A 144179-nucleotide genomic window follows, 5' to 3' on the forward strand; every position below is an offset into this window, starting at 1 on the left:
AGATGTCTTCCCTAAGAACAATCCTCATCACCACTGAATATAATTGCTACCTTTGTAGGCAGTCGGAGACGCCAAGGACCAGATGAGTGAGAAGAATTAATTAATGGTAACCCATTTAGTGGGCAGCCAAGGGGAGGGGAAGCTCTGAGGCAAACAGAGATCCTGATTGGATGAGACTGCAGTGGAAGGTGAATGTGTATTTGTGTGTGGGCCATGAATGTGGAGGCTGGGTGTGTGTGTTTGTGTGTGTGTGTGTGTTTGTGACATATCAGGACACAAATTTGTATAACGACATAGGTATTACAAGGAGAGGGTGACTTATGAGGACATTACCCCATGTTCCCATTTTCAAAAGGCTTATAAATCATACAGAATTAGTTTTTTTGAGAAAGTAAAAATGTGCACAGTTTCCTGTGATGGGTAGGTTTAGGTGTAGGGTTGGTGTAGGGCAATAGAAAATACGGTTTGTACAGTATAAAAGCCATTACGCCTATGGAATGTCCCCACAATTCACAAAAACAAACCTGTGTGTGTTTGTGTGCCAACCTTTCTATGGTCCATAGCAAATGTGTGTTTTTGGGTCATGGGATTAGATATGCCGCAATTGTTTTCAGCAGGAAAGCAGCACCCTATACTGGAAATGTGTGTATCATGGCTGAAATCTGTGCTGTAGTTGAATACATTACACACTGACCCATGCTGTGACTGACAGATCCTGGCCTTGTGCCCTGATACAGGATTGGACAGAATCCATGGAGCTCTAAGAGCCTGTTAAGTACAGGATAAGGTGTGCATTTGTTTACTCTTTGGGAATGGAGATGTTCCCACCCCAAGATATCTTTCACTTTTGACTTTGTTGCTGCCCAGAAGAACAGGACTTTGCCAAATGTCATCACAATGTATCTGACATTTGAAAGTGTGTGGTCCATTTGGTCTAGTTGAACACATTCAATCACAACTAAATAAATAAATAAACAATGTTTTTGAGCTTGCCGTTTCTACTATGACCCGAACATCTGGAAATGTTTTGGGATCAAAAGCCCAGAAAATGCTGTCTAGGTAGGCGGCACACCATTTTTTGAGATACAGCCATATTCTGTACATCCAGCACATTTAACATGAAAGCTCCTTCCATCCCAGTGCACATCTAATGTCACATAACAAAAAGGAAACATTAATCGCAAAATCCTATGAGACTTATTTCATCTCAAAGACCTCCAAGAAAAGAGGACAGGCCTGAATTACTTAACTGTACAGCTTTATTATTTATGTGCTTTGCTCTAATGCTGTTTGTTACTAATTTTTTAAATATTTTAAATGACTTTGATGAAGATTTTACAGTTATATTTATAATTCTGATTTAACTGTATTTTCACTATATTAACACTAGTGTTCAAATTGTTTTTTATTTTTTTTAAATGTTTTTGACATCTTTTAAATGTTTTTGTCCTAGTATCGGTCATCAAGGCTGCATTTATTTGATCAAAAATACAGTGAAAACAGTAATTTTGTGAAATAATAAAATATAAAGTAACAGCTTTAAAGTATGATTATTTAAATGTAATATTCCTGTGATGGTAAAGCTGAATTTTCAGCATCATTACTTCAGTCTTCAGTGTCACATGATCCTTCAGAAATCATTCTAATATGCTGATTTGGTGCTGATTTGATTCATTTGTGCTCCGATGCTTCATGAAGCAGTGTTTTGAAATCGGCCATCACTAAATTTAAAAAAAATTTTTTTTTTTTTTTTGGTGCACCAAAAATATTCTCGTCGCTTTATAATATTAATACTGAACCACTGTACTCACATGAACCGATTTAAAAAGTTTTTAGTACCTTTATGGATCTTGAGTGAGGAAGTGTCATTGCTCCCTATGAAAGCCTCACTGAGCCATCGGATTTCAACTAAAATATCTAAATTTGTTTTCTGAAGATGAAAGAAGGTCTTACTGGTGTGCAACGGCATGAGGGTAAGTAATAAATGACAGAATTTTCATTTTTGGGTGAACTAACCCTTTAATATCTTTGTGGAAACCGCGATAGCCTATCATTGTATTATATATTTTGTATAAATGTCTTTACTGTCACTTTTGATCAATTTACTGTGTCCTTGCTGAATAAAAGTAGGCCTAGGCCTATTATTTTTTAATCTTACTAACCCCATACTTTTGAATTGTAGTGAATATATTAGGATTGTAGCATATATTAATTATTATAACACTTGTTTTTATTATAAAATGCTTTAAATTTAAAGCATTTTTAATGCAGTTTATTTTCAGCGCCCTATACACACAAAGTACACTAAACAGTATTTAGTATGAAAATGATTACATTCCAAATAGGCCTACTCACTGTTTATAATGGTCTATGTATACGCACAACAGACAACGAATTGGTCTTTGTTCTGCGTCCCTTCCATGAGCATCGTGTTTTTAAAATGTTCTGTTAAACAGTTTGGGTCATTTCAGCCCGTTGTGCTCGTTTTTACAGTCTAGGTTTTGAACACAAGAACGCACTTTACACGGGGGCACTAGGACCGCGCAGCGCAGCAGAGCAGCAGCAGCAGCCTCTCTTTGTTCAGCGTGCAACATCTCTCCTCCTCCTCTCGCGCTCCGCAGTGACTCTCGCGCTCCCCATCATCACTGCTACACTGGTCTGGATGATTGCAGTGGCAGCAACATGGCTGTGAATCTCAGCAAGAACAGACTGGCCCTCTTAACAGCCTACCAGGACGTTATCAACGAGACGTCGGTAACCGACTGGTAAGATAAATGAAACCTGACTTATAAAAGACTCCATTCTTTTAGTATGCTGTCCCTGCATTGCAATTAAAATAATTAAGCTGGCATTATAACTATATGCGGATGGGTGCACAGAATGGGATGCGTAGATTAATGCGTATGGGATAGATCCTGGATCTCTTGTTTCGATTCCTGGGGGCTTTTGTTAGATAAATCGATTTTAAACGCCTTAATTAATTCTTTGATGGTGTTTTGGGTTATTGTATTTTAATAGTGCATACTTCGATGCATTTTGGACCCTAAAATGAAACATTTTTAATTGGTTGGCATCTTTAGCTTGCCTGTTTGCTGTACTCGGATCTTACACTAGGTTGCAGTTCATGCTTTGACCTCCAGAGAGTTGTGCAAGGGATTCTGTACTGTTTGCTCAGTTCAAGGGAGTCTTCACTACAGCGCTTGTGATTTGCCAGTTAGAAAGCATGACAAGATGATCATGTCAAACCCAAATATTTGCAGCCTTCCTAATTATTTATCTATTGAGTGTGTGAAGTATATCATGGCCAATGGAGCTCTTTTCCATTTTCATGGCAGGGATGGGCGAGGCGACGTCTCTCTTTCAATCTGTCAATCTTTATTGTGCGCTCTCATCTTTATCTTTTGTACGAGACGGAAACGGTACCTGTTATAATGACTGCAGCCTCAAAGTATTTCAGCTCTTTGTACTGTCTCTATGCTTTTTGTATGGCGCTCGTGGTTGTGGACCTTGTACAGGACAGTGTATGTGATCTCTTTGTGTTGAAACGAAACTGTGAATCATTAGTAATGCGTTGTTGGTTCAGCACCCTAGCCAAAAAGTTTGGTTTGGATTATTTTTAGGAAATATTTTTCGCTATACACAGCATCAGTCTGACCCAGGCTGTTATGAGCAGTGATAAACCAATATATTGGTCAGGCCCATTGATTGGCTGATATTTGAGCTTTTTTAAATCATCAGCATTGACCAGTAGAGTGCCTGCCTAGCTTAAAAAACTACACACAGCCTCACTAATATATATATATAGATCAATGTGATGTAGTGAATCGTTACATATGTATTATATTGTACTGTATTGTATCAGAAGGAAGTTGGCAATACCAAACCCAAAGAAATAGTTTCATATATAAATATTAAAATTTTATCTGCCTCCCTGCATTGCAGATATCAGTATTACCTTTGACCACTGAATTTAACCCATATCGGTTGTCTGCTGATGACAAGCACCCAAATGATCAATTCTCAAATTTTCCTCCCTTTGTTTTAGCAAAAACTATTGATAAATGCTTGTACATAATACCAGATCTGATGAATATCAGCTATTTGAGCTGGGTTTCACTGTAATGTATTGGCAGTCTGTCTAGTTGGTCTTGTGCAAGAATAATAAATACAACACACACATGCACACAAAGAAACTGGACATAAAATCAATCACTTTTTTTTCCAGAAGGATTCATATTCTCTCATTTTTATTGAAATGTTTGTTTTCAGCATCAGCACTGTAATTTGTTTGATTATGTGATTATATATGAATAAACTTGATGTCCCACAGTTGCCACTTTATGTGACGTTGACGTGAGGGGAACAAAGACAAAGACTTTCAGCCTCTGTAAACAGCTGTATTCACCCTTAAACCTTGGTCCAAACAATGCTCCTGTTCTACGTGCATGAAACCACATGACTATACTATACCAGACGCCAACACAACTCTCCTCTTTCCTGTTCCCACATAGTTGACATTATCACCGAGTTGTACTTTTGTGAGCTAACTCACATTCCTCTTCCTGGTATTCATCCATATGTCATTACAATACAACCGCGACCACGTTATTGAGCCTTTGCACATGTGAAACCTTAACACAAAGTGAACTCTGTGTTTAAAAGATGAGATCAAGCCCAGAGGGTCAGAAGCACTTTACTAACCATTATTCAATGCCTACGGTACCTCAGGGTAGGCTTCAAAACTGAGTAGATAAAGCTTCTAAACCTATTGAGGCACATCGGACATGGAAATCAAATTGTCCTGAGTGCAAGGTTGGAGGGCAAGTTCCAGGATGTTTTTTTATTGGCTGAGGGTTGTCATAATTTTGATGGGTTGGAAGCTGTATGGTTTAGAAAAGAAAGCTTTTGAAGTTTTGAAGTCAAGGAAAGGTGACGCCAAGCCATTTGGGATAGAGTTGGATATCAGAGTACTCTCAAATATCAAAGAATTGTTGCAAAGAATGTTTAGGCTGCTGATCTGAAGAAAGCATATGGATATGTGATCCTCAGACCTGACGATGTCTTCAAGAATAATATTGTAGAAGGTTCAAGGTAGTGAAGCTAGTGGAGTATCTTCTGGTCATCCGTCATATTATATCAGCTCTCTATAGTGCTTCTTATAGCTTCTGGAAGGAATTTTCCAATTTGTCTTTGTCTTGGTTTGTCCCCCACCCCATTCTTTAGCTCCTGTTGGGTCATTGCTATTTTCATATGTCCATGATTCTGTAAATCAGGGGTTCCCAAGCTTTTTTGTCAGTTGCTTTGAGCACAACAGACTGTATACTTTTGATCAATTAAAAGTTTACCATGTTTTGATTAGATATATGTTTTTTTATATAGCTTTTCTTTAAAGGATTAATTCACTTTAAAATGAAAATGACCCCAAGATTAACTCACCCTCAAGCTATCCTAGGTGTATTTGACTTTCTTCTTTCTGTTGAACACAATTAGTTACATTAAAGGGGACCTATAGTGCCCCTTTTACAAGATGTAATATAAGTCTCTGGTGTCCCCAAAATTAGGGCCCTATAAAATCTGTTTTATTTTTTCCCAAATTCCATTTTATTTTTTCCCAAAGTTTTTTCCGTTTTAATTTTTCTGGATTTGTTTTTTTTCCATTTTTATTGATTTTTTTTTTATTCTGTTTTAATGGTTAAATTAAATTTTATTGTCTTATATTTTATATGTCTTAATTTATTGAAATAATGAATCTTGTCCAGTTTACCAATAAAAGTTTAACAAAAAAAAGGACAAAAACACTGCGAGCGTCGCACGTGCTTCAGCGTGTGTGCGCCCACGCGATTGTGTGTGAGGCGGTGTGAGGTAAATGAAACTGCACTTCCGCATCACTCATTTCAGAGGCACACAGGCATGCAGGATTCATGTTTAAAAAGTCTTTTTGCGGTTTGATATTCAGTCACTAGTCTATATCGCGATTTAATTTACGTGTACTGACCTGCTTTTAATTCATTCATCAAAATTTTGAAAAATTCTGTGAAATTCCGCATTATATAGTAAATTCCGTTTTTATGACTGGATTCCGCGATTCTGTCCGCGGAAATTATAGGGCCCTACAAAATGTGTCTGTGAAGTTTCAGCTCAAAATACCCCACAGATCATTTATTATAGCTTGTCAAATTTGCCCCATTTGGGTGTGAGCTAAAACATGCCGTTTTTGTGTGTTCCTTTAAATGCAAATGAGCTGCTGCTTTCCAGAAGAGGGCGTAGCTTTAACAGCTTGCGCTTTGGTTGCTCAACAACAACAAAGCTGGAGAATCTCACAAGCTGCCAAAATGGTGACTGACAGTAACGGTGTCAGACACTGATGGAGAGACTCAGGAAGAAAAAAACGTTTTTTGTAAGTTGAATACGGAAGGTGATCTGGCAGAAACTAGATATTTTACTTTATAACTTGTTAAATATAGATATTTTTCTTACACAAACGCATCGCTTTTTTTAAAGAAGGCCTTTATTAACCCCCCGGAGCTGTGTGCAGTACGTTTATGATGGATGGATGTACTTTCTTGAGCTTCATACTCATTGGTCCTGTTCACTGTCATTATATAAAGCTTGGACGTGTCAGGATATTTATTAATACAACTCAGAAAGAAGAAAGTCAAATACACCTAGGATGAATTGAGGGTGAGTAAATCTTGGGGTTATTTGAACTAATCCTTTAACCCAATAACCCCCTGCAGCTCCCTCACGAACCCCTGTTTGGGAGACCCTTTTGTAAATGATAAAATGTTTGTTTTCTCTGCTTTCAATAGATAGTTCATGTGAACCATTGCAGCAGCGGTGGACCTGCATACACTCTTTCCTTTAACTTCAATGCTGTTGGAGATTTGTAAGGACCCAATCGCACTGCGGGGCATCATTGCACAGCATGTCTTGTGTAACACTGCAGTAGGAAAATGCAGGAAGAAAACAGTTCTTGCAGATCTTACCAATGCAACCAATTTACTCAAGTTTAAATATCACAAACATCCATTATAGTGTATATAATTCCAGTAATATAACTAGACCTCTTGCATGTAAAAGAAAAAATTCCCAACTGGAATTTGGTTGGAAACATAATCATACATCATGATATATATTATGATAATAACCGATCTAGATTAATAAACTATAAACTATTAGCATTCACAATTGTCAACATAGCTACTCAAGTGCTTGGTTTCATTGGTTTCATGAAGAACCTTTAACAACCATGGAACCTTTCCATTGGCCAAAAGATTCTTTAAAGTGGAAAAAGTTTCTTTAGATTTTTAAAATGTTCTTCACACTAAGCAAAAATGGTTCTCTTAAAAAAAAGTCATTGAAAGTTTTTTTGGAGAACCAAAAATGGTTCTTCTGTGTCATTGTTGTGAAAACCCTTATTTTGGAACCTTTATTTTTTTAAGAGTGTTCTCATTTGTTGGAACATTTGTTGAGATCTCTTCTAAAACTCTCAGGAGACACTTCTGATATTACCAGCAAAAGTCTCAGTTTGATCTCATTGCCATTTGTATGAGATATTCAAGAGTTCTCATCTTGTAGTTTTTTCCCCTTGTGGTTTGAATTTCCAAGAGATGACTCCACAAATATGTTTTTGTAGAAGCAACATCTTCTTGTCAAACTGGTGCACTGCAACTATATCTTTCCAAATGTAACAAGCAGCAACATTTGCCACAACCAAAACACAACCACTGCCTCTTCAGCAAGAAGAACTCTGCTCTTTCAGCTGAGCTCAAACCTTTTTGGTTTTTGTTTAGGTCTTCTGAGCACACAGAAAGCACATGAGAGCCCCAGAGACAGCTATATCTGTTTGCATTTGGCTGCCAAGAAATGTCGGGGAAACCACACAGAGGACTGGAAATTCGCAGTTTGCATGGTCTACCAGACTCTATAAAATGTTACCATTTCCCTAAAAGTCTGGTGTGAAGTCCAGATCTCAACATCACCTGGAGGGAGTTTATCTCCCACAGTCCCACAGTCTGATGCCTGCATTCCTCCTGCATCAGGTCACTATCTTAGTCATCAAGTAATTTATCATGCTGAATAAAGTGCTGGGGAATCCAGTGCTGGGGAAGCAACGTTAAAACTGTAGCTTGCCTAGCAAGCTACTCAACATTTAAAGTACGGTATTTTCCAGAAAAAAAGTTGCACATAATTATAAGTTGCACAGTGTAAGAATTGCATTGTAAAGGCTTATTTCCACTGAGCTGTATGATACAGTACATTACAGTACGGTACGCAATTATTTCCGTTTTGATTGTCATAATTTCTGAATGGTAGCAAAATATCATACCATGCCACTTTTTTGGGACCCTTCCTTGGGGTACCTAGCACAGTAGTCCAGAACCTAAAGGGTGGAGCTAGACTCTCTGCAGAATGTTGATTAGTTGACAGAGAATTGTCACTTGCATGTGCTACAAGGGAAATGACAACACAAGAGACACCAGTTTTTTTAATATACAGCTGAGACACAATACCGTTGTAACACAAACAGCCACATGCTGAGAAGCAAGAACAAGATCTGCTGTATGTCCTCCATTGTTGTTTACTGTGTCGCTTTCTTCTTCAAGCGTGAATGACGCCGATCGCTACTTTCTGGTATACACCACACCTATCAAGTAAGGGTACTGTTGGTGGTGGAAACGCAAGCCTGATCAAGGTTTATCATCCCGAATCGTACTGTATTGTACCTCTCAGTCGAAAGGAGCCATTAGTAATGCTAGAAATGTATTAATGCTAGAATGCTAGGATTTCGATGGTCCACTTTAGACAACTAACTATAAGTAACTACATTCTATTAACCCGAACCCCAACCCAATCTAGCAATCTACTACAGTCTAATGCTCTAATGAGAGTTAGTTGACATGTAGTTGCAAAGATACTTATAGTTAGTAGAATGTCTAAAGTGGACCATTGAAGTAAAGTGTAACCAAATGGTATGCTAAAATACTTTAATTCATAGCACATTTTAGATAATAATAATATAAAAAAAAACTTAATTTGTAATCTGGAAAATACAGTAGTACAAACTACAGTCAAACTACCCTTTTAAAAAAGTTGGCTACACTGCAAGCTGCTAACTAAAGTAGATAACTACACTGTAGATGAAGTGTTGAATTAATAATGAACAGTGAAGATGCTATTATTTATTCCACAATCAGGGCATTTATCTCAATGCAAAAAAGAGAGACTATTATCCTAATAACCACTACAGCTCCCCTTGTGGCAACGCTGACGATGCAGTACATATTTTTGCATTATGCATGATTGCACTCTGACACATTTTGGAATGCAACGACGCATAAAATGACTTTGCGTATTTCAAAGCATCTGTTATCAGGTATTTGTGTTGAGTAAGTCTAAAGCTGTGGGCACATTAAAATGTGAAAAAAAAGAAAAAAAAAAATACAATGATGTCACCGTATTTCCAACTACACTGTATTTCCAACTAAAACTGATCTTAAATTTATAGCTGTACTCTGTAATAGTTCAGTTGTGATGCATACTGAAAGAAATGCAGTCTGACTGCAGTGTAATTGAAGAGAGGACATGAAGTGTTATCACTTCCCAGACATAGTGGTGCACTGTGTGGGTAGATGATACTTTGGCTTCTCTCTTCATGGACTCAAGGCTGTCTGTGAAAGGCAGATGATTCAGATCATGGCTGCCTATTTTTCCTTCTACTCGCCTTGTGAGTGGCATATATTAATAACAAAGGCGGCCCCATGCCTAGCTCTTGACCCTTAACATCACTGGAGTGCAAACATGTTCATATCCCAGCTCTGATAACATCCAGGCCACAAAATTCTCAAGCTGTATGTGTGTTCAAAGTTTAGCATTTTGAATATGCAGACTGTTATTTGCAGCAGAAGATTTTGAGAAGGAACGAGAACTCTTTTTTTTTTTTTTTTTTTTGTGGGAGTTTGTTTTCATAACCTCAGCAAATGTGATTCCATATTTAAACTCTACTGGAAATGAAACAAGACTGAAAAATCTTTTTGCTTTTGCTGCATTGGTGTGGTTTGACTCTGTGCTTACAGCTAATGATTCTTTAATGGTGGTAAACTGTTGCTTTACTAATTTGTGGCGTCGACAAGTTGTGTCAGATCTGCGACAGGCAGTGAAACCGCATAGAGGTGATAACCATTGGCAAATCTTATGTTTGTTTTGGCAAAATTAAAATCATGCAGGCTATATTTCATGGACATATTTTGCTTGCACACAATAATGTGGAACTAAGACAAGGTCATGTGGTCATATGAAACTAGCATATTGTTTCTCTAGGAACTGAAAAAACATTAATGGCCATAAATTTCCATATTAAATTTCCATATTTTGTTCAGACAATGTTTTTGAAAGGTCTAAGACAAAGTGACTGATTCGTCTCAGATGGACTTCCTTGTGGCTTCTCATGGGGCTGAACATCTGGCAGTACCTTCTTGCACTGGATTAGCTGCATCGTTGAGAAACTGGTAACTGCGATTAGGATGATTATGATGACGTGGCACTTTTACATCTGGACGATAGACAGAGCTATGAGATCACAGTTGGATGATAACAACTCTGCTGTTTTGGATGCACCAATAAACTAAACTCTTAAAACATATCCACTGATGATACATTTTCTGTAGAGGTTCAATGTAAAATGCAAGCTACAAGGCTTTCAGACCTGTTAAATTGCAAAGTGAGGTGACGGTAACAAAGATTTGTTTGAAGATTCATCCAAAATTTCATTAGACAAAAATGAGCTTTCAGAGAGCGAGATCCCACTAGGTTCTGACCTGATGGAACTTCCCATCAGGAAACTCTTCTGCTAAAATAAGTTTCCCAGTTTCCCTCTGGTAACAGCTACTGACTTCCCTACATCAAAAAGCTCTTTGTCTTTTGGCATTGGTCTGTCCATTCATTTCAGTTTTGTTAGTTGGTGTAATTTTAGATGTGAACAGAAGACCAACATGTAGTGGTCACTAATGCCATTGCCTGTGAATATTTGTGATGGTTCACTTCTCTGTTTAATCTGTAATTCTTCAACTAAACCAGTTGACAGAACATGGATCTTGGAAATAAGTAACTTATTGTTGAAACATTTCCCTTAGCCCAGTTAAAACAATCCCCCAAAGTTGTTTACTTCCCTAAGTAGGTCTGAGTGAATGTACAGATTTTTGAGGCCATTCTCATATTAAACATTCAAACATGAACATGAAGTGTAGGCAATTAACTTGCAAGATTAACCTTCTATTGCCTTCTATTCAGGACCATATAGTGCTTCATTAGCAGCTCTTCTTAGAAGCAGACTAGCGAAATAGCATAAAATATTCTATGTTGCTTTAAAATGGTATTAAACAAAACATTGTCTCCATTCAAAAGGACATGGGCACAATTTGCTCAGATTATGTAACTGAAGAGCCGGTTTAGCTGTTTTTGGGTCACCTAAGTTTGGGTCACCAACTGAAAAGTTAATCTTTATTTTTACTCTCTGGAAAAAATCTCAATGTGATAGCAGTGAAAAAAACACTTAGCATTGAGATAAGTACTCAGATCAGCTCCTTGCTGACATGAACAAAGGTGGGCTTTTTTTTTTTTTTTACACGGCTCTCTGGAAAACTTTCTTCTGATTGGTCAATGACAGAATTCTGAGGTAAAATATGTTTGTATAATGGCCCCTAATTTACATAGCATAGTTGCTAATGCTATTTTCATGTCAATCTCATATCACTCTGCGCTCATTTCTTAAACTTCACAGTTGAATAATTTGAAGTCAGAACTATACATCATTTTCATATAGTTATTTATTTGTTTCATATTTATTTGACTTATTTGTCGATTGGTCGCAATAGGAAAATAAGCACATTCAGGACCCCCTTTTCGCATATTTTGCAATAATGACTGGCTGGTTGCACATTATCACCTACTGACTGAATCTCTTGAAGGTGCTGATTAGTGTTTGAACTCTATATAATTAAACTCTCTGCTTGAATGATAAAAATAGACCTTGTGCATCACTGCTTTTCCATAAAAAAAAAAAAAAAAACATTTTAAGGGCTTGTCTAATGCTTTATAATAACATTGATAAGAAAGCATGCTACATTACTAAATGGGCTCCATAGGTTTACTTTTTGCACCTACATCATTGCATGGACATCATTGCATTACTGAGATTGGATCTATTTTTAGAGTCAGTCTTCATTCAAGGTCATTCATCTCGCTATGTGCTCTCAATGGGGAGTCTCGATAACCATCTGCAGCAGTTAAAGCTTTAAGATCATCTTTCCTCACTTAAAATGTCAAATGGTTGTGACGTTTCTGGAAATTAGATTCTGATTGAGTGAAAACTTTTGTGGTCTGTGTGGTCTGAATTTGAGATGAGGTACATACTGTGTTAGCACAAACGTCCAACACAACATCTTCCATGTAGAGCACCAACATGAATTTCTTTATTTCAGAAATCATAACTCAATTGTCAGTGATCAGCAATGAAGATATGAAAAATTATTTTGAGTGTATTTATTATCTTTGATTTTATTTTCAGTGATATTTTCAGTTTTCTGCCCTGGATTCTATTATAGAATATCTTATTTTAAGCTGTAATGGCAACAGCTGAAATCTGTGCTGAAAAAATGTCCTCTAATCCTTTTTGAAAATGTATATTTATGTCTCTGACTGGGACCAGGCTCATGTTAGTGGATGAGACTCAGGGATTTATGGGAAATGATTTGCTTAGTGTGGGTGTCGGTTGAAAGCTCAGAAGTATCTGAGACAGGGGAGGAGAGGTGAGCTTTGAATCTGAATGCCATCATGAGAGTCTTTTATCTTTGAAGACGTTTCCTACAGCGGACCTCGTTCATAGAGCAAATAAGAGACAAATTTGGTAAAAGACTTTCTCGCCCTGTCATTATAAACACTATTAAATTAGATTTTAGCATGTTAGAGCTTTGAAGATATCTGCCAAACTCTTTAAATAGTAATACTTAAATACTAAATGCAGGTGGCTGTTCTGCAGTGTCATTATAGTTCATCGTTTTGATGATGATGAATCCAGATTATTTTAAATGAGGGAGCATGTGCCTACAGTTAGTAAATTTGCATAATACACGCCCAAGCCATCTCTACATCAGGGCACAGCCTCATGCATATGAATCTAAATTAAAGCCAAGTGTGGCATTCTTAAATCCAGTTGAACTATTAAACCAAATTCAGCTATAACACCAATTTACACCCATTTTTCTTCCAATTTACTTCTAACTGTGAAATAAGTAAGACTCATTATAGAGTCACATTTCTAATAGTAATCTGTCAATAGACATTTTGTCTTCATACATGTTTCTAAGGCCATTGGGAGTGCCTCAATATTTTATCCTAAATTTAGAAGTTCAAAAAATGTATTGGTGAATCATGATTTCTGTGTGAAAATATTTGCACTCAGGTTTTACACACAAAAATTCACAGTTAGTGAATGAGACACATTGTTTTTTACACATGCACAGATTTCTACTTTAAAGTGGAGTGTGATATGTTGATGTGAACAACTCAGTGCACTGTATAGTTAGTTTTGTGTGGTTGGAGTGGAGGATGGCGTCGCAGTGAGCTCTGAGTGCCCCTGTGAAGACCATCTGGCTGTGTGCTTAGCCTCGCTCTCATCCACAATAACATTCGCTAAGATTAATTCTGAATCCTGCAATAAGAGAAGTTTGCTCGCCTGTCAGCTGATATAAGGGGGATTTAAGGAAGAGGAAGATGTACTCTTAATGACAAAACTAGCAGTTCTAGCTATTTTAACTCACCACAGAGTCGTTGGTTGTAAGTGTGCTTAGTCTGATAGCTTTCTGTTTTGTCTGTGTGTGTGTGTGTGTGTTTGTATGTGTGTTAAAACAGGCATTGATTCAATATTTCAGAAATTGGTGGGGCAATTTCCTAATTGATAGTTTGCTGATTTGTATGTAGTATTTGTCTGCACATACTAACCGTGAATTTTCATATGCAATGATGCACCAAAATGAATTTTTAACCAAAATACTGAAACCAAAATTCAAGTTTTCCTTTACCCAAAAACTGAAAATAACGTTTCAGTAATTAAATTCGTGTTCACAGGTAATAAACTAAAGTTCTTTGGCACTGAGCCATATTTCAATATTTCAGCCAAAAAGTTTTACATATTGCAACTCATGGTTAATTTTTTTTTTGTACTACAGCCAACTGTTTTTAGTCAGTGATTTGGCAAATTACTTTGGCAGACAAATTACTTTTCATTTCGGCCAAACATCACTAGAAATGTGTGCCAAAAATGTGTATGTAGTTACCCAGCCATCTCTTTGACATATACAAAATACTTTCAAAATGGCTGTTTGCATATGTCTTCTGGTGACACTTTACAAAAAGGCTCATTTTTATGAACTAATGTTAACAAAGATTAGTAAATACAGTAACAAATGTATTGCTCATGGTTAGTTCATGTTAGTTAATACATTAACTAATGTTTAACTAATGAACCTTATTGTAAAGTGTTACCTTTCTTCTTTTTTTAGCCAACTAATGTAGAAACAATTAACCTATAATAATTCTTTTAATACAGATTTCTCAAACACAGTCAAACGAATCCGGCCTAAAGATCACAGCATTGGTTTAGCCATAGTTGCTTTGTCGGGCCTGTCAGGATGCAGTGTTTTGATAGTATATAGTTGTGATAGTGTATATTTGTCTCAGCATATTACGTTAGGAGAACATATTTTATCATATGGAAAAATTCTCACTTCTTTAACTGTTTGGATGGCTGATTTTTATTTTCAGATTGATGGTTTCCTTGCAGTTAACTTGGATATAAGGTTTGTTTATATGCCCTTGTGAAAAAGAAGTAGTAAGACGAGTAATTATTATAGAAATAATATACTTTAAATGAATATACTTTAGTGCGAACTGAATGTTATGTTTTCAGACACTTAACTGCATGTTACTTACAATTAAATAAAAATGCATTATAGTTTAAATTTATATTAAATGCAATTAGACGGCTTTCTGACCCATTTAAGTAGGACGTACATATTAATATGTAATTTCATAATTACTTCTACTGTCTCTGAAATATTGTTAAAACCTACTGCCAAATGTAATGACAAGCATTTATGGTAAATTAAATTATAGTTTATTAGTAACATAGTATTTTTTTTTTAAAACTTATGTCATGTATTTATTATATTTGCAATTACACATTAAGATGATGATGAAGTTTAGTACAATCAAAATATATTAACTACAGTTAAAATTTTAATCAAGTACTTTTTTGCTTTAGTATGTTAGTCAGCATCAAAGTAAGTGTGCTTTAAAGCATGAAAAAAGGTTTTTAAAAGAGATTTAAAATGTACTTAAAAGTAAGACTTAATTTGGCAATATTACAATGTACTTTTTTAAAAGTGTACTTAAGTGTGTTAAGAAACAGTCATGAAAGTGTACAAACTTTATAATTCGAAGTACACTAGAAGTGCACATTCAAAACAATTATGCACATTTCTTTTTCACAAGGGTACACAAAGAGCCATTAACGTTATTCAAAGACATATGGTTCCAGTCTCTATCTCTTGATGATTTAACTCAGTAAATCAAGGTCTTGGACTTGCTCACCATGTTGAGAGGGCACAATTTGTCTAAAGGGCACATTTTGGCAGGCAGGCTGTGTATTAAAACAAACAGGCGGCCAGACAGGCTCCCAGCCTGGAGGGACAAGATAGCAACCATAACATTGGAATCAGTACATCAGTATATTTAGACCAATGGCAGTCAGTGGTCGGTTTTGGACACTACCTGTTGGCTCCGACAGGCTCTGTACCTGCCATTGAAAGAAGTCCAAATCCCTCAACACTGTAATCTTTATCAATCCCAGAGAATTAGGGACACAGATTTACACAAGTCCCCACATATGCAGGAATGACACAGTTTAAACACACACACACACACACACACACACACACACACACACACACACACACACACACACACACACACACACACACACACACACACACACACACACACACACACACACACACACACACACACACACACACACACACACACACACACACAAAATGCATATGAGTAATTTTACCATTTAGGTCAGGTTCTTTGGAGCTTCCGGGGGAATTAGCCTAGTCCTTATTAACATTTAGGCAGAGATGCTATTGAGAACCCTTTTTTATGTCATTTCACCCAAATTATAATGAAATGGGTTCAGATCAGGCAAGTTTTTTTTTAAATTTTTTTTTTTATTCCAGGATCATTTAACCACATGGCTGTACCTCAAGTGATTTGTACTACCAGTTTTGGTCTTTTTGATTTTATATTTGAGAGGAACAGGAGATATTCTGTGACAGGGGATTAGGGAATTGGGGCCAGATTTATTTCCCCACACCCACAGAGCGGCAGAGCAAATGCTGAATCGTGTTCAGAAAGCCTCTGCTGAAGCTATTGATCAAGTGAGCTGCAAGCTAATTGAGCCAATCAAAATTTAAATGTCACAGATGTGAATATGCATGAATGAATATTGCACAAATGCACATAAGCAAACAATTCAGTCAAAAATACAAAAGCAGTGCTCTTGTTAGTTCAGGATTAAAGTTAAATAAAAATATAAAAATATAAAGTTATGAAACGTACCTTTGCCTTTAGCCAAATCGATTTGCACTTGAACAAGTAATAGATTAATAAGACCAAAGATTGCCCATTTGATCTACCCAAAATGAATTATACCTCATGTTTAAACCCTATCTAAGAGCCAGCGGCAAATTCCTGAAGGACTAGCCAAGATAAAGCTGTTCTCGGCAGGTACACGAGTGTTAAACGGCCGCTGAAACCCTGGAACTCGCATCTCCAAAAGCATCTATACAAATTTTCAAATAGGCACTATGTTTATATACAGTCAAACCAAAAAATTATTCAGACATTTTTGATATTTTTTTTAATATATTTTTACTAGTGGGTGCAGGACACTATAGTTCATTTATGTAAGTGAGGATAACAAAATAAACTGTCACATATTATACCCAAAAATTCTTCATACAGTGGACTACCAGTAAAATTGATTAAATTTTGGAACCAAAATTATTCAGACACTTTGACCTGACCATGTTTTGCTTAAGTGTTATCTGACATAATTAAGATTATTTTTTTCTGACGCAGTTTAACTCTGAGATCTTGTCATATTTTATTTCAATTTTTTTAAACTATAGTGAAGAAACTGTATTAATGAATGAAATGTTCAAGGTGTCTGAATAAATTTTGGTTTGACTGTATAAATTGCATATATAAATTGCATATTTATATATAACTACATTCTCGCCTACAAAACTCTTAAAAGTATATTGCGTGACACAATAAGAGTAGTACTGAAAAACAGAAACAAGCAGAGTGATACAAATTGTGAAACATTTTCCGTGTGATAAAATTAGTAGAATATCGCATGGCTGGAAAAGGCTCAAATAAATCTCAAATAAAAGTTTATTTGCTGGGTAAGTTTGCAGTTGTGAGGAATTCGTAGATGGTCATGAGATAGCACTGAAATAAACGTGAGAGTATAAAGAATACCAAATATTGGTATGATTATTTGAGTTGTTATTTTTATTCCGTTATGTGATATACATAATTAATTATACTATTTAATTTTGAATTGAGCGCTAGACTAAATAAATAGCATTTAAATACAATAAACACAATACACACTGTTCAAGGTTGTGATCAGTAAGATTTGGTAATGCTTCCCTGCTGAATAAAAAAAATCTTACTTACCCCAAACTTTTATATGGTAGTGTAAACTGATAGTTAAACCTAATATATGGCTGCAAGTTGCTAATAATATTGTTTTAGTGTCATCATTATCATAGTACCAGTATTTCAGTATTATTTAGCTATTTACAGCAAAGTGACACAACAGATTGGCACTTATGGTGCAGGCTGCAACAATAATGTAAACACGATTGATTCTTTAAGGCAATGGCTCAGAAGCAACAGTGTTTCTGCAGCTGGAGATTGATTGTCTTTGTGTTTCTATTCCTGTGGACTTTGTCCTTCTTGCTGATTATGAAGACATTTTAAATTTGAGAACTTTGGTGGTTTGAAAAAATGGATGTTAAGCTAAGAGATTTTGAAGCTAAGCAGAAGATTTAAGAGGGGAAAGACTGTGAGAGTATGATCTGTGGATATGAGAATGATTGTGGACCTTAGCTCAAGCTGCGTTTTGCTGAGGTAAGCATACTGCTTAAATGGATTAAGCAGAGTGGGTATGGGGGGGATTGATGGGCACCGGTTTATTCCAGGCCATAGAGTCAACGCTCTGATCTCTTCTCTCTGGCCGGATATAAAAACGACTACACCCAGACAGTATGTCCAAATCTCCCCTGCCTAATTCATCACTGTTTGTTCTGTCTCTTGTACCGGGTATAACTTAAACCCCATTGGATCACCCACCCAATGTCCAGCCAATGGCTGATTCTTTTGCACTGACTTTTGGTGGCAATACTAAAGGCCTTTAACAGCGAGATGAAACTGCACCAGGCCACGTCATTCCTGGCTAGGGATCTCTTTTCTGCTCTGGTGGGGGCAACCGGATTGCCGCAGTGGAATTTTAATACCCTGCAGGCATCAATCAGTCGGAATGGAGCTCGGTACATTCCACCTGTGTTTGCTGTTTCCTGTCTCCCTTCTTGGTCACGTTACAAATTGGTGTTTGGCAAAGAATCCCATTTGGCCTTTTGATAGAAATGGCCAAGAACATATCAAATGATGACCACAGCCATAAATGTACACAATGTGTTTTTTTTTTTTTTTTTCCAAGGTTGCAGCCAAAGTTGAATTATTTTTGGTTGATTATAGCAGAGTCTCACTTTTGCAAACTCTTGCTGTTTTTCTGTACATCCTTGTGACACACCATGCCCATTTAAATTAAATTGATTTGCAGCATTCTCTGACACAGCTTGTGTAAGGAATATTGACAAATAAAAGTGTCCATAATAAAGAAAAGGAAAACTCTTTCAGAAAGATTTTGTATTTGCCAAGTTGGTATATATTACTGTATATATTATTTATTTATTTATTATTATTATTTGTTTTTTTTACAAATATCATGATTTATTAATTCATAAATTAATTTTGGGGGGAGTTGCACTACATGACATTTTACAAACTGAACTAACATTTCCTTGTCATAAAAAGGTATTTTTTGGAATTTTTTACAAAAAAAAAACAACTTCAGAAAGGAAAAACTTGCTCATCTAGAACAGATGTATTTTATGATGTATTTTCATTTTATGTGTGAATTAATTACTTAATGTATTTGTGATTTCTTAAAGTGTAACTTGCTGATTTTCAACCTACTTTGTATCGTTACAATGTCAGTATAGTATATGTAAATTAAAAATATTTACTAGTTTTTAGTGTTACCTGGACCTTGAAATTCATGTTTTTGCGCATCATCCAGTGGACTTTTGACAGTCCAGGGCTTTCATGAAAACTACAGATTATTCTTCCACAGACAGTCAGAGCAATAGAGGGTTAATAACAGAACATTGTAATCGTAGGTTTCATGGTCATCCAGTTTGAAATGTTTACTACAAACACAGAGGTTTTTCAGATTTTCCGTAGAGCCATTCTCTCCACATTTACAGTTCTTTGCAGCCTTCATCCACTGCCTACAACGTGCTGGATTCTTCACTGGAAACTGAAAATAACTCACTTTCGCAAAATGTATAATCTTTGAATTCTTGCACCCTGGAACAATATAAGTTGACACCATTATGACTAAAAGTTTGCTAAGAAATATTTCCTACTAATACTAGGTAGTATTTGACTTTGGTAAGCATATTCATAGCAGACTGGTGGGAGTGGTCTTGGATGACAAAATTGTCAGTGAATCATTTCCCTACCTATTTGGAAAAAGGGAAGACAACAGCCTTTTTTCTGTTTTCTGTAGTCAGGTAGCACCATTTTATTTATTTATTATTTATTTATTTATTTATCTTTTTTTATATAAAAATCACCTTTCTGCTGCATAGTCAGCAAAGTTTTTTTGAAAGCCCATTTTGCCAGTCGTGAAATACCACATTAATACATCTGATAAACATGATGTAATTTGACAAACAAGCATTTATAAACAAATATGTAACTGCCTTAGTGTGGAAGAGTTGTCTAGATTCCAAATGGAACATCAACAGCTTTAAAATCTTTCTTTTTGAGGGAGCAATTTTTTGATGGTGGGCCTTTAAATTCATTCCTCTGTCCTACAGAGTCAGAAACTGAGCCAGAGTTAGATCTGCACAAAAAAGATAGGTACTTTGTGTCTGTTTTCAATGGGATAACAGAATGAGACAGGTTTTTCAAAAATGAGAGCGCTAACCTTCCTTTTGGTGACACATTGAGTCAGCGTGAGGTTATATAAGTCAGGACTTCCTCGTTCCTTTTCATAAGGCTCAATAGATACATTACTGATTCTTTTGTTCACGTATTTCCATCCCTTTACCAAAGCCAGCTGTTTTTTTTTTTAGGAATTGTTTGAACAAGAAAAGGTCTACCAATGTTGAAGCCTTTCCTTGTCTGAGAATAAAAACGCCACAGTAGATATCTTGCCTTCATTCCAAGAGTTAAGATCCGTGATTGATGCGGCTTCAGGAGTCTAGATAACTGTCCCCGCTAAATTTAGCCATGAAACGACTGGGACTGTAATTGAAAATGGAAGAGGGATGTTGCAATTTTTTCAATCTGGATCCAATCTCTGATCACCCTTCAAGATAAAAGTCTACCTAATGATAAATATAACCAAGGATTGACACGGACATGCACTTGTACTTTAAAACAATTCTTCTCGTCTGGTTTTGTCCAGGCTCTAAAGGCCTCCTTGGTTTTTACAGGCCGACAAGCAAACCCATATTTAATATAATCTTGGTTCATGCTTTTTTCCCTCTGAATTCAGAGTCATTCAGAGACACAGCAAACCAACAAAGAACTGAAGAAAATTACTGATTCCATGTGTGGATCCCATAACAAATCCCACTTGTGATGAGAAACCTCATGAATAATCCAGTCCTGAAAAGTAAGGATGTTTCATTTAACCCAGTTTTGAACTTACAGGGCCTGAGATTAGTTGTCAAGTCCACCCAGATCCATTTCCCCTTAGGAACGGTCTGGAAGCTTCTGTGGGTGTTTTGCGTGGATAACAGGATTTGCCCCTGATGATGGAGGCAGTTTCACAAGAATGGCATCAGCGCTGGCCTGTGATCACAGCGCAGAGTTGGACAGAATGGAGTGTGAATCTCTCCAACTCCTACTTACAGCACTGGTGACATATTTCTGAGATTTCAGTGCCCCAGAAACACATGAACATCATAGCACTGGAGTTGAGCTAAAATCAAGGTTAATGTATGTGCTCAACAGGGACTTTTATTCATGTATTTCATAGTGACAAAATTTTTGATTGAGATTGAAACCAAAACTTCTGGACTCAAACCAACTCAAACTGAAAACACCAGTTGCCCTTCTTTGAAATAAATATCAATTCTATTACATTGTATATATAATTTCTTTATTGTTTTGAATGTGCGCTTTTAGTGTACATCAAACTCTAAAAGTATATTAAAAAAAAAAAACTGTACTTGAAGATAATATTATAATAATGAAATAAAAGGCCAATTAAGTGTGCTTAAGAGAGTACACTTTCATGATTGTTTCTCAACACACTTACTAAAGTTTTACTTTAAAGTACATGTTAAATCATTCATCTTGTCATGCTTATGTGTTGACTAACATGCTAAGGCCTGGTTTCACAGACAGGGTTTAGATTAAGCCAGGATTAGGCCTTAGTTCAATTAGGATATTTAAGTAGTTTTTATGAAAATGCCTTAGAAAAAAACATTACTGGTGTGCATCTTGAGACAAAACAATGGCACTGAGATATTTTAAGTCAATATTTTGCAATTTGCTTTCAGTTAAAACATCTCAATTATGCATTTTAGTCTGGGACTAAGTTTAAGCCTTGTCACTGAAACCGGGGATAAATCACATGCAAAGTATTTGATTATCAGTTAAAGTGTAGTTTGTTATTGATATGGAAAATATATATTATAAAGATAGGCAAAAGGGTCACTATTGTAAAATTAAAATAGTTATTTTTAGAGGAATCTTAAGAAACCCTACATGAACCATAACTTGCCTACTGTATGTCTAGTATTATGATGCAGTTCTGGTAATGCTTCAAGCCGTTTTGGATAAATTAAATGTCAATTACAAATCAACAGATTTTCAAAATAGACAAATGATCTTGATCTGAAGCTCTGAGGATTTTTTAATTCAATGTTAGGGCAGCAGCACATACAAGCAGAGGGTTTTTCCTCAAAGCCTTGATGAATAGTCTTGGTTGGCAGACATACAAAGAGTATGTCCTGTTTTCCCACCTGTTTCTCTCCCTCTCTCTCATTCACCATCTCTGCCTGTTTCCATTCACGCACATGGTACATTTTATTTTCATTTTCACTCTTTTTCTGTGCTTTTCCAGGCCTAGCACTTGCTCACAGCTATGTTTTTTTTGTTTGAAATATACATGTTCCTGTCATTCAGGACAGGAGTCAGGAAGAAATGTCACTCACAGATCACCCCCACCACCACTTGACTCGAAGGCAGTGTCATAGCTAATTTGACTTTCAGTTGTTTCAGGCTATATCTAATATCCTTGCATAATTCACACTAACCTCAGTGTATCTCAATGTCATGTTTGTTTTTCTAGAGGTTAATGGTCAGAGAGTTTTCCAAGGGTTATGCAAGCACATGACAAAGCAACGCAACAGAGCCTAGTCAGTTTAGATGGTATATGTTATGTGACGATATAATATGTGGGGGATGAAAGTACAGTTTGATCAAAATGTCATATTGTCTAAAAGGGGAAACTTCACTCACAAAAAGAAATTCTGTCATCATTTACTTCCCCTCATGTTATTCCTTGTGAAAAAAGAAGTGCAATTAATTGTGCACTTTAGTGTACTTGAATGGGATTTTTCAAAAGCTTTGAATTTTTGCAGAAAAAAAGCTCTGTGGCCAACAAAAGTTTTGATTCTTACTCATTTTGTTCATCATGATACACTTAAATACATTTGTCAGAATATATATTTTTTTAAATTTATTTAATAACAATCAACATGCAATTAAGTGTCCGAAAACATTATATTCAGCAAATTATATTCCTGCGATAAGTACCCTTTTTAATGTTCTTTTTAATGGACTTTCATTTTATGCACAAAAATATATATATATTTTTGTGTATTCCACAGAGTAAAGAAAGTCATACAAGTTCGGAACGACATGAGGATGAGAAAATGATGACAGGATTGTCATTTTACTGTTTGCTATCTCTTTAACATTTAAGAGCAGTAAGTGTAAAAAATAAAATTAGTAGTTTACTGAGATTATAGCCTACTTCAAAGTGTACTTTCATAAACTAAAAAAATGAACTACTAGTATTAAAATTATTAAACTACTAGTATACTTATAAGTTAATTTGTGGAAAAGATGCAGTACAAATGAGAAACAGAATTTTGAAGTTTACTTCTGTTACACTTATAGTACACTTAAACATATACTTTTATATACTAAAAAGTGTGCCAATTTAGTCCCAAGCAGTATTGAAATAGTAAACTTACAAGTTTACTACTAGTACATTGATAGTAGTATACTTACTTCATAAAGTATACTTGAAAATATACTTTAACATGACTTAAGTATACGTCATAAAATAAACTTGAAGTAAGAGCTAGCTTTGACTTTAGAGGATGTCTTGACTTTAGTATATATACTTACAGTGCTCTAATCTTGGCAAAAATTCTCTTAATCTATTTCAGAGCTCACAGAAGCATTGCATGTTTCCACAATTAGCAAGAGGTCCTTAGGAAGCACACAGTGGCAATTTTTGGGACAAAACTCCCACTGCTAGGCTTATAGTGTGCTGGTGACCAAGAAACAAATCTGTGTCAAGCCCTAGTAGAAGCAGTCTGCTGACTCACATGCTAGCATCTCCTCCCTGAGGAAGGACCATCCTCGGCTCTTCACTAAGATTGATTCCTTATATATTCAGAGGAAAGACTGTTCACCGATGTATTCCATATGCATTGCATCCTGTTTTTCCTAATAGCTGGGTAGTACACATGGGCTGTAACCACAAGCCAAGTCATCTGTGGCTTCAACATGTTGTTTTCTCCCTCTGACAGATGGCTAGTCAGTATTCAGTGTGAAATGGTGAGTACAAATTGTGTTTGTTTGTCATTTGGTCTGTGCAGTTTCAATTGCTGATGCTGGTGAAATCCATAGTGGGCCATTAGCATAAGCTCTCATCCATGGATATACTAGTATTACTCAATGCAGTGTCTACTACGGATCTTCCTCCATTTTGAGGTTCACTTTTATAGCTTTTTATTTTTTCTTGAAAACCACTTATAATGCTGGAGAAGATTTCTTGCACCAAAAACAGTTCGAATTTGGTTTTAAATGACCGTTTTCTGTATTGGCATGGTATCTTTAAGACTTCATCAAGGTAAATTAGTTATTTTTTGATTGGCTAACCTCTAAAAAGTTCACATTGTTGTTCATCAGGATGACCAATTTACTAAATATGCACTGATTAATTGTTGATATTACAGTATGTCTATAGTATGCCTTGTAAAGTAAAAGAGTACTTATTATGAAAACAATATAGGCCTACTTTAAAAATATATGTAATGTTTTCAGACACTTGATTGCATTCATCTTAGATTAAATTTATATTTATATTGAATTTTAGTGAATTTAAAAAAAAATTACCCACTTAAGTAGGACTTGAGTACATATTAAGTACATATACTGAATGTAATTTCACAATTACTTCGGCAGCACTTTATTTTACAGTCGTATTCTGCATGTACATACTATGTACTATGTTGCAATTACAATAACTGGGTTATAATTAGGTACTAACCCTGAACCTACCCCTAAACCTATCCTTAACCCATGTAGTTACCTTATATTACAGTACTTTCTTGGGTAAGTACACTGTAAGTAAATGTACTGTAAAAAAAAGTGTAACCATTCTGTTGTCTTTGAAATATGGTTAAAGTATATTGCTGAATGTACTGACAAGCATTTATGGTTAACTAAAATTTACTTTATTGACACTTGTATATAAAAGCCTAAATTAAATCTGTTCATCATATAAAGCAATCGTGTCTCTATTTGGACTAAACTGCTCAATCCATATCAATTAGTTTTACGATCATTTTATGAACTTTTTGAACCATCAAAGTGGCAGTTGTGTGGACTGTCAATGGAGGAACAGAAATCTCTCAGATTTCATTAAAATGTCTTCTTTGTGTTTCAAAATAACTAAAGGTCTTACAGGTTTGGAATGAATTTTCATCTAACTAACCCTAAACTAACCCTAGACTCAGGGTTGGTCTTGGCTATTTCCTATCATCTTCTGGGGAAATACCAAATTTGGTAAGAGAGTGATAACATAGCGATGAATCATGTTTTTTGTGATCCTTTGTGAATTATAATCATATTATCATGGTCACAAAGGGGTAGATATGATTCAGTCAATAACTGTGAGAAATAACAGACCTCCAGCATTCAAAGAGCTAGTAGTTTTTTAGTGCTATTTATGTTGTACAAAAAGCTGAACAATTTACTCAAATTTGCACGGTTGGTTTTTACGAGGCCCTAAATTTGTGGGCCATACAAAACCAAAGCAACACGGCTGTAGTAGTCAGCCAATCTAAGAGTTTTATGATGTGTGACTTAATCAAACCTCCTGTGGGTATTGTTCCCATTTTTCACTGAGGTGATTGTAAAACGTTAATGTAGTTAGTAGACAGATGTGCTCAGTGCTGGATTTATGTTGTAAGAGTCGGGATGGTAGAAGGGTGAGTGGGTTGACTAAAGCATCAGGCTATTCTGGATCATTCTTTGTTGTTCCTGTTCTCTTACTCACTGCTGCATCTGCCAGTTCCACCTCTTTGTTTCCCAGTGACGTTTCTTTTGTGTGTTTCATTGATGAATTGGAAATGACCCCTGCTGATGTGCTATCAGCCCACTCACTAGTGGACATCTGGACAGTCACGGCTGCACTGTCCACACAGATGGTCCTTTCATAGCATCTAGTGAAAAGATCGCAGGCCAGCGAATGCGATGACATTTGAGAGGCTGATGAAAGCTCAACTCTTGCCACTGATCCCATAATATACACTCAAGAAAGGTTTTTCAGGACCAGTATTTTTGCCTTGTTTTCCAGTTGAAATATTCAAGCATCTTTAAAACACAGTATACTTACTTGAGAAGCAAAATTAAAGATAAAAATGAAATATTTTGAATTAAACCTTACTAATGTTTGTTAGACTTACATTTTAATCAAGAGAAAAAAACTAATTCAGTGGTGGAAGAAGAAAGTTTATAAACTTAAATATTTCTGACAATGTTGTCAGTTACAACAGAAAATAATATTGACTATAATTATTTACATTTTTAAATCTTAAAATTTTTATTTCAATTAATTTTAATTCCTTCTAATTTGTACATTTAAGTCTGTTAAAACTTGCTGAATTTATGTAAATTTATTCCCTTAAAGTTGAAGTAATTGGGGAATTGCATAAAAATTAACGTTAAAATACGCACTGTTAAAAATATAAGTAAAAGATGTTAAAATTCAGTTAGTTTGTGATTCACAAGCTCTTGATTCAATTTGATTCAGGTTCATTTTGTTTATTTCAGGTTCAGTCATATTTTTAACATTAAAATGTTATATGAAAAAAAATTGTCTCTCTTGCAATGCTGTATATTATACTGGCCAGTACGTCAGATTGATTTCATTCACTAAGTAATTTTTGAACAATTCATTAAAAGAACCAGCTTATGAGAGTCATTTGTTTCTGGCTGGTGGTCATGGCTGTTTTTGATTCTTTAAAAAGAATTAGACAACACTAGTTGGATTGTATGTTGGTATGTGACGTTGTGTGTAAATTCTATAACTTTAGCACAATATATGAAGGGATATAAAAAATTACACTGGTTACACAGAACCAGTTACATAACCAAGTTCATCCACCTAAAAAAGTCCCCACAAAAGTGTTGCATTCCCCTGAGATGTTGCATTCGCTTACAAAAGCACTGAAATATAGTTTTTCACCCACCTTATATGCAAAATGCAAAAGCATTGAAAAATAGGCTAATTTTTCCTCCCATCTCATTTTTTTCTGTTTTTTTAACATCACAGTGTCCCTTTAGGGGCTTCTAAGATTTTGACTTTACAGTTTAAAGGTGCCATTGAATGTTTTTTTTACAAGATGTAATATAAGACTAAGGAGTCCCCTGAATTTGTCTGTTAAGTTTCAGCTCAAAATACACCATAGATTTTTTTTTTTATTAATTTTTTTAACTGCCTATTTTGGCATCATTAAATATGAGCCGATTTATGCTGCTGCCCCTTTAATTCTCATGCTCTCCGCCCACGGAGCTCGCACTTGCCTTAAACAGTGCCTGAACGAAGTTTACACAGCTAATATAACCCTCAAATGGATCTTTACAAAGTGTTCGTCATGCATGCGGCATGCATGTGTCGGATTATGTGAGTATTGTATACTGGTATATTGTTTACATTTGATTCTGAATGTATTTGAGGCTGTGCTCTGTGGCTAACGGCTAATGCTACGCTGTTGGAGAGATTTATAAAGAATGAAGTTGTGTTTATGAATTATACAGACTGCAAGTGTTTAAAAATGAAAATAGCGACGGCTCTTGTCTCCGTGAATACAGTAAGAAACGATGGTAACTTTAACCACATTTAACAGTACATTAGCAACATGCTAACAAAACATTTGTCGCTATTGTTCTTGCTTGCTTACCTAGTCTGATGATTCGGCTGTGCTGCTCCAGACGTTAATGCCTGCTTATGATCCCGACTGTTACGTAACAGTCGGTGTTATGCTGAGATTCGCCTATTCTTCTGAGGTCTTTTAAACAAATTAGATTTATATAAGAAGGAGGAAACAATGGAGTTTGAGACTCACTGTATGTCATTTCCAACTCTTGTTATTCAACTATGCCAAGATAAATTCAATATTTCATTCGAGGGCACCTTTAAATAACACAATTTTATACAGAAGAATTGATTTATTAGTGCTGTAACAAAATATGAGCCACAGATTTCTGCTCATATGACCAGTGTAGCTTCCAAAATGCCTTGCCCTATTTAGACTTCAACTGCCCTATTGCAAAATACTTACATTAAGTTCATAAATATTGTACAAAATACAAATCCATTAACATATTTACTGACATATCGCTTGAGACTTACAGATACAGATATTATAATTAAACATTATTTCAAGTACTTCTTTATTGCACAATGCACATTTCTTAATATTAAGCCTAAAATGTGTTTTAATATCACTATTAGTAAGGATAGTATGTATAATATCAGTCTTTAAATGCAAGTTATTTAAAGTGTATCGGAGGTATACTTGCAATAGTTCCATTTTAGCACAATCATATATACTTAAGTACATATTTAGTTGGACCTCAGCAGTACTTCCGGATTACTGAAGTGCTTTATGTTCAAAATTAGTTGTTTCAATTTAGCAGATTTTATGTATATCAATTTAGTATACCAAAAGTACAATTGCAGGGTATTTATATTAAGTACATAAATATGTAAATGTATTTGTAGTATATATACATTTTGGTATATTTATTTTTCACTAGGGTGAGTATGACAGTCTTAACAAAATCATTTTCCGTGGTAATCAAAAGCCTTCCTTGCAGGTTTATATTGGAAACGCGCGTCATTGCACCTCATGATTGCCTCTTTACACCTCAACCAGGTGTTGTTGTCTCTTCACCTCTTCAGACGGTAACAACAGGCAGTCCTGTGGTTATTTAGAACGCTTCCTGGGTTTGTTTTTTAGTATTTCGTTGCTTTGGTGTAGATAGAAAATGGTTTATCAGTCCTTGAAGCTAAAGACAGGCTTGTGGAGTCTGGCCATGGTTAGATTGTGCAGTTATTGTACAGTATGTGCGGTTAAATATTCTTGGTGGTGAAAGGCCCAGATGGTCTGGTTAGTGCAAAAGTCCTGTAGTCTGCATGTCACACACTGCATGCTTTATAATACTGTAACCTGCCTCGTTTGATTAGTGTTTTGCTGCTAATAACAGAGTTTTATGTGATTGACTCTTGACTTTTGTCAGCAAACAAACGCTATGAGCACTGATCATTTCCTTTACAAATGTGCCTTCAAGCAATACTATATGAGTGATTAATATATATTATAATTGTTTGTGTCCACACATGCAGGCCATTTGCTGTTTCAGAGTCACTATTCAGCAAAATGGCTGTATGTTTTTGTATGAATCCGTATGACTCAGGCATTGGTGTATAGGAGGCCTTCAAAGAGCTGGTGGGGAGCCCACACCTTTTGGGGGCCCCTCATGATGGTATGAGCTAATTAAATTTGCATATCTATGAGTAGCCTTTTCTAACCCACTTTTTTTGTTGTTTGAAACAAATGATTTTCAATTGGAACTCCCCTTGTCACTTAGCTCTTACTTTATCTCACAATGCACAAATATTATGCACAGTATGCACAAATATTAAAATATTAAAATTCTAGGCTGTTGATTACCACAGAAAATGACTTTGTTAAGACATAATACAACAAATACATTTATTTTAAGTATACTACAAATACATTTACATATTTATTAAAATTGCACAAATATTAAAATTCTAGTCAATACAGGCAATTATTTTCATGTAATGGCCAATAAATGTTTAATGGCAGATATTAAAATGTATATTTATACTATTTTCTCTAGATAAATTAATAAATAAAGCATTAAATGCTACAAGTGAGTTTAGGCACCACAATATATAATGTACTGTATACATTATACAAGAAATGTTGATATTGGCGGGTTGGCGATAAAATTATAACAATAATATCGCAATATACTTTTCATGTCTAAAATTATAACAAAAGATCGATAAATGTTCACTATAAAGTTTATGCGGGAAAAGAGGAACGGAAAAGCTTTAACGGCGCCACACGGACCATTTATCAGCTCGGCTCAAACGGCAGCGCAGCGCTCCATATGCGTGTACTCAGTTTTGAGCATACGACCACTAAACAGCGCTATGAGATCCAGTGAGAAACGCTTGAATTCTGCAAAGAAAACAAATAGGTGATTTTAACTAGATTAAAGCAAGATATAACACTGACATTCTCAACAGCACTGACGGGTATAACAGGTGAAAAATTGTGCCATGAACGATCCAGATAGATGGCTTTTCAATCTACAAATCACCAACATTTACCATGGATTTACTGTAGTTACACTAGCTGCACAATGGTATTGTGGCAGAAAGTATTTTTGGTGTTAAGCTATAGCATTTGTATTCATACTAAATGTATTTAGTCTACTGTTTTTTGTAACAAATACCATAGAAACCATATAGTTACATTTAAACATTGTAGTGACGTGCTATATGCTGTATTGCTATGGTTATCACAATCTAAATGAATGATACTATGGATGATTTTACATTTTACAATGGTAATTGTAATAAAAGTAGAGTCCTAACTGAAACAGTCAAAATATTTAAATTTAGAGTAGTTTAAAACCAGAATTAACTGCCTGGTTTCTCCAACTTTCACTTAGAAGCAAAACTCTGCCTTTAAACTTGAAATAAATAAAGATTTGACATTTATCGTGACAATTATCAACATCGAAAATTTTATTGTGATCATTTTTTTTGGCCATATCACTTATGCATCCCTATGGTGACTTTAATGAGATATACAGGGGTGTGGATTTCTTTCATGTTGTATATACGCCCACTAAAGGGGTGTGGATTTCTTTCATGTTGTATTTACACCCTCTAAAATAACCAGAATAAACAACTCAAAACAATGTCTACATTAGATTAATTAACAGTAACACAATTACTGAAAGTATGGCTGTCCATGTTTATCATCCAGTGAATTGTTTTGGAAAGAGGCTGAGAGTGAGATGCCGAACGTGTCATGCAGATGGTGTGATTGGGAACATTTTTTTAAGCGGAACTCAAGCACCAATAAGCAAACACTGTAATTGTGTTTTGTGTAAGGGGCAGTACTTCAGTTTGGCCGTTCTGGCGTGCATAGAGATGAAATGAGTAGCATGCAGCTGGTGTTAAAGTGGTTTGAACTTTGCCTGAAAAATGTAAATTATTTTATTTTATGAGTGTCAGAGCTTGGTTTTGAAAGAAAAAAAAAGTAGTTTAAATATAGCAATTGCAAATTGCAATAATTATTTACTTTTCTAAACAGCCAAGAATGTGTGCAATACAACTGTGATTTTTTTTTAAAATATCCTATTTACAAAGTTTTTTTTTTCCTAACCTTTCATGCTTAAATGTCAACCAGCCATTATATAGTCTGGCCACAGGTTCCAGTGGCTGTTTGCACTTGATACATTTCAGTTTTACTCTCTTTGCATCGGCTGAGCGTCTGCACAATAAATGGACACATTGGCATTTGGAATCCAGCACAGAAGTTCAGTGGTCATGCTTTCACATGCACTTCTTGGCTAAATGTCACTCTGCAAGAGCTTGTCTTGGAGCTCTCGCTACCCATATGGAGCCGGGTTTGTTCTGGAGGCTTTCACGCCTTCTTCCTGGAGCTTTTTACAGTCACCTCCAAGAGAAGAACACAGCGTTTCTGCAAGCTGCCACCTCCCTCCTGATGCATTAACTGGCCTGCTGGAGAACACAAGAGGACAACAGCTCCAATTCTTCAGAAGCATATTATAAAGATATTATAAACCTGTTGCTCTTGTCCTCATATGTTCTGGTTTTCTGTCTTAAAGGGTTAGTTCAATCCCCTTATTTTTACATTTAAATTAACTTTGTTGTCAATTCAGAATACCTAACGCTCACTTAAAGTTAAAAACATTAACAAATTATAACTGTTTAATATTTAGCAAATATCAAAATGATTATCCATTTTTCAGTCTACATTGTAATGTTGTTGTGGCGAGAAGCAGTGCGGGGCCGTGAGCCGTGGGAACAGAGTGAGGCTGGTGGCGCGAGTGTTAATTAGTGTCACCTGTGCGCCACACCAGTCTTGAGTCCGGAAGGGTAACAGGACCAGAGAGGACCAGGCCTGGGACTTTATGTTGTTGTCTTGTTTTAGTTAATTTAACTTTCATTTTGTTTTTTATTATATTATTAGAGTTATGATGATCATTTGCCAGTTCCTGCCTCCTGCTTCCCTGACCCTTTAACAGTTGTGTTGCTTAAATTAACTTTTTTCATTTACTGTAAAATGACTGATTTTAGTTTTAGTGTTTTCTTTTATTTTATTTTTGTCAAAATAGCATAGAATTTTGGTAACACTTCACAATAAGGTCTCATAACACTTCCTGTTTTGTCGTCCTGACGTAATTCGTTATTTTTATTTTTATTTTTTTTGATGGATTTTTTGTTAAATTCCTGAAATAATGTATGCAGTTAACACAAGCTCAAGCTATTTTCATATTTTATTCTATAACATAAAATACATTATTATAACTTCTTTTTTTAAAAGCTTTTAGTTATTTTGAAAAGGTGGTTGCTGGCTAAATGGGACTACAGAGGTTGTTGGGGACATTAAACATCATCACAACTGGTAAACTCATCTACTAACTAGTCTGCTTTCACAGCCTCATTGTTTTTATGATCACGCTTTTGCAAATTATTCTAACAAAGGTTTGGAGTTGTTGGAAGCTTAGTAATGGTGATGTTGAAGTCATGCAGCTGTGGTGTAGTTTGTTTATAGGCTACGGTTTGCTTTTTACTTCTGGTGATTGTATTTAGGCTTCAAAATTCATAAAAGTTTATGAAGATTGTCATGATAACCAAATGTGTAAGAATCAAAAACTTTTGTTGGTCACAGAGCTTATTTTCTGCAATATTACAAAAGCCATTGGAAATTGGCTATTGGGTGTTTGTCAAGGGAACCAGTGTGATGCTGACTTCCGGGTTGCCTACAAAAAATATATCATCACTGCACTGCTCTATTTGTGTATATAGACAGCTGAGGTTTTTCACCTGCATGACAGTTGGTCCTTGGCAACACTGATGCGAACAAGTTCGCTGCCCTCCCCTGAAGGGTCTAATTGCATGTGCATGGCACAGGTGGCACAGTTCTACACTTCAATAAGGAAAATGTCAGAGTAGCTTGACTTCACCCACTAAATGATAACGTGGATGACAACTGGGACCCATATCACACAATGGTGTGGGTGTGAAGCCTCCGTTGTCCAGGTGCGATGAATCTGTCATGCATATTATAGTGGCCTCCATCATCTGACACCTCCTTCAGGCAGATGTGACACTATATTTGGGAACCTGCTTAGAGTGCTGTTGAATTATGCTCCTTTTTTGCCATCAAGCAAAGTGGAACCTTTCTGAGCATGTTCATGCTATAGGCTTTGAGCATACGGCCCAAAATTAAGGTTCAGTTGCTTTTAAAGGAATATTCCACCAAAAAATGGCAATTCTCTCATCATTTACTCACTCTCATGTTGTCCCAGATGTATATATGCCTTTCTTTCTTTTGTGGAACACAAACAGAGATTTTTTAAAAAAAAGTAATCCATCTCTGTGTTCATATAGCTAATGCAAGTGGATAGATTACTAAAAGTTGCTTCAAAAACAACAACGAAGGCAATCCATACAACCCCAGCTGATGAATCAAAGTTTTACATGTTTTGAAACTCATGCAAAAAGTGACAACCTCTCTCTTTCACAACGCGCATACATCACGCTTTACAATATGCTAATGTTCATAGTGTGCTTGAAGCGACGGTTTAAAAAGTTAAAACAATATCATAATTTTTCTCACACACCTATCGTTTCGCTTCAAAAGAAAAACATTTACAACCAATCAGAATCTACCGACTTTAAGCTTGAGCATTTAAAGTGGCAGACAACATAATTGCAGTGCGCTTATAATAAACAGAGTGAACACTATCGTTATACTGTAGTTATCTCTATAGTTATCATTCTTGGGATGAACTGGCCTGAAATCTTTCTTTAAGATATCAATTGTCTATTGAAAGCTAGCCGAGAGAAAACAGCAAGCTATTGCCTGAAGGAAAAGCAAAAGGTTAATGTGACTGGCCCGATTGTTTTACGCTTGTAGGGTACTGACCTTGCAAGACTGCTCTAGTATTCTTCTGCTTGAGATAAATAACACTCTTATTATTCACACCAAGCACTTCAGCTCAAGGAGCTAACTGTCTCCCCAAAGACCAGCTGGGTTTTTTAATGGATGTCTGAAAAGATTTGAGTGTCCTAATCAGAAATAACCATCAGCAAGATGTGTCCTTGTCTCTTGTGACGCAAGTGAAAAAGAAAAAAAAAATCGGAATGCTAATCTGCTGTTAGCATTAGTATCGAAGCATCATCACCAAGCATAAAATGGGTGACATGGAATGTGACTATGATCTCAGTAACCACAAAACTGAACCGCCTGCTTGTGCAGTGACATCATGGCCACATGACACAGACCAGGGCGGCTGAAATGGACCAAATGTGGGATAGAGCATGAAATAAGAGAATTTCACTTGGGAAATATTACAGTTAACCATTCAAGGCACATTCCCACTTATCAAAGACAACTGGCCAGTCTCTCATGTGTAATACAGTATCAGTATGTGTTTTGCATATTGTTCCAGGCTTTGTTTTGCTGTTGGGGGTTGGTACAGGAACAGTTTGCAACTTCCGGGCACAGATTTGGATTTGTATAGCACTGCATGCTGTTGATTAACTCTATTGAAGTATTTTTTTTTAATGTGCTAATAGTGAAATAATGAATAATAAAATTAAGAGTACTTAAAGAGAGTACACTTTCATGATTATAATTCTTAAACACTTTTTAAAAGTGCACTTTATGTCAATTTTTACTTTAAAATACTTTTTAAATCATGTTTTAAGTAACCTTTTGTCATGCTTCACAGAAGTACACTTATTTTGATGTGTGCATATGTAAAGTATGTAAAGCAACATGTAAAGTTGACTATAATTTTAACTGTAGTGTGTTATTCAACATTACATTTAAAGTAAATATATTTTAAATTTACAAATTGCAGCTTCAATATTACAAATGTACAATTACAAATATATTTAAATTCTTGAATTTAAATACATTCAAGTTTCAGTAGAAATGACATTAAAGTATATTTTAGTTTAACCATAAATGCTTAACCATATTTCAAAGACAATATAATTATTCACTATATAATTATTCATTATTTAAAGACAATGTAATTATTAAATTACATATAAAGATGTTCTTAATCCTATGTCAAAAAAACTATCATAAGTTTAAGTAGTTGGATTTAATATAAGATTAACTTATAATACATTCATTTAATTGCAAATAACACACAATTAAGTTTCCAAAAACATTCAGTTCGCAATTAATATTTAAGTATATATTTAAAAAAAAAAAAAAAAAGAAAAAAGTAAAGTGTAGTTCATTTTCACAAGGGGTGGCAGAACTGCTGTTAATCCTGAAAATACAGTTGGATGTACGCCCCAGATATTAAAACTCATAAAATAATAATCTCTTACGTCACTGCAGCAAAGACATAGTGTCACTTCATGTAATGCGATAAAACGGACTATGAGTTCCTGGAAAGAGGACATTGCATTTTGTGGCCTTGCGTGGAAGGACGTGTTTCAGTGTCTTGAAACCTGATTATCCAAAGGGAATTGGACGATAATTAAATATGAAAGCTTGCCCAGCCATTGTAAAGTGAAGTCTGCCTTTTCCAAAGCAAATGAGAGGCTTCAGATTAGTTCTGTGATGGCCTTCTTGGCAACAGCCTGAAGACAAGCGTGTCAACTTGGTTTTGTTTGCCGATTCTGTCTCCAAACCTTGTTTACAGCTGACCATCTGGTGTTAGTAAGGCTGGGACATATCCTGGACATTTCAGCGGTCAGTTTTAGTTCTGACACTGAAAAGGTGAACAGTCATGCTGACTCCAAAGCAACAGGAAGCCAAGGGAATAAACACCTAGAAGAGAGAAACTCTGTAATCGTTTGAGGTGTTAAGGCGAAATGGAAATTACTGCCACATTAAACTGAGGATCATTAAAACATACGAAAGACATTAAACACTAGGGTATGAAGTTGTATCATAAGACACCAAATTGTCATATTGTGAAATGTATGGTTGTCACAATAGCAAGTCCAAATTTTATGACACTCAATACCAAAATGAATTTGATATTGCATGCACTTTTTATGTAATTATTTTTTTCTTGCTTGTTTGATAAATATTAACAACATTATAGATAGTGGCATCCCTGCTGAAAAATTGATTCCAAAAAATGCACATAGTAAAAGGTATGTCAGTGCGGTCAGGAGCATGAAATATTGTTGAAAATAGTGATAGCATGTGCTTTCAACAATTGCTGAATGGGAATTAATTAAACCAAAGTCAAGGGCCAAGTTCCCAACTAAAGGGAACACTCATTTTAAACAGACTTCAGCAACATTTGTACATGAACCATATGAAAGAAAGAAAGCCAAACTGGTTTATAATAAGTGAATATAGATAAGCTGTTTTTTGGAGTTGTTTAATCACCCTCTGGTGATTTTTTTTTTTGCAGTTGATTTCATCTAAGGCTCTGTGGCTGTAAGTCAGTTGTAGTTGTGTTTCTGCTCATCTCTTCTCTTTTTCTGTTCTTGTTATCTCTCTTATATTCAGTGATTCTGCTTGTTAACTGCAGGTGTCATCACTAATGTTCAATCATCACTTGTAGAGTGAATCTACTTTATTTCACTAATTGCAACATTGATTCAGTGTTACTTTTATCATGAAAACTGAGCAGTGTTTGTTTAACACTGGGGATTCTACTGTATAAACATGTAACCAGCAACATGTGTTTTTCTTTATTAAATAATTTATTTAAATTAATTTGGAAAATTGTCTTGGACTTTAACTACCAACACACACTAAAAATGTGTTATGTAACACATACACAACTTTTGTTGTGGTCTTTCTGGGATCAGACCAGCTCCCAAAAGATAACATATGCTTGTCCACCAGCACTCCAGCATCCTAAGCTGGTCCCAGCATGCAAAACAAACCTTATGCTAGTGACCAGCAATGCTAAATTTTTCAGCAGGGTTGTCTTTTTGTGCTGCATTTATATTGTGCTGCATTTATGAAGAACAAACTGGTGTGACATCATTTCTAACAAAATCGATCCAAAATTAAGTTCATTTGGAGTTTTTTTCGGCAGTTTTCCATTGTCAAAATGAATTTCATCTAAGGAGCGGCATTTAATAGACAGAGCCATAAGTTACTGACAAGACACGGAATATCGCGTTCAATATCGACGGCGATTCATCTGCGATATGAAAGCGATATTGTGTGGCTTGTAAGTGATCTACGGCTCTGTCTATTAAATGCCGCTCCATTTGAAGGCAGGTGATGGCGATTTAGTGGTAATCAGGGAACCAGCTTTACTGACGAAATGCGCGTGACAAAAGCATTCGATATATCGCCCAGCCCTAATATATATATAAGAGGTCACGTTAACCAAAAATTTTCCGTCATTGATGAAATTTTTTTAGCAGTGATGGAAAAAATCTGCAGCCCGTCCGTCATTTTGACAGATTATGTAGCTTGTAACTGTAATTCCCACCCCTGTCCAGTAGGTGGTGAGCGCGGTCCAGTGTGGCAGCAGAGCGCGAGTTCAGTCTCCAGAATAAAATGAAAACAGACGAGCACCCTATTTTAAGTCAATTTTATAATAATAAAGTTACTTATGCTTACGCTAATTAAGTTTTGTTATTATTCTTACTGACTATAAGTTTATGGTCAACAAATGGCTTTTCTGAGGTATATTGTTACGTGAAATTGTTTGTAACACTGATGACTGATGTGATACAGATTTCGGTAAGCTACATCTTTCAACATATTGTTTGATTTTCATTCATGTTTATTTCGTTCTGTACATTAGTAAAGAGGAAATGGTGATCGCATTCACTCACAATCTGTGACAAGTGTTCAAGATAACTGAAAACTTTTCATAGTACAAATAAATGCATACCCTATGCCTATTTGCTTATCCTGTAAGTTCATGAATAAAAATGAAAATGTTGAGGAAATCAAAAGCTATTAAATGACTTATCAAAATATATAAATTCAAATGACGGGTAATTATTGATTATGATGGATTATTTTACGATCCTGTCCATCAAAATGACGGTGAAACGCAAGTAACGTTACTTTGGTGAAGTTGGTTTTATATTCGCACATTCGTACATCCGTATTCAATAGCCTTGTCAATCACACTACACTGGACATTCAGTGGACATTCACAAGTAAATATGGCATTAAAACAATACTTGCCTATTTTGATCGACTGTGAAAAATTTTGTAAGTTGACAATCGTTGGTTGTCAATATCATGTAGCTGCTTAAAATTCACAAACATTAATTTATTGCACATTTATTGGGAAGTCTGAATTTATCAGAAGTCCGAATGTGCGAATATAAAACCAACTTTACCGAAGTAACGCAAGTCTAAGACAATGTCTGATTTTATATATATATATATATATATATATATATATATATATATATATATATATATATATATATATATATATATACATACACACAACCAAACCCCGCCCCCCCTTTGGACCCTACCACCGCAACACCGGCGGTTGTTGGTGATTTACCCCTAATGTGGGCTCAGTCTTGACTCGGACTCGACCTTCTGCCGGTCTCAGTCCTGGCTTGGACTGGAATGAGCTGGTCTTGAGTACAACACTCTGTCTCTGAGTAAGGTAGGCAGTCTACTCTGTGGTCATCTTGAAAGATGTAAAGTTTGAATTAAATTTTACTTATAAATTTAAACTATAATCATTTTCATTTAATTGTAAATAGCATACAATTGAGTGTCCGAAAACATTACATTCAGTTCTCACATAAGTATATTACTTTAAAGTCTAAGTATTAAGTACAATAATAAGTACACTTTTTAAAAATATTCTAAAGTGTACTTTTTTCACAATCTCAGATATGAGACTTTTATGAAAGAATCTCCTTGAGTGACATTAACTTCAGCATTATCAATGATGACTGCGGACAAACATGCACCTGCACCCACAAGCATGGAATAACGTGCACTTTAATCACTTTCTTTGTCTTTTCTTCTATGTGGCAGTAGCACAACTTGTTTAAATGAATTGTGGTGATTCTCCTTTATGCAGACAAACAACCTCATTTAAATGACAATGTGAGTTTGTCAGCTGTGATTGGATGCAGTGGAAGTTACGCCTAAATTATCCTGGACTCACAATTAGACTTGGCATCAAGCGGCTGGCATCTTTCTCAAATGTCTTGATTACTTTAAGTCAGATTAAAGTGCATTTTCTTTTTCAAATCTTTTGTGGTTATGGTACATTCTGTTTTTTATCTTTTTTTTTTTCTTTTGCTGGACTAATCTACACTGCTCCAAGAATAGATATTCATCTTCCTCTTTGGATAACGCCACATAAGGCCCTTGACATGAATGATTTTAAGCATTTCTTGCTTTCTATTTCAAATCAATGCAATTTTCCTGCCGGTTCTACATTAATAGGCCCTTTGAAGAGGCGTGGGTTCCCTAATTATAGAAACTCTTGTAGAATGAAGTTTTTTTTAGTTATCACTCATCCCTTAGCTGAATGAAACAGATGTAACCGTATGTTTGTGTGTGTGCAGGCATGAAAAATCTCGGCTGTTAAAAAGAGTAATATACACTGTTTATGCGTGCACAATGTGTGTAGTATTTCTGAATCTAGAGAGCTTGAGTAAGCAGTAAGTGCTGGAGAGGGTATTTATGGCTAACAGAGTTTGAGTCAGAGCAGCGCTGATGTTGGATGGGATGTGACCTGATCTCCATGAGGACCTTGTGACCCCGTTTCTGCAGTAATACTTCTCTTTATGCTGTTATTTATGTGTGTGTATGTGTGAGCAAGTTTGGATATTTAAAGTTGACATTTTTTACATTGTATTGTGAGGTATTTCAGGATATTCAATGAGAACAAAAGTCATTTCAGAGGCAGAACAATTTTTGAATATGCATGGATGAATCATGTACAGTAAGATCAGAAACATGTATTGATGTACTCAGTTAGGGCTGCACAATATTAGAAAAAAAAAAAAATTCTTAGTGTGAAGAGCATTTTAATAATCTAAAGAACCTTTGGTTCAATGGAAAGATTCCATGGATGTTAAAGGTTCTTCATGGAAACATATATGCCAATAACGAACCTTTATGTTTAAGAGTGTAGGCGCAATGTCAGCATGTTTGTTATATGTATGTGTATGTGTAAGTTCTGCATCATCAGTGTATCAGATATATATCATTATTGCTCACCATCTATTGCTCCACAATCACTGGCAGCCCCTGGAGTAGATGTGATTTGCTTTTATCCATGTTCTTTTGTGGAAAAACTTTTCACAACTTTTCACGATCTTCACAAGCTCAGCCTTCCCTGCGCATCTCTGCTTCGAACCTGTTACTCTGAAACTCAAAAATGGAAAACCTTGTGGAACCTGTGTAATCACTGCAATTACACATAATTATTCCTCAGTGTTGCACTGAAGTGGTAATCAAAGCAGATAGCTCAGCAGGTGGCTTGTATTTCCTCTGAGGTGGCCTAATTTATTGATACCAATAGAATTTTCTCCAAAAGCACATGGTCATTTCCTCATGGATTCCAGGTTCTTGCTTTACCCATGACTATATAAGGGTATTTTCCCAGTTTCTCAACCTCCTCCCAATGCTAATACACCGCCACATACTCACAACACATTCCCAGACTGAAGAAATACTTTTGGGTATTCACCACCCCTTCTCAGCCCCTCTAGTTTTACAGCATGATGACTAAACAAGCCAAGGGAATGATGTCACCATGTTCTAGCTGCGGGTCAAAGGTCGACATAACTCAGATACCCACCCCCCACGTCTGGTTCATCACAAACAACTTTGTGCCGATTACGTTCACTTCGTTCTTTTCAGGTCTGGTAGAGCAGTCGATCGGCCTCTGGGATAGTTTGCAAATGTACCATCTAGAATCATGTTGCTCAAATTCCTTCTCCACCGCACTTTCGAACAGGCTGCTCCTGATTACAGGCCATAGATTTTCCAGAGATGTGCACATGATTCAATGTCTCATAGACAGTCTCTAAAGCCTCATCAATTCAAGTTTATTTTTTTGGCATGTCCCTGAAACAGAAACAACATGTGAGGTATTTTAATCCAGGAAGAACTCGCGAGTTTTCGCAGTAGATATCTGGATATCCTGAGAAAAATTTGTCTTGGCTGACCACAATGGTAAAAACCCTTATGGAGGTGAAACTTCTGCTGAATTTATGAGTTTCTATAATCTTGAGGATGCCATATGAATAAGCCTTCATTCATCGTTCTTCCAAGAAAATGTCATGCATTTGCAATTTGTTGTTGAAGGGGTTTATTCATACTCTGTGTCTTTCATTCAAATCAATGATTGACTTTAAAGAGGTATTGCTCTTGTTTTTAGACTCTTTTGCGGTTTCTTATTGGTGACATCTTGGTGTCTGTACTACAATTTATTATATTTTCCATTACCAGGGTCAGAAATGAACTTTTCCATTAAGGGGCAATATTTGCCCTCTGGAATTGATTTCCATGGGCATTCTCACTCCATAGACAGCTATGGAACATTTTATCCTACATTTTATTCTTTCCCCTCAAATTTTATTTTTACCAAATTCTGTTTTCTGGATTCCATTTTAATGGTTTAATTCCATTTTAATAATCAAAAAGCATGTCTAATTAATTGAATTCTTAAAAACAACAATATTAATTAATTAAAAAATATATTTTTATGATTTTTGTCTTCATAAATTCTGTTGTGTATTTAAATGTTTCTGGCAATCAAATGAACGCATACCATTTAATTTATCCTTTAATCATGAAATTAAACTTTTTTGTCAAACAATGTGCTGCACAACAGAGGTTTACTGTTAAAATTAAAACATGGAAGAAACACTGAGATTATTGTTTAAAATATATTTTAATAATGTATTAATGAATTTATCTAAATTTTACTGTACAACAGTAATATGTTTCTGTCAGGTTAAATCAAACTTTTATTTTGACGGTTTGCCTAGAGCTTTGAGTTTCTCTGTGTTTATGACGGTAGTTTTCTCAAACGAAGCGGTTAAATGCTGATGAAGTGACATTCAGAGCAGCTCTGGAGATGAATTTGTGCGTTCATATAGTGAGGCGACAGAGGACGAAAACACCGCGAGCGTCGCACGTGCTTCAGCGTGCGTGCGCCCACGCGATTGTGTGTGGTAAATGAAACTGCGCTTCCGCATCACTCATTTTTCTTCAAGCCTCTGTTCATTTGCAACCCTGCCCAGCACCGATCTAAACATTCACTTGGATCCTATTATGAAACAGAGCCAGGATCCATCTGTCTCAGGTTGGGCCATAGTGTTGACATTAGCCAATTTTATAAAAACCCCTACTAACTAAATAGTTATGAAAAGGACCATGGCATTACATGAAAGCATCTTATAATGGTACATTAATCATTCAGTTCATTCATGCTCACATTCCATTGCAGTGGTTGAAGATTCACCAAGATCCCCATTTTTTCTCAGTGAATATCCTGTTTCACTTACAAATATGTTAGGTTATGGAAGTAAAATGGTTTGTGAATGTCGTTTCATGTTGCCTGTAATGTTTCAAACGTTTCAAATCATTCTTACAACTACGGTAACTTGATTTACGTATGGTCTCAATTCAAAATGTTCGTAACTATTTGAGTTGCATTCTGAAGCCCTTCATTAAACACTCTTTACAGAGATGCTGAGAGATGCTGTGTGACTAAGCTCCAACCCAGTATGTCCAAAACAGGGCCAACAAATCTGCAGCCCTCAGCACATTTTTCCAGTAACTAATTTCCTTTGCAACAAGGATCTTTATGTAATGATGTGCAGAAAATGAACCAGGTTTTGTGATCATCTTTCCTGAAGGAATATTTGTCATAGTCAGCATAAGGCTTTTCGTGACGTTTTTTGCAAAATGTTTTTTCCATATGTGTGGCAAATATGGTCCAGTTTTTAAAACACGTTTGCTTGGTTTGTCAGAAAACCACAGTGCATCGAGATCTGGAATGATCATTAGCTGAGCAAAACGCTATTGTTATTACTGCGTCTTTCTCTTTTGTCACAGTCATAATTTCTGAGCATTACACAGCTGCTGGGTATTTCCAGAACATTAGCAGATAGATCTCCAAAATATTCACAGTCTTGAGAGAAATGCCTAGCAGCAAAATCTGGCAGCTCAGCCATTTTAGATGCTGCATAGAGGAACCATATTCCCCTATGCATTTTATGGGAATTTTTGGTTGCCATGACAACAGTGCGATTTCCCTGTATATCCTGATATTCTGTGCATAGCTGCGTAAGGGTAAAGTCACCTCTGTATTTGCACTTAAAGGCCTTCTAGAATCATATAAGTGATGTTTCATCTAGCAATCTCATTTATATTTCAAAATCAAATACACCTACTGTACACTATGCACTCTGAGAGACAGCTGATGTACTTTACAACTTCAAATGAGCTACTGTCTCTGATTGGATTGCGCTTGACTGGACCGAGCTGTGATAAGACAGCTCAAGACAGCAGCTTGCACTCAAACTGACAAACAGACATTGACATGCACATGTATATGCACAAATGTCATGCTCAAATGAAAATGACCTACTTGTGTCAGCCACAAGAACAGTGACAGTCTGCAATTTGACCAAATTTCTGGAGACATTCCACTTCATTCAAAGCAAAAGATGTTTTCACATTACATGCTTTCACACTGACACTGTTTTGTCTGGGCTGGTATTGTTTTGTCTCTCTCAAGTTAAATGAAGGCACAAAGGCTTATATTTAACTTCATTAGCAGTTTGATGTCTTCTCTTATGTTAAGAAAGTTGATCAACGCCTTTGGGGTTAGCACCCCATATAATTAAAACATGAAAAAAAAATCTTTTTTGTATTGATTTTTCTCACTAAAAAATGAACCTTCCTGCTAGTTATTAATTTGAGCTCAATTTGATATTGCAGCCAAACATAAAATATAATATTGTATGTTTATACTAATATAATATATTAGCAAAGAAGATACTCAAAGCCATGCATTACATTTTTTTGCTATCACTTTCTATTGCATGAAATTTAGCCGACTGTCCACTTCCACACACGATGGGTTTAAAACACAGCTGTTTTTTGTGTGTTGCATTGGGTAGTCTTATTTGGCAAATGCACTGCATACTAGTATGTGTGTGTGTGTGTGTGTGTGTGTGTGTGTGTGTGTGTGTGTATATATCGCTGTGAAACATCCTAATGCAGTCGACAAAGACTGGAGCATGAACACACCCCTCTAGCAGTGAGATGCCCGTGGACCAGCAATCGCCATGGTAACGGCAGGGATGCTGCTGGTTGTCCTAATGATGCTCTGTTGGGAGTGGAGAGGGCAAGCTTTAACTTGTTCTGAAGTGAAGGTAGAGGAGAACATGAATGTGGGCTGGGAATATGTGTTGCTTTGTGTCTGCAAGTACGTGTACACAAAATCAGCTGAAATCACACATGGACTAAGATTATTGCTGCTTAAGTGTGTATGGTTTGTGTGCACACTCATCTAAATTTGTCATGAACTGCATCTGTGTGCCGCCCCCCTCTGAAAAGCTCTGCAGGCTGCTGGGACAGTTTGGCTCAGGGTAGCAGATGTCTGCATTGGTTCACCTCTATTTCAAATCCTGCTATTGATTTTTCTTTTTTTTCACCGTCTCATCACCCCCTCCCCCATCTCCCCTTCCCCTTCTTTTTCCTTTCTTTGTGGTGAAGGGAGGGGGCTTCCTGTCATGAATAAGTCAGCAGCTTTTCAGTTCTAGCAATGAACACTTTTGCTGCGGAGGTTGAGCTTAAATTATTGATTTGGGGATTTTAAGATAGTCTTGAGGAAAACTGTCTGGGAACAGACGGTAAAATCCACTCCAGAGTCCAGACTCGCTCATGTTGTCAATTGTTCAAACATATGCTTATTAGGGATGCAACCATTTTTTGCTGATACCAATAGTCATTTAATGGCCAGTTGACATAAATCAAACATTAATATTTTAGGTTAAAATGTATAAAATAAAATCTATATCTTGCATCCTGTTTTTTTTTTTCCAAATCTTTTTGCATTCACACTAGTTAATTTGTCTTTTTTTATTTGATATACAATTTAATTGCATTGTACAAACTATAGAATATATTTAGCAATACAATGAAAAAATACAATACACATTATATAACACAAAATGCAATTTATATACAACAGTATAGATTTAGTGTGTCCAATATTATCTTAATCAGTCCAAAATATCAGTCTTCTAATATTAGCCTATACCAAATTGTGTAAATTGTGCATCATCCTAACTGTATACTGGTATAAACTGGTGAAGTAAAAATAGCATGTGTATCCTATTTACAGTGAAAACAAGCAAATCTGCCAAAAAACATGGGCATGCGCCCAGTTGTACTATTGCTCAGCAACAGAATCTGCATTTTCTTATTTCGAGAGGTGTGAATAACAGGACCCTATGTGTGAGTATATGTGCAATCTTCACACATTATATTAAGACTTGCTGACGGTCTGGTTAGGAATCCCTTTGTCATGCTGTGTCCTGCTGATAGCTGTCAGTGTGGTGGCCACGTGTCGCCCTGACCCCTCTCAACTCATGACCCGACCGCAGCCCGCAGGCTTACACTGCCAGATGCGTCCATCTGCTTCTTTCTCTAAACCTTTCTTTCGTTCTCCCCCCTTCTTCCAGTCCACTTATTAAGAGTACATGCCATATTTAATTGTTTTAAAGAAATAGTTAGATAGTTAATAGAAATATAAAAATATAAAAAAAATTATATATAATATAATAATCTCTCCTTGTTGGAAATTTGCAGTAAATGGCTTTTTTACTTGTGTAGGACACAAAAGGAGGTCCTACACAGAATCTTCTGCTTTTGTATACAGTGTAACTGGATTGGGGACCAGAATGAGATTTCAAGCACTGAAGGTGCGTAGGCACCTATTGTAATCATTAGTGTTGCTATTATTAGTCTTCTTCTTCTGCTCTTGAAGCCTATGGCAGCCCATAGAACTGTTTGCGGGAAAGTTATGAAATTTGGTGCACAGATAGAGGACAGTCTAAACATAAACCACAGCATTTTTTAAATCTTTTTTAAATTTTTAAACGCAATTGCTTTAGCGCCACCAACTGTCCAAAGTTGCTTATAACGTTTGAACCATAAGGGCTAGAAATTACAAAAAAAAAATACTTGCAAAAAAATACATGCAAACGAATTTGACGAAGAGCATGCCAAAATGGATATGAGGCTATATCTTCGCAACACTTTAGCATATTCTGATTAAACTTGGTTTGTGACCTTAGGGTACCTGCACAGTTTTGGCACAGTGCCACCTAGTGGCAAGGAGATATGAAAAATGGAAATTTTTGCTGATAACTTCTAAACGGTTTGGCCAAAAGTCACAAAATTGGTCTCTATAGATTCATTGCAGCATGCCGAGTTGAACCAATTTTGGGCGTCGGCCATTTTGAATTTTGTGATAAAATGCTATATTTTATGAATGCATTGGCGTATCATTATGAAACTCTGTGTCATCTGCACCATTCCTTGAAGGTACTCAAAAAGCTTTGAGACAGTGCCACCTTATGCTCAATAGTTATAATGAAAATTCAAAAAATGCTAATAACTTTTGATTAAATTAGCCTATTGTAATGAAACTGGTCTTGATAGATTCCATGGGTCATGCGGAGAACATAGATATCGATTTTGCCATAGTTAACTGAACTTCCTGTCCGCCATTTGGATTTTCTTTAAAAATCTACTTTTTCTAAGTCCTCCTAGATTTTCACAAAAAATGAACTAGATCATCTTCAGATCATGTCGGGAAAATGTTATGGATTTCGTGTCGATAGACAAAACCATTTTCGTGTGCTGCATCAATAAATTTGATGGCATGATGCCGAAACAACTCTGACCCTATGTTCCATTTGGAAGGGCTCATCCCTATGCCCTAATCCCTTCAAAGGGTTTACCCTCCGGAGTGAGAGCTTCGAAGGGATGAAGGGTGTAGGGGTCAAAAAAACTCTTCTTTTGGAACGCACTTCTGCGTCATCTTAACGAGATAATCAAAGAGGAGTAAATTGTGCAATCTGCGCCATTTGTTTAATGTTAGTTTATTTATTTTGTTTTAGGTTTATCGCATTTAGGATATATTGTGTCTATGTATTTTAAACATTTGAATGGACTGATAAAGGGAGCTGTAAAGTATTTTTGTTGAAGTACAATGTCATTTTGACCATAATAATGTACCAAATCTAACTCGTAAATATTACAGTAGTATAGAAAAATACTATATATACATATATTGGTAAAATCGAACTCCTAACCTCCTGTACCCATTCTTAGACGTCAAACAGCTTCCCTGTGCAAAGGATCATGGGGGCCCGAAGTGTCCATCAGTTGTACCCTTCGAAATCCTTCGTTCTGAAGGGCCCTTTGAAGTGGCCAGTTTTGAGCACTTCGGTTTGGAACGACCCTTCAACATGGCGGCCATGATTATTTTCACTCCGAAGTGCCCTTCGGAGGGCGATATATCCCGTTTGGAACGCACCGTGAGACTGTATCTCTGCAATTCTTTGGCATATTGACCCTAAACTTTGCATGTGTCATTGTCACTTTTCTCTGAACACATCACAATTTAGTCACAGTGCCAAACCATTAAATCATATTACTATTGATTGTATCCATGATTTTTCGGCCATTTTGCCTAAAATCATCTTAATATGTCTTTAATTGCTCATTGTTGCAGTTGCTCTGATGCTCCCAGCTATGCTGGCATGACTTATGATGCCTTGTTTGTGCTTGCCCCTTAATTGCTGCTTGCAGCTGTATTTATTATTATTATATGATGCTGTTTATCATTAAAATTTAATTATATTTATTTATTTTAAGAAACAGGTTTTCTTTTTCTCAAAGCTTTCTTTTTCATCACAGTTTTCAATCGCTCTGTTCTCTGAGGCTAAACAGATTATTTGAATGAACATCTGGGCCAAATGTTGGAAACCAACTCCGATCTGGCCACGGGACAGAGGTGATGATTTAGTGCTGGACTATAATCCAGCATCAGCCCTAATCAACCGTGAGCCGAGAACGAGAAGTACTGTTCTATTTCAGGCTATTTCTTTATCTTTAACACTTCCTCGCTCTTTGAAGTGCATGCCATTTTCCCCTTTAATGAGCCTTTCCTTTTTTCTGTCTCAATTTGTGTTCCAATTAAAATGTCTGTTCTTCAGTACATCAAACATAGTGCATATATAAATGAACAGGGCTGATGGTGTTCAATGTGGCATATAAATGGGCATTCTTAGATTTTTGTGTATCACATAAAGGCTGTCAGGTCCTTCCATGGACTGTGAGAGTAACGTCAAGTCTTATTTATATATATATATATATATATATATATATATATATATATATATATATATATATATAAATATTATTATTTTTTTTTTTTTTTCATTATTTCTTTTGGATGTGTCACTCATCTTCTGCAGTTAAACAGCTGAAAGATATACATATTTGTGCATGCCAAGTTTGGATAAAAAAAAAAAAAAAATCAGTACTTTTATTTTGAATTTATGTGTTTTTAATCATTTTATTTTCACACAAATCTGTTCCTGCATCAATATATATTGGTGCAGAAACAGAATTTGTGTGAAAATAAATTTATATTCTATATTAGGCTGATGCTTAGTTGTATTTTATACACTACTAGTACTGGATCTGGAAAAATCTTTTTTGTTAGGACATTAAGGGCTCCACAGCACTGTAATGCAATTTTGCAAGTGTTTTTAGTTTTACTGACTTAACGGGTTTTACTATGGTTCAGGATTGCTTTTCTTTTCTTTTCTTTTCTTTTCTTTTCTTTTCTTTTCTTTTCTTTTCTTTTCTTTTCTTTTCTTTTCTTTTCTTTTCTATCTGAACTGGCTGTATCGGCCTCTTTTAAATGATGATATTTTTATTTCCTTTGATAATTATATTTAGATGGAATCTGCCTCCCACCGTTGATTTGCAATCCACTGAATTTAATTGCATGAGCTCCTCTGTGGCTGGACGTTTTGCTGAGCTTTGCAAAAAGGCAATCGCTTTGCAAGAGAATAGCTAGGTGAAGTGTGTGTGTGTCAGTGTGGGTGTGTCTTTGTGCTTTTTTGTTTTATACAAGATGACCTGTGCATTTTATTTTGCTGCGATTCAACAGTAAGTTTGTTTTTGGTAAAAACTTACTTGCTTTTCATAGCTCTTTTGAGTACTACTAATAGACAGAAATATATAGACTGCCATTCAAAAGTTTGAGGTATGTAAGATTTTTTGGAAAGAAAGAAATGGTAATACATTTACAACAAGGTCTCATTTATTAACATTAGTTAATGCATAAATTAACATGAACTATGAAAAATATATATATATTTTTTTTCAGCATCTGTTAACCTTTGTTGATGTTAGTGAATAAAAATATGATTGTTTATTGTTTGTTCATGTTAGTTCACAGTGCATTAACTAATGTTAACAGATACAACTTTTGATTAATGTAAATGTAGAAATTAACATTACTTAAGATTAATAAATGCTGTATAAGTATTGTTTATTGTTAGCCCATGTTACGTAATGTAATTAACTAATGTTAACAAATGAAGCCTTATTGTAAAGTGTTACCAAAGAAATTAATAATTTTATTAAGCAAGGACTCATTAAATTAATCAAAAGTGACAGTAAGGACATTTATAAATAATTTTACAAAAGATTTCTATTTCAAATAAATGTTGAATCAAGAATCCTGAAAAAAAATGTATCACTGTTTCCACAAAAAATGTTAAACAGCACAACTGTTTTCAACATTAATAATAATACGGAATGTTTCTTGAACAGCAAATCAGCATGTGACACTGAAGACTGGAGTAATGATGCTGAAGCTTTGCACAACAGGAATAAAAATATATTCAAAAGAAAAATAGTTCTTTGAAATAATATTTTACAATATTACTGTTGTTTAACTATATTTTTTTTATCAAATAAATACATCCTTGAGCTTAAGAGACTTCTTTCAAAAACATAAAAATATACTTTCTTAAAAATTTCAAACACTAGTAGAGAGCTTGTATGTAGATTTGTTCTTTTTTGTCTTTATATCTCTTTCAAAATTCATCCTCTTTAAAGTGCCGTCACTACAGCCATACACATTTAGACAGACATTTTCAAAAAACACAGTCTTTTGAGTGTGAAGTATTTTAATGGCGCTTCAAGTTAAAATAGTTTTAAAATGGTTTTTAAAACAATTATTGTTTTAATTTTTAGTGCAAATATAATGTAAAATATAATGTAAAAATGCAAATATTGTACCTTCAGGGGAGGGACATTAACTCAAATGGGCCACTTTTTACCTTATGTACCCCTAAAGAGTGCACACTAGTACCTTAAGGGTTCATACTATTAGCTTAAGGTACTAAAAAGGTAGTGCCTTATTGACAAGCTAAAGGTACAATTTTTGCATAGGGTGTACATCTACAAACCCGATTCCAAAAAAGTTGGGACACTGTACAAATTGTGAATAAAAACAGAATGCAATGATGTGGAAGTTTCAAATTTCAATATTTTATTCAGAATACAACATATCAAATGTTTAAACTGAGAAAATGTATAATTTTAAGGGAAAAATAAGTTGATTTTAAATTTTATGGCATCAACACATCTCAAAAAAGTTGGGACAAGGCCATGTTTACTACTGTGTGGCATCCCCTCTTCTTTTTATAACAGTCTGCAAACGTCTGGGGACTGAGGAGACAAGTTGCTCAAGTTTAGGAATAGGAATGTTGTCCCATTCTTGTCTAATATAGGCTTCTAGTTGCTCGACTGTCTTAGGTCTTCTTTGTCGCATCTTCCTCTTTATGATGCGCCAAATGTTTTCTATGGGTGAAAGATCTGGACTGCAGGCTGGCCATTTCAGTACCCAGATCCTTCTTCTACGCAACCATGATGTTGTATTTGATGCAGTATGTGGTCTGGCATTGTCATGTTGGAAAATGCAAGGTCTTTCCTGAAAGAGATGACATCTGGATGGGAGCATATGTTGTTCTAGAACTTGGATATACCTTTCAGCATTGATGGTGCCTTTCCAGATGTGTAAGCTGCCCATGCCACACGCACTCATGCAACCCCATACCATCAGAGATGCAGGGTTCTGAACTGAGCGCTGATAACAACTTGGGTTGTCCTTGTCTTCTTTAGTCTGGATGACATGGTGTCCCAGTTTTCCAAAAAGAACTTCAAATTTTGATTGGTCTGACCACAGAACAGTTTTCCACTTTGCCACAGTCAATTTTAAATGAGCCTTGGCCCAGAGAAAACGCCTGCGCTTCTGGATCATGTTTAGATATGGCTTCTTTTTTGACCTATAGAGTTTTAGCCGGCAACGGCGAATGGCACGGTGGATTGTGTTCACGACAATGTTTTCTGGAAGTATTCCTGAGCCCATGTTGTGATTTCCATTACAGTAGCATTCCTGTATGTGATGCAGTGCCGTCTAAGGGCCCGAAGATCACAAGCAACCCAGATTGTTTTTCTGGCCTTGACCCTTACGCACAGAGATTGTTCCAGATTCTCTGAATCTTTGGATGATATTATGCACTGTAGATGATGATAACTTCAAACTCTTTGCAATTTTTCTCTGAGAAACTCCTTTCTGATATTGCTCCACTATTTTTCGCCGTAGCATTGGGGGAATTGGTGATCCTCTGCCCATCTTGACTTCTGAGAGACACTGCCACTCTGACAGGCTCTTTTTATACCCAATCATGTTGCCAATTGACCTAATAAGTTGCAAATTGGTCCTCCAGCTGTTCCTTATATGTACATTTAACTTTTCCGGCCTCTTATTGCTACCTGTCCCAACTTTTTTGGAATGTGTAGCTCTCATGAAATCCAAAAATGAGCCAATATTTGGCATGACATTTCAAAATGTCTCACTTTCAACATTTGATATGTTATCTATATTCTATTGTGAATAAAATATAAGATTATGAGATTTGTAAACTATTGCATTCCTTTTTTATCTATATACTTTATTACAAAGTATGCTATATATATATATATATATATATTACTGGGGCTGAACGATATTCTGTTTTAACATCGACATCGCAATGTGCGCGTGAGCGATAGTCACATCGCCGGAACATGCGATGTGAAGGGTAGTAGCCCATGGTGTATTAAGAGAACGGTAGCACCAGGGTAGCACAAACACGAGTTTGTTGTATGGCTTGTTGCTGGGGTGACATGCACGTTCCGCATGCCTGCACAGTGATTGGTTCGCTGTGCCGCTGCTCACCGCTCACAGCCAACATAAAGTTGTGGCCACAAAACAAGGAAACACCACCAATTTGTCTGATCACTTAAAACGGCACCGGAATTGCGCTGAATGACACACAACCGAAGCGCTCTCTCGCGCGCGCTCTCTCTCTGTTGCGCGCGCGATCAGTTCTCCTCGCGCCTGAATAGTCAAATACATGTGCACACAGATGTCTAAATGTCCATCGTGTGGAGTATCTCGCGTGAATACAGTCGGTTATGGCTTAAGTGGACGTAAACAGGTGGGTAATAACTGAATATGCATCAGTTACGTCCATGCATTCAGCAGCCCAATTAAATAGGCCTACCTGTCTGTCATTAATGTTAATCAAACAACAAACGATGTTAAATAAATGTAGGCTATAAGTTATGTTAAATAAACCTACTGTATCTGAAAAAAATATTATTTTTAATTTACTATTGTTTTTGAAATTTGCTTCTTTGTTCTTTTATATAGCCTAACACAAATAACTTATCAATTTTCTCATATTAGCCAATTAGCCATATTGTCCACCTCTTGCCCACCTGTAGGCTACATACCAGCTGATATACAACGTAGTCTTGATTTAGGTGGTCAGTCTGCATTTAAAAGTTTGAAAGGGTTTTAAATCTTCTAAATTAAGTAAAATGACTCAAAATAAAGTAATTTAAGCATAACAAAGTCAACTTTAATCATATAAAATGTAATTTACCATCATTAAAATTGTGGCCAGTGAAAATGCTGAGTGGCTAGTAACTTTGGAAAACCACTAGCCACAGTGCCTGGTGAGCAAAAAAGTTAATGTGAAGCCCTGCATACAGCATACATAAACATGCATGGTCATGATCATGCTAAAGAATACTCAGTTTAGAAGTTTTATTTCATTTTGTTTAGCCGTGATTATGATAATGACCAACACTTTTTTACTTTGGCACTTTTGCTAAGAAAAGTTGACTTAAAAACAAAAGATTGTGAACCAAAATGCTTATAAGTTGTTTTATAAAAAATATATTTATTTTAAGTTATGTTATGAACCAATCAGGGGGGTTGGTGTTGTAAAGCTGCTGTTTAAATGTGTTCGGCTTTTCTGTTTACAGGAATATGTTCTCTAATCAGTTTAGAAGATTTAATACAAAATATATTAAAGTTTTATTGCATTTTCTTTATTTCATATATTTAGCCATGATTATGATGACCAACACCAACACTGTTTTACTTTGGCACTTTGGCTAAGAAAAGTTGACTCAAAAGATTGTAAACCAAAATGCTTATAAGTTGTTTTATAAAAAATATATTTATTTTAAGTTATATTGTTGTAAACCAATCAGGGGCGGCTGTTGTTTTACTTAAAAATGTGTTCTGCTTTTGTGTTTACAGAAATGTTCTAATTTTGGAATAAAATTTTAAGTGACCTTTTTGTCACTTGTAATGAAGCTTGCTTATTAGTGAAATAATTAATATCATGGAATGGTAATTATTGACTTTAGCCTGGATTGATGGCTCTCAATATCGCAATATATATCGTTGGGAAAAAAATATCGCAATGTAAAAAAAAAGATTTTTTTATGTATGTGTATATATATATATATATATATATATATATATATATATATATATATATATATATATATATATATATATATACACACACACACATATACTGGTTATTGGACATCAGGTTTGATAGATATTGACATAAGCCATTGAATAACTCATTTTTGTCGACCACTAATCTCTACAATCTATTCATATCAGTTTCAGTGCTTTCCCAGAGCACACCTGATAATATTTAATGAAATCTGTTATCACAGCCATTCTCTGCTTGATCAACATATTCATTCCCACATGAAACACATGAACTACAAAACCTGTGACCTTTTCTTTCGAATGTCAAAATAATTCTTTCAGTACTGCTTTAAGGGACATGTGCATTCACTTTAGAGAAAACTACCTGTGACTTGTCTCTCATAGAGGCAAGATGTGTTATACATGTGGTATCTGTTTATGAGGCTGTAGGAAACATTTCGGAAATGTTTGATTGCTTTGGCTTCCTGGAAAAAAAGAGCACAGTCATGGGTATGGGGCAGATTGGACACAGCGACCCTCTGAGAAACAATCGGATTAGTAGTCCTTGCTTAGGCGTGCGGCGGAGTAATTATAATGACATGGTGGAGAATGAACTCCGAAAGCCAGAATGGAACTAATTGTAGCAATGTCGAACTGACCAAATTCCATGCACATTCTTTTCTCGTCCTTTGGCATACCTTTTTATTTGGCCATTTCTGTATGTCTGCCATGTAATTAAGAGAAAGAGGAAAGTCACTAACCGATACATATGTTTTACTTAAACCATTCACATCTTTGTAACGTCAGGGTCTGTGACCTACAAGATTGTTCAAAATAAAGAAACAAAATCTATTAAAAATGGTTAAAACTTTTAAACTCTTAAAAATGTGAAAACACAAGAATTGTGCCTTGAAAAAGTTCTTGTGTTCGTCATACGGTTTTGAAGAATATTTATATTATCGAAAAAAGATTACATTAAAAGAATAGCATATTTAAAGGGTTAGTTCACTCAAAAATGAAAATTATCCCTTGATTTACTCACCCTCAAAACATCCTAGGTGTATATGACTTTCTTCTTTCAGCCAAATATAATCGGAGTTTGCTATATTAAAAAATGTCCTTGCTCTTCCAAGCTTTTTAATGGGAGTGAATGGCCCAAAAAAGCCATCCATTCATCATAAAAGTAATCCATACAGCTCCAGGGGATTAATAAAGGCCTTCTGAAGGGAAGTGATGCGTTTTTGTAAAAAAATATATCCATATTTATAACTTTATAAACTGTAATCACTAGCTTCCTGTATCGGCCGTCCGCACATTCTCAAGAAAGTTGAGTTCCTGCAGAAGGGTGACCTCTGACCCAACGTATGAAGTAGCTCCTCTCATATCGAAATCGGACATTTTTCTTTAAAACTTCTCATTTTAGACTTCTAATTCATGACTGCTCTTTTGTTTTGCTTTATCCTCTGCACTACTACTTTCGTCATTTCTCACCTGAGCTTACCTACGTCATATGTCGGGTCAGAGGTCACCCTTCCGCCAGATCTCCATTCTCTCATGAACTTGCGGACAGCCATTACCGGAAACTAGTGATATATGTTTTGGAGGTAAAAGGAATTTTTAAAATAAATGTTTTTGGGGACTTATACCCCATGACATTTTGCAACCTGAACTTGGTTGATCTTGCTTTGTCATAAAAAGATCAAATTAACTGTTATTTATGTGTTTGACCTTGACACACAGTCATGAAGAGGGTCTGCAGGGGTCCTATCTATGATGGCGCAACGTGATCTCATGAGTATTCATATATTTTTGCTTAAAATGTTGTTACATTTCCATAGACTTTGAAACATACAATACTGACATATTGACAGCACTAAAATGTGAATTAACATGTTGTAATATGTATTATGTTTTATTTTTTGTTTCAATATGTTGTAACATAGGTTATGTGGTTGGATATGTTTGTGATGTCTGTTGTGTGTGTTATTTAAGCCCTTTTGTAATTGTCCCTTGTGGGATTAATAAAGTTGTAAACCAAAACTAAATAACCCATTATTTACATGTGAACCACTTTACAGATATCATATAAATATCAATAAATTAATAAAACAGAACAAAAAATGAGCATCACGTCACTGTAGTAGGTTATGTAGTTATTAAGGCGAGGATGCCTCAACATTTCATTCACGTTAAAGGAACGCTTTAATTAGCATGGCTATAGAGAGTTTGTTCGCATGTTTCCCACCCTGCGAGACAATAGAGGAGCCCCCCACTCTGAGGCTTGAGCAAATCACGCTCAGCTTCACTCTGGACTCGTTGACGCTCTGAGCCGCGTTTCTAGGTCATGAGAGTCTGTTATGAATAATAAAACGAGTCTGATTTAAATGGAATATTTATAGAAGCACACAACAGCAAACGCTGCACCTCCTTCCTGTATTATTTTCTCTGATATAGTTTCTGCAGTATTTCTTATTTACTAATGTTTCATCCATCTTGTACTCTTTACCGTGGCATATTCAGCTCTCTGTATGTGTTTTTTACCATTATGCTAGCTGGGGTGATCGTGAGACAGACTGTGAATGAGCCAGGGACCTAATGACTCAGACTGGGGCCCCTGACGGGAAGGGTGATATTTGGTTGAGGGGAAATGGTTCAGTTAGAGGTGATGAAAGAGGAACTCGGAGTGCAAGGGGATATTTGGTGAAGAAGAGGTTTTAGGATTCTGCCCTAGATGTTTAATTGTGGGACCACTCAGATGGAAAACAATTAGAGTGTAGTCAAGTAGGTCTATTTTTGTGCTGTAGGGTATATATTTTCTAGAGAACACGTGACTTATTTTCAGCTCCTTTATAATCAACGTAATAACTGCAGGATCCAAGAAATCACATGTGATAGATTGGAATCACTCAACTCTTTCTGTACAGGATACACATAATGCATGACCCTGCACTGATGGCCAGTGTTATTCTCCATCAACATTATTGTGTCTTTAGACCTTTGATAAACCAGAAACTAAAATAAACATTAAAGGATACAAATAATGGCCGGCTGAAGTCTCAGCAGAACCATATTCACTCACTCTATGAGACAATCTCATCTCATTAGTACACTTTTATTAGTGATGCTTTCTGCTTAGGGTCTCCTCCAAGCAACCCCCTAGCAATGATCTGGAAACCACCTACAGCCTTCAGAAAGTGTAAATATGGAGTTGCCTGCACTGTAATGCCAAACAGTGAAATTAATTCAATGAAATGAGTTTGTTTCACTCAAATAATAATGAAATTTCATTGTACTTAAATAGAAAAAAGTTGTGTGAACTCAAAATTGATGGTAGTGAGCTGAACTTAATATGATTGAGTTACAGCAGATTTCTAATTCCCAGCATGCTTTACGTCAGACTGTATATGGAAAATAAATATTGAAATGAAGTGTTATTTTGCACAAGATTAATGTAGGGAGACATACGATGTGTTTATTGCTGTGTTATGTTGGGATTTACAGGGGGATCTGTTATGTTAGTTTTGTAGGGTTACCACCAGTGGTGAAGAGTTGCAAGGATATAATGACAGTCTCTTTGATAGTTATAATAGCATGTGTTATTTGCTATCTAACATTTAACCAAGATCTGAATGTGATGTTTGTGTAAATAAACTGTCCGTAATTAACATTATGATGAGTGGTGTGAGGCTGAGAACTGTGGGAGGGAAAGGATGCGGGTGACGAGAAACCTGTGCACCACACTGGCCTTGCTCCACTTCCACGGCTCTCGTTCCCACCCCACTTGTCACTTTAAAAGATGATTTAGTATACTTTTATATTTTTTGAGGTAACAAGTTTCCTCAAATGTTTAGAGTATTCTGAACTAATTGAGTTATTAAAAGTGTATTTTCCTATTATGGCTGATATTAAAGATTTTCAACTTTCTTTAGTGTGTGATGTTGCTGCTTGAGCATGAAAAATGTCTGCAAATTTACAAAGAACAAAGTCACTCCTATCTAACATGGTAAGGGGCGTAACATTTCCGAAGCACGTTTGAAGCGGTTGACCAATGACAACACACTGGTTCATCCAACCAATTAGAGCACATTGCACTTTTCGGAAGGAGGGCTTTATAGAGACAATAACTAAACTGTGTGTTACTGACAGACTGGGAAGAGAGGTGCTGCAACAATGTAATGTATAAAACAATGTTCATAAAATGTTTTTTGCAGTCAAGCATGAAAACCTATTCTAGTAGACACCCAAAACGAAATCAAGACTTTATAAAAGGGCGTAATATGTCCCCTTTAAAATTCTATACTATTTTGAATAAAAATTAAAAGAAATTCTGTCATCAATTATTCACCTTCATGTAGTTCCAAACTCATATGGCTTTCGTTCACCTTCAAAAAATTAAGGTATTGAGAGATTGTGTCTCTTGATAAGACTTTGTGGATTAAACTGCTCGATTGATATGGATTATTTTTACAATCTATTCATGAACTTTTTGAAGCATCAAAGTTTTGATGGAATGGACTTTTAGTGGAGGAACAGAAATCTCTCAGGTTTCATTAAAAATATCTTCATTTATGTTTCTGTAACGAAGTGGGACTCAAGGTAAGATCCATTTGCAAGCTTTATTACAGAAGTAAGCGTGGTCGTGCTCACTTTAAATAAAAGCTTGCAAATGGATCTCTGCCTGAGTCCCGATTCGTTACAGTTTCAAAGATGAATGAACAATTTTATGAGTGTTATAATGATGACAGAATTTTCATTTTTTAATAAACTACCCCTTAAATGGTATCTAGATTTCAATAAAGATTATCTAATTGTGAAAATATGTTAGTGCATATGCACAATTTAATATCCAATATCAACCAACACCAATTAATTAATAATATCTGTAATATCGGACAATAACCAATATGATATTAATATATCATGCTTTGCTACACATTTATTGCATTAAATTACATATTACATTATTTTCAAACAAATTTAATGTTATGAGCATCAGATGCTGATGCATAAGTTAAATTGTATTTGGCAAATGAATGATGGTAAGAAGCCGGTATGCTGCGAAGACCCGATACTGTCGTTATGCTGTTAGTTCATTTGGCATGATGAAGTGATCTCTGGTAGATGTCATTTACTAAAGCTGATTGTTTAATTAATGATTTGGGGAATGAATATTAAATAGCCGTTGCACACAACATTCCTCTCATTATGGCACACAGTCAGATGAGGGGTAATTAGACCCCACCTACACCTTGTATATATTTCAAACACATTCAAATCAACCTTGTGGACCTTCAACCACACTGACATGCTTTTCTGTTGAAATATTTGTTCATTCTGTTCTACCCCCATAAACATGTGACAACATAATTCTTATTTAAGAAGAGCTGTAGAGTAATTTTACCCTTGGCTGCAGCCAAACGTTGAGATCTTTTTCTCTTCCAGCACTCCAGAACATTTACTTATTATTGTTTGCATTATAATATATGTCTCTTTGTAAGCCTGTCAGTATAAAGGCTGATAAAGGCTGGAGGATAGTGTTGGGTGAGGGAAGTCCACACTGTTTAAATCAGCCTGTATGTGCTTTGGACACGATTTTAACTTTGCAAATTAAAAAACTGGCAGAAACGTTCCACAGACTAGAGCAACCACCCAGCAACCATTCACAACACCCTAGCAAACAAATAGCAAATAGCACTAAAAAACACACAGAAAACCTTAGAAACCAAAACACCCTGTTTTTGCATTAACTTCTAAATCTAATTATTTATAAAATTATGTTTCTACTCCAATTCGTTGTTGAAATAATAAGTGGCTGTCATAACTTGTTTTCATGACAGATTTATTTAAACATACATTAAATAATCACTAACAGGTTAAGTGAAATTCAATGAATACTGTATATAGGCTAATATAGCACATGTATTTGGCAAAAGAGTTAAATTCTCTGGCGAACTAACAAGTGTGGAAACTGAATGACTTCACTGTAATGCTACTGAAATGTAATGCTACGTGACATATTCTTTAAAAGCTGTTTTATAGATGTCTTTCCACGGTTGAAACACTGATTGAGCGATTACATGAGTTTAAGTAAGTTGTATTGTATCTTTCAACATACCTTCAGATGTTAATTCAAGTTTATTCTATAACTAGTAGTGAAGAGAAAGGGAGGGTCGCATTCACTCGTGCTTTCACTTGAACTGAGGCGCCTATAGAGCGATCTGTCATGCCACATCAAAGAATGACAAAACAGCATTTATTGTTTGATTTTCGTGATAAAATTGACATAATTTGAAAGATTAAACATTGTTTAAGTGGCCTTTTGTAATATTATATTGTTTGCAAGTACAATTTTATAAAAATATACTTTTAAGGGTAACACTTTAGTTTAGGGTCCAGTTCTTACTATTAACTAGCATGCATATTACATAGCATAGCATATTCACAGCATTGTACATCATTTCATCTAAACAGCAAGACACGCCATTTTCATCCATTTCCCATGCTTCATGCTGTAGCTTACGGCAGTAGAACTTCTGTTCCACTCTTTGTTGTCTTTACTAGCGTAGCACCAAACTCCCACTCATTATTTTGCAGTGATGGGGAATGAGATTAGCTGTGTGCTACAGTATGTTAATGATTATCTCCATTATTTAAAGAATGAAACATCAAAGCCTTGCCGTGGTAGAAATGCTGGGATATATTTTATCTGAACATACGCAATTCATTAATATTTCTAGATATCTGTTGTATCAGAATCCCTCTAGCTTTTGCAGGTAATCGTGAGACAGGATGAAAAAGCAGTAGTTGCACTTTTATTAGAAGCATAACAAGTACTAGTGTTCCATATTTTATCCTCCTACACAGAGCTCTCAGATTGCAGAGGATAATGCCATTTTCTCCTCTGAGCTAACAGCACCCTTGACCCAGAGTGCACTGCTTTGGCCCTCTGGATAGAATGCATTCCAGTGTGTCTGTAGTGTAGAGATGAGTTTTATAAAGAGGTTGTGCATGGGACTGACATGGAAATAAAAACCTTTTCATTTAGTTTGGTTTATTGTGTTTTATGTACTTGCTTTGAACAAACCTAGCCCTAAATATTGAACTCGGGGCATATAACTTGTCCCGCAGCAATTGTGCTACAGATATGAATGATGCCTCAAATCATGCAGCTTGTTGAAGTCAGGTGTGTTTGCTTTTCTAAATGATCAGACTTATTTTCTTTATAAGAATATTATACACAGAATAATTATTGTCATATTATGGCCCATAACTGATAAAACACAACTGAATTCCTTTGTTTTGCCTAAATAAATTTTAAATAAAATATTAAAAACTGAAATCGGTCGTTTTAAATCTTACAAGTGAATTTAGGCACCACAACATTATAATTCACAGTATGAAAAATTTATATTTATTAGATAAAGATTATATATGTTATTATATTTATTTATTATTTATGATTATAGTTAATAGTTGTCATTTGTTATGCTGTGTATAGTATATTGTACTAATATAATACAGGTATTTACAGATAAAATATTTTAGTTTAACATCATTCATAAGTGTTGATTTTTACTGTTGTTATTATTTTTGCATTGTGATGTTGTTGCTGAATTCTTTCTTTGACTGAATAGCCACTTTACTGAATTTTTTCCTCTTTCTCTGTTCTCCAGGGCCTTATACACATATGAAGATGACAGTAATGATTTGATCCTGTCTTCATCAGGAGGTAGGCTACATCTCAACATACCTCCTGTACAAATATAGACGATCTAATAATAACCAACCAGAATCTAGTCATGCACAAGCAATATAACGCTGTCGGCTCTGACAGATGACATTCATTTGCATTGATGATGTACCATGATTATGCCGGTGAATGCCACTGTGCGATTGTATCGTGACACAGAAGCCACACGCATTAAATGTGATATTAACACTGTTGGAGTTATGCACAGACAAACATCTTTATGGATTTGCAGCTTATCCAATTATTCATAGAACTCAATGGACTGTAATCCTGCCATCTAAAAACAGGACAGATCCCAAACACTGGCGTCAGTAACCGTCACTCAGCAGTTCAAATCTAACTGCGTTTTTCAAACTATTATGTGCATCAAACTGCACGGTCTCTATTTTCCCTCAGAGCTGGAGGAGGGAAACCTGTCATTTTACTCTGATGACAATCATTTAGTCTGTGACTGATGGAAGGTTATTATTAAGGGCCGTGTTGATTAGCACAGAGGACACCATTCAGAAGTTAGGTTTGTTGTGGGAATTTTGTTTGCAAGAGATTTCCCTCAATGTTTATTTACAGTGAACATTTTGACTTTCTTGTTTCTGAAGTATTTGTTTCTAAATCCATCATTTTGCTGCAGTTTTCAACATTATCTCTTAGCAATGTTAAAAATGCCTGTAAATCTCACAATATGAGAATGATGCAAAGTATCTATGCAAACTTGTAGCTCGGCCATTCAGATTTCAAAGCAGAAAGGATCCAATTTGTCCAAGTGCAATTTCAAATTATCAGTCTAAATAACAAGGATTGGTATTTTATTTAGATCAATTTAGTGTACACAGAGTTGGGGAAAATTGCACATTGAAATCATACACATGGAATTACAATTTTTTTATGTGGGCAGTAAGTAGTGGGCTTATGTGTCTGCTGCTTTGTGTAATTTCCTCTTTCCGGAGCAGGAAAGAACTTCCACCAGACTGTGGGTGTGTGTGTATGTGTGTATTTATGTCAGTCCAAACCCTCTCCAGAGAATATGTTTCTGTCTATTGGCACATGTATACCTCTCATTAGAAGCAGTAACTAACCCATCAGTCATATTTATCAGCATAATGGGTAGCCAGCACATTTGCAACCGATTTTACAGTATGGTATTCTACTAGCAATTAATTTCTTTTAATAGTTTTTATTATTTTGTTAATACTTTTATTAATTTTTTCTTTAGATATTATTTATAAAAGAATACAACTGCAGGTACTACTACTACTACTACTAATATTACTTATATACAGTGTGTGTATATATATATATATATATATATATATATATATATATATATATATATATATATATATATATATATATATATATATACTATTATATTCATTCATTACACACAGACTGATATATTTCAAATGTTTATTTCTTTTAATTTTGATGATTATAACTGACAACTAAGGAAAATCCCAAATTCAGTATCTCAGAAAATTAGAATATTACTTAAGACCAATACAAAGAAAGGATTTTTAGAAATCTTTGCCAACTGAAAAGTATGAACATGAAAAGTATGAGCATGTACAGCACTCAATTCTTAGTTGGGGCTCATTTTGCCTGAATTACTGCAGCAATGCGGCGTGGCATGGAGTCGATCAGTCTGTGGCACTGCTCAGGTGTTATGAGAGCCCAGGTTGATCTGATAGTGGCCTTCAGCTCTTCTGTATTGTTGGGTCTGGCATATCGCATCTTCCTCTTCATAATAATGCATAATAAAAGGTCAGGCGAGTTTGCAGGCCAATTAAGAACAGGGATACCATGGTCCTTAAACCAAGTACTGGTAGCTTTGGCACTGTGTGCAGGTGCCAAGTCCTGTTGGAAAATGAAATCTGCATCTCCATAAAGTTGGTCAGCAGCAGGAAGCATGAAGTGCTCTAAAATGTCCTGGTATATGGCTGCGTTGACCTTGGACCTCAGAAAACACAGTAGACCAACACCAGCAGATGACATGGCAACACAAACCATCACTGACTGTGGAAACTTTACACTGGACCTCAAGCAACGTGGATTGTGTGCCTCTCCTCTCTTCCTCCAGACTCTGAGACCCTGATTTCCAAAGGAAATGCAAAATTTACTTTCATCAGAGAACATAACTTTGGACCACTCAGCAACAGTCCAGTCCTTTTTGTCTTTAGACGCTTCTGACGCTGTCTGTTGTTCAAGACTGGCTTGACACAAGGAATGCGACAGCTGAAACCCATGTCTTGCATACGTTTGTGCTTAGTGGTTCTTGAAGCACTGACTCCAGTTGCAGTCCACTCTTTGTGATTCTCCCCCACATATTAAATGGGTTTTGTTTCACAATCCTCTCCAGGGTGCGGTTATCCCTATTGCTTGTACACTTTTTTTCTACCACATCTTTTCCTTCCCTTCGCCTCTCTATTAATGTGCTTGGACACAGAGCACTGTGAACAGCCAGCCTATTTTGCAATGACCTTTTGTGTCTTGCCCTCCTTGTGCAAGGTGTCAGTGGTCATCTTTTGGACAAATGTCAAGTCAGCAGTCTTCCTAGACCTACTAGACTGAGAGACCATTTAAAGGCCTTTGCAGGTGTTTTGAGTTAATTAGCTGATTAGAGTGTGGCACCAGGTGTCTTCAATATTGAACCTTTTCACAATATTCTAATTTTCTGAGATACTGAATTTGGGATTTTCCTTAGTTGTCAGTTATAATCATCAAAATTAAAAGAAATAAACATTTGAAATGTATCAGTCTGTGTGTAATGAATGAATATAATATACAAGTTTCACTTTTTGAAAGGAATTAGTGAAATAAATCAACTTTTTGATGATATTCTAATTATATGACCAGCACCTGTATATATAAAAACTAAAAACAAGATAAATTTATTTGAGAAGCACAGTTAAACTGTGTCAGAAAAAAATAGTCTTAATTATGTCAGATAACACTTAAGCAAAAATTGGTCAGGCCAAAGTGTCTGAATAATTTATGGTTCTAATTTTTTATCAATTTTACTGGTAGTTCACTGTATGAAGAATTTTTGTGTATAGACCGGGATACACTGCACAATTTTTTGGCTGTCCCAGATGAAAGATTGCCATCGTGAAACAATTGTGGCGATTTCTACCTTAATTGGTAGTCCTATGTCATACAGTGAGAGAGGTTCAAAGACGGCCGTTTTCCCGGTCTTGCGACCAAAGATAGCCTACGATAGTTTTCTGACAGTGTAAGAAATTCAGCATGATCAACGCACAGTGTGTTTGCTGCTACGACCTATGTCTACTGATTAGCCAATAAAAATGTGACATGAAATCAACGCGACACTGCGCTAAAACTTAAAACCGCTTACCTCAAGCTCTTATTCCTTCTTTTTTCACCGCTTCCTTTTTATTTTCAGCACACATCAAAACTACAACTGCCAAAGTGTGATTCAACATGGTGTTTGTTTACCACTAGCGCATGCTGATGACGTTTTATTCTTCTATTGAAACTTACATTGTAGCCTACGATTCAATAGGTGTCATCATCGTACAGTCTACATGCATGTCGTACCCAAGTTTAGTAGATCCATGTCGCACAGTGTGATAAAGTAATGATTTTATAGGATTGCTAAAATCGTGCAGTGTATTATATGTCATATTATCTATTTGTTGCAGTTAAGTACAGTTTAGTACTGTACACTACTAACTGCTATAGAAAACCTATGGGTCTAAGGACTATCTTACAAAAGCAGGAAATAATTTTCTGATGGTGGTGGCAGCCAGACCCCACACAAGCCCCACAATCCTATTTCCTAAATAGTAGTTATGAAATGACTACTTCACTAAAGTTCCAACATTTAGATTAGATTAGAAAGCATGTTCTTTTACTTTGTGTTCAGGCCAGTATGGGCCATATTTTGACATGTTTACTGAAAAACAAGACAAAAAAACAATGCAAATATTATTATTATCATTGCAATTACTACACTACTACCTCATGCAAAAAAAAAAAAAAAATTCTAAACTCTGTGATTGTTGTGTTTGACAGATGGTGGTCTGGCAGAGATCGCAGTAACCTTCGATAACACCCGGATCATGTACGGTTTCTGCAGCCTGAAGGACCCCACTGCAGCCCTGCCGCGCTACGTCCTCATCAACTGGGTGAGATGACGCAACAACCTGCATTCAGTGACACTAAAAATTTTCAAGCCATTAGCAAGAACACTTAAGCTCTAGAGGTCGACAAAGACAGAGCAGTCAACATAACCACAGTCAATCGACATCAGTGCCACCATTTAATCATACATGAATTCTTCTATCTTACAAAAGAAGGAAACAATTTTGTGATGGTGGTGGGAGCGAGACCCATATATTTAGCCCCCATGTTTCTGAATTAGTAGTTATGAAATTACTACAGTACTTTGCTAAAGATCCAAGAATAGATTAGATTAGAAGACATGTTTTGTTACTGTGTGGTCAGGCTGATATAGGCCAGTATATCTATTAGTGACATGAAGGCGTTTTGATTTTTAAACATGAGTTGGAGGGATCACTGGATAATCTTGCTTAGAATAGAGTCATGATTTTAGCTCTCCAATTGATTTATATACTATTGATTTATATGCTTAATTTTGTTGTGGAAAATGTGATACACTACCTTTCAAAAGTTTGGGGTGATTAAGAGTAAAAAACAGAAAGAAAGAAAGAAAGAAAGAAAGAAAGAAAGAAAGAAAGAAAGAAAGAAAGAAAGAAAGAAAGAAAGAAAGAAAGAAAGAAATTAGTACTTTTATTCAGGAAGGATGCATTCAATTGATCAAAATTGACAGTAAAGACATTTATAATGTTACAAAAGATTTCTATTTCAAATAAATGTTTAATCAAGTATACTGAAAAAAATATTTCACCATATTACTTTTTTTACTGTATTTTTGTTTAAATAAATGCAGCCTTGGCAGGCATAAGAGACTTTCAAAAACATTTTTTAAAAATATGAATTATTCCAAAAATTTGACCAGTATTGTCATAATCATTCAATTTGAAGTTTACACCAATATGTTGAGGTGCATACAAATGCTGTATATGAAGCAAAGTACTGGCTATTGCACACAACTCAAATGAAAGACAATCTTAAATCCTAACATTATTTTAGTTAATTTAATTACAAGCATGTTTTGTACTTTGTATTCTTAGTACTTAGCCCTTTATGTCACATCAATTATTTTAAATTGTGTGAGCTTCTTTATTTTGAATGGGTGCTGATCAGAGAAAAGTCCCTGTTGTTAGTTGAATTATTAAAGCGACATTATCTCTTTAAATGTGGAAATGCACGTCATGGTTGCAGTGGAACACAATATTCAACTCAATTTAAGGTTCAAGAGTGTGATTTTCTTTTGGTTTTCTGAATACGGTGGGAGGTTGTAGCTACCTAGGGGAGCAATCTGAGACAATTATATATTGGCAGTACTCTGAAGTGTGCTAGACTTTTTCTTTTTTGATTCACACAGCAGTTGTATTCTGTGAATAAACACATACATGACAACGTTTGTTCAGGTTGGTGAAGATGTGCCCGATGCCAGGAAGTGTGCCTGTGCCAGCCATGTAGCCACCATAGCCGAGTTTTTCCAGGTGGGTCTCCCAAAGGTAAAACAAACATCTTTTACTTCCCTTTTAAATTAGGTAATGACCCATTTCAGTGATATATGAACCCACTGTCTCTCATTTTGACATCTCTGAGCATGTGAGGTGTGTTAGCTGTTATGTTTCGCAGTCATCTTTTGTGACTTTCCTGTTAAAGCTGTCTGTAAAGAAGGAAATGTGATTCATCCATAACGATTTTCCTTGTTAGTGTTGGGGTGAAACTCACAAAGCAAGTCTAGTTCACCACAAAATCAAATTAAATAAATAAGAAATTATATTTTGCATGAAGGAGAGAAAAAAGATTTTGTACTTTTTTTTTTTTTTTTACAAAAATAACATATTAAACATTGACATTATTTTGGTGACAATTAAGCATGTTTCCCCTCCAATTCCCATTTCCATAATACAAAACAAAATCTAGTTCTCATTACCATAATGCAAAAAAAAAGTATTTAAAATTTATTTTTTAAGTTTTAGGTATTTACATTTCATTGAAGATAATTTAACGTACCATGCCTATACTTATGCAGATTTTTATCAAAAAAAATGTGTCCAGACAATATTACCTTTATTACTTTGTAACAGTAATGAGAATCAAATGGGAATCGTCATTGAGAATAATGAAAATTAAATTAAAAAAATAAAACATCTTAAACGTGCAGTGTGTAAAATTTAGGAGGATCTATTGACAGAAATGCAATATAATATACATGACTATGTTTTGAGTGGTGTATAAAGACCTTACATAATGAACCATTATGTATTTATTACCTTAGAATAATTAATTTCTATCTACATACATCGCAGGTCCCCATCGTCATTTTGCGCCGGCATATTTGTACAATAACCCTAAATGGACAAACTGCTCTACAGAGCGTGTTTCGTCACTATGTTTTTAGAGGCAGCTTGCATCGTCACTACATTGAATACGCACAAAGAAGAAGTAGTAGTAGTAGTCATCTGGTTTGTTAGAAGTAAAAAGAAGCCTCATTGCTTGACAGGCTATCTGCTGTCTCAGGCACTGACATCTTTGTCCACCGTAGCTTCTCTGAAGTGCTTTGAAAGAGAGTATTGAGCACGGTACAGAGCCGTTGGTTGCAATTCGCAACCTCACCACTAGATGCCGCTAAAATTTACACACTGCACTTTTAATTCACTACAATGAGAATTGTTGGGAAATATGGCAAATTGTCATTAAAATAAATTTAATTTAATTATAAATTGTCTCAGGTTACGTATAACCTGGTTCCCTGAGAAGGGAATGAGATGCAGTGTAATGGAGTTGACACTATGGGAATGCTTCTGCATGACTGGTATCTGAAGCATGTGTGAAAAATGCCAATCTTTATTGGCTAATGTGATGTCAGGTGACGTAGCATAGTACCTCAGCAATAGAGGTGAACCCTCGAACTAAGTGAAGGGAGGATTCACTTGTAAGCGAAGATGGGGTGAATGGCCTGTCAGACACATTCACCTCCCAAATCACCAAGGGTGGCAGGATAATTAGAGGCACTCCCTTTCAGGGATTTTGGATAATGCCTTGAAAGATGCTATACCCCGCATCAGGTGAGCTCTGACATCTAGAGGCAAAGCCATTCCACACGCCTCACATGCCAACGTAATTACATCTGTTATTCAATGTGAAAGGCATTTCCAGGTGAACACCGACTCCTTGCTGTGACCTTCAAGCAGGCCAGCAGTTGAGTGCATTTATAACACTGGCCTGAGTGGTAGACATAAATCCTGAATAAGTGAAGCCTTTCGTGCTCCAGTGATTCATGCTGTGGAAGAAGAAGGCCTGGAGTATGATCGGATGAGAGGTCGCAAAAGGCTGTAACCGCATTAGACGTGACCACGTCTAATTCTTCGGAGTCAGATGCGGACGGCATTGGTTCCTCGTTTGGATCAGAAGAATTTGCAGAACAAGCTTTCAAACCTTTCAAGCTTTTCAAAAAGGGATCCTCAGAGTCAGTGTATATGGTAAGAGAAGGGGTGGGGGGCACCCATCTCAAGCTCCTCCTCCAACTTTACCTGTGAACCCCATGATCTAAGCTGCTGTGCTGCCTCAGCAGGCACAGAACCCAAACCAGAAGCCTGAATCACATCCCTCGAGAAGAGCGCCAGGAAGGAGCAGAAATCCTTATGGAGAAATGTTCACAATGAATACAGTCAACCCCCTTCGAGGACTGACCAAGCATGTTTTGAATGTAATCTGGTTTTAGGTGCAAAATCTAAGCAGGAGGAGGCTTTTCTGAAAGGTCCTGTAGATCTTCTGCTCTTCTAAACAAATTAATTGCTAATAGAAGGTTCAAATAGAGCTTCTAATAAACCTTTCAGGACCACAGAAAGGCCTCAAGAAGGAACTTGCTTCCTGCAGATATGCCTCAGCCATCTGGCACCATGAAAAAATGGAGACAACAAAGGGTGCCTCCCCACAGAAAATCTAACAGAAGGTATGTGTCTAGGGGAAATAGTGGTCGCATATACCTTAAGGGCAGCAGGGGCTAACCCTGCTGAGGGGCGCTCGTGGAGGAACTCCAGCACTCTACAAGCCGGCAGTGGGCTGGGTTCAAGTAGTGTTGTTCACACCATGACTCAAAGAGCTGCCATTTTAGGGCATACATTTTCCTTGTGGAGGGAGCTCTGGAATTCAGAATTGTTCCAACAACCTCAGTTGAGAGATAAGAATCTATGAGCTGGTGCCTCTCAAGGGCCAGAACCAAAGTTTCCAGATCTCCAGCTAGGGGTGATAGATCGACCCCTTGAGATAGGAGATCTCTCTGGATGGGAATCTCCCAAGGAGTGCCATCCAGGAGAGACACTAGATTCTAGAACCAGACTCAGGCTGGCCAAAAAAGGAACCACTAATAATAGGTGGACTCGGTTTTGGCGAACCTTTACTAGAGCTCCCAGGAACACAGCTATCAGAGGAAAGGTGTGCAGGGGAAGCCTTAGCCACATCTGTACTATGGTGTCCAGCCCCAGAGGAGCTGGAGGTTTGAGGGTGAACTAAAGGGGACAGTGGGTCGACTTCTCTGAGGCAAACAAGACCACTTTCTCTTGACCATACCTGGGCCCTATGGACTCCACCACCTGTGGATGGAATGGCAATTCCCAGACGTCAGCCCCTGCCTCGACAAGATGTCTGCTCCCAGATTTGCATGCCCTGGAATATAGACTGTCCTCCCCTTTAAAACAGTTTCTCAAGTGTTTATAATGCCTTAGCCTAGCCATTCCAAATTTTGCTATATATCCTAATCATTGTTAACATGTATTTAATGTTAACATGTACTTCAATGAGCTCATTGTTTTGGCCTTAAATTAATACATTGCTTAAATTAATACATTTTTAGCTAACTGCCTCATTTGTATATGTACATTTCTGAAATTACATAATTTGGACACAATCACCTCTGATAACAGATTACACTAAATTGTGATGTCGACATGCATTGCCTGTAAAGCTGCTTTGAAAAAATATGTATTGTATTGTTAAAAGCTCTATACGAATAAATTTGAAATGAAAATGTGAATTATATGGGTGAGAATGACACCTTGATGCCAAGCCACCAACTCTTGGTGATTGGTTTGTTCAGTGCCCTAAACAGCTTATTCGCAGGGAACAGTTGAACTTTGCAACTATGGGACTGATTGAAAAGACAGTACCCAGCATTTTCCAGGGGGCAAATTGCTGTAACAACCTTATGTGTTCCGATACCCACCGGAGATTTCTTTTCCCCCGAAATACCCTAATAATTATTAGAGGTAATAGAGGCTGGTGCCTCGGTTTACAGCATTCTCCCAAAGGTGTCCCAAGGGAAGAACTCAATGTTGGTATGATTCATCCCCAAAAGAAAACCCAGGATACTTTCTGTTACTAAATCCAAAACTGGACACAACCCCCTGTCCCACCATAACCAAATGTAATAAAGAAGGAACTAGTTGAAAGGAGATGCATGTTTTTTCTAGAGGCGGCAGACAGCCTTAACAACCTACTGGGCAGAATCCCGCAGGAGACTGCTTCTTCCTGAAACACGTAACTTGGCGGGATAGCAAGTCAGCTCTTTGAAGGCATTGAGAAAGAATGAGCACCCATTTTATCGTGGTGTGACACACTTTTTTCCTGAGAGGGCTTGCCCTCAGGCCACTGAACTTGAAGATATGAAAGGTGAATTGCTCTGTTTGGCACCCTGTAACAGCTTACTGGCAGGGAACAGCCTCACAGTGTCAAATGCAGTCAGTAAACTAACCAGACAAGTTGTTCTCCGCAGCCAGAGAGAGAAAGCGAGACACCTGTCTGCTCTCACCTCAAACTGCAAGCATAATCCACACGCCGCCTTGACACGGGACATGGGATCTGATCGGCGAGGTTGCTTTCAAAATCGGTAGAGATGACAAGAAATAGGGGAACACCTGTCTCAAGTTCCACCTCTGCCAACTCAATTTGCGATCCCTGTTATCAAAGCCGCAGGGGCGCCTCAGCAGACGTGGGACCCGAACCGCGAGGTGCAAACGCTTGACTCTGATCGCTTGTGAAGACAGCCAGACAGGATCGGAGCTTCTATTGCGAAACTCTCACAAAGAGGAAAGAAAAGAGCCCTTTTTGAGGGCTGACCAAGTGGGCTCCGCTCCCAAACAGATAACACACTGATCATGCGTGTCGTCCTGTGGGAGCACGGCAACGCACAACACCTAATCTTTGCATTTCTGGTAAAATGTTGTTCACATAGTTATAGTTACTAAATAAGCACAAGAAAAATTATATTGAATGTTTTTTCTTTCTTTCTTTTTTTTTTTTTTACAGCATAGCATACATTTTTTTATTTAATTTTTTTCAGTGGAATGACCTTAATTACTGCAGAAAACAATATTCTATAAAATAATCTGGACATAATAATCATAATTTTCACACCGCTTTCACTGAATAAACACAGTAAAAATGAAATTTAATTATTTTTGTTTTTATATTTCTTTTGTTCGTTTATATCTACAGTATATGCATAGAAACAATATTTTATTTTATAATTTTTTTCACTGAAATGACTTTAATTAGAAATGTATTTAATTAATTGATTTGCAGTAGCCTACTAAAATATCTTTTAAATATATTTATATATTTTTAAATATATTTTCTTTTATTTATTTATTTTTTTTCTTCAGTGAAATAAAACCTGGACTTGTTTTTGTGAGATTCGCCTATTTCGGAAGTTCATCAGAAGTGTTCATTTCAAACATTGACTCATGAATTTTTTACTAACATGTTTTTTAGTGCTTTTCAATACCACCATCCCCTCTGTTGTTGTTAATGCTTTCTGTATGGCTTTGTTTAACAGCAAGCCTCTTTAGCTCTGCAGTAATTCAGTACTGTGCTCCAGTAGATAAGAGTAAATCACAAGTTATGTGGGTGGGCCACAGAGTCTTGGTGGGTTTGTTGGATGTGTATGTGCTTCTGTGTGTATGTACCTAACAACTGGTAATGTGCAGCAGAAGATGTTTCTAGATGACTAACTCGCTCCTCTTCAGGGCTATTGTGTTGGAGGTGTCTGTCGGTGTGAGGTATCTGAATGGGGGGCCGCTCTACTTTTCAAACCTCTCAATCTCTTCAACGTGGGTACGTGGGCGATAAAGGGAGAGCGAGAGAGAGAGAGAATAGAGGTATTAAGGTAGAGAAACGCCACGATAAAACAGCGAAAGGACCAAGGCCGCCACAGAGATTGTGCTTTTCGGTTGAAAGAGAGATGGTGCTATCAGGAATGAATTGATCTAAAGTGCCAGTCAACTCACCGGCTGCTCTTTTTGAGCTGAAAACACTGATGTCAGCATTCATGTAGCTATGTCAGAGAAATACACATGAACCAGATATAGTCGGTTGTTTGATATTTGTACAAAAGCTTAGTTAGAGGAAAAGCTCAATATTCTGTGATGCTCGCACAAATGCTTACAAGCACGTTGAATACTTGTTTTATCTTGCAGGAAAAGCCTAATTGCATGTGAATGAATGATTCATACTCATTCATAGTTACCCTTTCATATGTTATTCACTGTAGTTACTCACTTTGGACTAATTCTTTCATTAATAATGTGATTGATGATATAAAAATAATGTACACCACTCTCAAAAGTTTGGGGTCAGTAAGATTAAAAGTGACAGTAAATACATTTCTGTATAATTACTGTTCTTGTGAACTTTTTATTTAAGAATCCTGAAAATTTGTACAGTATTAGGAACAGCACAACTGTTTTCAACACTGATTATAATGATAATAAATGTTTCTTGAGCAGAAAATCAGCATATAAAAATGATTTCTGAAGCATCAATTGCTAATAGTCGTGGCTGATTTTTACATTTTTTCGAATAAAAAAATAACAAACATTATTTTAAATTGTAATAATATTTCACTAAAATGCTGATCAAATAAATGCAGCCTTGGTTAGACTTCTTTCAAAAACATTACAAATCTTACCAACCCCAAACTTTTGAACAGTGGTATACATTTTGTTGCACTTGCACCAACTGAAATTATGGCAAGGCATTAGCTAGAAAAATTGTATCTTAATATGTTTTATATTTGTGTATTTGAATAGAAAATCACACATGAACACATTTTTTTGAAGGTAGAATCATAAAATGTCTTTAGGAAAGCTGTCAAGTAGAGTTTGTCAATGCTGTCTTTTGGTGCAGCCTGATGCTTTTGTGACTTTCTTCTTTTGTCTGACTCTCTTGTGACAATTGGGCTGTTTGCCACAGTGACTTAAAAGAGTGCTCGTCAATTAAATGCGCGGTTGATGCTGGTTGCCAGGTGACGTGTGTGCGTGTGTGCAGCAGTACTACTGATGCTCTTTTTCTCTCTCCAGGGTGTTGACGTCATTGTGAATGCTAGCACCATAGACGACATCGACCCCTCAGCTATCGGACAGAGGCTGACCAATGGGACGGCTCCAGTGGCCAGCCCAGTGCTGAACCGCCTGCGAATGAGAGACGAGGAGAACGCAGAGAACGTTGTGCGTGATTGGTGACAGAAGGGCTGCTTAAGGGATGAGAGCAGGGTCGAGTGTATGTGTGTGTATGTGTGTGTGTGTGTGTGGGGGGGGGGGGGTTGTTTGTGTGCACACTGGAAAGGGGTCAAATCAAGTTGTCTGTGAATGGCTCTCTAATAGTGTGATGCCTGACACAAGGGTACAACCTTGTTGCTGTTTTTAGAGGAAAGTGCTCTTAGAGCCACATTGTTGATACAGAGGAACTGAAACAATGATTGCTTATGTGCATGCGAAACAGAGAGTTGATTCACACACTTTAAAATAACCTAGATCCTTCCTGCTTTTTCTCACTTATCTGAATGACGTCTCTGCCAAGTATATGCTACCTGTTGAAAGTTTGAAAGTTGAAAGTTTTTTAATGTTTTTGAAAGCAGTCTCTTCTGGTCACCAAGGCTGCTTGTATTTGATCTAAAATACAGTAAAAACAGTAATATTGTGAAATATTATTACAGTTTAAAAGAACTGATTTAAATATATTTTGAAATGTAATTTACTCCTGATGCCAAGCTGAATTTTCAGCATCATTACTCCAGTCTTCAGTGTCACATGATCCTTCAGATATCATTCTTTTATGCTGATTTGCTGCTGAAGAAACATTTCTTATTATTACCAATGTTGAGAACAGTTGTGCTGTTTAATATTTTTATGGAAACTGTGATACACTACCATTCAAAAGTTCGGGGTAAGTAAAATTAAAAAAAAGAAAAGAAAAAAAGTTAATAAATTTATTCAGCAGGGATGCAATAAATTGATCAAAAGTAACATTAAAGATATTTATAATGTTATGAAAGATTTCTATTTCAAATAAATGCTGTTCATTGAACTTTCTATTCATCAAAGAATCCTGAAAAAAATATCAAGGTTTACACAAAAATATTAAGCAGCATAAACTGTTTTCACCATTGATATGGTGGTAATTGAGCACCACATCAGCATATTAGAATGATTTCTAAAGAATCATGTGACACTGAAGACTGGAGTAATGATGCTGAATATTCAGCTTTGCGTCACAGGAATAAATTACATTTTATTTTTATATTTTTTCATATTAAAAACAAAAAAAAGTTAATTTAAATTGTTATAATATTTCACAATATTACTGTTTTTGATCAAAACAGTAATATTGCAGCCTTACAAGAGACTTCTTTCAAATACATTAAAAAAAGAAAGAAAAAAAAAATACAAATTTGTGCTTTAATTTGGTATTAGTGTATCTGTAACATACCTTAATCTTTCAGCCAATCAAATTCAAGAACCAAGTGATGTTGGTATAATCTAATCACAAAGCCAGTTTTTACATCTTTGAAACAGTGAAATGTCTCCACAAGGATAGTACCAGATTTATTTAATCTTGTGGGTACATTTTTATGGTCCTAACGAGGAAAACAGCTTATGAATCATACTAAATGATTTAGAAAATGTAAAAACTGCAAAAAGTTTTCAGTGAGGGCTGTGTTTAGGCTTAGGGTTAGGGGACAGAATATATAGTTTGTGGAATGTCCCTATAAAACATGAAAACCCAACATATGTGTGTGCTCTCTAGCTGACTTTATGTTTGAAGAAAAAATAAACTGTCCTCATAGTGCCTTTCTTGGATCAACATCTTTGTCCTTAGCTGGCTGTCCAATTAAAATGGCCAGTACTCACACTTCCCCTTTCCTCCTGACCGCAGGGCACCACCTACCAGAAAACAAATGCAGAGATCGAGATGAAGAAAATCAATCGAGAGGAGTTCTGGGAACAAGCCAAGGTAGAAATTTGATTCCTTTAGGTTTCTGCTGCTAAGATGCTTGATGTGAGACTCTGAGGATAGCAGTGTGAGCCACTGTAACCAGTGCAAGCACAATGTGACGGTTCAGCTGACCGCTCTCTTTGTTTTAACATTAACGAGGAAGTGATTCTATCAGATTTTTTAATGCCGTTCAGTCACTAGCAGCTTAGAATAACTAGGTGTGTCTTTAACTATGGTCACTTTTATGAACCAAGGGTTGATTTTTATTAAAACTTTTATTTTTATGAGGGCCTTGGACATTTTTTACTGTGCCTTATTTTTTTGTGTTGCTGTATTTATTTATTTACTCATTTATTTATTCATTTATGTGTGTGTGTGTGTAGAGATTTCAATCCTAAATTATGAAAATGTATCATAAAAAATATTTTATTGTAAAACTTGATCATCTAAACAGAGTGAAATAAAAAAAAATCAATATTAATTATTATTGTCTGAAGCTGACAACAGCCACTTAGTTTTGCCCTGATAATGTTTTATATGTGTATATAAAAAAATAGTGTACTTGTTTCCCATTTTTGTTGATCATAATTTTCCAACCATACTATAATTGTACAATTTTAAATTATTATTATTACTATTACTAATATATATTTAAAAATACATAATACTTATTTAAAATATACTTTATTCTTAAAAGTAATTAATAATTTATATTATTATTATTATTATTATTATTATTATTATTTTTATTAATACTAATATTATTTTTCAGTATCAAATTATTATTTTATTGTGTCCATTTATGATATATAAAATGCTAGCTGTTTAAGACAAAGGAGGACATAAATGTTTAAAATGTTGTTTTCACCGCAGATAATGTTCAAACTAAATATATAGTTAAAGGTGTGTTAGAAATGACAAATTTTCTGGTTCGGAAAAATGCTAATATTCTTCTGGTTTAATTGCAATGGAAAAAATGGAGGCCTGTATCCTTTACATACATCAATTCACTGTGGTTTTGTGTTCTACGGTATTTACACATGAAAATTATACATGAAAAAAGAAAGGACAAAGAAAAATAGTAAATGAAGTATAAATGTTATTGTTTTAATCCTATGTAAATACATTTCACTGATATTTTACTGACATGTTTCCTGATTAAAGCGGGAAGAGGAGTTGAGAAAGGAGGAAGAGAGAAGGAAGGCTGCGGAGGAACGGCAGCGCTTTGAAGAAGAGAGGATGGAGCTGGAGAGAAAAGAGCAAGAGGAACGAGAGAAGCGGTACCGCGAGAGGGAGCGGCAGATCGAGGAACACAGGTAGGAATGATGCCACAGTGGCCAACACCGATGACCCTCTGTCATACATTATTATGATGCTATCTGTGTTTACATGCGCGGTCACAGGAAGAAGATGCTGGAGGAGGAAGAGGCCAAAGAGAGGTCAAGGAATCAACCCTTGATTGTAAGAGTGCGTGTGCTTTGCATTCAGGAAACCAGGTTTTGTGTCTTACAAGATGTTTTCTGGCTTGAAAAATGCAAAGAATGCATGATAATCTATGCGTTCCGTAATCTATGACCCATGTTTCTTCCATGGGCAGTACACAGGCTTCAGAAGTATTTACACAAAATCAGTTCAGATTTATTGCACTAGTCATTTGTAAAGTAAATAAGTTACAAACAGAGGTATGTGGAGTAACCCACATTTAACTGTTATTAACAAAAACTTTTGCTGCCCCCTGCTGGAAATAAACGTGCATCGATTGTCTTTACAGACAGAGCCCAGCTATGACGATCCTTCCCTGGAGAAAAAGGAATCAGAGGTTGAGGTGGGTTGAAACGGAGCTGTTAGGGCCACACTAGCACCGCTTCATTTCTCAGATAAGTGTTTTTAAAAGGAGAACAGACTCTGACCCAACAAGCTCAAATGTGGAGCAGATTTGTGTTATGATGACAGATATTCTGCTGGGAATTACATGTGGGTCAGTGGGATTCCTCTGGCTATTTAAAGACTGTGCGTGTGCAGTCTGTAGGATCTTCATTATGAGAAGGGGACAAAAAATCCTAATGCAAAACATTCTTACCTGCACAGCATGTATACTGTAAAAAAATATTTTCATTATTTGTTATAACATTTTTCTTTTGTCAAATCAACTTAGAGTTTCTGTTGATTAAACCAATCGTATTCAATGTATTAACTCATTTTTTTTATTTCAATGAACTCAACATTTTAAGGCAACCAGGTAACTTACTTTTTTTAGGCTAAACCAACAGTTCTTTTTTATAGTGTAGCTATAACATTAATACACTACTAGTCAAAAGTTTGGAAAAATTAAGATTATTAATGTTTTTGAAGGAAGTCTCTTATGTTCACCAAGTCTGAATTTATTTGATACAGTAAAGACAGTAATATTGTAAAAAAAATTTCACACTTTAAAAACTGATGGCAAAGCTGAATTTTCTGCATCATTATTCCAGTCTTCAGTGTCACATGATCCTTCATTCTAATATGCTGATACGGTGCTCAATTATTAATAATGCTACTTATTATCAATGTTGAAAACTGTATTTTTGTGGATACACTGATACATTTTTTTCATAATTCTTTGATGAAGAAAAGAACTTTGTAACTTTATAATGTCTTGACTGTCACTTCTGATCAATTTGATGCATCCTTGCAGAATAATCAATTATTATTTTCTTTTAAACTTACCCCAAATTATTGTTTAAAACTGTTTTCAACATTAATAAAAATTAAAAAAAAAAAAAAAAAAAAAAGTTTCTTGAGCAGAAAATCAGCATATTAGAATGATTTCTGAAGGATCATGTGTCACTGAAGACTGGAGTAATGATGCTGAAAATTCAGCTTTGATCACAGGTGTAAATTACATAACAAATAATATATATATATATATATATATATATATATATATATATATATATATATATATAAATATATTCCAAACATTTGACTTAGCATTATGTATTAAATATTAAATATGTTTACAGGAGGCTGCAGCCATCATTGCCCAGAGGCCCGATAACCCACGGGAATTCTTCAAGCAGAGAGAGCGAGCCATAGCCAACAGTGTGGACATCTCACCAGTCACCACACACAGGACCGGTAAGATCATAGTAAAGGGTGGAGAAGCGGAGGAGGATAAGGACGGCGGTTGATGCCACTAAGCCTCTGTTTGTCCTGCTACTTGCTCTTCACTTGTCTCTCAGTCTGTCATATAATGTGAATTGAACAACACAGCTCAGGATAGAGCATCTGTCTGAAATCTCTGCTCTGAATCACGACAACAGATTTTTGAGGGTCATAGACAGATTATTTATATAGGTAAATTATGTAGATAGATATTGATATATTTATATAGCAAACAGAGGTAAAAAAAGAATAGGATCTAAACTTCATATATGGTGGCCCCAAAGTTATTGTAAGCCACAGTTATAAATCTCACAATCAGTGTTCGAGTATCGCATTACAAGTAATGCAAGTTAAGTAATCAGATTACTTTTTCCAAGTAACTAGTACAGTAAAGCATTACTTTTAAATTTACAGTTAGAGTTACTTTTTCAAATAAGTAACGCAAGTTACTTTGCAAACTCAGAATATTACGCAAGCCTGCATTAATTAAATATGTAAAAACTCAAATATACTTTATGTATTTAATCTCACATTATTAACCAATGTCTTTGCTGCTGACCTTCAATGATCCAGTTCAATCATACTAATTAGCAAAAATGACTTATTTAAACATCACGTTTGTGTTTCATTTTTTATTTTTATTGTTGAAGAGTGCTGAACTTTCTCGTCTAAGCTGTGCCCTCTATTTTACAGGCGTGAATTTGTATTTCCTTCAGCCTGAGGCTTATTCATTTCACTTATGGTGTAAAAGGGCCTTTACATTTGCCAAAAATAGAATAATTTTTTTGTTAATTTTTTTTTGTGTAAACAAACAAGCAAGCCCAGCCCAGATGAGAAAAAGTAACACAGAAGTAATGCAAAAGTAACGTAACACATTACTTTGCATAAAAAGTAACTAATGCAATTAGTTATTTTTTTAGGGAGTAACGCAAAAGTGTAACGCATTACTTGTTAAACGCATTACTTTCCCCAACACTGGTTAGTGACAGTGTCTTTGAATTATAGAACAAAATATCAAAGGAAGTGACAACATGTATTTGTGCTAAAACCAGCTTAAACCTCCTCATGCTGGTTATTTTGATCAATACAAATAGTCTAATCTAATTTTATTTATTTTTTTAACATTTCTGTGTTCTATGTATTTTTATGCCTAATAGAGTATTGCATAATGTAAGTTAGCAACATGCTAACTTGCAAACTCATTTGGAATGAATTGGTTGATTGTGCTTTGCTAAGTCATAAAGTTTGCTGATTGATTTTTATTTTATTTTTTTGACTGAAGTGGCTAGTTGAGAAGATACTTTTTTGGTCCAAATAGCTGTTGTTGTTTTTTTCATATTACAACTTATTTTCAAATTTATCACAATAGCTTCAAATGTGCCTTCTTCTGGAGCTTGAGTAAATCAGTGATTTTAATCCCTGCTGAAAAAATAAGTTACTGAAAACGAGTCAGAATTGTTGTATGGAATGCTATTTGAGATAAACCTTCTTAAACCAGCAACCCACTTTAGGCAAGTTTAAGCAGTGTTTTTTTTTTTTCAACAGGGATGTTAAAGCAAAGATTGCTGTACTGTCAAAAATGTTTTATTAGTACCATTTTCCAACAGACTGTATGATCCTGTTGAACAATGCAATATTATTTCTGGGTGATTGTGTCATTTCATTGATTATTTAAGATCATAGACTTTTCAGTGTTGGAGTGAATGACAAACTCTTCACTGCCATCTGTTGTTGAAGGGTGTGAGACCATCACACTAACAGCTGTTTTCTTGCCTCTTCCCTTCTACCTAACTTTTTCTCTCTATTTCTTGGTAATTTCCTTTTGTTTTTCTTCTGCTCACACCTTCCTTTTGGTTGTTGACATGTCCTTTTTTAACCATCCATCCATTCCATCTCTCCTTCTGATGATCCTGGATCTTATTTAACCTCCACCCAACTGCTGCACATCCGTCATCACTTCTGTTTTGAACTCGTGCTTCTCTATCTCTCTGGTCTATCTCTTTTACACAAATTTCCTCCCCTCTCTATCACTGGATTTATTTCTTCCTGTCTATCCGGTTTGGTCTTTGTCTGTCACATCTGTGTACGTCACTCTATGTGTGTGTGTGGGTGTCCATGTGTCCCACACGATGGTCCCGTCTCCCGTTTACCAGGCCGCTTGGACAGTCCATTCTTGAGGCAGCAGCACAGTCCATCCGATTGCAGCCCACCCCCTTCTCGCACTCCGCCCCATACGCGGCGGCAGCCAGGCCCACCTGGTAGGTACTGGACAGATTTTGCTGAGGGCCACTGTATCAGCGTAGGATCACCAACTCACCAGCCTAGCCTGTAGCCAGCCCTCTCACTGAATTACCGTTTTTCTTTTGGCTTCCTCAGCAACACTGTGAGCATTCACTGTAGCTGCACTGCACCAGGATGCATCAGGTCTTCCAGTGTCAGTACGTGCTAGTATTAAAGGGATAGTTTGCCCTAAAATTAAATGTCTTTCACTTTTTACTCACCCTCATGATGTTCCAAACCCTTATGACTTAATTTCTACTGTGAAACACGAATGGAGATATTTTGCAGAATGTCCAAGCAGCTCTTTTCCATATAATGAACGTGGGTATGTTGCTCCAAAAAAGGACAAAAAGTACCATGGGATTAGCATAAAAATAGTCTATATGACTCTATTAATTTGCTGTATTCATAGTCTTTTGAAGCCACACATAATAGAATCACATTTAAAGGATTAGTTCACTTCTGAATGAAAAGTTCCTGATAATTTACTCACCCCCATGTCATCCAAGATGTTCATGTCTTTGTTTCTTCATTCGAAAATAAATTAAGGTTTTTGATGAAAACATTCCAGGATTTTTCTCCTAATATACCCCTTTTCCACCAAGGCAGTTTGAGTGCTGGTTCGGAGCCAGAGCCTAGTTTCAAATCAGTTCTTTGTCTTTCGACACACAAAGCACCAGCTCCAAACCAGGAAAAATGGTTCGTAAGTAGCACCAAAATGTTACTGGGCTAGAAGTAAGAACCGCTTGCGTCAGGGGCTAGGGGCGGGGTTACCGTGACCAACAAGAAACTTGCCATTTTTGAAATAGCAGCTAATCGAGCTAAAAGCAGCTCACTTGTAATCTTCGTCTATATACAAATTACGGCGAGCCGTGTTTGTATGCCGGTGTAGGTTCACAAAGCCATGAGCATCAACAGTAGTGAAACATCCGCGATTGTTGATAGAAGGCTTGTTCGAGATGCATCGGAGCAGCGCGGGCTGATTCGGCGGGTGCCGCGGATCCGGGGGAGCGTTTGTAGAGCATACAACTCCTTGTGCTTTTGGATCGTTCTCGCGGAGCTTTGATGTCATGCGCCGATCGCTATGCGAGAAGCCGATGCATCTCAAATGAGCTTGGTGTATTTGTGTTTGGCCCTGCGGCGCTAGCTTTGCTGTGAAATATGAGACGTATACAGTGGCTCTGTGCTGGCTCTCTAGCCCGTGGAAAGGCAAACCGGTTCTTAGAAGGCTCGTCAGTTGAACCAACTCCGAACTGGCACTAGCACTAGCTCTGAACTAGCACCCGGTTCGTGCTGGTGGAAAGGGGGCAATAGTGGACTTCAATGGACTCCAAACGGTTGAAGGTCAAAATTAGTTTCAGTGCAGCTTCAAAGGGCTTTAAACGATACTAGACGAGGAATAAGGGTCTTATGTAGCAAAACAATTGGTAATTTTCTTTAAAAAAATACAACTGTATATGCTTTATAAACACAAATGATCGCCTTGCAAGTGTTTCCACCATTCCGCCTTCCGTATTCTTCAAAAAGCCCTATTCTACTTAAGGAAAAAACGGAACTGGCGCCGCGTTCGTTCCGTAAGTTGAATGGGGAAGGCGTAGGACATACAGCGCAAGCTTTTGGAAGAATATGGAAGGTGGAAGCACTTGCAAGGCGATCATTCATGTTTATAAAGCATATAGGTTTGTATTTTTTTAGAAAATGACCGATCATTTCACTAAATTAGACCCTTATACCTCTTCTGGTATCGTTTAAAGCCCTTTGAAGCTGCACTGAAACTGTAATTTTGACAGTCCATTGTAGTCCACTATAAGGAGAATAATCCTGGAATGTTTTCATCAAAAACCTTAATTTATTTTTGACTGAATAAAATAAGGACATGGACATCTTGGATGACATGAGGGTTTGTAAATTATCAGGAAAATTTTTTTTGGAAGTGGACTAATCCTTTAAAGGGTTAGTTCACCCAAAATTGAAACTTATGCCATTTATTACTCATCCTCATGTCGTTCCACACCCGTAAGACCTTTGTTCATTTTCGGAACACAAATTAAGATATTTTTGATAAAATCCGATGGCTCAGTGAGGCCTGCATCGCCAGCAATAACACTCCCTTTTTCAATACACAGAAATCTACTAAAAACATATTAAAACAGTTCATGTGACTACAGTGGTTTAACCTTAATATTTTTTGTGCGCCAAAAATAGCAAAATAGCGACTTTATTCCACAATATCTAGTGATGGGCAATTTTTTAAACAATGCTTAATGAAGTTTCGAAGCTTTACGAATCACTTTTTTTCTAATCAGTGGTTCAGAGCACCAAAATCACATGATTTCAGTAAACAAAGCTTTGTTACCTCATAAGTGTTTTGAAACTTCAATAGTTCATGGCAGTTTGATACGTGCTTCAAACCACTGAATCGAAACAAAAGATTCATAAAGCTTTGAAGCTTCATGAAGCAGTGTTTTGAAATTGCCCATCACTATCGATATTGTTGAATAAAGTTATTATTTTGGCGCACAACAAGTATTCTCGTTGCTTTATAATATTAAAGTTGAACCACTGTAGCACATGATATTTTAAGGCAGTTTTAGGGTCAAGTCATGATGTAACTCAAGTAGTGACAGATCTTTTTTTATGTATTATGACATGCATCCAAATATAACAGATTATTAGAAAAAAAAAAAGTAGGATGGGGACTTGATTTTATCCATAGGTTGATGATTGGATGGAGGCTGAACTGTGTACAAGCTTGCAGTCGATTGTAAGAAAAGTGGGCAGCCTGGTCTCATTGTTAATATGTACAAACCCGATTCAAAAAAAGTTGGGACACTGTACAAATTGTGAATAAAAAAGGAATGCAATAATTTACAAATCTCATAAACTTATATTTTATTTACAATAGAATATAGATAACATATCAAATGTTGAAAGTGAGACATTTTGAAATGTCATGCCAAATATTGGCTCATTTTAGATTTCATGAGAACTACACATTCCAAAAAAGTTGGGACAGGTAGCAATAAGAGGCTGGAAAAGTTAAATGTATATATAAGGAAAAGCTGGAGGACCAATTTGCAACTTATTAGGTCAATTGGCAACATGATTGGGTATAAAAAGAGCCTCTCAGAGTGGCAGTGTCTCTCAGAAGTCAAGATGGGCAGAGGATCATCAATTCCCCCAATGCTACGGTGAAAAATAGTGGAGCAATATCAGAAAGGAGTTTCTCAGAGAAAAATTGCAAAGAGATTGAAGTTATCATCATCTACAGTGCATAATATCATCCAAAGATTCAGAGAATCTGGAACAATCTCTGTGCGTAAGGGTCAAGGCCGGAAAACCATACTGGATGCCCGTGATCTTTGGGCCCTTAGACGGCACTGCATCACATACAGGAATGCTATTGTAATAGACATCACAACATGGGCTCAGGAATACTTCCAGAAAATATTGTCGGTGAACACAATCCACCGTGCCATTCGCCGTTGCCAGCTAAAACTCTATAGGTCAAAAAAAATATCTAAACATGATCCAGAAGCGCAGGCGTTTTCTCTGGGCCAAGGCTCATTTAAAATGGACTGTGGCAAAGTGGAAAACTGTTCTGTGGTCAGACGAATCAAAATTTGATGTTCCTTTTGGAAAACTGGGACACCATGTCATCCAGACTAAAGAGGACAAGGACAACCCAAGTTGTTTTAGCGCTCAGTTCAGAAGCCTGCGTCTCTGATGGTATGGGGTTGCATGAGTGCGTGTGGCATGAGCAGCTTACACATCTGGAAAGGCACCATCAATGCTGAAAGGTATATCCAAGTTCTAGAACAACATATGCTCCCATCCAGACGTCTTCTCTTTCAGGGAAAACCTTGCATTTTCCAACATGACCACATACTGCATCAATTACAACATCATGGCTGCGTAGAAGAAGGATCCGGTTCTGAAATGGCCAGCCTGCAGTCCAGATCTTTCACCCATACGAAGACCTAAGACAGTTGAGCAACTAGAAGCCTGTATTAGACAAGAATGGGACAACATTCCTATTCCTAAACTTGAGCAACTTGTCTCGTCAGTCCCCAGACGTTTGCAGACTGTTATGAAAAGAAGAGGGGATGCCACACAGTGGTAAACATGGCCTTGTCCCAACTTTTTTGAGATGTGTTGATGCCATGAAATTTAAAATCAACTTATTTTTCTCTTAAAATGATACATTTTCTCACTTTAAACATTTGATATGTCATCTATGTTGTATTCTGAATAAAATATTGAAATTTGAAACTTCCACATCATTGCATTCTGTTTTTATTCACAATTTGTACAGTGTCCCAACTTTTTTGAGAATTGGCTTTGTATTTTGTAGGTATTAATACATAAAACTTACAGCTACAAAACGTACGTTTTTGAACCATTGAATAGTTGCTGAAACATACAATAGTGACGTATTGACAACATTTAAACATAAACATTATTATGTATTTACCGCTAAAAAACAATATTATGTATCATAAAGGTATGGCAGTGGCTATTTGCAATAAGTGCAAATAGGTGCTATTTACACTGTGTAAATAACAGTTAGATGCTATTTACACTAAGTGAAAATAGCATATTTTCTTAATAATAGATGCTGTTTACACTAAGTGCAAATAGCTGTAGATGCTATTTACACTAAGTGGAAAGAGCGAAAGATTCTATTAACACCATGTAAAAGTATCAGTATCAATAAGAGTAAATTAGTAATTAGATGCTATCTATACTTTATTAGCAGATACTATTTGCTCTTCAGAATTTTTGTACATTAACAGGATAATAGCAATAATATCATAGAGTGTAAAAATTATTAAATGAATGCTTGCCCCTATTGGGAGAATAAAAACCCTCACCTTCCCCTAACCCTACACAATAAACACTTTTAATATTATTAAACACTTGTTTGCAGTTTATTTCCACTTTTAGAACATTATTTTCATTTTCATTGAAAATAAATGCAAGCTCGGCAAAAGGTGGATTTGAACCCGTGTCGATCAATAAAAGTGTCTCAGTGTCGATAAAAGCCAGGTCTGCGAGCCTTACTTGCTACTGCTGCGCCACTGAAGATTTTGCGTTCCACGCGTCTTTTTTTAAACCTGAGTGGCCCAACCAGACATTGGTGGGCGGAGCTAGTGTAAATAGCATTTGCCAACAAAGAACACTATTTGCACTTAGTGTAAATAGACACTCCGTAAAGATATTTGTATTAAAGGGTCATGAAACCCCCCCTTTCCGCTCAAGTCTAGCTCACAATCTTTTTGAAAAATGCAACTTAAATGGGCGTGGTGGCTGTGAGAAGAGGGGAGAGGAGAGGAGAGGAGAGGAGAGGAGAGGGGGGAAACTCTCATCGCCAGTAGCCCATGCATATCGACTGTCACTAAAAATCAGTGGTAAAACATGAGGAAATACTACATTTTTTAAAAAAACTGGAAAAGTTAAAATCTAATGAAATACACTGACACTTTATTTTTGTCTTTTCAAGAGTTACTGAATGCCCTGCTACATTTATCCTACAGTAATCGTAATTCTATTTAAAACATATTAATGTACATGTGTAATTACAGTCATTATAAAATATATAGTTGTTTATATACACACTATACATGCATATATTTGAAAAAAAAAATAACGCTTAAAAAAAAACCTGCCGTACATAGCATAGATCCACGCGCCGAACCTGCAACACGCTCAGTCAGTCAGGCTGCGTGTCGACTGGAGCAGAGCAAGCGACCAGAGCATTTTTAGATTCATTCATATGGAAGTTGAGCGTCACATTGAACTTACGCGCGGCTCAACTTCCATAGGAATGAACCGAAAACACTCGCGCTTACCCGCTCGCTCCGCGCCAACGGACACGCACCGTTAGTCAGTGTCAGTCAGTCTAGTGCCGTTAACCGTCCGCGTCATTGGAAAGATCCACGTGGTGTCATGAATAATTAAGTCTTCTCATTGGATAAAAAAACTCAGTCTCGTTAATAATTATGAAACACCGATGAGTCATCAAAGCACTATCGTGCTCTGCCACGTCACAGCCTGTGACTTGGACAGGATGAAGATTTTAAACCCGGAAGACGAAAATAGCGTATAAAAACTAAAATTTAACCATTTCCCCCCTACTATTCAATCTAACAGATGCTAACATTGTCTTCAATGGTGTTCAACACACATAACTCTGTTAAAATCTCAGAAATTTTGGTTTAGGGTTTCATGACCCTTTAATGCCCTTTTACCATTTTATAGATCCCTTAACTCAACCACCAAACCTAAACATAACCATTTTACAGAGAAAATAAAAAGAATATATATGTATGTATTTAAAAAATATAATGAATATATATGTATTTAATAAATACAATGATGACAGAACCACTTTTCAAGGCACAACAGTCAGGTGCTCAACTCGTACATGTTAAGCTGTTTGTCCAATCTCAAGTAACCATCTCCCCTTCTGTATGTCCCATCTCAAGTAATCTGTTGTACTAGCTAACTACACCACAGCCTTCTCAGTGTCATAATCCATTTCTTTCTCAAGACGACTATTTGATCCATAATGCCATCTTCTCTGGGTCCATAGTCAGTATATGTGTTCTATACTTGTTGTCCGTTGACTTTGTATTTTGCACAGGAAACGTTTAGTGTGTGTTATTTTGAAGCTATGCCATGGACGTTTGGAGGACTGAGACAAACTGATTCTTTTGGTTAGGGAGATCTGGTTGAATCTCACCAATGTTACTCCCCTCATGTCCCCCTTCCTCTCCTCCCATGCTCTTTCTGACGGATAACCGGTGGCCCTGCCTGTGCTTCCTTTCGTCCTGTTGACCTGTGAGTGTACGCCACGTTGCACCGCATGTGATTGTGGTCTCCGAGCCCTTGGGCTTGCGTTCCGTGGACCTTGTGTGACTGTGGTATTGTGCGTGACCTTTGTGGAGCCGACCTTGTGGTGTGTTCAACTATAAAATTATACAGCAACACGGGGACAAATGGCGCCTATGAGGACTAAACACTGGGTCTGTAATAAGACCCAACATCTAGAGTTTATATAGAGTGATACTGTTGATTTCACTTTCAGAAATGAGTGAATTTGAATTGTGTCACTTGGCCTGTGCAACCACTTTTTATGATGGTCATTGTGGTTTCATGAGTTGTGTTTGTCATATGTCGTGTGAGGCCTTGGTGTTTTTGTTGCATTTCAAATTGGTGACTTTGGTACTAAAAATTTCCCAGCTAACAGGGAATGTTCTCAGAACTGTGGCTAACGTAATTTTCTCTCAAAGTTATGGACTAACATTCTTTAAGTAACGTTAATAGAATGTTCATTCAAAGTTATTTGGTCTTTAATTATGTTCTCAAAACATTAAAACAATATAATTGTTTATATTTTTTTCATGGAAGATTTTTTTTCAGAAACTATTTATTTTGATGTTCATCTAACATTTTTTAAATGTTACTACTTGTTTCAGATTGTTCAAAGAACACTCAAAAGTAGCATTCCCATAATGTTTGCAAAATGAAAAAATGGAATGTTCCCTTAACGTTTGCATAACCGAGAAAAGTGTTTTTAGAACATACTTTTGTTAGCTGGGTTCATAGTTCAGAGGTTGCTCTTTCAGAGCTCAGGAGGCTTGATTTTTCATAATGTTTTTTCATAAGTAACTTTGTCTCAAATTTATAAAAATATACATTTATAAATGAGACAATTGTTGGAATACAATATGAATGAGCTCAGATAATATGATCTTAAATAAATTTGATTACTGTTTGAAATCTCTGACTTTTGATTGCAGATGTTTTGAAATCTGTGCAAGCCTGAGCAGAATTAGTGATAGTTTACAGTAGATCTTCATAGATTATATTTAAGATTATTAAAAATATTCAATTTGTTCACGATTAAATATCATTACTGTCCAGAAGAAAGAATTGAGATATTAAAGAGAACTCATCTGTAATTGTTCTTTACAGTGGGTTGGTGTGTCATTATTTAGATATTTTCTAGAAATTACTAGACAAATAGATTCTAGATCTTGTCTGCATGATTACATTTTAAAATCTTGTCTTATATTGACCACCTGTCACTTTAAACTCAATTCATTGAATATTTTTAACCTTGCTTTAAATTGTCATGAGATCGAGAGGTCAACCTTTAGTGTTTATGTATGCGTATTATTTCATAAAGCCCTGACACATGGTAGATGCATAAGATTATACATGCTTCAGTGCTGTTTTGAGTGTACATTTTAATAAAACATCTTTCTTGAGTGCATGTTTAGAAAACTACATGCATTTGTAAATTTGTGAACTCATTATCTATGCTGCACACTGTGTTGTGTCTTTATGGTCACATTGGCATGTCTGTGTTTTAATGTCGCAATCACTGATCAGAACACTGGGGACGATGCACTTTTTGACAGACAAAACACTGCTTGCTATCGTTTGGCATTGTTAGCAATTCTTTCAGACTATTTGTAAATTTTGTGATCTGTGTTGTGATTAATATTTTGGCTGGCATGTGTTGCTTGAGATTAGTTTGAGCCCACATCAAACGTTTACCTTCTCTTTGATGTCTCAGATGACTCTGATGAAGGAATCCTCGAGCGCAGCATGACCACTGGATGCACTCCCATCCCTAAAATCGCCATTCAGGAGGACAAAGATGACTTCTTTCGAAAGGAGTTTGGTAAGGCCTTAAAAACAAGCAAACTCTTTTTGATATTCATTTAGTGTCTTATCTTGGTCAATGTATTAATATTATATTGCATCAGAGAGCCAGAACATAATGACCCATTACCTCCATGTAGTTGGCAACCTATAAAACGAAATGATCCCTAAAACTTTGCCATTTGTTTGTACTACATTTGTGCTGATTTGTGCTGCAAAATCAAATGTTTTTTCTGGTTTGATGTTTGAGATATTGAACATTATTTTTTTGTTTTGTGATGTCACTCTCCACCCCATGTCGTTCAAATAGCTCCAAACCTGTGCCATTCGTTTGTGCTGGTTTATGCCCTTGAAACAAACACTGTAACCATTTTCCTTCCATAGATATAATAAAATATAAACAAATATAATTCGGGAGCTGTGACATCACTCTCCACCCCATTTCGTCAAAACCGCACAAAACCAGCATTGTTCTTTTGTGCCGGTTTGTGTAACTATGACCCCTTCTTAAATATAATGATAAAACTTTTTAGGAACATTTGCATCACTCTCCACCCCATGTCATCTAAAATGTTCCAAAATGGTGCCATTTGTTTGTGCTCGATTTGTGGCATTCAAAGAAAATCTGGGTGTAACTAAAATAAATAATTTAAAAAAATATTTAACAAAAAAAAATCATTTAGTTACAGTTACTGAACTCCTCCTTTGTGCTTGATTTGTGCTGTTAAAAGAAACCCTGTAACTACCATAGACTATAAAAAAATTTGGACGTAGTGTCAGTGACGTCACCCGTAGGTTTCTAAAGAATATAAAGTGTGCCGTCGCGTTCTTGGCAGTGCGTCACCGCGCGTCACTCCTGAATAACGTTTATGTTGTAAAACTGTATATGATCGTATACATTTGACTCTCACAAACAAATAAGTCTGCATCCAAAGTATTTTTTTATTTTTTTAAATAGTGCAGAGGTTTAGTTATAATATACAAACCGTGCTGTCGAATTTTGTGGTGTCTTAAGAGGCATATTCTCCAGCCATTGTCATTGTAGTAAATCTGGCAGACAAAAGTTTTAGCCAACACCAAGACAATCCAACAGCATGTGTTCTGTTTATCTTCCACATGTGACCATTTACCACACAGCAAGACATATTATTTGATAATTGTATGAAATAATCCAAAAAAAGCACAAACACAGCAGAGATGCCAAGTTCAGCTGCTGGAATTAGCTGAGGTGACGTGACAGCAGAGACAGCAGAGACAATCCACCTGTCACCACGCCCTTAATTATGCAGAAATTTAAGGCTTAATATAATTTAAATGGATGAGTTACAAAATTAATCAGTTGTTATGAAGGGCAAAATTAGCTGTATAGACCAAAACCACAATTTGTACCAGGCTGTAAACTTTTTTTTTTTTTTTTTCTGCTGTAAAGTTGGGCATTTTAACATGGGTCTCAATGAGATTCTGCTCTCTTTTAAATATTTAACAAAAACAAAAAACAGAAACAGTTATGAAACTCCATAACTTCATAACTTGTTCATTGCAAAAACTGAGCACAAATCAAGCACAGTGATATTAAGCAAGCTGGCCTTCATCCATTGCGTCCAAATTCCTGTCTCGGCCGTTTGTTCTCGTGCTGTGCTGGTTTATACTGTTATTATTCTTTTTTTTTTTTTTTTTTTACATGAATTTTGTGTGTTTTGTGCCAGATATTGTCACAGCCATGTGAACAATGTGAACCGTAGCCTACTACTGTAACCTGTCTAGCTGTACTTATACTGTACTGGGACATATATTCAATAAACACTGAAAACAGTATAATTGGATGGTAAGTTTTCTAAATATTAACAGCTAAATGATGTTTAAACTGCCCCCCTTAAAAACTCACATGAGCATGTGTATGACATTTTAACACATCAAGTTATGCAAAACAATCATCATCTGCAATATGCATAACGTAGTACACTTTAATCATTGTTCCTGTGGTAAAGTTAGGCTAAGGCTACTATTTTCTTTGAATAAAATAATAATAAAAAAAATAAATAAAAAAAAACAATGATACAAAGTGACTTGCAATTGTTACATTAAAGAACCTGATTTAACGGTTAATAAATAATTTCAATTATTTATTTTTTAGTTGACATTGAGTGGAGAGTGTTTTTCTATGTTATATTTAAAAAGAGGTCATCACTTACAGGGTTTGTTTTAATGGCACAAATGAGCACACACCAATCTGCACCATTTTGGAGCAATTCAGATAGCATGCATGAGTGACGTTCTGCCCTGAATTATATTTGTTATTTCTAAGGAGGGGAAATAGATACAGTGTTTGTTTTAACGGCACAAACGAATGGCACAGATTTGGAGCGATTTAAGCGGCATGAGGTGGAGACTCACATCACAGCTCCTAAATTGTATTTGTTATTTATAAGGAGGGTGAATAATTACAGTGTTCATTTAAATGGCACAAACCGGCACAAATGAACAATACAGGTTTTGTACGATTTAAACTTAAAGGGGTGGAGAGTGACATCACACAACAAACAGATATAACAAATAATTGTTTTTGTTGAACAAATCAGCACAAACATAGCACAAAGGAATGGCTTAGTTTTGGGGATTATTTCGTTTTATGGGGTGCCAACTTTACGGAGGTTGAACACCTCATGCTTATGTGGGCAACATGAGTTTGAAATTGACTTAGGACATTTCCTAACCTTATCTCATCTTACCTCATCATTAACAGTTATCTCTCAATAAAAGGGTCAAAAAAGGCAAAATAATAATGAAAAAAGTATATTATAAAGCTATAATAATAATAATAACGGTAACACTGTTTTACAGTGCCATAGTTACACTGTACTACATGTACTTACTATAGTAATAACAATAAATTATGCATAATTACAAGTAACTAACCCTAAACCTAACCCTATCTATAACTCTATAGTAAGTACATGTAGTTAATTAATAGTACTCAGTACTTATTTGACTAATTACAATGTAACTACGGCACTGTAAAATAAAGTTTAACCATAATAACTATTATTATTATTTGTATTAATTGTTTTTATTGTTATTGCTCTCTATATATTATTGCAAGTCATATTATTTTAATACTTAATGTACTCTTAGGGTCATCAATTATAAATGTAAATAATAATACTAATTCTATATATATATATATATATATATATATATATATATATATATATATGCTTAGGATCATAAATTATACATTTTATAAATATATAATAAATATATTTTATATATTTATTTTATATAAAAGTATCTTCCACCATGTCCTCCAGAAAATGAGTTAATAAGTTAGCAAGGACTATGTGGGATGTAGAATATATTGAATCTCATCAGCTTAATAAGTTACACAAATGGGAGGCTGTTATCGCTCCCACAAAATCATCTATCACATGCAAACCGGCCCCTGTGATGCAGCCTGGGGCTCATTTGTTTGTCCAGGTTGTGTTTGCCTTCACAGCTGACTGACTTTCTCAGCTCTTGTGTGTCCACCCTGACTGAACTAAGTATGAAAAGCACATCACTGGGGCTCAATTTACTGCTCATAATCAGAACAGGAAGAAAACGTACCCATAAATATCTTTGATTTTGCCATGAATGCTTCCTTAAGATGAGAGAAAGATGAAGAGTTGTTCTACATCAAAGGTTTCATCTCCTTCCTTTTCATAACAAGCATGTATTTATGCAGTATTCTAAAGTTGTTTTTAGTGAATTATAAAGCACTCAAAGAATATAATGCATTAATACATGAGCAACACTAAATGTCATGTGTTAGCTTAAAGGGCTAGTTCACCAAAAAATGAAAATTCTGTCATTTATTACTCACCCTCATGTCGTTCCACATCCGTAAGTTCATATTTGGAATGCAAATTAAGATGTTTTTGATGGAGTCTGAAAGGTTTCTGTCCTTCCATAGAGATCCAACGCAACTACCACTAAAAGGTTCAGAAAGGTAGGAAAGACATCATTAAAGGGTTAGTTCACCCAAAAATGAAAATTATGTCATTAATGACTCACCCTCATGTCATTCCAAACCCGTAAGACCTCCGTTCATCTTTGGAACACAGTTTAAGATATTTTAGATTTAGTCCGAGAGCTTTCTGTCCCTCCAATTAAAATGTATGTACGGTAGACTGTCCATGTCCAGAAAGGTAATAAAAACATCATCAAAGTAGTCCATGTGACATCAGTGGGTTAGTTAGAAGTTTTTGAAGCATCTAAAATACACTTTGGTCCAAAAATAACAAAAACTACGACTTTATTCAGCATTGTCTTCTCTGTGTATATCTGCTTTTCAATCAAGCAGCGTCACTGTGGAGTGAAAGCGGATATACACAGACCCGGAAGAGAAGACAATGCTGAATAAAGTCGTAGTTTTTGTTATTTTTGGACCAAAATGTATTTTAGATGCTTCAAAAACTTCTAACTAACCCACTGATGTCACATGGACTACTTTGATGATGTTTTTATTACCTTTCTGGACAGGGACAGTGCACCATACATACATTTTCAATGTAGGGACAGAAAGCTCTCGGACTAAATCTAAAATATCTTAAACTGTGTTCCGAAGATGAATGGAGGTCTTACGGGTTTGGAACGACATGAGGGTGAGTCATTAATGACATAATTTTCATTTTTGGGTGAACTAATCCTTTAAAGTGCTCCATGTGACTCCAGTGGCTTAAACTCAGTTTTATGAAGCTATGCGAGTGCTTTGTTTGCGTAAAAAAAAAAAAAAAAAAAAAAAATTACTACTTTATTTACAAAATAATATTATCCAAAGCGTGTTCATGCAACAATGTCAGCTCTTGCGTGAACACAAAACGCATGCGCCCTGATGCTCTCATGAACACTCGCGCATATGCGTTGATGCGTGAGTTTGAACACAACACGCATGCGTCATGAAGCTCTCGTGAACGCACATTGCAGATCAATATTTTTGTAAGTTAAGTGATAAATTATGTTTTTTTGCACAAACAAAGCACTTGTGTCGCTTCATAATATTGAGGTTAAACCACTGGAGTCACTTGGAGCACTTTAATGATGTTTTTTCTGCCTTTCTGGACCTTGGAGTGGAAGTTGCATTGGATCTCTATAGAAGGACAGAAATCAATCAGACTTCATCAAAAACATCTTAATTTGTGTTCCGAAGATAAATGAAGAATTTTCACTTTTGGGTGAACTAACCCTTTAAATAATGTATTATAAAATTCATTACATAAGATACCATTATTGGTGATAGTATATTATATCTGCATATTTCATTATATATTATGTGGGGTTATAAAAACCTTTATACATTATAAAAGGTAAAAATGAGTAGTTGTTACCTGAGTATCTGATTTGACCTTTAAAAATGATTCAGTCATATTAAATATTTTTACTTCATGTTATCACATGAATTATTTATTTTTTTAGATTAGATTACCTGACTTTCTGATGCCAAGAAACCCAAAATATACCCCAAATAATTTTTTACATTTTATTTTTACACACAATGACTGACTTAAAATATTAACCAGATTTTACATTATTAACATTTAATATTTTCATATTGTCACTGTAGTAAAATCAAAAGAAGTGGTTAAAATATTTATTTATATTTATATGTATATTTATAAATATCTGTAAATTAAAATAATTAATTTTCTTCAGAAGGCAAACCGCAATTTTCTGTAAATGTTAAAAATTGTTTTACACTTTTCATTTTTTTGCTCTAAAATTGTTCTCGGGCCCCTGGTCTCCTGCATTGCATATAAAGGTTTCATAGAAAGCATTATTGCCATTCTTTCCAAATAAATTTCATGAACATGAACATAATATAGTTCTATATGTTAATAAATGTTTCCTAAATTTCCTCCTCAAGACTTTGACACTCTCAAGCAAACTCCAGTGCAGGAATCCGGCTTCACCAAGACCTCTCCGAGTGATTCTCCCCAGCCCAGCAACGCTGCTCCATTATCCAGCACAGATGACAGCCTGCTAGACCTGTGGGACAGCAGCCCAGCGCCAGCTACTGCTCCCTCCCAGGCCCCTTCTCACATTATGGACCTGATGGAGGACACCCCAGAGCCTCATCTCGCCAGTTCCTCCCCTGCTCTCCCGCAGCCACTTATGAGCTTCGATGAGGTGCCTGACACCCCCTACTGCACCGGCACAGAAGACGACCCCTCCAGCCTGGTGGATGTGGCCGGACCCCACCAGATGACCCTGAGTTACCAGCAGGCCCTGCAGCATGCTTCCGGCTCCGACAGCCAGGACTTGGATGACGGACAGCTACTGTTGACCAATGGAGACACGCTGCTTAAAGAAGGGACCCAGGTCTGTTAAAACAGACAATGCAATGCTGCCTTGCCCCTCAATCTGCTGCATGTTTTATTTACTTATGCATATTATTTATTTTGCCACTAGGTGGCAGCATGTACTTTGTATAGTTGACATTATTGTTATGCCAAAGACACATAACAAAGCACTAGCTATATTCAGGGCACTTGCATAGAGCTTTATATGTTTACATATAGCCATCTTATGTTTGCATTTATGCAGGCGAGTGAAGGCTACTTCAGCCAATCACAGGAGGAGGATTTTGCCCAGTCAGATGACTGCACTGCAAAAGTCAACCCAACACCAGTTTTTTATAACAAACCACCAGGTGAGATCGCCTCAGATCGAAGCACATGAAACAGTTTTATGAATACAATTCTTGATCTTGTTTTGATGTTAAACAGGAAGTTGGAATGGAATATAATGAAGGGCTCATTCATTTTTTAAGTAGCCAATAAGTTTACATTTAAAATCTACTGATAATCAAAGGTAAATGGTATTTACAGTTAATGGGGAGGCCAGTTATCATTTTAGAGAGATATATTGGAAAAGGTTTGTATCATTGTTTTTTTAGTATCCCTGAGATACTATTTCTGCTTTTTGTTTTATATTTTCTGCTTTCACTATAATTTTAGTTACAGTTTTAGTAATGTTGTTGTCATTTTTTTTATTTGTTCTTTTTTTAAGATGTATATATAGTTTATATTTTCTAGTGATCATTCAAAATTCTTAGTTTTGTATTTTATGTTGCGTAACGTACGCCCTAGTCTGTATGTCTCCTGCTGACCAGCTAATTCACGTTTCTGTAGTCCTGCTATTCAGATATGGGTCCAATATTGTTTAAAAATGTCTTGATTAATGCAGCTTCTCTGTCTTATCACTTGAAGTAACAATCAAGGATGGAACACGACTTTTGTTTACAGAGTGTAATGTATTATCAGCTATTCACGTTTGTGCTTGGCTAACGTGGGAGTTTACAACATTACTGTGGATCCAGTTTGCTTACATAACTGTAAAACAAATGTAATTTTTCCTCTGCGTTTTTATTATTACAATAGAGTGGAGCTCTATCTGTATTGTAAAAGGATGCTAGTCCACGCTATAACTAGTTGAAGTATTCTCTCTGTAAACAGTAAACACCCATTGTAATGTCAAACAATGATTTAGCCATTATTTACTTAAATAGTTATGGTGAAAAAAATCACATCTGGCCTAAATGTTTATCTTATGTTAGAGGTTTTCAGCTTCTCTTGGCATTCTGATACAGTTCCCACTGGTGCACCTACATAAAGTATAACAGTGACGCTGCTATCACGTCTTATAAATAAATTTAAATTTAAACTAAGTTGACAATAACCATGGAGAAACATCCTACTCCAGTCGTGATTGCCAATCAGTATCTGGTTGATCGACTACTTCAGACGTTTCATCATCGGACTCGGGCTTGAATTGAAATGGTATAATCGATGCCATCTTTTCTGTCCATACATTGTATACAATGTCTTGCAAATTGATAGCTGTCATTCAGTTATGACAATGGGCGCACAGTGCGTGCAGTAGACCATTTACAAAAGATTGGGCCATCTGACCAATCAGAGCAGTGTAGGCTCACGGAAAGGAGGGGTTTAGAGAGACGGATTCTTCAAACTGCTTCTAACGAATCGTTTACAAATCTTTGAGAAATGAGGTGAAATTAAATGTATATTGTGAGAAAACGAATTTTTTTTTGACCTTGCATGAATGTAAACCTGTTGTAGGAGACTCCCAAAACAATATTAGGAACCTTAAAAAAGGCATAATGGGGCACATTAAAATATATTTATTTCATACTAAGTATACTTCAAATCCATTTACATATTTGACATATCACTTTAGAATTACTGATATAAAATTACAATTAAACTTGATATAGTATTTCTTTATTGCACAATGCACATTTCTTAATATTATCCCTAGAAGGTTTTAATATCACTATTAATAAGGATTGTTTGATCTTCCCAGGTGAAAAAAAGTACATTTCAATAATGTAATTAAAGTGCTCTATTTTCACGCACTAATTTTGTACTTAATATACTAAAAATTCTTCTTTAGTACTTATTAAGATAATCTTAAGAGCATCTAAGTGTACTCAACTGTGCTATTTTGAGACACCATGAAATATGAAGTACACAATTAGTGCACAAAAATAGAGCACTTTAAGTACATTATAGAAATGTACTTTTTTTTCACCTGGGTTTGAATAAAATGTCTTTAAATTCAAGATATTTAAAGTGTACCTAAAGTATTCTTGCAATAATTCCATTTTAGCACAATCAAATATACTTAAGTATATATTTAGTTGGACCTCAGCACTACTTCCGCACAATTAAAGTGTATTAAGTAAAAAATTAGTTGTTCCAATTTAGCAGATTTTAAGTATATCAATTTAGTATACCAAAAGTACAATTGCAGTATTTTTATTATGTATGTATTTGTAGTATACTTAGCATGAAATAAATGTATTTCAAATACATTTTAGGATATATATTTTTTTTTTATTTTACTTCTGTTAATGTTGATTTTAAGTAACAAAAATAATGTCTGTACTACATGTAAAAAATACATTGCCATGGCATCCAAAGAAAAATGGCACTGACAAAATGAGCTGACAAGTGAGATACACTGAAAAGGTGTAATTTTTTATTTAATTTTTTTCATAGTTAATTTTATTTTAACAAACATTTAGTTTTTTATGGTTTTAGTTTAAGTTAACTATAAAAGGCCTGGCTTGTCTACACCCCTCAGTACATGAGGGGTCATTAATATTTTTGGTCCAAAAGAGAGAAAAACAAAGAAATTCATTTCCTTTTTGTTACATCACTCCTTTGCCTCAGAAAAGATCCTAATATACGTTGTTTGTCTTATTGTCTTCTGCAGAAATCGACATTACGTGCTGGGATACAGACCCCGTGATGGAAGATGATGATTAGGAGCGACTGAGGGGAACAGAGGCAACACCTCGACGAAAACTGATTTTACAACAGTTACTGAAGTCTTGCATCAAAATGTTTTAGAGAAAAAAACAACAACAATGTTAGCCACAGAAGAAAAGGACTTGGGTTATTGTTAAAGATGCCAGTGGGTATGAGTGCTCTCGGTTTGTGTATGTGTGTGTGAGTGTGTTTATTATTTATTTCTATCTCTTTCTCTTTTTTTTTTTTTTTTTGCTATGCAGAGTATAGCACAGTGCGTCTCTAGCGCTCACCTGTGTTGTATCGATCCCTGTGCCTAACAGGTGTGTGTAGTAGCAGATTAGATCATTCCTTAATCGACGCTGAGCTTAGGTCTGCCCAGCGGTTCAATCAAGTTCCCCACAATCTTAGTTGCTTAGTTTAATCACATGTGTTTGAGTGTTATGCCCACAGGGGTCTTTGCTTTGATGACTCAGTCGGTCAGGGACGGTTGAACCCTCACCCTCATCAAAGCAAAGACATTTCAGAACTCGATTTTAGCTTCAGTTGAGTCAATCGTATTTAGCAAACGGAAAATGAGGGGGGTTTATATGTGATTATGAAACAATTTTGTGTTGTGCCAATTATTTTGAGTATGACGTGTCAGTGTAACGGCCTTTTAGGACTTTAGCGCCAGGTGGCATATGTATATTTTGACTACATATGAGAAAATGTGTATAAACAATGGCTGAAACTGACTTTTTTTTTGAACAACTGCAATAGAGCTTTGATTTGTTGAGAAACTTAGGCAATAACAATTATAGTGAACTCCTTTGGGAATTGTTTTAGTTACATATGCGGTAGTGTGTGTACATATACTGTATGTGTGTACATCTAGTTTAACGATAAAGGGAGAAGAGAGTCCCGTATTATTGGAGAGGCTCAGGCCTGAAACTCTACATAAGTACGCAAGCATTGACACGCATGCTAGCACACAGTGCCGATGTGCATGTTAGCATGCGGACTTACTGTGGTGTTAACAGACCACAAGTACTCAAAGGGATAGTTTACACAAAAATAAAAATTCTGTCATCATTTACTCACCCTTGTGTCGTTCTTTCTTCTGTGGAGTATAAAAGAAGATCTTTTGAGAAGTCTGTGTTTTTTTTTTTGTTTTTTTTTTCCCAAAACTGTTTGGTTACCTACATTCAAAATATACTCTTTTGTGTTTCACAGAAGAAAGAAAGTCATATGATGCAGCTACAACTATCCCTTTAAGAAGCCAAATACCTTCGATTTGCAATTATCCAAGTTGCTAGCTATAAACTTGCTTACCAAGATTCAAACTGTCACTCCATTATGAGAGTAGTCAACGATCTATGGTCGTTTTTGTCTTTCAGAAGACTATTTATGCTAATGCTAGCTACAGCGCCCCTTGTGGCTGAGAATGCAGTGCTTAGCATCGTGTTATGAATTGCATTCTTCTAACACATTTCAGCAAATGGAGACGTTTGAAACCGAAGCATTTGTGTTTGTGTACTTGCGTAGAGTATGGTTTTGACCTCAATTTATCGTGGATGTGATTTTGATCCTTTTAGTTTTATGCTCCAAAAGAAGGAAATTCCTAGTAATTACACATTTCAAACCCCGGTAACCTCCTCTATTGAATATAAAATTAAAATGACCCCAATAATATTTTTTTATTTTATCTTATTTTATTTTATTTATTTTTTAGTTTTGTTGCTAGTTAAAAATGCTTAACCCAGGACTTCCTTCAGAGTGATGTTACCCTTACGGACGTCTAGAATTTTTTAAGACTTTTTTTATAAACCTAAAATGATTACAAACCTTCAAATCAAATTTGGATTTTGTAACTTTTACACAAGTGCAGGGACACATCACCTTGCTCAAGGGCAGAATAGTGAGATGTTCTCACTAACTCAACACTGACTCAAACTGTAATCTTTGTTGCACCAGCCCACATCCTTAACCGCCAAGTTATCACCACCCACTGTCTTCCTCATACTTTTAGTCATGTTAAAAAGCCACATCACAATATCTTGGCTTTACATTACAAAGGGTTGTTTTGAGTGGAAAAGCGAGCAATAAGACTAAACCAATAGTATTGTTCTGTAAATAGCTCTAATTTTGTGCTCATGTAAAATGTACTACAAATCACTAACATGTATTGATTCACCACCCATGAAAAACGGGGGTTGGCGTACGTTTGGATTGGGTTTCTTGCATTTCTTTGGTGAGAGAGAAAACGAGGTTGCTCAGTATGGAACCTAGTAGGAAGTAACCCGCATCTTTAACAGTAACTTAGCCCCTTTTGAAATGACTTCCGTGTATCCTGTTCACCCTCCAACCTCCTTAGTAGTGATTATTATTCTCTTTCTCCCTCAAACTACTAGGAGACTACTACTACCACCACTACTATTATTACTATTACTAGTACTGTTCTACTACAGTAATTTCTTCTTTGCCCCTGAAGCAAGGCTTAGCGACTCCTGAAAGTTCTCTTTTTTTAATTATTTTTTTTCTATCTCTTCCTTTTTCCGTCCGCTTCTCACACGCTGTTTTTGAAACAAGCACAAGATCTTTTGTGACATGCTATGTGCTTATGTATGTTAATAAAAGACTTTAAAATCCTTCAGAAAACTTGTGCACTTTTACATTCTTCTGTCTGCAACCAAACGGACACAGAAATGTTGAAACACTGTCATATAACTTAAGACTTTGCACCTCAGTTTTATTAATCAGATATGTTAGGCATTCACTGGCCCTGTTTGTGAATTGTGTATATTTTAGAAACGAACCAAAAATCCTCACATGAACATTGAAATATATAGCAGCTATGAATTAGTACAGCTCTTATTACCGTGTGTCTGCACACACAAGCACACTTTGCATGCTACATGAACATTGCATGATACACTTTCACAGTTTGCCATTCACAGTTCATGTGACAAGAAATGCGCTATAGAAAATCTGGACTGTAAATCTGGTGTCAAATAGGAACAAAAATGGGTCTCAATTGAGACACTTGCCAGATCAAAAGAGATTTACGCACAAAAACCCTTTTGATTGATACATCAGAGCCTCTTAATGACAGCTTTCACTGAAAATGGCACAAACGGGGTACATTTGGTACATAATGTCTCGTATAACTGTATGCTAATTTGCAGACCACAGTCCACTTATCATAGTGGATGTGAGAAGGCTGTGTACCAGAGCAGTGACGGTACTGCTCACTTCATCTATGCAAACAGATTCACACGGCTCTGCTATGGTCGCTTAGCAACACATTGCTGGCAGAGAGAAGACCGTTTACATCTCTGTCCTTAGCTTCTGTTGTGATGTAACTGAATATATAAAAACAAGAGTGAATAAAATCATATACAGTACAGACATTTAAAAAAACTATACTTTCCCAAAAGAACAATCAAACCTGTCCCATAGGTTAATTTTACAGTGGAAGTATTTGGGGGCTATAGTCACATTTTGAATTCTGTAGTGTAACTTACTGTAAGAGGGTGTTTTTGAAATGGCATTAAGGTGCAGTAAATTTCACTGATTGTCTTGTACAATTTTGTTTGATCTGTGCAAAATATGAATATTTCCCCTGAATTGATCAATATTTGGCAATTTAAGCTTAGTTCCTTAGTTTGTTTTTCTTTTCTTTTTTTCACAACATTCTTATTTTTTTTTCAAAAAGAGAGTAGGGTGTACTTCAACATTTTGGTATTCAAGGCATTTTTCCTCAACCTTTTCAAAAGAATCCATTTGTCCACCTTCATTCTGTCATTTATGTAACAAGAAGCAGTGCTTGTTTCAATTTCCAACATTTGACATGGGCATCTTTGTAGAAATAAAAAGTAATAAATATTATATTCTTCATTTAATTTAGTCTGCACAGGTTATAATGAAGGAGGGAACAATGCCTCGTACATCAAGTCTAATAATGTGGGTTGTGGGAAGTACGATTCCTTTATGCTTTTGTTATTTTCGGGCGGTCTAGTAATGGCTGCGCAATTAAAAGAAAAAACGAAGCAAAGACATCACTATGATGTAGTAAAAGCATTGTGCTGAACGTGTGCCCACATACGCCACTAATTGCTTTTTCACATTTCCAAAATAGAGCTTATTTTAATCAAATGTCATTTGAAAGCATCCAGCACATGCATGAAAGCAGTGTTTTATGCTGGGAAACTGACAAAGACGGCCATCAGATGGATTGAGGTAGAATCGTTTAAGGGCATGGAAACATACATAATAGAAATGATGGCAGTTAAAGGAAAAAGAATGAAATCAAGCATTTTCACAACGCAGCAATCACCACATTGATTGCAGGGGTGAAAAAAGAGATTCAGTTGGTTTAATTTGGACAAGCACCATTAAATGAATGCAGTTTGTTAAATAAATGCTGGAAATCCCACATGTGGCTGCAGCGACAGCAGGAAGTACTGTGGGCAACATGGTGATGCTTGAAAATGTTGACAAATCCCATTTGCAGGTCATTACAAACAAGGTGCTATCATCAATCTGAGGAGCACTTCAGGATGATGGATTTAATGTTATTCAAAAAATCATTATTCATACAGAGATTCAGAATCTGTAAAAAAGAGAATAGTACTACTGACATGAAATTAAAGGCAGTTTCTCAGTGTACCCGCATGGTAATGTATTAAAAGCTGTGAGAGACCGCTTTCTTCACTGGACACTACAGACATGTTTCAAAAATTGCAACCCCTCAGGCAACTTCCTTTTGAGGAATTTGTGATTACTTTGAAGCTTTTCCACCACCAAAGTTCAGACTCCTTCCCGAGAAAGAAACTGGCACAAAATCCAGAAAGAGATGCCAGGTATTGTTTTCCAGTTTGGGAAACAACATTTTGTACAGCTGAGCAGCATTGTGTAGCTACAGTACGGAGCAACCACTGTCATTTCGCTATGTCGCACTTCTGTGTTTTACCCTGTTTCACAAAGACAGGGTTTGAAATGTCATTTGTATTATATCAGTGAGCTGCAGATGAGAAAGGAGGAAGAGAGGATGTGAGGGGCGAGGCGTTGGTGGGCTGCAGACAGCTCCTGGGAGCCATGGCAACAGCATTCACATAATAGCTGCTGCTCTGCATCAGGCAGAGATGCCACAGAGAGCAAAGAGGACGAGAGAGAAAAGCGAGTGTGATGGATCTGCAAATGAACCCCTGAACAAAGCTGAATCATCCTAAACCGATTCTGGCCCCCAAAAGACAGCGTTCGAAATGCCTCTGGCAGACTCTTCAGACCACATATGACTCAGCATTGTGAGTGTTTATCTCATAAAGTGGTCTGTTGGTCTATTTTTGTGGGCTCATACCGCTGTGCTTCTACCCAAAAGGGGAAATGCGGTGGGCAAACCATAGTGTTGATCCAGACCGCGGAGTCCCCGTAAGCCCAAGTCTGTGTGAGTCCGGCCCTCACGAGGCATGGTGGCGATGGCAGAGCCCTGGGGCTCGACTGGCAGGTTGTTGTGGTTGAGGTCCATGGTGGACAGGAGGTGCCCCAGCGAGTCCCAGCGTCTGGCCGAAGGTAGGCGTATGAGGGACGAGTAGCCACGTTCGGGAAACACGGTCACTGGGGCCATCTTGCTGGTCTCCGACTCCTGGTGCTCCCTGGAGGACCTGGTTGTAGGTTTGGTGTAAGTTCCTCCCCTGGGGTCCGCCAGAACTTCACTGTAAGGGGGCGGTGGGTCCTCCATCAACACAGCCTCTTCGTAGCATGGAGGTTTTCCAAAGATATCGGTGTCTGCTGAGAAAAACCAAATGGTTCACCAAGGAACAAATAACAAGCTGTACCAAACATGCAAGGTTTTAGTCCATAACATTAACGCTTATAAGCATACATCAACGCTTATTGCCTCATGACCCCAAGATATTGTAGGCCTTTCTTTTTCAAAGTCATCCCAGACATCATTAAACATACACAATCACACAATTTATCAGATAAACAACCTCTGCATAAAGTTATCAGAAGACATTAGACAACATAAATGAGGGCTTGATATATTTTATCAGTGGAGGGTAGAAGAACTGCAGCTTTTATCATTTCCTCCAAGGTCACCTCTCACTCTAAGATGAAAGCTAGGATAGATTTTTTTTTTTTTTTTTGTGGAGGGAAGTGATAGCCAGCATATTGAGGTCAGAGATAAGAAAGTGTTTGGCTGAAACCAGTGTTTTTCCCCCTTATCATCTGTGCTTTTACCAGAATGGAAGATGAAAGTTAACTGGAAAAATTCCTAGGGGCTAGCAGTGCTATGAGGCAGCACTTCTTAATTATCATGTGTTCTGATATAGGATTGCAGCAAATGGAGTCAGTGCTTCTTAAACTGTACTGCTAACCCAACTTGGTGAGAAAAAAACAAATTTTTCCATTTTCTCAAGACAATTGTGTGTGGTGCTTCCCCATGCAAGGAGTGGTTGCAAGGGAATTGCTAGGGTGTTCTGTGTGGTTAGCACATTCCTATCATGTTGGTAGGGCATTCTGGGTGGTTTCTAGGGTGTTGCTAAAGGGTGTTCTGGGTGGCTGTGTACACGTCAAAAAAGCTAGAATACATTACATGATTTCGGCTCTGATTTGCAGTTTAGATACAGTCAGAGTCAGTCTACGTATTCTGAATAAGATTTTTGCAGAAAATCATGTAGTATGATTGACATTTTTAAGATGTTTTTTTTTTAACTTCAGACTATAAATCCGTTCAGTCGTCGGAAATCAAACATATTTGATCTTTTCAAGCAAACACTTTCATGAGTGCACCACGACACATGCGTGAGACATGAGAGCAGACAATGTTGCGTCAACGCACATTGGAGATTAATATTTTGTAAATAAAGTGGTAAATTATGTTGGTTTTTTTGTGCAAACAAAGCACTTGCGTCGCTTCATAAAACAGGTTGAACCACGCAGGTTGAACCACGGGAGTCACATGGATTACTTTAATGATGTCTTTACTACCTTTCTAGGGCTTGAAAGTGGTAGTTGCGTAGGCTGTCAATGGAGGGACAGAAAGCTCTCAGATTTAATTAATAAATTGAATTTGTGTTCTGAAGATAAACGAAAGTCTTACAGGTTTGGAACGACATGAAAACTGTAATTTTGACCTTCAACCGTCTGGAGGCCATTGAAGTCCACTATAAGGAGAATAATCCTGGAATGTTTTAATCAAAAACCTTAATTTCTTTTCAACCAAAGAAAGAAAGACATGGACATCTTGGATGACATGGGGGTGAGTAAATTCAGGAAAATTTTATTTAAAAGTGGACTAATTCTTTAACACTGTCCCTGCTGGTGAAGCTATTCAAAGACAGTGTTACGACAGAGAGGTTATTTCCAAACACAGTCCTGATGGAGACTCTAGCTTGAAACTTATTCATACTTCTCAATAAATACGATCTTTGGGGAAAGTTTACTTATGATAGACAGTGGTCTGATGGTATCTGTATAATACCTAATATTATAATATCATAATTAAAATTGCAAATTCTTTATACTTTTATATCATATCAAATACCATTTTCTCATATGGTGCCCAGGGAGTCACAGGGAACATAATGAGTCTGTTGTTGTAAAAGTGATACAAAGTCCCTTTAAAGAGCAGAATTCTTTCTGACTCTTACTCTTTTATGAGCTGACTTATTACTCAGGCCCTGTTTTAATGTGTGGTCATCCATCCTGTGTGTTTGGCACAGGTTTAAAGGGACATTCTTTGCCCATGGCCAGGGATCCACCAACTCTGGCAGTCTGCCTGTCTGCCAAAGCACATGATTAGCCCAGCTCTAGCTGTTGCTATCTCAGTGCTGTACACGTCTGCCTACACAACACCTACACAAGACTCACTGTTACCATGTTATACATGAAAGAATGCAGCTCGGGCTGCCAACACTGTGTGAGGAGTGGAGGTTTTCAGTTGTACAGCCCTTATGGACTATCTTTGTTGCTTGGTAAACAGTGTTGCAAACACAACATGCTTAATGTATTAATAAAAAATAATAAAGGTGTAGTCTGCTTGGTTATTGGATTATGCTGATTGCTATTAAGATGATCATTCTAAATGGAAATAATAATTCATTACATTTATATAGCGCTTTTCTGGGTATTCAAAGTGCTTTAAAATGGAAGGGGTTAATCTCCCCAACCACCACCAAAGTCCACCTGGATGATGCGACAGCAGCCATATTGCACCAGAAGGCCCAACAAACACCAGCTTGCATGGGTAAATGAGGATGATTAGGAGGCTATGATGATGGACAGAGGCCAATGGGCAAATTAGGCCAGGATGCCGGAGTTACACCCCTAACCTTTTTCAAAGGACATCCTGGGATTTTTAATGACCACAGAAAGTAAGGACCTTGGTTTAAAGACTCATCTGAAGGACTGTGCTTTTTGACAGTATAGTGTTCCCATCACTATACTGGAGCTTTACTGGGTGAGCACTTCTTCCAGCAGAAACCTAGTTTTTCCAGAAATTGGTAAATTTAAGACAAATTTTGACACTGTCTTGACAACCCTGCTGAAAAATCCAGCATAAACCGGCATAATATTTTTCAGAATTTCATGTCTGTCCAGGCTGGTTTATGCTGATATAGTGCTGATATAGCTGGTAGATCAGCATAATCATGCTGTTCTCAACCAAAACTGAGCTGGTGTAGCCACCAGCACTCCGGCTTCCTATGCTGGTCTCAGCATGCAAAACATACCTCATGCAGGTGACCAGCCATGCTGGATTTTTCAGCAGGGAAGTGTAAAAAGCTGTTTGGTATGAAAGCTGTAAAGGCATTATGTACTTTAAATGCTTCAAGAAGCTTATATAGCATAAATGTTGAAGTGGAAGTCTATAGGAATTTTAATCAGGAAATGTCTGATTAGTAAGAGAGAGAGCATCAAGTAAGTATAAATAACTGTGCTGAGTTTAGTGGATGCATCTTAAAACCTCTAAGAGCGGTAAGAGTCAGAAATGTGAATCTCAAAATTTCTAAAAGTCAATAAAATTACAAAATATATTCTCACAGATTAATATCTAAGAGATATTAAATGTTAGAAGGAAAGGGTGTAAGAACGATTTAAAAATTGGCCAAAGTCACATTAAATTATACAAAGTGGTATTTACAACTAACCAGAAAGCTGGAGAAGGACATATCAAAACATTCGTCATATCAAAGCTCTAGCCCCTTTTTGAGTTTTATTTTGCTTGTATTCTGCTAAGAGTTGTTAATAGACTTGGTCTAAAATCCACAAACCTCAAATTTTGATTTCATGGGATCTTTAAGGCATGGCTTTTTAAAAAAAAAAAAAATTCTTCCAAAAATGTGAGTGGGCGGATGAATGTAGAAACGTCTACATGCCTCCTCAATTAAAATATTCCCCATACCGCTGATTGCACTGGATGACTGAGCTTGTTTAAACATCCTACCTTCAGAGACGGTCCAGTTTGCTTGAGGGAGAGTGTGTGTAACAGGCAGCGGTGGAGACATCATTTGAAGTGGAGGGCAGAATTGAGGGGGCTCTCTAGGAGGGTATCCTCCACCGGTGCAGTCCAGAGGCTCCATCTCCAGCGCCCGCAGGCACTGTTCCCTCAGCCTCTCTTCACGCCGGCGCTTGAGCTTGCGCTGGGCAAAGCTGCAAAAGCAGCAAAGCATGACAATGAGAGCCCAGATCAGCCAGAATCCGGCAAAGCATGCCAAAAATGTATAGGTGCCCTGCGACATCACCATGATGATCACCTTGATGAAGTTTGTGCCCTCCAGGATCCAGTGGGAAGATTTAAAGTCTTAAGGAGACCTGCTGGTTGTGTCGTAGAGTTCATGCACCAAGTCTCAAAGCACATGAACAGAGCATAGCTATCATATTTCTATGAATCCTGTTGGTTAAAACCTTTAAGAGTCTATCCAAGCATTTGCTGAGCTCATTTTTTCAAAGTTAACCAACGGAAAGCTTTTCCACTGACAGGAGGTCAAAGAAAGTGACCTGATTTCACTTGAAGCACGTTCCACGAAAACGCACAATGTCCGATATATTGCAAAAGTGAACTTGAAGAGGCACTTCCCAAAGGTCCTCCAGGGGCTCTTTCAGAAGAAGAAATGAATATCTGCAGATGCTCTTTTCCTGACAGCTGGTGCAATGAGGGAATGCTAACGTCTCACAGTGCCTGGGTCTCCTCCTGTGTTGTGATCCTCCGCTGAGCAGATCAGGGCTCTTTAGATCTCCAGAGGACATCAGAAGTCACGCTGCTCAACAAAGGGAAAGAACGTAGAAGGGGGCAACCATCATAAGTTATGAACTTGTCATATTTTCAAAACACAGACCCTTAATATTTCACACACAATGGCCCATTTCATAATTAACCTCAGCTGTTCAAGCACAACTCGCACAATGACTTTAGGGGGTAAGTATCAATTTCATACATTGAGAGAGTGGTAGTACACTTAGTTTTCCAGAAAGATTGTGAAGAAATGGTGTCAGCAGCATGAGTTTTGATTCACTAATGTATTTTGAGACTGCTTGAACATTAATGATGGCTTTCAGCATGGCACCTCTTCAGCTCTTAATGATAGCTCTCGACTGCTGACATATACATATGCCATTTTATCACTAACATTAAGACAATTTATATAACCAGGTCTGAGCTAGTAAAATAATCTAGTAAAAGCTTTATTTCCTACACATTATTCACATCTCTATCCAAGATCTTGGTGACCTTGAGAAAGCAGAATAAATCTTTGTCCTGCTTCATTATCATTGACGACATCTGATGTTTCCACTGAATGTTGTCATCCATTTCTGATTGCGTCTACACTATCTTAAAAATGGATTCTATGTCATCTTTGGAGGACATAACCTATAGATTACATGAAGGAACTACCAGAGCTGCTTTACACTGGGGACAAGTCCCTGCCAATATTGGTCAATAAATAACGGTTGATTCTTAAACTTTTACATATGATCCCCCAAATCCTTAAAGTGGTTACATTCGGTATTTTTTAACATACCATGACAGTCATTCAGTTTATAGGAATGGTCAGAGAACTCTATTATACACTGGCTCTCATAATATGAATGAGAAGGATGCTGTCATCACCTCTTACTTAACTGAGAAAGAAATATGACTTTGCCTAACCTCAATAATGTCCCCTGTTAACACAATGTCATTGATATAAAGCAAAAAAAAAAAAAAAAAATCTATATCTATCTATTTATCACATAACAGAAACATAAGGGCTGTGCTGTTTTTATTTAATTACAACCCAGTGTTTGGTAAGCTAATATGCCCATGTACAATCTTCACAATAAATGAATAAATCCATAAATAAACGATAGTTTAATATAGCAGTGATGACATGCAGCCTCTCAGGTGGGTGATATTCGTGGAAAAATGTGCGCAATTGATAATGACACATAAACATCATATTATCTATTACAAACAGTAAACTACAACATTCAAGGACTTGAAAATCTTCCCTTTTAAATGTCTGCATCACTATATGGCTATTATCAGGCGTATACCACATTTTTTATTCTATATTTAACCACATATAATATATTTGTTCGTAATTTTCAAATAGAAACAAAATGCTCCTTTAAATATATTATCGTACTTACATGATAAGCGTCTTCCAGTCACGATGAGTTCATTTTCAGACGCGTGACACCGTTTGAATGGTCGGGTCAGGACGTGACTCAATCCAAATAAAGTTGCGGTAGTTGTCAGTGGCACTGGATGTTAATAGCAGACTTGTCTGTAGATACGTGTGTGTTTTAGTGTCTTCACTAATGTTTACCTGGATAGATAGAAAGCGTTTCGTGTTCCGCGTCATTCCTTGGTCGTGATGCGCGCGGTGGTTAATGGACACCTGTAATTGACGCGCGCGTCATGAAACACCCACATTGACACTCCGCGCGAGATGCGCTGCTGCTGTCACGAGGACTCTGTGTATCAAATTGAGAATAACGGTTCTCTATAAAAACAAACTGACATGTTCGCTCCTCCTTTTTAACTGTTTGTAGAACAAAGAGCCTGAAGTGGCACGGTTTTGTCTGAATAGGCTTGTTTGTTGTGTCTGTTTCGGTCATGTTTATGATGTGGTTGTGATTGTTTAGTTAAATGACGTCTATGAACGTATTGCCTACTTCAATAATGATATCAATAATCTCTTAGGTTGTGTTTCACAAATGCTTCTCACTACATGGAAAGAGCCGTTGATATGACTATTAAAGGTACAATCAATTATTTTACACATTAAAAAAAAGTTTCATATAAAAAAAAATGTAAAGCATATTTGAGAAATACAATTAAAATGATGTACACTCACTTAAAATTAAGACTCACTCAAGACATGAAGTAGTATCAGTGGTTTTCAACTTCTACCCTGATACCCTTTTGGGTCGCACCATAAGGCTGGGCACAAACTTGTGCTCTGTCCGAAATCGAATACTTCTCTACTATATAGTATGCAAAAAACATTAAGCGAACAGAGTATTATGTCCGAATTCATAGTATTTGAAAAACAGTATATAGGCGGAAAGTACCTGGATGACTTACTACTTCCGGTGAAATAGGAAGACGGTCACTTTACTTTACTAGAGGATTTGGGAATGAAGTTGAAGGGGCGTAAAGGTGCCTTCACGCCATATTATAATTGCTGTAACTACGAGATTAAGGCTTGTAAAAAGCGTGCACGTCCTCGTAGATGTGGTAATTACAGCTTGTAAGCTGGGAGATTTCTGAAAGCTCCCAGATGTGCCACATGGCCGCTGTACCACCTGACCGCTGTAGATTCATTTATGCGTTGATAGTGGTGCCATATAAACGCATAATTCCCAGTCAAAGAACATGAACAGCTCAGAATATAACATCACGTGTTGTCAATGCCATTGTAACTCTCAAGAGGTACTAAACACATATTTAAAACAGTTCATGTGAGTTCAGTGGTTCTACCTTAATATTAAAAAGTGACGAGAATACTTTGTGTGCGCCAAAAAAACTAAATAACAACTTTTCAACAATATAGTGATGGGCCAATTTCAAAACACTGCTTCGGAGCTTTACAAATCGAATCAGTGATTCGGATCTCCTATCAAACGGCTAAACTGCTGAAATCACATGACTTTGGCGCTCTGAATAACTGATCTGATTCATAAAGCTCCAAAGCAGTGTTTTGAAATCGGCCCATCACTATATTGTTGAAAAGTTGTTATTTAGTTTTTTTGGCGCACAAAAAGTATTCTTGTCACTTTATAATATTAAGGTAGAACCACTGAACTCACATGAACTGTTTTAAATATGTTTTTAGTACCTTTATGGATCTTGAGAGTTACAATGGCATTGCTGTCTATTCAGGCCTCACTGAGCCATCGGATTTAATCAAAATATCTTAATTTGTGTAGATGAACAAAGGTCTTACGGGTGTCGAACGACATGAGGGGTGAGTAATAAATTACATTATTTTCATTTTTGGGTGAACTAACCCTTAAAGTAAATTTAAATTCAAATGTAGTACCTCTACTACATTTGCATTATAATCCTCCGAATACACACAGGAGATTCGTCTGGACAACATGAGGGGTGAGTAATAAATTACATTATTTTGAGATCTCGTCTCACTGTAAAAATGTTACTACAATTGACAGGTGTGTGGTCTCGTGGTCCAGACGAATCTTCTGTGTGCATTCGGAGGATTATAATGCTAAAAATCAGTTGAAACTGTGTCTGTGTCTGTGGTCTTCCACAGTTTTAAAATCGGTTAAGATTTGAAAATAATCTAGTGTGTGGCCAGTCTAAAACAAATAATGCATCTGAAATCACATACTTCCCTACTATATAGGCAAAAAAAACAGTATATGACAAGAGTAGTATGCCCGAATTCACAGTACTCATGAAAGAGTAGGCAAAAAGTACTTACTACCTACTACCTACTATCTACTTCTTCCAGCGAGATTCTGAAGTGTTCATAAGATGTACACTTTACTATCAGTAGGCCACAGGAGAGTTGCAATGATGCAACATAACAGGTAGGTCACAAGATAATATTAACATGGTCAGTGTATTATGTCCAGATTACATTCATACTACACACATTCATACTATATAGAACATACTTTTTAGTGGTCACTAAGTAAGTACTTATTTAAAATAAGCACCTTATTTTGCACCACAGCGATTAAGGATATGTGCGGGACCAAGTGCAGAGTACAAACACAAATCGATCACAGCTGCTGCCCCACAAAATGCCTTTTCCAACACACAAACATTTTTTTTGTCCTGAGGTGAAACCTGATTAAAAATTAAGGTAGAATTAGTGATGAAGGAAAGGTTAGCAGCTGCTTACTCTCTTGTACTACACTTTGCATATTTCACGAGTTTAGACGTAGGGCCTATATATAATCGGATAGGGTATTTCGCATATTTTGCATGCTGTCCAAGGGGAGGGTTCGATCTCGGAATTGGCCTGAACCCAGAGTATTTCCCCACGATATCCTTGGCTAGGAACAACCAGTCATAAGGGTAAATATTTTGAAATTAAGATTTGTATATCATCTGAAAGCTGACTAAATAAGCTTTCCATTGTTACATGGTGTGTTTGGATAGGACAATATTTGGCCGAGAAGATACAACTATTTGAATATCTGGAATCAAAAAATTAAAATACTGAGAAAATCGCCTTTAAAGTTGTCCAAATGAAGCCCTTAGCAACGCACATTACTTACAATTTTGACCCATACAATGTATTGTTGGCTATTGCTATAAATATACCCGTGCGACTTATAGCTGGTTTTGTGGTCCAGGGTCACATATAGGCTTATTCCTCTCTTCTTAATTGGTTGGATTATCTAAACATGTTCCTCCCGAATTTTGTTAAATAAATTTCATAACAGAACATGCTCAAGAACATTCTGTATAGGAGAGAACATGCTCAAGAACCATTTGAATAGGATAAAATCATGCTCAAGAACATTTTGTATAGAGTGCGACAGTGGCATTGGTGACATAAGTATTTTTCTCAATGGGATTTAAAGAGTTATAAGCCATGAACCAAACCAACCAGCTCCGAGGTGAATCACAACATTACGAACTTTTATTAGAAGCAAAAAAAAAAAAAAATCCAATAAAGCATTACAAAGTTGATTTGTATAAAATCAATATAAGATTATTGAAAAATAACAAATATATACTCTAAGTAGTTTACAAGACTGTAGGGAGACTGTCAAAACGTCATTCATAGTGCATTATGGGAGTGGGTAGAGCTCATATAGCTCTATTTGCCGTGATTCTATGATTAGAGGATATTTCTCGTATAGTACAGAAGATCTGTTAAACGTGATTTTTAAAACTGATAACTGATGATTTTTATACTGTAGCTGATAAACAACCTCATAGCTTATGGTATCTCTCTTCACAGGCTTGTAAGTTAGGGTTAAAAATCAATTCCCCTGAGAAATTAATGGGATTTTTACTTCTGGAACCCAACATTGACACTGTAGGAAACAAGAACACTTTGCATTGAACATTGCTATTTTGCATTGAACATATAGAATTTAACAGAACATGTATACAGTAGGATAGAACACGTTCAGGAGGTTTTTCCCATAGAATAGAAGATGTTCAAGAATACTAGAACAGTTTTTCCACAGAACATATGAAAATTTTGCATAAGACAGATCTTGTGGAATGTATTTAGTGTTGGCTATTCATCAGGTTAGCAGAATGGAACTGATTTGTACTACCTCCTCTTTTAATTTGTGCTACAGTGTTGGACATAAGGGAAAAGAGCATTGCTATGACAACTTGCATGAACACCAGCTTCACAGTGTGGACTGTAAAGTCATTGCCTATTTCTGAGATTGCCATATTGCTTACCACTATTGTTTTGCAGTGCTTCACCATACAGTGTAGCTGTGGACTTCCACTGTCCATCATAGACTAGTCAGATAAAAAATCAAAACTCCTGATGATGGATAGTGGGTTACGCCATTATTAGCATGCACAAAAATACTATTTGATTGGCTGTGTGTTATTTACCTCAGAGCAATGTTTTGTTCATTTTAAACATAGCCTCTCCACACACACCTCTAACTTAAAATAATTCTGTTGCTGGACTCGTCATACTATAGACACCAACAATGCCTGTGTTCATTTTTGAAAGCCCTGGGCAAAACCTCCTTGAAGCATTCTTTGTTTTCATGCTGAACAACATTCTCTCTCCTTGCTGGCCCTGTGGATGAATAAAAGACATCAGTGAGTGTGCTTTTGCTTTTTATATTCCAGCAAAGAATGGACACATTATATTGAAATTCATGAATACTATCATTTCATGCATGTTCTGCCCACCTTTGTAGACCTATTTTTTCCGTTCGTCTGTCAGTCTATCACATACACATTCTGTTTAAGGCAGTTCAGAGATATCAACCTTGAGTTATTTTATGAAAGCATGCAGTTCCTTTAGAGAGTAGAAACATGGGAACATTTTCTCCACTTCATTTACAGTCCCATATATCTCTTCAGAATTTCTCTTGAGTGCTTCCCTGCAGTATTTTCTGTGAGTCAATAGGTGAGTTCCATTCAACTTTAAGTGCCCTGAGAAGTGGACTTCACAGGGTTTCCTGCCATCTGGGAGATTCCAATCCAAAGGGAGTATACATGTACAGTTTGTCCAGAACATCGATACATCACTTCACAGGAAATGGAGAGGGAAACTAACCCAACAGTCACTAGACATCACTCCAGTACTGCAAGAAATTTGAATAAAATTAAGGCTCCAGTGTTTTTTGTGTTTAATTAGTTGTTTGTACACGGTTGTTCGTGAGTATAAAGTATGTGAGATGTGACAGAGTGCAGCAATTATGATTATCAGTAATTAAAAGATAAAAGACACATCAAAAGAACCTAATTTGTTTATTTTCATATTAAACATTACGATTGCCATTATGAATCCACTAACATGACACAGCGAATGCTGGTGGTAAACAAACACTCGTGTTCCAATACTCGTGCAAGAGTTTTGGGAGGCGTTCCCTCGAAATGAGCTGTGAAGGAGGGGGGTTGTTCTTACGTATGCGCTCATTTCAAAAACTCAGTAACAGTCTTTGGTTTCTCAGTCGTTGAAAACATCCTCTATAGCACCTTTAATGTACTTGGTCTTGGCAGACTTCGCTGCTGCTGCAGAGCAATATGGACATGCTACTCCTATTATAGAGACGCTGCTGTGAGCATGTATGTTGCATGAATAGACATACATCAATCCTGTAGCAGATCTAGGCAGGTGGAGCTGGGGGAGGTGGATGGTTTCATTGCTTGTAGACTGCAAGACCAATCAGCCTGCGCCATCTAGAGTTTCATTACTGAACTAGATATTTATCACAATTAAATTAATTAAAAAATATATTTGTATAATTATACATGATTGTATTATATACACATATATTACATAAATGTATGATAAATTATATTAATTTACAGAAGTATATAATGTCGTCATGGCTTAAACTTCTCTAATTATGCACGACTCAAATGGTTGTCTATGTTTGATGATTGCAGGGTGTTCTGAACGTTTGCATTTTGTCAAGTGAAGTAAACTTCAACTGATTTCTTGTGCTCAGGGACCCTGCCAAATGTGAACACAACTATGACCATTCCCATCGGCATGTTTATTTGTGCCCGTCTAGAACCTTTATAATGTATGTCGTCTAAACTGTTTTTATTTTTTATTTTTTACAACCATTTTAGATCTTTTAAAAAATTATATGATTAAATTGATATGATGGCTACACCCCCTTAGAACCTAGATGAACTAAACTCAGTGGGTAGACTAAATTGTTGTACCAAATGGAATTGTGAAAAAATCTAGACTAAAACTCAACCAAAACTAACATGCTACTTTCAAACTAAAAATACATATTTTAGATTACAGATTTCTAGAATTCCTGTAATTTTTCACCTACTAGGTAGCAACATTAAACATTTTCAAAGTTTAAGATATTCCATACCAAATGAATTGAATACGGTTAATGGAAGCTCAAACATGCATGCTTGAGGCATGAGAACCAATGAGGATTATTGTCATGCATCAAGCAAGCACATTTGAGGTTTCATTTACCAGATTTGATGCACTCGATGTATTAACAAATAAATATGTATTAATAAACTTTAATGTTTAAACTAAAGTAAAATTGGTTCATCATTGTCTCTTCAGAAGACTTAGATTAAACTACTCAATTCATATAGATTACTTTTATACTGTCTTTATGTACTTTTTTAAATGTGAAAATGTTCATTGTGTAGACTTTTAATGGATGGACAAAAAAGTTGAGCACATTTTAAAAATATCTTCATTTGTGTTATGGAGATGAACAGAAATCTTATGGGATTGAAACAACATGAAGGTGAGTAAATAATAAAAAGATAATCTTTATCATTAAAATCTCATTCACTTCAATCCATGCAACTTCCTCAACCACAACAGGGTCAAATTAACAGTGCAAGTTTGTTGTCATTTTCTTCATTCAACACAGAAAATATTGATTACAACTTCAGCACCATCGGACCGAACCATCAAGAGTTTCTCCTGAGCCTGCAGATCTGGACACTCCTCATAAGGAAATCTGCAAGTATCGTACATTTGAACACTAAACGGCAATTTAATATTAAGTTTGAACCCCTTTGTTTACAAAGGTGCTTTAGAGTGAGAAACTGATGGTTCTTCCATCTTGTTAAGTAACTCTTTTCATAGCTTCATTCCCCTGTTATGCTATTGTTCAAATTCATTTGCATCTCTCATTTCCTATGTATGCGTGAATTGTATGTGTCTAGCTATGTGTTTGTAATTTAGTTAAATAAAACTTGTATGCACATTCTTGTGAGTTGATTCTGATATGCTTATTAACCAATATCACTGATAATGATTAAGATCACAGCTACATGCTAAGAAAGAGTTATTTCTTTGGTGGCCACGGAAAATATCCTTTCTGAATAGCTGATGATCAATACCAAGTGTTCGTGGTTGAACACATTAATTGATTGTTAATTGAATTAAAAGTTAATTGGATTAACTGATTCAAATATTTATAATTAATTATAACGAGCTATGATTAATTATTTATATTTCCCTTTTGAGCTAATTTGCTACAATTATGTACTGTATATGTTTAAAAACATACACATACAAGAATGACTTGATTTGTATATTGCATATAAAAAAACTAAAAAAAAAACTTATGCAAAACCATGTTACACAGTCTTCTTGGGAGATGACCAATTTCTCACATTTTATTTACTCACCAGGGCTTTCAGCCAAGTTTGAGATAATTTCCTGCATTATCCCCCAGGAGAAAGGCAATGTCGTTCATTCTGAATGGGGTAAATGACTCAGGAAAAAATGACACAGTGATCTCAAAGGAGGTAAAAGGTCACTCTTTCTGTGATTGGCTGACCTTCTTCTGCCTCTGTGGTGTGCCCTCAATGACAGGAATTGACCCACAGACGCTAAGTGTGACGGATCCCATGCCAGGAGACTCAGAGTGTGACACAATCTGCCCTGCCTCGCAATACAGATACAATCAGTGACACATTGACTCATACACTTGAGACAATGAGAGTCATTGTCCGATGAGTAATAGCAAAAATTTCATCGTCACAGAGGCCTGCTTGCGTTTTTCTGTTTATGCTTTGGCAATATCTACAGAATTTTTGCATGAGTGTAGCCTTGAGATCAGTATGAAAAGTAAGCCTAACACATTAAATTATTTATACAATGGTACTGGAATATTCCTGTGTGTGTGTTGTATATGTGCATGTGTTTGGTTGCTCCGAGCATGTTTGCGACAATCGCTGTGTCAATGTCTTAATGTAATCCCAGTAAACTCCATGATCAATTTGTACTGCTTATACTATGGGTTTTGATGATTTCAACATTGTTGGAGATCAGCACTGCATTGATATGGATGGCAATACCAATGTTTTTGACTCTGATCATTTAAAGGGATAGTTCACCCAAAAATGAAAATTTGATGTTTATCTGCTTACCCCCAGGGCATCCAAGATGTAGGTGACTTTGTTTCTTCAGTAGAACACAAATGATGATTTTTAACTCGGTTAGTGAGGTCTGATCGCGCTCTGACAACGGCAGTGATGTCTCGCACATATACTTCAATGAGTGCCAGACATTACTTCCGTTGTCAGAGCGCGATCAGACCTCACTAAGCGAGTGCTGAACGCAGTTGGACATAGTGGTGTATTAGAGGTAAAAAATTATATAAATAATGTTTGGTTTCTTGCACAAACCGATCATTTCGTATCTTAGGACATCAATGTGTCGTCACGAGATTCAGGGTTTAATTTGGATTTGTCTATGCATATTTTTTGACTCTATAAATTGTGTTACCATTCACTCGCATTATAAGACTGACAGACGGCAATGGTTCGAGTTAAAAATCATCATTTCTGTTCTACTGAAGAAACAAAGTCACCTACATCTTGGATGCCCTGGGGGTAAGCAGATAAACATTAAATTTTCATTTTTGGCTGAACTATCCCTTTAAAACCATTAAATTATATATATATATATATATATATATATATATATATATATATATATATATATATATATATATATATATATATCTGTGATTTTTGTTTAGAGGATGATCATTGTGAGTCTTTATTCATTGAGATTAACAATTATGACAAAAGATTTATCGTCGGTGTAATCTATCGTCCACCAGACTCTGCTCTTGACACCTTTTATTGTAAACTGGAAAATCTATTACATAAACTGAATAATAAAAAAAAAGACTGTATACTTCTCGTTGACTAAAACATTGATATTTCTAAGGAAGATGGGGCAAAACGTGACTTCATGAACACATTGCATTCCTCCTCTTTTTTCCCCACCATTGATAGATTTACTAGAGTAACACCTACATCCAAATCTATTATTGATAATATCATTACTAATATTCAAAACATCAAGCTGGAGACGGAAGTCGTGCAGGCTGACATCACAGATAATTTTCCAATTGCAATATTTTTTGGCTCTGGCAAATCAGTCTCTCCTCCACTCTCTAAAATGAAATCTAAAATTCTTAAAGGTACAATCGAATTGAAAATTGAATTTACCTCGGCATAGTTGAATAACAAGAGTTCAGTACATGGAAATGACATACAGTGAGTCTTAAACTCCATTGTTTCCTCCTTATATAAATCTCATTTGTTTAAACGACCTCCGAAGAACAGGCGAATCTCAACATAACATAGACTGTTACGTAACAGTCGGGGTGTATGCCCCCAATATTTGCATATGCCAGCCCATGATCGAGGCATTAGACAAGGGCAGCCAGTATTAATGTCTGGATCTGTGCACAGCTGAAACATCAGACTAGTTAAGCAAGCAAGGACAACAGCAAAAAATGGCAGATGGAGCAATAATAACTGACATGATCCATGATAACATGATATTTTTAGTGATATTTGTAAATTGTCTTTCTAAATGTTTCGTTAGCATGTTGCTAATGTACTGTTAAATGTGGTTAAAGTTACCATCGTTTCTTACTGTATTCACGGAGACAAGAGAGCCGTCGTTATTTTCATTTTTAAACACTTGCAGTCTGTATAATGCATAAACACATCTTCATTCTTTATAAATCTCTCCAACAGTGTGTAATGTTAGCTTTAGCCCGTTAGCAACGGAGCACTATCAAACTCATTCAGAATCAAATGTAAACATCCAAATAAATACCATAATTACGCAATTAGACATGCTGCATGATGAACACTTTGTAAAGATCCATTTTGATTATTGATATTGATATTAGCTGTGTGAACTTTGTTTATGCAGTGATAGAGTCGAGAGGCTCGGGAGGGGGCGGAGAGCATGTGATTTAAAGGGGCTACAGCCTGAATCGGTGCATTTCTAATTATGCCTCAAAATAGGCAGTTAAAAAAAATATATTAAAAAAAACATCTATGGGGTATTTTGAGCTGCAACTTCACAGACACATTCAGGGGACACCTTAGACTTATATTACATCCTGTAAAAAAACGTTCAATGCCACATTTAATGAGAAAACATTACAGCACTTAACTGCTAACTTACAGGCCAAATCGTGGACTTCTATCTATGACAGTGCGACTCCTGATGCTGCATATGACAATCTGATAAAGATCATTCAAGACTCCATCAAGGACACAATTCCTGAGAAGACTGTCAAATGCAGCACTTCTCTCCAGAACCCTTGGATCACAAAGGGAATTTTGAAATCTATTAGATATAAAAGTAGGCTTTACAAATTATACATAAACAATCCTTCTAGTTTAAATAAAGAGAAATATACTTCTTATAAAAATAAATTAATGCAGATTATAAGAAAGAGCAAAAGAAATCATTATACAGAACTACTAAAAGCTTCACAGGGGGACTGTAGGAGGTCATGGAATGTGTTAAATGAAGTTTTCAATAGGAGACAAAAACCGACTGCTCTACCTGCTCTTGGTGATGTCAAAGCTGATCTTGCACAGAGTTTTAATAATCATTTCACCTCAATCGGTGTAAATCTGTTAAAAAAAGATAATTCAACCCAGTTGAGTAGTTATATTCATTCTTCATGACACCAACAGACAGTACCGAACTCCTCAAGATCATTTTAAACTTGAGGAGCTCATACACCGCTGGTGTAGATGGAATATCTAGTAAGATCATGAAGGCCATTGCGAATGTCATTGTGGAGCCACTGGCTCATTGTATTAACCTTTCTTTATTTACTGGTATTGTACCTAATATGGCAAAAATCGGGCGATATGAATGATATGAATAATTATCGGCCCATATCAATTCTACCCACTTTTTCTAAAGTAATGGAGAAGGTAGTATACAATAGACTTAGTGGCTATCTTGATAAATTGGATATTCTTGTTCACTCTCAGTATGGTTTTAGAAAAAAAAGCACAACCTGTATGGCAATATTAGACCTAATTGAACAAATTAATGACTGTATTGAAGAGGAGAAATGTAGTATTGGTATTTTTTTGGACCTATCAAAAGCCTTTGATACCATTGATTTTGATAGCTTATTGCACAAATTACAACACTATGGTATCAGAGGTCTAGCACTTGAATGGTTCAGAACTTATTTATATAAGAGGGAACAGTATGTCCATGTCAATGATCATAACTCTACTTATAAGCCCATAATCTTGGGGGTCCCCCAGGGCACCATTTTAGGGCCACTCTTATTTATTCTATATATAAACGATTTTGTAAATTCATCGACATTATTTCATAAAATCATTTTTGCAGACGATACAAATTTATTTACATCACATAGTAATCCAATTATTTTACAAGATATAGTCAATTCAGAGTTAATCAAAGTTGACTCTTGGTTTAAATGTAACAAAATGTCATTAAATGTAAGCAAAACAAATTTTATTATATTCAAATCGACCTAGAAAAAGTTACTTAAAAACACTGACCACTGCTTGGTTAAAATTAATGACCAATTGATAAAAAGAGTGTATTCCACTAAATTCCTGGGGGTCCTCATTGATGAATCTCTTACTTTTAAATGTCATATTGATCACCTTGTAAACAAACTGTCAAAGTACAGTATGTTGGCTTGTTTTATAAGATCACGTTCTTCCGTTGTCTGCCCTACTTTTGTTGTATAAAACTCTCTTTGAACCACATCTTAATTACTGTAATGTGATATGGTGCAACACCTTCTCAAGTCATCTTAAAAACCTTGCATCATTTTGCATCAAAGGAAAGCCATATGGGCTCTGTCCTGGTCAGAGATAAATTCTCCTACTCACACTCTATTTTATCGCCTTGAGTTACTAAGACTGAATGAGCAGAATAAATATCATAATGCCTGCTTTATGTTTCAAATTGTTAATAATAGATTGAGTATCTATCTCCAGCACCCAGCACACATACCAAACGAGAACCAAATCACTCATATCTGGAAAATATCGCTGAAATGTTCGCACCAGTATGAGCGTTGTCTGTAGGGGGCCGCAGATTTGGAACGGGATTGATGATGGCCTTAAGGTGTTGCCCTCTATCTCCAACTTTAAAAGACAACTAAACAAATATTATCTATCAACCTATATTTAATATATAACTGTCTTTTCATGGTCTACTAGGATGTATGTGTATGACTGTATGTGTATGTGTATGTATTTTTATGTCAGTATTGGTGCGCTCTTGCGTGCTTTCAGTTCATTTACCATCGTCTGGTAACAGGTGGAAACTGTGTACCTTGTCTGTTCCACTTCTATTTTTTCTTTTTTCATAAACTATGGGCCCCCACCTATAGGCTTTTTTAGCTTCTTTGGGGGACCCATTTCACTATACCAAATTTGTATTTCTGTACCCCTGCTGTATTATAGAATTTGCTGGTAGTGGTATTTGTGAATAAACTCTAAAATCTAAAAAATTACAGGAGCATGTCTTCTTCACACTGGTGAATATTTAGACCGCTGGTTTAACCTTGATTCCTTGGGAGACAAAATGTTTTAGTTGCATCATTATCCTAGGAACAAGCCCATTATTAACTTGTTGAGTGAAACTTTGTTAATGATTGTTAATAATTGTATAGAGCTTCAAACACTGTCCATTAGTAGATGCATGATTATGTTGGTCTATAATTTACAAAGGTGACAATGCCTGACAGTTTTCTTTAGTTCTTCATTAATTTGACCTATAAACTAAGCTAAGAGACAAAATATCTTTTTTTCATGGTTTATTTATGTTTTCAGTGTATGTAAATAAACATATCACCCCATATTACTACAATGGTTTCTATATTTAATATATTTTAAAAATCTTATTTTTCCTGTGACGGCAACATGAATTTTCTTTGATGAATATAAACTTTAAAAGAACAACATTTATTTGAAATTGAAATGTTTTTACTGTCACTTCTGATCCATTTAAGGTATCATTGCAGAATAAAAGTATTCATTTCTTTAAAAAATACTACAATACTGTCAATAAACAGGGAACAAGCAGGAACGGTAACAACAAAACAGGCAGACAGAAAACACAGGGGAACGCTCGGAATTGCAACAACAGTTAACAATACTTCGCGGTGAGGTGGTGTGAGTGGAAGTCCTTTATAGTCCTGATAATGAGCAGCAGCTGGGTGTGGTGATCAGTGTGGTGTGCTAGGGTGGATGTGGCAACAGGTGATTGGTGTGATGTGAACATGTGACTGACAGGGAGGATTGTGGGAAGTGTAGTCCGGGAACTGACAGGAGCAGACGGTGATCGTGACATAAAAGGGGGGGGGGGTGCATTGGAGATCTAATGGTAGCCGGGAACGGATCTCCAATGCAGGTTCTAGGAACTTGGGCAACCACGGAGGGTCAGGAGCCTCGGGTAGCCACGGCGGGTCCAGAGCCTCTGGCAGCCACGGCGGGTCAGGAGCCTCGGGCAGCCACGGCGGATCCGGTGGCTTGGGCTGCCACGACAGGTCATATGGCTCAGGCAGCCACGGCAGGTCAGGGGTGTCAGGAAGCCACGGCGGGTCTGGGGCCTTGGGCAGCCACGGCAGGTCAGGTGGCTCGGGCAGCCACGGCAGGTCAGGTGGCTCGGGCAGCCACGGCAGGTCAGGTGGCTCGGGCAGCCACGGCAGGTCAGGTGGCTCGGGCAGCCACGGCAGGTCAGGTGGCTCGGGCAGCCACGGCAGGTCAGGTGGCTCAGGCAGCCACAGCAGGTCAGGTGGCTCAGGCGGCCACGGCAGGACAGAGTCCATAGGTGACCCCAGCGGTTCAGAGTCCATAGATGGCCATAGTAGGTCAGGGGCCCTTAACGGCCATGGTTGAGCAGGGTCCCCACCCACAAGCTCCCCACCCTCAGGTACACTGCCCCCCCCCCCCAAAAGTTCTTGGGGATTTCAGCGAGGCCCTTCGCAGGTTCGTGGGCAAGAAGTTCGGGTGATGCCGGCAGGGCCAGGCGTGTGGGTGAAGCCGTCAGGGCAAGACTCCTGAGTGGCGCTGGCAGCGCAAGGAGTTTGAGCGGCGCTGGCAGGGCTGGAAGCGTGGATGGCGCCGGCAGGGCAAGAAGCACTGGTGGCGCCGGCAGGGCAAGAAGCACAGGTGGCGCCGCCAGGGCAAGAAGCACAGGTGGCGCCGCCAGGGCAAGAAGCACAGGTGGCGCCGCCAGGGCAAGAAGCACAGGTGGCGCCGGCAGGGCAAGAAGCACAGGTGGCGCCGGCAGGGCAAGAAGCACAGGTGGCGCCGGCAGAGCGAGGAGCTTGGGTGTAAGAAGGGGAAGAATAGAATGAGCCTTCCTCTTCCTCCTCCTCCTCCTCCTCTTCCGAGGATGAGGCGATGGTTCCCCGGTTGGAACGTGTTCAGGAGCAGACTTACTGGCTGAAGCGGGTTCTGGAGCGGACTCAATGGCTGGAACGCCCCTCACATCCTTGAGCACTGCAGGGGCGGCCATCTTGCCCGTGGGCACTGGCAAAGCAGCCATCTTGTCCAGCGCGTCCAGGGCGCTTGAGTCCATAGCAACCGGCGAACTTGAGTGCGTTGCAATAGGCGAATTTGAGAGCGTCGAAACAGGCAAACTTGAGAGCGTCGAAACAGGCAAACTTGAGAGCGTAGCGGCCGCCGGGCTTAAGTGCGAAGCGACCGTCGGGCTTGAGAACGGAGCGGCCGGCTGACTTGAGTGCGAAGCGGCCACCGGGCTTGAGAGCGAAGCGGCCGGCTGGCTAGAGAGCGAAGCGGCCGGCTGGCTAGAGAGCGTAGTGGCCACCGGGCTTGAGAGCGAAGCGGCCACCGGGCTTGAGAATGAAGCGGCTGGTGGATGCTTAGGGATGCCAGCCGCTCGAGCTGAAGTCATCGGCGGATCTGCCACACTGCAACGCAGTCCTCTCCGCTCCCTGACTGATCTAGAGAGGTGACGTGACTCTGGGTGATCAGCGGAGACTTGACTTGATGTTGTTGTGGTAGTAACAGCCATTTTGTGAGTGTCTATAGGCGCGGCGGCCATTACATGACACAGCGAGGTGTCGAAATCCTCAGCAACACCCGCAATAAAGGGAGACCCGCTCAGTTGCAAAGCCAGCTCGATATATTGTTCTAAAGTCCCGTTAATCTCATGTAGTGGCATGACGGAGCTGAGCGGGCCCGATAATCCACCACGAAAAAATATCATTAAACAGTCCTCACTGAAACAAGGTGATGGTGCCAATTCGATAAAATCCATGACATAATCCTCAATGGGTCTGTCTCCCTGACGGAGACCCATTAACTGGGCAGATGGATTCATCTTGGTGGTGATAGAAACACTCACGGAAGCTGCTGGATCTGTGGTGGCGAAGTATTCTGTTGTGAATGGAGACTCAGGCAGGGGATCCAAGTGCAGCGTTTTATTAAACGTAAGCGTGGTCGTACAGGCAGGGTCAATCAGGAGCAAGCAGGTACAGCAGAGGGTAAACAGAATCGTAATCCAGGTACAGGCAGAGGTCGGGACTGGCAGATATCACTCACAGGTCGGTATACAAAGCAGGGGTCAGGACAGGCAGCAACGGGTCAATAAACAGGGAACAAGCAGGAACGGTAACAACAAAACAGGCAGACAGAAAACACAGGGGAACGCTCAGAATTGCAACAACAGTTAACAATACTTCGCGGTGAGGTGGTGTGAGTGGAAGTCCTTTATAGTCCTGATAATGAGCAGCAGCTGGGTGTGGTGATCAGTGTGGTGTGCTAGGGTGGATGTGGCAACAGGTGATTGGTGTGATGTGAACATGTGACTGACAGGGAGGATTGTGGGAAGTGTAGTCCGGGAACTGACAGGAGCAGACGGTGATCGTGACAGGATGTCTTAGAGTGGCAGAGTCTCTCAGAAGTAAACATGGGCAGAGCTGTGAAAGAGTGCATTGACAGATTGTGGAATACTTTAAAAACAATGCTCCTCAATGTCAAATTGCAAAGGCTTTGCAAATCTCATCATCTACAATGCATAACATCATCAAAATATTCAGAGAAACTGGAGAAATATCTGTGCGTAAGGGACAAGGCCGAAGACCTTTATTGGATGCCCGTGGTCTTTGGTCCCTCAGACTACACTGCATCACTCATCGGCATGATTGTGTCAATGACATTACTAAATGGGCCCAGGAATAGTGTTGTCAAAAGTACCGACTTCGGTACCTATTCGGTACTGAAATTTTAAAAACGTGACGCTTTGAGCGCTGTTGAGTGGATTCGTAAACATCTCTGATTGGCCGTTGTTTTCATGGCTCATCGGATATGTCTGTGATAGGCTTCAATGATAAACGCTGTAAAAACGTTGTAAATAGTCATCAATTAATCTCTTCACTAAGCGCTTACACAGATACACACGGGAGCGCTTGAAAGCAGGCGTCTATCGTGGATCGGTCCACTGTTAGACGCCTGCTTTCAATCGCTTGCGCTCCCACTTTCAAAACGCTTTCAAATTCAAACACTTCCGTGTGCTTTCAAATGCTCCCACGCGCTGATCATTGTAGCCAATCACAGGCATATCCGATGAGCGCGTCAACACAATGGCCAATCAGAGATGTTTATGAATCCGCTCAACAGCGCTCAAAGCATCAGGTTTTTAAAATTTCAGTACCGATAGGTACCGAAGTCGGTACTTTTGACAACACTACCCAGGAATACTTCCAGAAACCACTGTCGGTAAACACAAGCCGTCGTGCCATCTGCAGATGCCAGCTAAAGCTCTATCATGCAAAAAGGAAGCCATATGTGAACATGGTCCAGAAGCGCCGTTGTGTCCTGTGGGCCAAGGCTCATTTAAAATGGACTGTTTCAAAGTGGCAAAGAGGAGGGAGACCCCACCTCAAAGATTACTTATAATCATTTTGACATTATGTTCCAAATTACAGGATTTTTGTAGATTTGTGAGATTGCGTTTAGAGTCTTTGTTGTGCTGAATGACTCAATTTCTCTTAAGCTTCATCTTACAGATGGATTGTCATATTATGTTGGTGTTTTAGTTTCGTTTTCAAGGACTTTTAGTTAGTTATCATTATTTCCTGTGTTTTCTTCCTGTTTTTGTTTGGTTGTCACGGTGATTCATTGTTTCATTGATTAGTTCACATCTGTTTCAATTATCTTGTGTATATAATGCCTTCAGTTCTCTCAGCTCATGGTCCTGTGTTGATTGTGTTTAGAACACACTGTTTTGTTTTATTTCCATTTTAGATTTGGTCCTTTTGTGTTATTTAATAAAGTTAAGCTGCAATTAGATCTGCATCTTAATCTTCATAGTAATGTGACATGGATACTCTAATACTCTTCAAGTACAATGTAGAATTTCCTAGTGAGTATAAACCACCCCGTTTCAGGTAGTGTTTAATTAATTAATCTCATCTATTAAAAATACATTTATTCAGATAACATGAAGATCTGATTTTTTTATTATTAAATTCTGGTATTTTATGAAGATGAATAAGCTCATATTGTTCTTTTAACAAGAAATTAACTCTGGATCAACATGTTTAATAAAGCCACAACAATGTTTTTTGTGCATTTTGTTTTGTTTGGCCTTTTTATGTTTTATAATTATGCTTTCAAGGACAAATTAATTTATGACACAGCGTACACAACGTTCTCCAACTAGTGAACACAATGTTTTGATCCATATTCAGATTATAATATGCACTATTGACTATCCTGATTTACAACACCAATAAAAGACAAAATTACCAGACATTTTCTATGGCCTGGATTCACAAAACGAGCTTTAATTAAGCTAGGCCTTAGTTCAATAGTTCAGGCAATTTAAGTAGCTTTTATAAACATTCTCAGTTTAAACATTTGTTATGTTATCTATGTTCTATTGTGAATAAATTATTGGCTCATGTGATTTGAAAGTCTTTTAGTTTTCATTTTATTCAAATTTAAAAAACTTCCTTTTTCCAATTTCAAATGCATCAGACATTCAGCCAACGGTCCGCGGGTGTGACGTCTGAGGCTGTATCTAATTAGCCTACTAACTTAGCATACTGCTAACAAAATTACCTTCTATAATATTAACATATAAAAGAAAAGGAGATGCTACATCATGGTAATCATGCACCTGTCCCAACTGTTTTGACACATGTAGCAGGCATCAAATTTGAAATTCGAACCATTTGAAAGCTCATTTTGTGCATAAAATTGTACAATTTCTCAGTTTAAACATTTATGTTATCTATGTTCTATTGTGAATAAATTATTGGCTCATGTGATTTGAAAGTCTTTTAGTTTTCATTTTATTCAAATTTAAAAAACTTCCCATTTTTTCCTATTTCATATGCATCAGACATTCAGCCAACAGTCCGCGGGTGTGAAGTCTGAGGCTGAATCTAAGATTCTGGGGGGACAAAATGGCCGAACATTATTAGACCAATAAATGTGTGAACAATACCACAGCAGTTCACAGCTCACAGACACTATTTCGATAGCTGTCCCTCCAGCAACCTTGGTCAGGTACAGCAGAAACGCTCTTCAGCGCTCTCATCATCAATACCTCCCCCCCCTCACTGTTCTTGCTGAAGGGCCTTGAGCCAGATGCCATGTCTACACCTCACAGACGGTGTGTGATGGGTTCTGTTTCGCTCTTCTAGAAAATGTTAAAAAACCCAGAAGAGTCTATTTGCGGAATTATTTATTTCTTTTAAATCCCTCTTAAAGATCGTTGCCCAGCAACAGAAGGAAGGAGTGGAAAGGAGAGTGAGGTGCAAGGGAACAGCATGGACGGTTTGCAGCGATGAGCCGCCTGATGGACAAGTCGACCCTTCAGAACAGGAGATGTGCTAAGAGAAATTGGCACTCACAATTTGAGCTGTCTAACAAGGTTGAACTGAAACTAGTGTGCTGCATAATAGTAACACTACCTTTCATTAGGATTGGATAACAAGGTATTGAGTGATCAGATGAAGCCCATCTCCTGTTAATCGGCCCATCTGACGTGAAAAAAGAAGGGTATCAAAAATTTAGTGGCATCAGGACACTGTTACTATCAGGCACTGGATTAGTGTACAGTAACGTCCCATTAAAGAGTCTGATTTGGTTCAATCTTTCTCTTAGTGTAAAATAAATTCAGTCTGTATCTCTGTTAAAAAGGAAATTTCTCTAGAAATGAAAATTGTCTCATCATTTTAACCCTCATGTGGTTCCAAACCTGTATGTCTTTCTTCTGTGAAACGGAAGGATAGGGGTGTGACGAGGTATCTCACGAGACTTGAGATCGAGTTCACGAGACAAGATTTTTACACACTATTTTTAAGAAATCCTCAATGGCGAAATACATGACTAGAAAAAATATTGTGCAGGTGTATTTGAAATGTTTTAACTAATCATCTTGTGTGATCTTGAATGTCATTTCAGTTCTACTTTCTAAGTATGAATTATCATATGCAGTAAAAGACAACAATACTCAAGCACTGTAAAAGGTTTTGCCACTAACTTAAATGACTGACTTCTCTTCTGTATGATTTCAGTTCCTTCAGACCTTACTGTATTATGAGCTTCAACAACTTTTGACCTCCTAACTGAACAGTATAAATAAAAATGGTAACACTTTACAATGAGGTCTCATTTATTAACATTAATGTATTAATCAACATCAACTAACAATGAGCAATATATTTGCTACAGTATTTATTAATCTTTGTTAATTAATAAAAATAGTCATTCATCGTTAGTTCATGATAGTGCACAGTGCATTAACTAATGATAACAAATGAAACCTTACTGTTTGTGCTTAATAAGATTAAGAGAAAACTTATTAATTTTTTATGGTAACATTTTACAATAAGTGCAACCATCACACTCTCTCAATATTCAAAGTGCAAATAAGACCAAATTTTTCTTTGATACAGAGCTAAGAGATGGTTACAACTACACTGCCCAGCCTAAGATATCTTTCATATTGAGAGATATCTGTATTCATCAGGGAGCCGCTTTCAAAATGTGGGCATTGAAATCGCGTTTGAATGCGCGCTCGCGCTTACTTTCACTTTCACGATTGCGCATAACTCTGTAAATATGGAGCGGCGGCGACCGTTATCTAACTGAATTAGATGTTTTTTATTTAAATACAAAGTAAAACGACAGGAGAGGCGTAATGTAAACGAAGCGGTGGCATATTCTTTCCTAATCATCCTAACACTCTGTCATGGCAACATCAGGAGACTACTTTTCGCCCAGACGAGAAATCTCATCACACCCCTACAAAAGGAGATATTTTGAAGAATGTTGGTCAGCAGGGCTCAGTTCTGGGTCCTTTAACCACTTATAATTTTTTATATATATGTAATATACATTTTTATGTATAAAATGTGTCTGTTTCTAAACAGGTTAAAAGTTTGGCCATCATCTTTGACATTACTTGATCATTCGAAAAACATACAAACAGTGCCATTCACTCTGCACATTTTCACTTACATAATATTATTTGACTTCATCCGGCTCTCTCAGTAAAAGCACTGCGATTCTTGTTCATGCTTTTAGTCACTTCCCATATTGATTACTGTAATGGTCTTTTTTATGGCTTGCCTTCAAAACCTCTCAATAAAATTGAATAGAATTCAGCTGCACAAATTATTTGCAAAACTACTCTAACTGAACACATTACTCCCATATTACAACAATTTCTTTGGCTCCAGGTTAAATATTGTATTGATTTAAAAATTCTTTTTACTTACAAGGCACTCAATAATCTTGCCCCTTCATACTTATCTGATCTTCTTCATATCTATACTCCTACTTGTACTTAAACTATCTATCTTCCGCCAGACCGCCTTCCGTATTCAATTTACAAAGAAAGAGTAATGTCTCTCATAGTTCAAAATGCTTACACTATGTTCTATGCTTCCCGTATTCAGCTTACGAAAAAACTTAACTGACGTCGCTTTTTTCGTAAGTTAAATATGGAAGGTGGTCTGTCGGAATCTAGATATTTTACTATTTGGATAACTTGTTGGATGATGGATGGAGGCACTTTCTTGAGCTTCATACTCGTTGGTCCTGTCCACTGCCATTATAAAGCTTGGATGTGTCAGGATATTTATTAATGCAACTCTGATTGTGTTCAACAGAAAGAAGAAAGTCATATGATGGCTTGAGGGTGAGTAAATCTTGGGGTAATTTTCATTATTAAAGTGAACTAATCCTTTAAACCTTTTACTTGAAAAATGTGGTTGCTAATAAGTGTCTAAATGAGAGGAACATTAAACTTCATCATGCCTCAGTAGTCCGCTTTCACAGCCTCATTGTGATTATAATCACACTCTTGCAAACTCTTCTAACTTAAACTTTCAGGGATTTAAAACATTTTTTTTTTTTTTTTAATAAATAAAGACTGAAAGAGTTGTCGGACACTTTATGGTGGTGTCGCTGAAGTCATGCGACCATCGTCTAGTTTTTTTATAGCCTACATTTAGCTTTTTACTTCTGGCAGTTGTATCTAGGCTTTAGAATTCATAAAAGTTGTTAATATGTGTGAGATTATCATGATGAACAAAATATAATCCTAAACCTTTGTTGGTCCTAAACATAATCCTAAACCTAAAGTATCTTATTTTCTGCAATAATCCAAAAGCCAGTGGAAGAACTTTATAAGGTTTTTGAACCAGGGTGATGCTAACTTAAAGTGGAAATTAAGCAGTCAGTCAAGTTAACGTTATTTAGTAAATGGATTTCCACTCTAATCAAAATTTATATTACAAACACAACATTTATCTTTTACATTTATTTAACATTGAAATTGAGGAAGATAAACTTGAAAAGGACTGATGAGCTATGTCAAGTTTACACATATTATTTACCAAGTCATATACAGGTGCTGGTCATATAATTAGAATATCATCAAAAAGTTGATTTATTTCACTAATTCCATTCAGAAAGTGAAACTTGTATATTATATTAATTCATTACACACAGACTGATATATTTCAAATGTTTATTTCTTTTAATTTTGATGATTATAACTGGCAACTAAGGAAAATCCCAAATTCAGTATCTCAGAAAATTTGAATATTGTGAAAAGGTTCAATATTGAAGACCACTGGTGCCCCACTCTAATCAGCTAATTAACTCAAAACTTTAAATGGTCTCTCAGTCTAGTTCTGTAGGCTACACAATGATGGGGAAGACTGCTGACTTGACAGTTGTCCAAAAGATGACCATTGACACCTTGCACAAGGAGGGCAAGACAATGATTATACAATGAATGACAAAAGGTCATTGCAAAAGAGGCTGGCTGTTCACAGAACTCTGTGTCCAAGCACATTAATAGAGAGGCGAAGGGAAGGAAAAGATGTGGTAGAAAAAAAGTGTACAAGCAATAGGGATAACCACACCCTGGAGAGGATTGTGAAACAAAACCCATTCAAAAATGTGGGGGAGATTCACAAAGAGTGGAATGCAGCTGGAGTCAGTGCTTCAAGAACCACTACGCACAGACGTATGCAAGACATGGGTTTCAGCTGTCGCATTCCTTGTGTCAAGCCAATCTTGAACAACAGACAGCGTTAGAAGTGTCTCACCTGGGCTAAAGACAAAAAGGACTGGACTGCTGCTGAGTGGTCCAAAGTTATCTTCTCTGATGAAAGTAAATTTTTCATTTCCTTTGGAAATCTGGGTCCCAGAGTCTGGAGGAAGAGAGGAGAGGCTACCAGTACCTGGTTTAAGGACCATGGTATCCCTGTTCTTAATTGGCCAGCAAACTCGCCTGACCTTAACCCCATAGAAAATCTATGGGGTATTGTGAAGAGGAAGATGCGATATGCCAGACCCAACAATGCAGAAGAGCTGAAGGCCACTATAAGAGCAACCTGGGCTCTCATAACACCTGAGCAGTGCCACAGACTGATCAACTCCATGCCACGCTGCATTGCTGCAGTAATTCAGGCAAAAGGAGCCCCAACTAAGTATTGAGTGCTGTACATGCTCATACTTTTCATGTTCATACTTTTCAGTTGGCCAAGATTTCTAAAAATCCTTTCTTTGTATTGTTCTTAAGTAATTTTCAAATTTTCTGAGATACTGAATTTTTGGGAATTTGGGATTTTCCTTAGTTGTTCCTAGTTATAATCATCAAAATTAAAAGAAATATACATTTGAAATATATCAGTCTGTGTGTAATGAATGAATATAATATACAAGTTTCACTTTTTGAATGGAATTAGTGAAATAAATCAACTTTTTGATGATATTCTAATTATATGACCAGCACCTGTATGAGGGCTGCAGTGATATTGGTGCTCTAGGTAAGCAGTCTACAGAACCTAGCTGAAGCCATGTAGAAGCCCAGGGACCAGTGGCTATGCTGGTGCCTCTTCCACATCAGGGGCGGGGCGGGGTTGACACTAGTGAAATACTAGAGGACATGACACCCGCCAGATTACACTCTAAAAAAAATGCTGGGTTGTGTCAACCAAAATTTGGGTCAAAAATGGACAAACCCAACAGTTGGGTTAAATTTTTATATTACATTTTTAACCCAACAGTTGGGATTGTCCATATTTGGCCCAATTTTGGGTTGAAACAGCACAATTATTTTTTTGAGTGTATTACCCGCTTTGGGCGTATACCGAGGACTTTAAAGTGCAGTAACTTTACTACACAAAATTTTGCATACGAAATATGGTCTTTTCAATAGTAATCTGAGGGCAAAATTCCCTTATGCAGATATTTCATCAGATTCAAGTTCTTTACACACATTTGCAGTGTTGACCACAGAAAGCTGTTTGGTTTGATATTTTTTGCCCAATAAAAATGCAAAAATTGACTGATTGCAAAGGCACAGTCACGACTGATAAGGTCTTAAAGTCAGCATGAAACTGAAGTAGTGAAAGTCTTTAAAATCATTTATATAAATCATTTATAATAAATACTGCAATATTCCATAAAAAAATAAGAAAAAATAAGTGAGTTGAAGAGCTACACAATAACTAACCAAATAAAAATTTATTTAAGTTGAATACTAATGCAGAAAAAAAGGAAAACAAGAAACAAAATTCAGTTTGTTACACAGAAGACCTGCATGAGAGGCCATGCGTAATGTACAGGCTTCACAGGCCAGAGACAGACAGCAGAAACTAAACAGGGAAAATGAGCATCAGTGCTTTGACAAGAAAGAACAATTACTGAACAAATTCCTTCAATGTCGTCATCATCATCATCATCACAATCAAACTTTACATCATAGTCTATAAACAACGTTCCCAATGGCATGTTTTTTATGCAACTTTGACAAATATAAACCAGTAACTTGACATTATTTTATCAGTAAGGCCGTGTACATATATTAAGCAAATAAAAACATACATAACAATGGCAATAACCTGAGTGAGAATTAACTATTGAGATCAGCAAAAAATTAGTTTTCAATGTGCAATCCAGGAACCTTTTTTTTTTTTTTTTTTTTTTTGTATCACATACAAATAAGGCTTCAAAAACAGGGATAAACAGGTACAAGACAACCAAACACATTCTTCTGGCCTTAAAGGATTAGTTCACCCAAAAATGACAATTCTTTTATTGTTTACTCACCCTCATGTCATTCAAACCAGCAAGACTTTCATTGATCTTTTAATGAAATTAAGATATTTTATTGAAATCTGAGAGATTTACATCCCTCCATTGACAGTCCAACTACCACTTTGATAGAGTTCATAAAGAGATCATAAAACTAATCCATATGAATTGAGTGGTTTAGTCCAAATTTTCTGAAGAAACTCGGGGCCTCATTTATAAATTTGATCTTAAATCACTTAAATCCATGGCAACGCTCATTTTTATAGAAACAGTCTTTGACTTTTCCATGTCAGATTACTGTAGGTTTTTGGAAATCTAAGATATTCCTGCAGCTTGCCATTCTAAATTAAAGGATTTGGATGATGACTGTTGATCGTTTATATGTAAATCACATTAATTAGGTGTCTTTTATAACGTGAAGAACTGAAACCATTCAGCTGCGCGCAAGTTCAAGATCATTTGCAATTTATAGATTTCGCACCTGAAAGAGTGGCATATGCTCGTTTTCTGTGTGTATGTTCATTCTATGAATCACATGTACGCACATCCCAGAAATGATCGTAAGATCAAATTTAGGAGTGTTTCTGCACAACATTTCATAAATGAGGCCCCAGATCTCTTTATATGATGAACAGATAAATTTAGGCTTTTATTCACATATAAACATTCAACTCACACATCAGTTGTGGTAAATGGAAGCTCAAGCATGTTTGCTTGATGTGCAAGAACCAATGAGGTTCATTCTCTTGCGTCAAGCAAGCATGGCTGAACTTTTTATGTTCGCTGATCAATTTTTATATGTTAAATTCAATCGGTTTATCATATAAATCATAGGCGATTATGTCTCTTCAGAAATCTTGGACTAAACCGTTTGATTAATATGGATTAGATTTAAAATCTCTTTATGAATGTTTTAAAGCGTCAAATTAGTAGTTGCGTATCTGTCAATGGACAGTACAGAAAGCTCTCAGATTTCATCACAAAAATCTGCATTTGTGTTCTGAAGATGAACAAAAGATGAAAGATGAGTAAATATTTATTGACAATTTATTTCATTTTTTGGTGAACTAACCCTTTAAATGAAAGGGCTATGGACTTCTACATACATATTAGGCAAAATAACAAGTGATGCTTCAAAATAATACAGATATGTTAAAATCTGTTTTAACAAAATTGAGTCACTATCAGCAAAACTTGACACAATTTCAATAGTGAGAGAATATAACAATGGCACTTTGACAAATTAAACCACCTTTTAAAATTAGAATAGCCAAATCATCTAGTTATATACCCTAGCCTACTCATATTAGCACATTATACAGTTACTAAAATGTAAAATTTGATTTTCTATAGCCCTCAATGGCATGTTTGCTAATGGAAAATGATGCTTAAAATGGCACCATACACTTTGAGGCTTATAAGATGTAGGAATAATCTCACTTGTTTATACTGTTCAAAACAACAAAAATACTAGTATGACAGAATTCATATCACGGGGTCTGTTTTTATTGTTTACAACTGAAATGAATAGATTAATAACACTGACAAATGTGGCTGGAAGTATGCCATTTCTATTTTGACACTGTCTTCCAAAGCACTGGCATGTCTATTTCTCAGTACAAGTCTTGTTCTGTATGAAATTTTGAGTTTCGCTCTGCCTTGAGGTAAACATGAAATCTATAATATTGAAAGGATTGGTATTACTACTAATAGACAACATTATCATCAGTGAACCTGAAGTTCTCTCTTGGAAAAGAAAAACACTGAAAGCTTCCCTAAAATGTAACATTTCACTCATTTAGGGCAAAAAAATGGCATCCACTAGTGGTTATGATAAAGAATATGGGCACATGCAGTGCAGGTAAAAGCGCACATACACTCAGACATACAGCATTTAGGCACGCGCACAAACATACACAGTTATAAATTCGCAAAAAAAAAAAAAAAAATATATATATATATCAGTGCATTGCACAAATGAAAAAAAGTACAACTGTGACAGAAATGATCACTTCACAGTGTTAAAAGCCTGGCTCAGGAAAACATTGAGTCAAACTAAGTTTTGTCTCGCTCTAGATTTGAAATGTTGTCATTTTATACACATTTACATAATAGTTATACTTATCAAATCCATTATTGCTAAATAAACAAACAAACAAACAAAAAAACTGAATAAATTTTACAACTGTACAGTACGGTAGAGACTGGAATGTATTTGAGTTTATCCAAGAGAATTAACGTAAACTGCAGATGGATGAGAAATGTGGACCATCAGCTGACGGTGTCATCAGCTGACGGCACTTCCAAAGACTTCCTCCAAGTATTTTATGTATTACAGACCCTTGAGTTGGTAGGTCACCGATGTTACGCGTTCAGCTAGGCTTCAATACAAAGTCCCAAAGCCTTTTGCGAGATTCTACGATGTCCAAAATAAGAATTCACAAGGTTTAGAAAAAATATGAACATCCACAGGGCACAGATATTTGAGGTAAAACAACAGCAAAGAAAAGAGAAAGTGTGCGCACAAAATGCTAAGCCAACTCAAAAATATCATGGAGATATTTGAATAAAAAACCCTAATGACAAGAGTACCTCAAAACTTCAAAAAGGCACCTTCTATGAAGATGGAGGACAAAAATTGAACTTGTTTGGTCTTAAGTGCATCAAGAGATCAAATTTACAACAAAGTTCCCAAGACATCATATTTCTGAGCAACTGAAAACATAAAGAGCTTATTGTGATAGCAGGGGATACGTAACACAAAACAAAACATTTCTTTTTGGCAAATTAATTTTTGTTTGACCTACATGTAAAAAAAGCAGCAATTAAATTGTATGCAGCCCATAAAATTGCGCATATCTACTTATAAAAACATTAAATAACATTTATAATGTCTATTAGCATGAAGAACTGTTAAGCAATGATCAATTGCTGAGCATTGTTTGAGTATTAAAGTCTTTCAGTCTTCAGAGCTGGAATTTGACAAATTACAATGTCGTTATTACCAGTCATGTTGTGAAATATATCATAAAATGGAAAATAATGCCTCATGGTTTGACTCTTTATGTAACATATGGGCCACACAGGACTTTAACCAGGATGTTCTTCCCAGATATCTAGAGAAGAATTAGCAGGAAGACGCACTGAAGACTTTACAGATGAGTGTCCCATATTTACAACACGGTACAACTGTTTGCAGTTGTTATTGTACGCATATGCACTTTAGTCACGCCTATTTGGTTTACTAGGTATCTCTAGCTATAGTAACCTTAGATAACATATTTGAGACTTCGGTAGCGAATTTATGATTTTAACATTTCCCTCTGTTCTATAGTCCTTTCCTGTTTTTGCTTTTTTTAAATCCATTAATGCACATTTATCACTATTTTATACAAATGGTGTCATTTGATTGTCGAGATTACCATAAGAAAATAAAATTCAAAATATAAATATAAAAATATCTGCAAAAGCAAAATTTCCTTTGCTCCCCACGTCTAAAACAAATATTTAGAGTGCATACTGTACATGTGTGAAATCGTACAAGAACAGAAAAAGAAAAGAAAAGCGCAAAGAGGCTGCGAGACATACCTACGAAATGTACAAGATCGGTTGGGTCAACCGGGTTTGAGACTTGAGCAGTGTTGAACGATTTGTCCTTGCCATACTTCACACATGATAAAGGACAATAATTGGGACCCTTTTTTCTGTCCTTTTCATTTCGATGACTTTAAATAAGATACACTGCATGGCTATAGAGTGAAAATATACATTCCAATGTTTATATAGAGCTATCTTAAAAATACAAATGTGCAAAAACTGTAAACAAATGAGATCCTCAGTGGTGTAGGGGAGGAGCCCCAGGCAGGCCATGCCTTCACAGCCGTGTGGGCTCCTCCTCACTGTCGCTGCAATTTCCACAGCATTCCTGTGGGAGTAGCATAGAAACATGCACAGTCAAACACAGGGCTATCAGCAGTTAAAACCTTTTCATCTGTATGCTAGTGTGCTAATAAAAGTTGATTTGAAATGGAAAACAGCCCCCTAAAAATGTATGACTCATCTTGCACTTAGGGCCGTATACAAATCAGTGTCCAATCAAATTCTCTCTAGAAAAAAAAAAAATCTTTCCTCAATGTTACCTGCAACAGTCTAGCATTAACATGTAGTAAATAATGCTTTGGTGGTGTGTCTTAAAGGTTTAGCTCACCCAAAAATGAAATTTGTGTCATTAAGTACTCACCCTCATGTTGTTCCAAACTCGTAAGATCTTCGTTGATCTTCAGAACACAAATTAAGGATTTCATCAAAAAATATCTTAAGTCTCCCATAGAAAGCAATGAAATGACCACATTCAAGGGTCCAGAAAAGTAGTAAAGACATTGTTAAAATAGTCAATGTGATGACAGTGGTTCAACCTTAATGTTATGAAGCAACGAGAATACTTTTTATGCGCAAAAACAAAACAAAAATAACAACTTTATTCAACAATTTCCCCTCTACTGTCATTCTCCTACGCAGTTTATGTTGAAGATACATTGCAGAGCTTCCGTGTTCTACGTCAAAACGTGACTCGTTATTGGCTGGCTCCTGCGTCAGCATCTCACGGGAACAGCGTTGGCCAATACTGAGACAGCGTTCGGACGTAAACACGGAAGCGCTGCACTGTGTCACCTGCGTAGGAGACTGACAGGGAAGAGAAGAAATTATTGAATTAATTCATTATTTTTGTGTTTTTTTTTTGCACACAAACAAGTATTCTCATCACTTCAATGTGGTAATTTTGTTGCTTTCTATGGGAGATAAAAAACCTCTCGGATTTCATCACAAAAGATCTTCATTTGTTTTCTGAAGATGAACGAAGGTCTTGGGGGTTTGGAATGACATGAGGGTGAGTAATTAGTGACAGAAATTTCATTTTTGGGTGAACTAAACCTTTAAGTGTAAAGATAATTCTATTACAAAAATAAAATAAAAGTACAAGGCCTTGAATGTCCAGCCCAAACTTCCAGGGTCAATAGGTTATACTTTTAAATAGGGATGCACCAAAATTTCTGCCTGTCGAAAATGCCATTTTAATTTTTTGGCCCGAAAGAGAAAAACGGCCAAAGTATGAACCGAAAATATATACCGCCCCACCCCTCAGTGTTCAGCTATCAGGTTTAGCCATTATCACTGCGCAGTGTGACGCTCCACTCAATATTCCTATCTATTCACTTGCACTCGGCTCAGTTGCTCACGCCACATGCGAACACTCCACTCATGTACCGCTCATTGGACAAGCAAAGTCTGCTCAAAAAACATGCCGTCATGAAATTTCTAAGTAGTAGTATGATATACTCTGCTTACATGCTGTGATAATAGCTTTGTAGGAATATACATTATTTGGATAATTGGTCAAAAAAATGAATTCTGTTGCATAGAACTGAATAAAGAATAATATATTGATATACAATATGTGTGCATTATTTTCTAAGAATTCAATGGTCCGGAGTCAATTATTCTGCTTATACTACGGTTTCCACACCTCAAGACACTGTTTTGATGGTGTATTTCAAGACATTTATCAGGTTTTTGTCCTTAAAACACTCTTGTGTGTGAGACTAATTTCTTACGCATCTCATCCCAAGCCTCCGTTGCTAATTCCAAAATGTCATTTCAGAACTAGTAACAGAGGCTTGAGCCTTAATAGCAGAAAAATACCATTGATACAGTTATTAACACACTTATTAATGCAGAGAGAGAGAGAGAGAGAGAGAGAGAAAGAGAGAGAACGAGCATATGTGAATTAGCCAACCTGAGTGTCCGTCTCACTCTCACGGCAGCACTGTCTCTACTAATACCAAAACGAAAGTTTATCTACCTCAAGAATCACACAGCTATTACCTTGCTGGTGAGTCATTTTACTGATTAATTCATCAGAGGTGCGCTGACAACAAGTTTCTGTGCGAGTTTGTGTATAACGTTATACAGTACATGTATACGTTTGAAAGAGAGAGAGAGTTTTGTCGTTTTGTCACACACACACACATATTATATATGTATATATATATATATATATATATATATATATATATATATATATATATATATATATATATATATATATATATATATATATATATATATATATATATATATATATATATATATATATATATATATAAAAATAAAGCTATTTTAAAATAAGAAATAATTTTTAAAAAACATTTTTAGTTTTGGTTTTTGGCCAAGTGCATCCAGAATTTTCAGTTTTGGTTTCAGCCCAGAATTTTCATTTTGGTGCATCCGTATTTAGAAATCTGAACCATTTCACGAGGTTTCTACCATTTCATAGCAACAAGCATACTTTTTGTTTAAAATACAAATTTGTGTGCTAACATAAAGGCTAACATGCTTTTACATTTAGTTTACATTGTGATTAAAGAGAGCCAAGTAAAAGTGAGAACAAAGGCAACAGGCTCTAAAAAGTTGTACATTTGTAATCTGTCTATATTATATTAATCATGTCATAATTGACTAAATTATACAGAAAGTAGAGGGGGGAGAAAACCTGCACACTGATATTTTATTACATTACAATTATCGCATGCAAACCATTATACCATTTCAGTATCAAACATAATACAGGACACAAAAAGGTTCAGATACACTTTGGCTGAGAACCTCATTCACTAATGGAACAAACAATAATGTCTTGGAGCAAAAACAATGCATATAAATAATAGAAGAATGTGAGGAAATCTCACCTGCCGGCCGAAGAGTCTCTGCAGTAAGCCCTGTTTGGGTGGGGGTGAGGGTTGACCTCTCCAGTCCAGGTCAGGGGGCACAGTGCCATCCAAGTTCAAGATGTTGAGTTCTTTGAAGCACTCAGTCTCTATCATCTGAATGGATTCATGAAATGACAACACACACAGAATTGAAGTCAAACTAATATAGGGAAATCTGGGGCTTGTTGTCACAAGGTCTATATCTCAGTAGTCTTGAGTAGACAGACCTTCAGAAGTCAATGTCGCTACAATAACAGACCGGCGTGTAAAAAATTTTACGTATTTTACATAATCTATGCCGTGAACTTCATATACTTTTGAAAACCCAGTGTTTAGTTGATGCTGATAAACACTCATTGTCACAGTTGTAAACACGACGGCTTTCTTCTTCCATGAGGGGGTTTGGCATCACAACAGCTTTGTTTCCAATGGACCGTTAAAGAACGCGAAACGCATCTCCCGTAGATCATGTAGAATTCAACCAATTGGATGATGACTTTGAAATTCCTGAAGTGTTTCCAATTTTGTGTGCCTTATGCATCAGATGTTCTCAGGCTGCAACTAATATCTCAGTAGGTACAAGGGTTTGAGACACATGTCCAATTACATCAGCTTTTTTTTCTAGCAGTAGATGTTCAAAACTCTCTTAAATTATAATTTTTATTAAGAAATTTGTATTATTTTATTCTGTCTAGTGTTGTTGAAATAAAATTAAAACTATTAAATTAACAAATATTTATAAATTAAAATTTTGAAATATTTGTAAAAAAAACAAGAACTAATAAAAATGACAAAAGCACAACATTACAAAAATAAACTAAAAACTGAAAATATAAAAATGAAACCTAATTCAAACTGTTAATAATAAAAACTACAATAGTATATAAATAATGATAATATAAAATATAAATAAGTTTCAAATGTCTAACTGAAATATGTTTAAGTGAAATAAGTTTAAGTAAAAATTAAAACTAAAATTGAAATAATTAATTAAATCTGTGCTAACACTTTACAATAAAGTCCCATTAGCTAACATTTGTTAATGCATCAACTAACAATAAGCAATATATTTGTTACAGTATTTATTAATTTTGTTAATGTTAGTTCATTGTTCATGTTAGCTCATATCACTAAATAATATAAACAAACAAAACTTTTGA

General features: G+C 36.5%; 3 protein-coding genes across 10 annotated transcripts in view; 1 reads left to right on the forward strand and 2 right to left on the reverse strand.

The window, feature by feature from the left end:
• The first annotated feature begins 2626 nt into the window (after positions 1-2626).
• dbn1 (drebrin 1) lies at positions 2627-102325 on the forward strand. Of its 3 annotated transcripts, none has more exons than XM_067375749.1 (14): positions 2627-2765; positions 61848-61903; positions 65954-66066; positions 67456-67545; positions 74398-74544; positions 76253-76330; positions 77477-77628; positions 77716-77779; positions 78084-78137; positions 79318-79432; positions 90327-90434; positions 96315-96769; positions 96995-97100; positions 99689-102325. In XM_067375749.1, the coding sequence occupies exons 1-14, from the start codon at positions 2683-2685 to the stop codon at positions 99739-99741; spliced, it is 1674 nt and encodes a 557-aa protein (XP_067231850.1). In that variant the 5' UTR covers positions 2627-2682; the 3' UTR covers positions 99742-102325. The 3 variants fall into 3 exon arrangements, with proteins under 3 accessions (XP_067231850.1, XP_067231851.1, XP_067231852.1); XM_067375750.1 differs by having other exon boundaries at positions 77716-77773; positions 99689-102324; XM_067375751.1 differs by having other exon boundaries at positions 67456-67530; positions 99689-99824.
• Positions 99945-111646, reverse strand: LOC137012494 (proline-rich protein 7). Of its 4 annotated transcripts, none has more exons than XM_067375753.1 (4): positions 111340-111646; positions 109464-109967; positions 109154-109359; positions 99945-105492 (listed from the first exon to the last, which is right to left on the reverse strand). In XM_067375753.1, exons 2-4 carry the CDS (start codon positions 109565-109567, stop codon positions 105059-105061), a joined length of 744 nt encoding a protein of 247 aa, XP_067231854.1. In that variant the 5' UTR covers positions 109568-109967; positions 111340-111646; the 3' UTR covers positions 99945-105058. The 4 variants fall into 4 exon arrangements, with proteins under 4 accessions (XP_067231854.1, XP_067231853.1, XP_067231856.1 ...); XM_067375752.1 differs by having other exon boundaries at positions 99945-105495; XM_067375755.1 differs by having other exon boundaries at positions 109154-109967.
• Positions 111647-135680: 24034 nt separating this feature from the next.
• Positions 135681-144179, reverse strand: part of grk6 (G protein-coupled receptor kinase 6) — a 54189-nt gene continuing 45690 nt past the window's right edge. The window contains exons 15-17 of one of the 3 annotated variants that reach the window (XR_010893694.1): positions 142999-143133; positions 139841-140177; positions 135681-138668 (exon numbers count right to left, since the gene is read on the reverse strand). Coding sequence is in view for 2 of the 3 variants with exons in the window: in XM_067377004.1 (XP_067233105.1) it covers positions 140443-140529; positions 142999-143133 (222 nt within the window). In the remaining variant the exon portion in view is untranslated. The other 2 variants (XM_067377005.1, XM_067377004.1) reach the window with 2 other exon arrangements.

The sequence above is a fragment of the Chanodichthys erythropterus genome, chromosome 22 (assembly GCF_024489055.1).
Source record: "Chanodichthys erythropterus isolate Z2021 chromosome 22, ASM2448905v1, whole genome shotgun sequence".
NCBI lineage: Eukaryota > Metazoa > Chordata > Actinopteri > Cypriniformes > Xenocyprididae > Chanodichthys > Chanodichthys erythropterus.

What these genes read in the sequence shown, in the direction of transcription:
- dbn1 (XM_067375749.1), top strand. Translation starts at nt 2,683, where the DNA reads ATGGCTGTGAATCTCAGCAAGAACAGACTGGCCCTCTTAACAGCCTAC. An exon ending in GATCCTGTCTTCATCAGGAG is followed by an intron (nt 61,904 to 65,953) that starts GTAGGCTACATC and finishes TGTGTTTGACAG; the next exon opens with ATGGTGGTCTGGCAGAGATC. An exon ending in GCTACGTCCTCATCAACTGG is followed by an intron (nt 66,067 to 67,455) that starts GTGAGATGACGC and finishes ACGTTTGTTCAG; the next exon opens with GTTGGTGAAGATGTGCCCGA.
- LOC137012494 (XM_067375752.1), bottom strand. Translation starts at nt 109,567, where the DNA reads ATGTGCTTTGAGACTTGGTGCATGAACTCTACGACACAACCAGCAGGT. An exon ending in AGGGCACAAACTTCATCAAG is followed by an intron (nt 109,360 to 109,463) that starts GTGATCATCATG and finishes CTGCTTTTGCAG; the next exon opens with CTTTGCCCAGCGCAAGCTCA. An exon ending in AAACTGGACCGTCTCTGAAG is followed by an intron (nt 105,496 to 109,153) that starts GTAGGATGTTTA and finishes GGTTTTTCTCAG; the next exon opens with CAGACACCGATATCTTTGGA.